The sequence below is a fragment of the Nerophis lumbriciformis genome, linkage group LG18, assembly GCF_033978685.3.
Source record: "Nerophis lumbriciformis linkage group LG18, RoL_Nlum_v2.1, whole genome shotgun sequence".
NCBI lineage: Eukaryota > Metazoa > Chordata > Actinopteri > Syngnathiformes > Syngnathidae > Nerophis > Nerophis lumbriciformis.
Window position 1 is genome coordinate 3,666,830 of NC_084565.2, and position 144,179 is coordinate 3,811,008.

Here is a 144,179-nt window from a genome sequence, read left to right on the forward strand (position 1 = left end):
TTAAAATAAACATGTTTGAAATAATTAATTTTAAATTATCATAATAATTCATTTAAAGTGACCATATTTAATTATTAAAATAATTGCTTGTTTATCAACAACTTTAGCATTTTATTCATTACATTTTGAAGCTCTCAGAAGCCAAGTTATGTTATATTCCTTAAGATTTATTTATGCAAGTTTGAAGTATCAATTATCTAAACACAGTTTTGTTTGCATATTTTCAGGATGTAGATATATACAGGTAAAAGCCAGTAAATTAGAATATTTTGAAAAACTTGATTTATTTCAGTAATTGCATTCAAAAGGTGTAACTTGTACATTATATTTATTCATTGCACACAGACTGATGCATTCAAATGTTTATTTCATTTAATTTTGATGATTTGAAGTGGCAACAAATGAAAATCCAAAATTCCGTGTGTCACAAAATTAGAATATTACTTAAGGCTAATACAAAAAAGGGATTTTTAGAAATGTTGGCCAACTGAAAAGTATGAAAATGAAAAATATGAGCATGTACAATACTCAATACTTGGTTGGAGCTCCTTTTGCCTCAATTACTGCGTTAATGCGGCGTGGCATGGAGTCGATGAGTTTCTGGCACTGCTCAGGTGTTATGAGAGCCCAGGTTGCTCTGATAGTGGCCTTCAACTCTTCTGCGTTTTTGGGTCTAGCATTCTGCATCTTCCTTTTCACAATACTCCACAGATTTTCTATGGGGCTAAGGTCAGGGGAGTTGGCGGGCCAATTTAGAACAGAAATACCATGGTCCGTAAACCAGGTACGGGTAGATTTTGCGCTGTGTGCAGGCGCCAAGTCCTGTTGGAACTTGAAATCTCCATCTCCATAGAGCAGGTCAGCAGCAGGAAGCATGAAGTGCTCTAAAACTTGCTGGTAGACGGCTGCGTTGACCCTGGATCTCAGGAAACAGAGTGGACCGACACCAGCAGATGACATGGCACCCCAAACCATCACTGATGGTGGAAACTTTACACTAGACTTCAGGCAACGTGGATCCTGTGCCTCTCCTGTCTTCCTCCAGACTCTGGGACCTCGATTTCCAAAGGAATTGCAAAATTTGCATGGTTGAGTGATGGTTTGGGGTGCCATGTCATCTGCTGGTGTCGGTCCACTCTGTTTCCTGAGATCCAGGGTCAACGCAGCCGTCTACCAGCAAGTTTTAGAGCACTTCATGCTTCCTGCTGCTGACCTGCTCTATGGAGATGGAGATTTCAAGTTCCAACAGGACTTGGCGCCTGCACACAGCGCAAAATCTACCCGTGCCTGGTTTACGGACCATGGTATTTCTGTTCTAAATTGGCCCGCCAACTCCCCTGACCTTAGCCCCATAGAAAATCTGTGGGGTATTGTGAAAAGGAAGATGCAGAATGCCAGACCCAAAAACGCAGAAGAGTTGAAGGCCACTATCAGAGCAACCTGGGCTCTCATAACACCTGAGCAGTGCCAGAAACTCATCGACTCCATGCCACGCCGCATTAACGCAGTAATTGAGGCAAAAGGAGCTCCAACCAAGTATTGAGTATTGTACATGCTCATATTTTTCATTTTCATACTTTTCAGTTGGCCAACATTTCTAAAAATCCCTTTTTTGTATTAGCCTTAAGTAATATTCTAATTTTGTGACACACGGAATTTTGGATTTTCATTTGTTGCCACTTCAAATCATCAAAATTAAATGAAATAAACATTTGAATGCATCAGTCTGTGTGCAATGAATAAATATAATGTACAAGTTACACCTTTTGAATGCAATTACTGAAATAAATCAAGTTTTTCAAAATATTCTAATTTACTGGCTTTTACCTGTATATATATATATACATGTATGCAATACTTGATTCTAGCTGTCAATATACTCCTCCCCTCTTAACCACGCCCTGCCCCACCCCCGACCACGCCCCCACCCCCCGAAATCGGAGGTCTCAAGGTTGGCAAGTATGTGTCGCCTTAACCGAGTGTTTGTTTGCAACAATGTTTCTGCTTGACGATATAGCTCAACTTTTGTTAATACTCCTTGTTACACAATAGTTACACTATCCTGCCACTAGAGGGCGACACACACCACGTTTAAAGCACAGTCTACTCTAAAAAGTGCGTTTCAAATAAAGTTGGATTGATTGGCGCCACCGTGTGGTTTTCCAGGAGCACAGCAGCGATGGTTAAAAATCACCAGCCGATCCAAACCCACCTGGAAGTCGTCCATCACCTGACGCATCAGCTGACCTCCATGGCTCCTCCCCTCTTTGTATCTTCTCCCAGCAGGCAGGAGACCAACGTCGTCACGGCTCCGACCTCAGGGATGACAAACTGTTTTTTCCAGGATCTGAAACCAAGGAAGAACTAGTGCAACAACTACCAATCAATACCTTGTCTGACAAATATTGATGTATTTATAAATAGACATCCATGTTGACATGTTATTACACCAAGTATATATGTATTATTTTCTACTTCCTGATGTTTTCTTGCAGTGTCTCATATTTTAAAGGCATTTTGGAGAGCACCTCGGCTTGGTTGAACAATGAAATACTATTAGTGTAGTACACAAATAATAATATTCATTTTCCTCAATAGTGAAAGTTTATCAAGTCAAATGAAACAGTGGAGTGTAGAGTAGTCAGTGTGCAGCTGCGCGTGTAACCATTAAGCCATACTTGCCAACCTTGAGACCTCCGGAATTCGGGATGTGGGGGTGGGGGGCGTGGTCGGGGGCGGGGGCGTGGTTAAGAGGGGAGGAGTATATTGACAGCTAGAATTCACCAAGTCAAGTATGTCATACATACCGTATTTTCCGCACTATAACCTTCCATGAATGGCCTATTTTAAAACATTGTTCATATATAAGGCGCACCGCATTATAAGGCGCATAGAATAGAAGCTACAGTAGAGGCTGGGGTTACGTTATGCATCCCGTAGTTGCGAGACCTGTTGTGGCTCAATATTGGTCCATATATAAGGCGCACCAGATTATAAGGCGCACTGTCAGCTTTTGAGAAAATTGGGAGGTTTTTAGGTGCACCTTATAGTGCGGACAATACGGTATATATGTATATATATATATATCCTGAAAATATGCAAACAAAACTGTGTATAGATAATTGATACTTCAAACTTGCATAAATAAATCTTAAGGAATATAACATAACTTGGCTTCTGAGAGCTTCAAAATGTAATAAATAAAATGCTAAAGTTGTTGATAAACAAGCAATTATTTTAATAATTAAATATGGTCATTATTATGATAATTTAAAATTAATTATTTCAAATATGTTTATTTTAATGTGTAATTCTAAGGCTGGATGTAATAAGGGGTCAGAAAAAATACAAATAAAAATACAATTAATTTGGATGTTTTTAGCAAAATATAGTAAAAATTGATTTAGTTTTTTTTAATTTTAATTAATAAATATATGTATTTTTAGGTAAGATAAACATAATAATACAATTTATCTCTAGTCTGGATGATTTAGTTCTTGTCACCCTGTTGTCCTCCCGTCGTGAAAAAAGGCTGTCCTCACTCAGGTCCGCATGCTGGAGGCCACGCCTCCTCCAGCTCCGGCTGAAAATCGAAAGATTTTCGGGAGAATATTTGTCCCGGGAAGTTTTCGGGAGAGGCGCTGAATTTCGGGAGTCTCCCGGAAAATTCGGGGTGGTTGGCAAGTATGCCATTAAGCCGAGTGAACACTGTTTTCCTGTCTGTGCACCATGTAGTAGTAGACACGTAGTACAGGACATGAGTAAGTACACACAGAAGTACTTCTGTACTCGGTGTGAATACATGATAATGCCCAACTGGACACTTTAAGGGCATCAATAAAATCCCAATATCAAAGATCATGTTTGTCCAGCAGCGCACCTGTGTTTGCTGACGTGGCACTTCCGAGTGAATCGCTTTTGGCAGGCGGCGCACCCGAAGGGTTTCTCCCCAGTGTGCGTTCTCTGGTGTCTCATCATGTCCCCCTTTACGGAGAAGCGTTTGTGGCACAGCGAGCAGGTGAAAGGTTTCTCCCCGCTGTGCGCTCTGAGGTGCGCCGTCATGTTGCCCTTGCTGGAGAAGCTCTTGGCGCACAGCGAGCAGGCGAAGGCTTTCTCCGCCGCGTGCCGCCTTCTGTGCGCCGACATTTCTTTCTTGTCGGAGAAGGTTTGTGGGCAGGCCGGGCAAGAGACGCGAGGCTCCCTGCCGTGCTTTTTCAGGTGTGTCGTCATGTTTTCCTTCAGCGAGAACCTTTGGCCGCAGACCGAGCAAGCGAAAGGTTTCTCCCCGGTGTGCGTCCTGGTGTGTCTGGTCAAATGTGTCTTGGTAGAAAATGTTCCGCCGCAAACGGTGCAGGAAAAAGGCTTCTCACCCGTGTGAGTCCTCATGTGCAGCAGGACGTTCCCCTTGGCGGAGAACCTCTTGTTGCACACAGAGCAGAGATAAGGTTTCTCCCCGGTGTGCGTCCTGGCGTGCCTCTTCAAATGTGCTTTGGTGGAGAAGGCGCCTCCGCACAGTGTGCAGCCGAAAGGTTTCTCCCCAATGTGACATCTGAGGTGAGACAGCAGGTTCTGCCGGTGACGGAACATCTGGCCGCACACGGAGCAGTTGAAAGGTTTCTCCGGGGTGTGGCACCTCATGTGGGAGAGCAAGCAGTCCCTGCGGCTGAAGCGCTTGCTGCAAACGGAGCAGGGGAAAGGTTTCTCCCCCGTGTGGCACTTCATGTGGCGCTTCAGGATGCTCTTGTCGCCAAAGCACCCGGCACATTCCGAGCAGCTCAGCTTCTTCTCACCTGGCTGGAAGTGACAGTCCTTGCTCTCAGAGGACATTTGTCCCTCTCTTCTCACCTCACCACTCACAGGCTCCGCCCCTAAAGATGCTGGTGTTGTCACCTGACCACTTACAGGCTCCGCCCATAAAGATGATTCTGTTGCCACCTCTCCACTTATAGGCTCCGCCCCTAAAGATGCTGGTGTTGTCACCTGACCACTGAGAGGCTCCGCCCCCCTGTTGCCTTCACTTGGACGGTGATGAAGATGTGAGGGCGGAGCGTCGTCCTCATCCTCACACTTGACCAGCACGATAGTGAAAGGGAAAGTGCTGATATCGGCATCGACCTGCAGGCCTTGACCCCACTGACTGGTGTGTGGCTCCTCCTCCTCCTCCTCTTTAACTCCAGGGGGCTGTGGCTCCTGTCCACTGGCCATGAGCAGCAGCTGGCAGAGACAAGAAAGCAAGTGAGCGGTTTTCTTTCCGCTCCGATACGGAGTCAGATTCAGGCTGATATCAGCGATATTGATCCAGTACTTACTTTTTACAGTACTGTGCAAAAGTACCCAATAAGTCAAATAATATTTCACATTTATAGTAGTAGTAGTACCTCCATATATACTACAGTACATGTTAATATTTAACTGTGTATTTACAGTAGTAGTACCTCCAAATATACTACAATACTTGTTAATATTCAACTGTGTAATTACAGTAGTAGTACCTCCAAATATACTAGAGTACCTGTTAATATTTAACTGTGTATTTACAGTAGTACCTCCAAATATACTACAGTACTTGTTAATGTTTAACTGTGTATTTACAGTAGTAGTACCTCCAAATATACTAGAGTACCTGTTAATATTTAACTGTGTATTTACAGTAGTACCTCCAAATATACTACAGTACTTGTTAATGTTTAACTGTGTATTTACAGTAGTAGTACCTCCAAATATACTACAGTACTTGTTAATATTCAACTGTGTATTTACTGTAGTAGTACCTCCAAATATACTACAATACTTGTTAATATTCAACTGTGTATTTACAGTAGTAGTACCTCCTTATATACTACAGTACTTGTTAATATTTAACTGTGTATTTACAGTAGTAGTACCTCCAAAATATACTACAGTACTTGTTAATATTCAACTGTGTATTTACAGTAGTAGTACCTCCATATATACTACAGAACTTGTTAATATTCAACTGTGTATTTACAGTAGTATCTCTAAATATACTACAGTACTTGTTAATATTCAACTGTGTATTTACAGTAGTAGTACCTCCAAATATACTACAATACTTGTTAATATTCAACTGTGTATTTACAGTAGTAGTACCTCCAGATATACTACAGTACTTGTTAATATTCAACGGTGTATTTACAGTAGTAGTACCTCCTTATATACTACAGTACTTGCTAATATTTAACTGTGTATTTACAGTAGTAGTACCTCCAAAATATACTACAGTACTTGTTAATATTCAACTGTGTATTTACAGTAGTAGTACCTCCATATATACTACAGTACTTGTTAATATTCAACTGTGTATTTACAGTAGTATCTCTAAATATACTACAGTACTTGTTAATATTCAACTGTGTATTTACAGTAGTAGTACCTCCAAATATACTACAATACTTGTTAATATTCAACTGTGTATTTACAGTAGTAGTAGTATCTCCAAATATACTACAATACTTGTTAATATTCAACTGTGTATTTACAGTAGTAGTACCTCCAAATGTACTACGGTATTTGTTAATATTCAACTGTGTATTTACAGTAGTAGTACCTCTAAATATACTACAATACTTGTTAATATTCAACTGTGTATTTACAGTAGTAGTACCTCCATATATACTACAATACTTGTTAATATTCAACTGTGTATTTACAGTAGTAGTACCTCCATATATACTACAGTACTTGTTAATATTTAACTGTGTATTTACAGTAGTACCTCCAAATATACTACAATACTTGTTAATATTTAACTGTGTATTTACAGTAGTAGTAGTACCTCCAAATATATTACAGTACTTGTTAATATTTAACTGTGTATTTACAGTAGTAGTACCTCCAAATATACTACAATACTTGTTAATATTCAACTGTGTATTTACAGTAGTAGTATCTCCAAATATACTACAATACTTGTTAATATTCAACTGTGTATTTACAGTAGTAGTACCTCCAAAAATATTACAGTACTTGTTAATATTCAACTGTGTATTTACAGTAGTATCTCTAAGTATACTACAGTACTTGTTAATATTCAACTGTGTATTTACAGTAGTATCTCTAAGTATACTACAGTACTTGTTAATATTCAACTGTGTATTTACAGTAGTAGTACCTCCAAATATACTACAATACTTGTTAATATTCAACTGTGTATTTACAGTAGTAGTATCTCCAAATATACTACAATACTTGTTAATATTCAACTGTGTATTTACAGTAGTAGTACCTCCAAATATACTACAGTACTTGTTAATATTTAACTGTGTATTTACAGTAGGACCTCCAAAAATACAATACTTGTTAATATTCAACTGTGTATTTACAGTAGTAGTACCTCCATATATACTACAGTACTTGTTAATATTCAACTGTGTATTTACAGTAGTACCTCCAAATATATTACAATACTTGTTAATATTCAACTGTGTATTTACAGTAGTAGTACCTCCATATATACTACAGTACTTGTTAATATTTAACTGTGTATTTACAGTAGTACCTCCAAATATACTACAATACTTGTTAATATTTAACTGTGTATTTACAGTAGTAGTAGTACCTCCAAATATATTACAGTACTTGTTAATATTTAACTGTGTATTTACAGTAGTAGTACCTCCATATATACTACAGTACTTGTTAATATTCAACTCTGTATTTACAGTAGTAGTACCTCCAAATATACTACAATACTTGTTAATATTTAACTGTGTATTTACAGTAGTACCTCCAAATATACTACAATAGTTAATATTCAACAGTGTATTTACAGTAGTACCTCCAAATATACTACAGTACTTGTTAATATTCAACTGTGTATTTACAGTAGTAGTACCTCCAAATATACCACAATACTTGTTAATATTCAACTGTGTATTTACAGTAGTAGTATCTCTAAATATACTACAGTACTTGTTAATATTCAACTGTGTATTTACAGTAGTAGTACCTCCAAATATACTACAGTACCTGTTAATATTTAACTTTGTATTTACAGTAGTACCTCCTAATATACTACAGTACTTGTTAATATTCAACTGTGTATTTACAGTAGTACCTCCAAATATACTACAATACTTGTTAATATTTAACTGTGTATTTACAGTAGTAGTACCTCCAAATATACTACAGTACTTGTTAATATTCAACTGTGTATTCACAGTAGTAGTACCTCCAAATATACTAGAGTACCTGTTAATATTTAACTGTGTATTTACAGTAGTACCTCCTAATATACTACTGTACTTGTTAATATTCAACTGTGTATTTACTGTAGTAGTACCTCCAAATATACTACAAAACTTGTTAATATTCAACAGTGTATTTACAGTAGTACCTTCAAATATACTACAGTACTTGTTAATATTTAACTGTGTATTTACAGTAGTAGTACCTCCAAATATACTACAATACTTGTTAATATTCAACTGTGTATTTACTGTAGTAGTACCTTCAAATATACTACAATACTTGTTAATATAACAACTGTGTATTTACAATAGTAGCTCCAAATATACTACAGTACTTGTTAATATTCAACTGTGTATTTATAGTAGTAGTACCTCCAAATATACTACAGTACTTGTTAATATTTAACTGTGTATTTACAGTAGTAGTACCACCTCCAAATATACTACAGTACCTGTTAATATTTAACTGTGTATTTATAGTAGTACCTCCTAATATACTACAGTACTTGTTAATATTCAACTATATATTTACTGTAATAGTACCTCCAAATGTACTACAATACTTGTTAATATTCAACAGTGTATTTACAGTAGTAGTACCTCCAAATATACTACAGTACTTGTTAATATTTAACTGTGTATTTACAGTAGTAGTACCTCCAAATATATTACAGTACTTGTTAATATTCAACTGTGTATTTACTGTAGTAGTACCTCCAAATATACTACAATACTTGTTAATATTCAACTGTGTATTTACAGTAGTACCTCCAAATATACTACAGTACTTGTTAATATTAAACTGTGTATTTACAGTAGTACCTCCAAATATACTACAGTACCTGTTAATATTTAACTGTGTATTTACAGTAGTACCTCCTAATATACTACAGTACTTGTTAATATTCAACTATATATTTACTGTAATAGTACCTCCAAATGTACTACAATACTTGTTAATATTCAACTGTGTATTTACAGTAGTAGTACCTGCAAATATACTACAGTATTTGTTAATATTCAACTGTGTAATTACAGTAGTAGTACCTCCAAATATACTACAGTACTTGTTAATATTTAACTGTATTTACAGTAGTACCTCCAAATATACTACAATACTTGTTAATATTTAACTGTGTATTTACAGTAGTAGTACCTCCAAATATACTACAATACTTGTTAATATTCAACTGTGTATTTACAGTAGTAGTACCTCCAGATATACTACAGTACTTGTTAATATTCAACTGTGTATTTACAGTAGTAGTACCTCCAAATATACTACAATACTTGTTAATATTCAACTGTGTATTTACAGTAGTAGTACCTCCATATATACTACAGTACTTGTTAATATTTAACTGTGTATTTACAGTAGTACCTCCAAATATACTACAATACTTGTTAATATTTAACTGTGTATTTACAGTAGTAGTAGTACCTCCAAATATATTACAGTACTTGTTAATATTTAACTGTGTATTTACAGTAGTAGTACCTCCATATATACTACAGTACTTGTTAATATTCAACTCTGTATTTACAGTAGTAGTACCTCCAAATATACTACAATACTTGTTAATATTTAACAGTGTATTTACAGTAGTACCTCCAAATATACTACAATAGTTGTTAATATTCAACAGTGTATTTACAGTAGTACCTCCAAATATACTACAGTACTTGTTAATATTCAACTGTGTATTTACAGTAGTAGTACCTCCAAATATACCACAATACTTGTTAATATTCAACTGTGTATTTACAGTAGTAGTATCTCTAAATATACTACAGTACTTGTTAATATTTAACTGTGTATTTACAGTAGTATCTCTAAATATACTACAGTACTTGTTAATATTCAACTGTGTATTTACAGTAGTAGTACCTCCAAATATACTACAGTACCTGTTAATATTTAACTTTGTATTTACAGTAGTACCTCCTAATATACTACAGTACTTGTTAATATTCAACTGTGTATTTACAGTAGTACCTCCAAATATACTACAATACTTGTTAATATTTAACTGTGTATTTACAGTAGTAGTACCTCCAAATATACTACAGTACTTGTTAATATTCAACTGTGTATTCACAGTAGTAGTACCTCCAAATATACTAGAGTACCTGTTAATATTTAACTGTGTATTTACAGTAGTACCTCCTAATATACTACTGTACTTGTTAATATTCAACTGTGTATTTACTGTAGTAGTACCTCCAAATATACTACAAAACTTGTTAATATTCAACAGTGTATTTACAGTAGTACCTCCAAATATACTACAGTACTTGTTAATATTTAACTGTGTATTTACGGTAGTAGTACCTCCAAATATACTACAATACTTGTTAATATTCAACTGTGTATTTACTGTAGTAGTACCTTCAAATATACTACAATACTTGTTAATATAACAACTGTGTATTTACAATAGTAGCTCCAAATATACTACAGTACTTGTTAATATTCAACTGTGTATTTATAGTAGTAGTACCTCCAAATATACTACAGTACTTGTTAATATTTAACTGTGTATTTACAGTAGTAGTACCACCTCCAAATATACTACAGTACCTGTTAATATTTAACTGTGTATTTATAGTAGTACCTCCTAATATACTACAGTACTTGTTAATATTCAACTATATATTTACTGTAATAGTACCTCCAAATGTACTACAATACTTGTTAATATTCAACAGTGTATTTACTGTAGTAGTACCTCCATAAATACTACAGTACTTGTTAATATTCAACTGTGTATTTACAGTAGTATCTCTAAATATACTACAGTACTTGTTAATATTTAAATGTTTATTTACAGTAGTAGTACCTCCAAATATACTACAGTACTTGTTAATATTCAACAGTGTATTTACAGTAGTAGTATCTCCAAATATACTACAGTACTTGTTAATATTCAACTGTGTATTTACAGTAGTAGTACCTCCTAATATACTACAGTACTTGTTAATATAAATGTTCATGTAGTAATTATTAGGTGTTTGAATTACTTTAAAAAGGTTCATGTAGTAACTTTGAAGTGTTTTAAAGGACTAAAAGAGGACATTTTCACATTGTTAGCTAGCTCTCTGATTAGCATGTGATGCTAACAGCAGCGTCTGTGCCTTACTAAGATATCTTCTGCCCTCCTAAAAGGATTGTTGACAGGGTACAAAGTGAGTATTACCTGGAAGAGATGTCCCACTAAGTGAGAAAAGAAGAAACACGACAATTAAAAGTTACCTTGAAGCGGAGATGGCGATGAACTGAGCGGAGTCTTGCTCACTTCTGGGTTCTTCTTCTTCTTCTTCACTCAACGCAGGACAAGACTTTGCTGCCCCCTCTGGCGGCTTTTACTTACTGCATGCACACTATGCCCTTCCTCTAGACCAAGAGTCACAACCCGCGCCGTCCTCGTGGCTCTCCAGTCCGCTTTCAGAGATGTGTGAAAATGGAAAAAGATGAAGAAAAAAAAAAAAAATCGACTTTGGTTTAATATATTTACTGTAGGAGAACAAACATGACACAAACCTTCCTAATTGCTAGAAATCCCACTGTTTATGTTAGACATGCTTCCCTGATGAGAGTATTTGGCAGTCCTACTCATTTCAGCGATCCTTGAACTCATAGTAGTTTGTTTACATGTACAAATTTCTCCGACGCTGCCACAGAAAGTTGTGTTTTATGTCACACTTTCTTTGTCTCATTTTGTCCACCAAACGTTGTATGCTGTGCGTGAATGCACATAGGTGAACTTTGTTGATTCTACTGATTTGCTGGAGTGCTTATCAGGCATATTTGGTCAGTCCGTGACTGCAAGCTTATCGACGCTAACATGCTATTTAGGCTAGCTGTATGTACAAACCCCGTTTCCATATGAGTTGGGAAATTGTGTTAGATGTAAATATAAACGGAATACAATGATTTGCAAATCATTTTCAACCCATATTCAGTTGAATATGCTACAAAGACAACATATTTGATGTTCAAACTGATAAACTTTTTTTTTTTTTGTAAATAATCATTAACTTTAGAATTTGATGCCAGCAACACGTGACAAAGAAGTTGGGAAAGGTGGCAATAAATACTGAGAAAGTTGAGGAATTTTCATCAAACACTTATTTGGAACATCCCACAGGTGAACAGGCTAATTGGGAACAGGTGGGTGCCATGATTGGGTATAAAAGTAGATTCCATGAAACAAACAAGGATGGGGCGAGGGTCACCACTTTGTCAACAAATGTGTGAGCAAATTGTTGAACAGTTTAAGAAAAACCTTTCTCAACCAGCTATTGCAAGGAATTTAGGGATTTCACCATCTACGGTCCGTAGTATCATCACAGGGTTCAGAGAATCTGGAGAAATCACTGCACGTAAGCAGCTAAGCCCGTGACCTTCCATCCCTCAGGCTGTACTGCATCAACAAGCGACATCAGTGTGTAAAGGATATCACCACATGGGCTCAGGAACACTTCAGAAACCCACTGTCAGTAACTACAGTTGGTCGCTACATCTGTAAGTGCAAGCTAAAACTCTCCTATGCAAGGCGAAAACCGTTTATCAACAACACCCAGAAACGCCGCCGGCTTCCCTAGGCCCGAGCTCGTCTAAGATGGACTGATGCAAAGTGGAAAAAGTGTTCTGTGGTCTGACGAGTCCACATTTCAAATTATTTTTGGAAACTGTGGACGTCGTGTCCTCCGGACCAAAGAGGAAAAGAACCATCCGGATTGTTCTAGGCGCAAAGTGTAAAAGGCAGCATGTGTGATGGTATGGGGGTGTATTAGTGCCCAAGACATGGGTAACTTACACATCTGTGAAGGCACCATTAATGCTGAAAGGTACATACAGGTTTTGGAGCAATCCAAGCAACGTTACCATGGGCGCCCCTGCTTATTTCAGCAAGACAATGCCAAGCCACGTGTTACATCAACGTGGCTTCATAGTAAAAGAGTGCGAGTACTAGACTGGCCTGCCTGTAGTCCAGACCTGTCTCCCATTGAAAATGTGTGAAGCCTAAAATATCACAACGGAGACCCCCGGACTGTTGAACAACTTAAGCTGTACATCAAGCAAGAATGGGAAAGAATTCCACCTGAGAAGCTTCAAAAATGTGTCTCCTCAGTTCCCAAACGTTTACGGAGTGTTGTTAAAAGGAAAGGCCATGTAACACAGTGGTGAACATGCCCTTTCCCAACTACTTTGGCACGTGTTGCAGCCATGAAATTCTAAGTTAATTATTATTTGCAAAAAAAAAAAAATAAAGTTTATGAGTTTGAACATCAAATATGTTGTCTTTGTAGCGCATTCAATTGAATATGGGTTGAAAAGGATTTGCAAATCATTGTATTCCGTTTATATTTACATCTAACACAATTTCCCAACTCATATGGAAACGGGGTTTGTAAATCCATTAGAAGAAGACTTAAACTTGGACACACACACATGTATGCCTTTGGCCGTTCTGCGCCAGTAATTTCCAGAAGTTATGTCATCCTATGAGGAGCCTCCATTTTACTAATGATTTCCAATGTTGCAAAAATGTGTAGAATAAAAATGAAAATACAACATTTCTGTCATTTGCGTCAGCCCTTGATAGTAGGCTCATATAGACACTTTTGATAGTAGGCTAATATAGACACTTACATCATGTGCTGCCTTCATTAAAAGGCTTTAAATTTTTTGCGGCTCCAGACAGATTTTTTTTTTTTTGGTCCAATATGGTTCTTTCAACATTTTGGGTTGGCGACCTTTGCTCTAGACGAGTAGCAGTAACACCACATGGACTTTGAATGCAACTGAGGCACTTTGCTACTATAAATCACCTTTGGGATGGCAAAAGTGCTCAATGAACCTTTTTATTTGCACATCATTTCTAAAAGAAACTGGAGCAGGACTTTGAGAAGGTCGAGAAAATACAAAGTCAATGACAACTACAGTTCTTGTGAGTCCAGACGCTGGTCACCTGGTCCAAGTTCCTGCTCAGAAGCTTGGTGTGAGTCCAGACGCTGGTCACCTGGTCCAAGTTCCTGCTCAGAAGCTTGGTGTGAGTCCAGACGCTGGTCACCTGGTCCAAGTTCTTGCTCAGAAGCGTCCTGTGAGTCCAGACGCTGGTCACTTGGTCCAAGTTCCTGCTCAGAAGCTTGGTGTGAGTCCAGACGCTGGTCACCTAGTCCAAGTACCTGCTCAGAAGCGTCCCGTGAGTCCGGACGCCGGTCACTTGGTCCAAGCTCCTGCATGGAAACGTCCAGCCCGTTGTGGTCGGCGCTGGCGTTGTGCTGCTCGCCCGCCTCGTCGTCTTCGTCCTCCACGTCCATCTCGAAGACGCGCAGGTGGCGGAGGTTGTCACTCAGCTGAGGGCGAGGGCGAGGGGTAGGGGGAGGAGTCATGGAGGTGGTCCAGGTGGGATCCTGACTAAACACTTACCACACACGCCACCTCTCGCACGCCGTTGACGGCCACGAACTGAGCCTTCATGCCTTCCAGGCGGCGGCGCTGAGTCCCCAGCACCAGACCTTGGCACGGTATGGCGCCGCCCTGCTGGTCCAAGCTGGAAGTGGGAGGAGTGACAACACTTTCAAGTACACTCACAAGTACTACTACAATATGAGGTACACACTGTCTTTACACGATAATGCTGTCAAATGATTCTTTCAATCAGATTCATCACATTGTGGAATGTGATTAATCATGATTAATCACAGGTTAATACTCACTTGCGTTATTAAATATAGCTTAAGAAAAGACTCCACTGTTTGTACACAAATACAATTGATATATGATTTGATGTAATACCATGTAATAATAGTCATATTTGATGTATATATTAGTACATAAACACACCTGATATTGTATATATTATGTTGATGTACTACCATGTTATAATAGTCATATTTGATGTATATATTAGTACATAAACGCACCTCATATCTTATATATTACTTGATGTACTACCATGTAATAATAGTCATATTTGATGTATATATTAGTACATAAACGCACCTCATATCTTATATATTACTTGATGTACTACCATGTAATGATAGTAATACTTGATTAATATATTAGTACATGAACACACCTGATATTGTATTTATTATTTGATGTACTACCATGTAATAATAGTCATATTTGATGTATATATTAGTACATAAACACACCTCATATTGTATATTTAATGTTGATGTACTACCATGTAATAATGGTCATACTTGATGTCCCTGCTTGGCACTCAGCATCAAGTGTTGGAATTGGGGGTTAAATCACCAAAAATGATTCCCGGGCGCTGCCATTGCTGCTGCTCACTGCTCCCCTCACCTCCCAGGGGGTGATCAAGGGTGATGGGTCAAATGCAGAGAATAATTTCGCCACACCTGGTGCGTGTGTGACTATCATTGGTACTTTAACTTAATATATTAGTACACAAATACACCTCATATTGCATATATTGTATGTGATGTAGTAGCATGTAGTACTATTTGAAGTATATATTCCACCTGGTATTGCACTTCCAGACAAAGTGAGTGTCACAGTGTAGTTATGTAGTACTATTTGAAGTATATATTCCACCTGGTATTGGACTTCCAGACAAAGTGAGTGTCACAGTGTAGTCATGTAGTACTATTTGAAGTATATATTCCACCTGGTATTGGACTTCCAGACAAAGTGAGTGTCACAGTGTAGTTATGTAGTACTATTTGAAGTATATATTCCACCTGGTATTGGACTTCCAGACAAAGTGAGTGTCACAGTGTAGTTATGTAGTACTATTTGAAGTATATATTCCACCTGGTATTGGACTTCCAGACAAAGTGAGTGTCACAGTGTAGTTATGTAGTACTATTTGAAGTATATATTCCACCTGGTATTGGACTTCCAGACAAAGTGAGTGTCACAGTGTAGTTATGTAGTACTATTTGAAGTATATATTCCACCTGGTATTGGACTTCCAGACAAAGTGAGTGTCACAGTGTAGTTATGTAGTACTATTTGAAGTATATATTCCACCTGGTATTGGACTTCCAGACAAAGTGAGTGTCACAGTGTAGTTATGTAGTACTATTTGAAGTATATATTCCACCTGGTATTGGACTTCCAGACAAAGTGGTTGTCACTGTGTAGTTATGTAGTACTATTTGAAGTATATATTCCACCTGGTATTGGACTTCCAGACAAAGTGGTTGTCACAGTGTAGTTATGTAGTACTATTTGAAGTATATATTCCACCTGGTATGGGACTTCCAGACAAAGTGAGTGTCACTGTGTGTAGTTATGTAGTACTATTTGATGTATATATTCCACCTGGTATTGGACTTCCAGACAAAGTGAGTGTCACTGTGTAGTTATGTAGTACTATTTGAAGTATATATTCCACCTGGTATTGGACTTCCAGACAAAGTGGTTGTCACAGTGTAGTTATGTAGTACTATTTGAAGTATATATTCCACCTGGTATGGGACTTCCAGACAAAGTGGTTGTCACAGTGTAGTTATGTAGTACTATTTGAAGTATATATTCCACCTGGTATTGGACTTCCAGACAAAGTGGTTGTCACAGTGTAGTTATGTAGTACTATTTGAAGTATATATTCCACCTGGTATTGGACTTCCAGACAAAGTGAGTGTCACTGTGTAGTTATGTAGTACTATTTGAAGTATATATTCCACCTGGTATTGGACTTCCAGACAAAGTGGTTGTCACAGTGTAGTTATGTAGTACTATTTGAAGTATATATTCCACCTGGTATGGGACTTCCAGACAAAGTGGTTGTCACAGTGTAGTTATGTAGTACTATTTGAAGTATATATTCCACCTGGTATTGGACTTCCAGACAAAGTGGTTGTCACAGTGTAGTTATGTAGTACTATTTGAAGTATATATTCCACCTGGTATTGGACTTCCAGACAAAGTGAGTGTCACTGTGTAGTTATGTAGTACTATTTGAAGTATATATTCCACCTGGTATTGGACTTCCAGACAAAGTGGTTGTCACAGTGTAGTTATGTAGTACTATTTGAAGTATATATTCCACCTGGTATGGGACTTCCAGACAAAGTGGTTGTCACAGTGTAGTTATGTAGTACTATTTGAAGTATATATTCCACCTGGTATTGGACTTCCAGACAAAGTGGTTGTCACAGTGTAGTTATGTAGTACTATTTGAAGTATATATTCCACCTGGTATTGGACTTCCAGACAAAGTGAGTGTCACTGTGTAGTTATGTAGTACTATTTGAAGTATATATTCCACCTGGTATTGGACTTCCAGACAAAGTGGTTGTCACAGTGTAGTTATGTAGTACTATTTGAAGTATATATTCCACCTGGTATGGGACTTCCAGACAAAGTGAGTGTCACTGTGTAGTTATGTAGTACTATTTGAAGTATATATTCCACCTGGTATTGGACTTCCAGACAAAGTGGTTGTCACAGTGTAGTTATGTAGTACTATTTGAAGTATATATTCCACCTGGTATTGGACTTCCAGACAAAGTGGTTGTCACAGTGTAGTTATGTAGTACTATTTGAAGTATATATTCCACCTGGTATTGGACTTCCAGACAAAGTGAGTGTCACTGTGTAGTTATGTAGTACTATTTGAAGTATATATTCCACCTGGTATTGCACTTCCAGACAAAGTGGTTGTCACAGTGTAGAGTAGAAGGAAGAGGAAGTTGAGCCAGGACGCTGCAAGCGTTGTCTTCCTGTCCTTGGAGGACCACAGTCAACATGTCGTCGCTATAGAAACGAGCATCCAGGCAGCTGTAGACGTGATGTGCTCTGAAACAACAACAACAACAATGCAGTAAAAGTGGACACAGGAAGAAGAAATACATCCAGAATGAATCCACACTCACCGGGCGTCTAAGTTCTCGCTGTCTCCGGCATCAAGATGGTGGCTCAGGTCGATGGACGTGACGCAGTTGGGGACGTGTCTGTGGCAGCACACACACACACACACACACACACACACACACACACACACACACACACACACACACACACACACACACACACACACACACACAGAGAGAAGTTAAAGTAGAAAAAGGACACACAGAGAAAGGCAGAGAGTGTCACCTGTTGGGGTCGCTTGCTTGGCGGAGCAGGTAAAGTTTGTGAGGTGAAAGGTGTGGCATGCAGAAGGCCACATAGTGCATGTTGGCCTTCTTGTCATTCCACCTGGGTCACAAACACTTCATGTCACAAACACTTCATGTCACAAACACTTCATGTCACAAGGACTTGGCAGCAGCTGGGATTCCACCTAAATGTGTTGGACTTACAAGGACGGCAGCTGAAAGAGTGCTGGTGCATTGTTAGGGCTGGAACACACAAGCAGACATTGTATCGACATTATTTTCATAGTTATTAGACATTGTATCAACATTATTAGGGCCCGCATGGCCCATTGTAAAAGGAATCCCAAAGGGAGTCCTTTTACAATGGGACAGAGGACCCTATTGTTTTTCTAACGTTTTATTAGGGCCCACATGGCCCATTGTAAAAGGACTCCCAAGGGGAGTCCTTTTACAATGGGACAGAGGACCCTACTGTTTTTCTAACGTTTTATTATTATCTGGGTATTATCTTCGACCCAACTCTCTCGTTTGAGTCACACATTAAGAGTGTTACTAAAACGGCCTTCTTTCATCTCCGTAATATCGCTAAAATTCGTTCTATTTTATCCACTAGCGACGCTGAGATCATTATTCATGCGTTCGTTACGTCTCGTCTCGATTACTGTAACGTATTATTTTCGGGTCTCCCTATGTCTAGCATTAAAAAATTACAGTTGGTACAAAATGCGGCTGCTAGACTTTTGACAAGAACAAGAAAGTTTGATCATATTACGCCTATACTGGCTCACCTGCACTGGCTTCCTGTGCACTTAAGATGTGACTTTAAGGTTTTACTACTTACGTATAAAATACTACACGGTCTAGCTCCGTCCTATCTTGTCGATTGCATTGTACCATATGTCCCGGCAAGAAATCTGCGTTCAAAGAACTCCGGCTTATTAGTGATTCCCAGAGCCGAAAAAAAGTCTGCGGGCTATAGAGCGTTTTCTATTCGGGCTCCAGTACTATGGAATGCCCTCCCGGTAACAATTAGAGATGCTACCTCAGTAGAAGCATTTAAGTCCCATCTTAAAACTCATTTGTATACCGGTACTCTAGCCTTTAAATAGCCCCCCTGTTAGACCAGTTGATCTGCCGTTTCTTTTCTTTTCTCCCTGCTCCCCTTTTCCTTGAGGGGGGGGGGGCACAGGTCCGGTGGCCATGGATGAAGTGCTGGCTGTCCAGAGTCGGGACCCGGGGTGGACCGCTCGCCTGTGCATCGGCTGGGAACATCTCTGCGCTGCTGACCCGTCTCCGCTCGGGATGGTGTCCTGCTGGCCCCACTATGGACTGGACTCTTACTATTATGTTGGATCCACTATGGACTGGACTCTCACAATATTATGTCAGACCCACTCGACATCCATTGCTTTCGGTCTCCCCTAGAGGGGGGGGGGTTACCCACATATGCGGTCCTCTCCAAGGTTTCTCATAGTCATTCACATCGACGTCCCACTGGGGTGAGTTTTTCCTTGCCCGTATGTGGGCTTTGTACCGAGGATGTCGTTGTGGCTTGTGCAGCCCTTTGAGACACTTGTGATTTAGGGCTATATAAATAAAGATTGATTGATTGATTGATTGATTATTATTATTCTTCCGCCGCCTCTTTGAGCTGCAATTTGACCCACTTAACATGCTTCAAAACTCACCATATTTGACCCACACATCAGGACCTGCGAAAATTGCCTTTTAATAAAAAAACCAAACCCCAAAACTCAAAATTGCGCTCTAGCGCACCCTAGGAAAAAAACAAGCTAAACTGCCTGTAACTCCCACTAGGAAGGTCGGAGAGACATGAAACAAAAACCCCTATGTAGGTCTGACTTAGACCTACATTTCATAATTGTACATCCTCGGTCAAAAATCAACAGGAAGTTGGCAATTCCCCCTTCAAGACAAAAATGTACTAAAAACAGTCACTTTTGCCTGTAATAAAAAAACTTAACCCCAAATCTCAAAATTGCGCTCTAGCGCAATTTTTGAATAAAACGCAGAAAAAACTGCTCCTCGGAAGAAAAAAAATGACAAAACTGCCTGTAACTCCCACTGGGAAGGTCGGAGAAACATGAAACAATAACCTCTATGTAGGTCTCACTTAGACCTACATTTCATTCATTGACATCCTTCAGTAAAAATCTACAGAAAGTTTGCAATTCCACCTTCAAAACAACATTTTTGTAAAAACTGGTCACCTGTCTTCAAACATTATCTCCTCTGAGCGCGTTTGTCGTTTCGGCTTCAAACTAACACAGGAGAGAGATTGAACCCTTCTGATTGGAACAGAGTTTTGATAACTGCTCCGGTTTTGATTTTACGACCCTTCAAAGAACCGCTGCGCTGCTGTTTTCTCAAGATGGCTGCTTAAAAGCAGGAAGCACCAGCATGCCCACACAATGCAGACAAGGTAGGTACACTAGACAAAAGTATTGGGACACTTCCGACTAAAAGTAGACAAAAGTATTGGGACACTTATGACTACCACTGGACAAAAGTATTGGGACACTTCGGACTACAAGTTGACAAAAGTATTGGGACACTTCGGACTAAAAGTCGACAAAAGTATTGGGACACTTAGGACTACCACTGGACAAAAGTATTGGGACACTTAGAACTAAAACTTGACAAAAGCATGGGGACACTTTGGACTAAAACTTGACAAAAGCATGGGGACACTTTGGACTAAAACTTGACAAAAGCATTGGGACACTTAGGACTACCGCTGGACAAAAGTATTGGGACACTTACACTAGACAAAAGTGTTGGGACACTTAGGACTAAAACTTGACAAAAGCATGGGGGCACTTTGGACTAAAACTTGACAAAAGCATGGGGACACTTTGGACTAAAACTTGACAAAAGCATTGGGACACTTAGGACTACCGCTGGACAAAAGTATTGGGACACTTACACTAGACAAAAGTTTTGGGACACTTAGGACTAAAACTTGACAAAAGTATTGGGACACTTACACTAGACAAAAGTATTGGGACACTTAGAACTAAAACTTGACAAAAGCATGGGGACACTTTGGACTAAAACTTGACAAAAGCATGGGGACACTTTGGACTAAAACTTGACAAAAGCATTGGGACACTTAGGACTACCGCTGGACAAAAGTATTGGGACACTTACACTAGACAAAAGTATTGGGACACTTAGGACTAAAACTTGACAAAAGTATTGGGACACTTAGGACTACCGCTGGACAAAAGTATTGGGACACTTACACTAGACAAAAGTATTGGGACACTTAGGACTAAAACTTGACAAAAGCATGGGGACACTTTGGACTAAAACTTGACAAAAGCATGGGGACACTTTGGACTAAAACTTGACAAAAGCATTGGGACACTTAGGACTACCGCTGGACAAAAGTATTGGGACACTTACACTAGACAAAAGTATTGGGACACTTAGGACTAAAACTTGACAAAAGTATTGGGACACTTACACTAGACAAAAGTATTGGGACACTTAGAACTAAAACTTGACAAAAGCATGGGGACACTTTGGACTAAAACTTGACAAAAGCATGGGGACACTTTGGACTAAAACTTGACAAAAGCATTGGGACACTTAGGACTACCGCTGGACAAAAGTATTGGGACACTTACACTAGACAAAAGTATTGGGACACTTAGGACTAAAACTTGACAAAAGTATTGGGACACTTAGGACTACCGCTGGACAAAAGTATTGGGACACTTACACTAGACAAAAGTATTGGGACACTTAGGACTAAAACTTGACAAAAGCATGGGGACACTTTGGACTAAAACTTGACAAAAGCATGGGGACACTTTGGACTAAAACTTGACAAAAGCATTGGGACACTTAGGACTACCGCTGGACAAAAGTATTGGGACACTTACACTAGACAAAAGTATTGGGACACTTAGGACTAAAACTTGACAAAAGTATTGGGACACTTACACTAGACAAAAGTATTGGGACACTTAGAACTAAAACTTGACAAAAGCATGGGGACACTTTGGACTAAAACTTGACAAAAGCATGGGGACACTTTGGACTAAAACTTGACAAAAGCATTGGGACACTTAGGACTACCGCTGGACAAAAGTATTGGGACACTTACACTAGACAAAAGTATTGGGACACTTAGGACTAAAACTTGACAAAAGTATTGGGACACTTAGGACTACCACTGGACAAAAGTATTGGGACGCTTACACTGGACAAAAGTATTGGGACACTTAGGACTAAAACTGGACAAAAAGTATTGGGACACTTAGGACTAAAACTGGCCAAAAGGATTGGGACACTTAGGAATAAACTTGACAAGTTTTGGGACACTTAGGACTAAAACTTGACATAAGTATTGGGACACTTCGGACTACCACGGGACAAAAGTATTGGGACACTTAGGACTAAAACTGGACAAAAGTATTGGGACACTTGGGATGAAAACTGGACAAAAGTTTTGGGACACTTGGGACTAACAATTGACAAAAGTGTTGGGACACTAAGGACGAAAACTGGACAAAAGTATTGGGACACTTAGGACTAAAACTGGACAAAAGTATTGGACACTTCGGACTACCACTGGACAAAAGTATTGGGACACTTAGGACTAAAACTGGACAAAAGTATTGGGACACTTAGGACTACCAATGGACAAAATAATTGGGACACCTACACTGGACAAAAGTATTGGGACACTTAGGACTACAACTTGACAAAAGTATTGGGACACATAGGACAAGAACTGCACAAAAGTATTGGGACACTTAGGACTACCACCTGCCAAATATGCGGGCCCGACCAACGCTGCTTGCAGCTTTAATTTTCATAGTTATTAGACATTGTATCAACATTATTTTCATAGTTATTAGACCTTGTATCAACATTATTTTCATAGTTATGAGACATTGTATCAACATTATTCTCATAGTTATTAGACATTGTATCAACATTATTTTCATAGTTATTAGACCTTGCATCAACATTATTTTCATAGTTAGTAGACATTGTATCAACATTATTTTCATAGTTATTAGACATTGTATCAACATTATTTTCATAGTTATTAGACATTGTATCAAAATTATTTTCATAGTCATTAGACATTGTATCAACATTATTTTCATAGTTATTAGACATTGTATCACAATTATTTTCATAGTTATTAGACATTGTATCAACATCATTTCATAGTTATTAAACATTGTATCAACATTATTTTTATAGTTATTAGACATTGTATCGACATTATTTTCATAGTTATTAGACCTTGTATCGACATTATTTTCATAGTTATTAGACCTTGTATCGACATTATTTTCATAGTTATTAGACATTGTATCAACATTATTTTCATAGTTATTAGACATTGTATCAACATTATTTTCATTGTTATTAGACATTGTATCAACATTATTTTAATTATACGACATTGTATCGACATTATTTTCATAGTTATTAGACATTGTATCAACATTATTTTCATAGTTATTAGACATTATATCAACATTATTTTCATAGTTATTAGACATTGTATCAAGATTATTTTCATAGTTATTAGACATTGTATCAACATTATTTTCATAGTTATTAGACCTTGTATCGACATTATTTTCACAGTTATTAGACATTGTATCGACATTATTTTCATAGTTATTAGACATTGTATCAACATTATTTTTATAGTTATTAGACATTGTATCAACATTATTTTTATAGTTATTAGACATTGTATCGACATTATTTTCATAGTTATTAGACCTTGTATCGACATTATTTTCATAGTTATTAGACCTTGTATCAACATTATTTTCATAGTTATTAGACATTGTATCGACATTATTTTCATAGTTATTAGACATTGTATCGACATTATTTTCATAGTTATTAGACATTGTGTCAACATTATTTTCATAGTTATTAGACATTGTATCGACATTATTTTCATAGTTATTAGACATTGTATCAACATTATTTTTTATAGTTATTAGACATTGTATCAACATTATTTTTATAGTTATTAGACATTGTATCGACATTATTTTCATAGTTATTAGACCTTGTATCGACATTATTTTCATAGTTATTAGACCTTGTATCGACATTATTTTCATAGTTATTAGACCTTGTATCAACATTATTTTCATAGTTATTAGACATTGTATCGACATTATTTTCATAGTTATTAGACCTTGTATCGACATTATTTTCATAGTTATTAGACCTTGTATCAACATTATTTTCATAGTTATTAGACCTTGTATCGACATTATTTTCATAGTTATTAGACATTGTATCAACATTATTTTCATAGTTATTAGACATTGTATCAACATTATTTTCATAGTTATTAGACATTGTATCGACATTATTTTCATAGTTATTAGACATTGTATCGACATTATTTTCATAGTTATTAGACATTGTGTCAACATTATTTTCATAGTTATTAGACATTGTATCGACATTATTTTCATAGTTATTAGACATTGTATCAACATTATTTTCATAAGTATTAGACATTGTATCAACATTATTTTCATAGTTATTAGACATTGTATCAACATTATTTTCATAGTTATTAGACATTGTATCAACTTTATTTTCATAGTTATTAGACCTTGTATCAACATTATTTTCATAGTTAGTAGACATTGTATCAACATTATTTTCATAGTTATTAAACATTGTATCAACATTATTTTAATTATTAGATATTGTGTCGACATTATATTAGTTATTAGACATTGTATCAACATTATTTTAGTTATTAGACATTGTATCAACATTATTTTAATTATAAGACATTGTATCGACATTATTTTCATAGTTATTAGACATTGTGTCAACATTATTTTCATAGTTATTAGACATTGTATCGACATTATTTTCATAGTTATTAGACATTGTATCAACATTATTTTTATAGTTATTAGACATTGTATCAACATTATTTTCATAGTTATTAAACATTGTATCAACATTATTTTCATAGTTATTAGACATTGTATCAACATTATTTTCATAGTTATTAGACATTGTATCGACATTATTTTCATAGTTATTAGACATTGTATCGACATTATTTTCATAGTTATTAGACATTGTGTCAACATTATTTTCATAGTTATTAGACATTGTATCGACATTATTTTCATAGTTATTAGACATTGTATCAACATTATTTTCATAGTTATTAGACATTGTATCAACATTATTTTCATAGTTATTAGACATTGTATCAACATTATTTTCATAGTTATTAGACATTGTATCAACTTTATTTTCATAGTTATTAGACCTTGTATCAACATTATTTTCAGTTAGTAGACATTGTATCAACATTATTTTCATAGTTATTAAACATTGTATCAACATTATTTTAATTATTAGATATTGTGTCGACATTATATTAGTTATTAGACATTGTATCAACATTATTTTAGTTATTAGACATTGTATCAACATTATTTTCATTGTTATTAGACATTGTATCAACATTATTTTAATTATAAGACATCGTATCGACATTATTTTCATAGTTATTAGACATTGTATCAACATTATTTTCATAGTTATTAGACATTATATCAACATTATTTTCATAGTTATTAGACATTGTATCAACATTATTTTCATAGTTATTAGACCTTGTATCAACATTATTTTCATAGTTATTAGACATTGTATCAACATTATTTTCATAGTTATTAGACATTGTATCGACATTATTTTCACAGTTATTAGACATTGTATCGACATTATTTTCACAGTTATTAGACATTGTACCAACATTATTTTCATAGTTATTAGACATTGTATCAACATTATTTTCATAGTTATTAGACATTGTATCAACATTATTTTTATAGTTATTAGACATTGTATCGACATTATTTTCATAGTTATTAGACCTTGTATCGACATTATTTTCATAGTTATTAGACCTTGTATCAACATTATTTTCATAGTTATTAGACATTGTATCGACATTATTTTCATAGTTATTAGACCTTGTATCGACATTATTTTCATAGTTATTAGACCTTGTATCAACATTATTTTCATAGTTATTAGACCTTGTATCGACATTATTTTCATAGTTATTAGACATTGTATCAACATTATTTTCATAGTTATTAGACATTGTATCGACATTATTTTCATAGTTATTAGACATTGTATCGACATTATTTTCATAGTTATTAGACATTGTATCGACATTATTTTCATAGTTATTAGACATTGTGTCAACATTATTTTCATAGTTATTAGACATTGTATCGACATTATTTTCATAGTTATTAGACATTGTATCAACATTATTTTCATAGTTATTAGACATTGTATCAACATTATTTTCATAGTTATTAGACATTGTATCAACATTATTTTCATGGTTATTAGACATTGTATCAACATTATTTTCATAGTTATTAGACATTGTATCGACATTATTTTCATAGTTATTAGACATTGTATCAACATTATTTTCATAGTTATTAGACATTGTATCGACATTATTTTCATAGTTATTAGACATTGTATCGACATTATTTTCATAGTTATTAGACATTGTATCAACATTATTTTCATAGTTATTAGACATTGTATCAACATTATTTTCATAGTTATTAGACATTGTATCAAAATTATTTTCATAGTTATTAGACATTGTATCAACATTATTTTCATAGTTATTAGACATTGTATCACAATTATTTTCATAGTTATTAGACATTGTATCAACATCATTTCATAGTTATTAGACATTGTATCAACATTATTTTTATAGTTATTAGACATTGTATCGACATTATTTTCATAGTTATTAGACATTGTATCAACATTATTTTCATAGTTATTAGACATTGTATCGACATTATTTTCATAGTTATTAGACATTGTATCAACATTATTTTCATAGTTATTAGACATTGTATCGACATTATTTTCATAGTTATTAGACATTGTATCAACATTATTTTTATAGTTATTAGACATTGTATCGACATTATTTTCATAGTTATTAGACATTGTATCAACATTATTTTCATAGTTATTAGACATTGTATCGACATTATTTTCATAGTTATTAGACATTGTATCAACATTATTTTCATAGTTATTAGACATTGTATCGACATTATTTTCATAGTTATTAGACAATGCATCAACATTATTTTCATACTTATTAGACATTGTATCAAAATTATTTTCATAGTTATTAGACATTGTATCAACATTATTTTCATAGTTATTAGACATTGTATCACAATTATTTTCATAGTTATGAGACATTGTATCAACATCATTTCATAGTTATTAGACATTGTATCAACATTATTTTTATAGTTATTAGACCTTGTATCAACATTATTTTCATAGTTATTATATATTGTATCAACATTATTTTCATAGTTATTAGACATTGTATCGACATTATTTTCAAAGTTATTAGACATTGTATCAACATTATTTTCATAGTTAATAGACCATGTATAGACATTATTTTCAAAGTTATTAGACATTGTATCGACTTTATTTTCATATTTATTAGACATTGTATCGACATTATTTTCATAGTTATTAGACATTGTATCGACATTATTTTCAAAGTTATTAGACATTGTATCAACATTATTTTCATAGTTAATAGACCATGTATAGACATTATTTTCAAAGTTATTAGACATTGTATCGACTTTATTTTCAAAGTTATTAGACATTGTATCGACTTTATTTTCATAGTTATTAGACATTGTATCGACATTATATTCATAGTTATTAGACATTGTATCAACATTATTTTCATAGTTATTAGACATTGTATCATCATTATTTTCATAGTTATTAGACCTTGTATCAACATTATTTTCATAGTTATTAGACATTGTATCAACATTATTTTCATAGTTATTAGACATTGTATCATCATTATTTTCATAGTTATTGGGACATTGTATCAACATGCACTGCAGATAAAGAATATTTGATAGCAAAGAGAAGCAGAGATGAGAGATGCTACCTGACAGGTGCAGTGTACAAAGGTAGACAGACGGCCTGTTTGACAGACTTCCCAATGACTTCCTGCACAGTCAACAAAAGCAGAAGATGAGCAGAGTGGCGAGGATTTAAAAAAAAAAAAAGCTTGAAAAACTGCAAACGCACCGCTGGTTTCTGCAGACACAGCTCGATGGCGTTCTCCATCAACCTCTTGACATAGTGCAATGACTTTTGTGGAAATGAAGGAAACAACATAGGACTGTCTAGAAAACACACATGATAGTGATGATGAAACAACATAGGACTGTCTAGAAAACACACATGATAGTGATGATGAAATAACATAGGACTGTCTAGAAAACACACATGATGATAGTGATGATGAAACAACGTAGGACTGTCTAGAAAACACACATGATAGTGATGATGAAACAACATAGGACTGTTTAGAAAATACACATGATGATAGTGATGATGAAACAACGTAGGACTGTCTAGAAAACACACATGATGATAGGGATGATGAAACAACGTAGGACTGTCTAGAAAACACACATGATGATAGGGATGATGAAACAACATAGAACTGTCTAGAAAACACACATGATGATAGTGATGATGAAACAACATAGGACTGTCTAGAAAACACACATGATGATAGTGATGATGAAACAACGTAGGACTGTCTAGAAAACACACATGATGATAGGGATGATGAAACAACATAGGACTGTCTAGAAAACGCACATGATAGTGATGATGAAACAACATAGGACTGACTAGAAAACACACATGATAGTGATGATGAAACAACGTAGGACTGACTAGAAAACACACATGATGATAGTGATGATGAAACAACATAGGACTGTCTAGAAAACACACATGATAGTGATGATGAAACAACATAGGACTGTCTAGAAAACACAAATGATGATAGGGATGATGAAACAACATAGGACTGTCTAGAAAACACACATGATGATAGTGATGATGAAACAACGTAGGACTGTCTAGAAAACACACATGATGATAGGGATGATGAAACAACATAGGACTGTCTAGAAAACACACATGATGATAGTGATGATGAAACAACATAGGACTGTCTAGAAAACACATATGATGATAGGGATGATGAAACAACATAGGACTGTCTAGAAAACACACATGATGATAGTGATGATGAAACAACATAGGACTATCTAGAAAACACACATGATAGTGATGATGAAACAACATAGGACTGTCTAGAAAACGCACATGATAGTGATGATGAAACAACATAGGACTGTCTAGAAAACACACATGATAGTGATGATGAAACAACGTAGGACTGACTAGAAAACACACATGATGATAGTGATGATGAAACAACATAGGACTGTCTAGAAAACACACATGATAGTGATGATGAAACAACATAGGACTGTCTAGAAAACACAAATGATGATAGGGATGATGAAACAACATAGGACTGTCCAGAAAACACACATGATGATAGTGATGATGAAACAACGTAGGACTGTCTAGAAAACACACATGATGATAGGGATGATGAAACAACATAGGACTGTCTAGAAAACACACATGATGATAGTGATGATGAAACAACATAGGACTGTCTAGAAAACACATATGATGATAGGGATGATGAAACAACTTAGGACTGTCTAGAAAACACACATGATGATAGTGATGATGAAACAACATAGGACTATCTAGAAAACACACATGATAGTGATGATGAAACAACATAGGACTGTCTAGAAAACACACATGATGATAGTGATGATGAAACAACGTAGGACTGTATAGAAAACACACATGATGATAGTGATGATGAAACAACATAGGACTGTCTAGAAAACACACATGATGATAGGGATGATGAAACAACATAGGACTGTCTAGAAAACACACATGATGATAGTGATGATGAAACAACGTAGGACTGTATAGAAAACACACATGATGATAGTGACGATGAAACAACATAGGACTGTCTAGAAAACACACATGATGATAGGGATGATGAAACAACATAGGACTGTCTAGAAAACACACATGATAGTGATGATGAAACAACATAGGACTGTCTAGAAAACACAAATGATGATAGGGATGATGAAACAACATAGGACTGTCTAGAAAACACACATGATGATAGTGATGATGAAACAACGTAGGACTGTCTAGAAAACACACATGATAGTGATGATGAAACAACATAGGACTGTCTAGAAAACACACATGATGATAGGGATGATGAAACAACATAGGACTGTCTAGAAAACACACATGATGATAGGGATGATGAAACAACATAGGACTGTCTAGAAAACACACATGATGATAGGGATGATGAAACAACATAGGACTGTCTAGAAAACACACATGATGATAGTGATGATGAAACAACAAAAACAAGATTCACCCTTCAGGTTTGTGCTGTCCTGTAAGAACTTCACCCACTGGTTCCCCCTGGTGCTTGGCGGCGATACAAGGTCCTCGTCCTCGTCCTTAAGGTACTACGTTGAGACAAAGGAAAGTCACTAATCAATTAGTGGGTCAATTGATAACTATTTTATACATTTTATGTTGCAGAAAACAAGGAAAAGAACAATGTCACCCTGTTCAAACAAGAGTCCTTTGTTTACAAAGAGTGCTACCTCCGCGTGCGAGTCCTCAACTTACTCAATTTTTCGGGATATGGGCCATCTGTCAGCGAGTTTTTGTTTTAAAGAGGTCATGTCATGATTTTTCCCTATTTTTGAACACTTCACTTTGGTCTACAGAGCATGTAATGATGGTTCTTTGCTCAACATTTTGCATAGACTCGGCTGTAAAGACTTCAAGCCAATGATTAGTGTCAGAATAATTGTATATAAGTTATCACACAACTTGTTTGCTTGGCACTGGTTGCTATCCACTTGTGCTCACACAGCTGTCGCTTGTTGTATCATGCAAAGGCGGACAGCTTGTAAATCTCCACTGTGTGTCTGGAATGTGCCTCGCCGTAGAAGTGTCTGTTTTTCAGATCTGGACAGCCACGGGACGGGCCTTATCAGGACCCAAAGTCTCAAAGAAGATAAGGCGGACGAGCAGAGAAGGGGCAAACCTGACACCGCTCCAAGCACATTTTGTTTTAACTGTTTATGAACTAGTACTAGGCTGCTGCATAATGTGACCCCTACCCTTAGAAGTAGCTCCAGCTATGTAATCAGGGAATGCCCAAATAAATGGGGAAGCGCGGGAACTTTTTCCTCAGAGCGTGAGGTGACACTGTACGAGGGTGCAGTTCCACGCGCTCTCCTCATGAGCTAAATTGAATCCTTCTTGTCCTGTTTAATAGATAGCTTGGTGTTTGAACCTGACAATTAGCTTCCTTCAAAAAGGGTTGGTTGTTAGATGCAAATTAAGCCTTCCATACCACGCCCCCTCACGCTGACTAGCCTTTTGTCAGCCTTCTTCATTCTACGGTGATCGATGATCTAATTTTACTTGATCTTCACCACAACACAACATCCCAGATAATATAGGGTGACCATGCGGCTCACCGTGTTTAGTAGTTGGCTGAAGGAGGAGACGACGCTTGCTAAGGTTAAACTTCTAGAGAGTTTTTCTCTCTCCAATGCTAGATCCTGGACATATACATGTGTATATTGACAATAAAATGATTTTCTATATCATGTTAATACTTTTACTGCCCTGCTGCTTTGACGCACTTGTAAACAATACAAGTCCGAGTCAGCTGATAGTTAGCTAAACTACGGGCTACATAATCGTTGAGGGATTATATTACTAACTGGTCCATTGCCAAACATGGTAGGCAACGATCCAATTAAATTACTTTTTAGGAAAACGTCTTTATTTTGCCGGTGGATCGTGACGCTATAATCATTGGAAGGCTAAGTTAGCTACACAACAACTCAAGCTAACAATGCTAACGTAAACAAACAGTTCGAAGTCGCTAGATGTGTCGCTAGTCGCTTTTGAGGAAGAAAGTCACTAACGGGGTTTGGAAAGATGCTAGATTTAGCGAGCAAGTTGCCAAGTTGACAACACTACGCTGAGGTGTGTGTGAAAGATAAAGACAACAAGACCCGCTTTGCGGTGCTACTGATTGGTTTACATTGCGTGGTGCCTGGCTAAATTTAGGCAGAAGAACTTATGGATTAGTTATTTTGGTCATTCAAATGCAAGCGGGGTACGTGAGAGATTCCTGGGATAAATGGAGAATCATGTGCCTCTCAGTCCTTTCCATTGAGGATGTGGAAGACATCTACCTATTTGGAACCGTGATTGTGGGGCACCTGCTAATTGAGCTGGGCATTGCTCTGGTGTATCGTCAAATTCGTAAGACGATGGCAGCCACTCAAGGAGCCCAAAGGCTGTTCGTCACAATGGAAGGTTTGGGCCGGGCTGTGGGATCACAGACTGGGGCGATTTCTGAACTGAATCGCAAGATGGATCACATCATGGAAAAGCTGGTTGAAAGGGAATAATTGGATATGAGAGCCAGCATGGACGAACAGAATAGACCAGCCATTGTAATGTCTGCTCGCGGAAAAACAAAAATTTGAATCTACGATTTGACTCCCTCGAATAGCCTTGACGCTGCAACAACAGGAGCAGGCTGTTCTGAAAACGTCCCCCGAGGACTCCTCAATGATGGACGCTTTTGACCTCCTTCCCTCCGTAACGACACCTGGAGTCGAACTTTTGCTTGCATGCAGAACGACCCCAGGCCTATAGACACTACATCAACACACCCAAGACAATGGGCATATACACCCCCCCTGTGTTAAATTGCATGACTTTCACGCTCAAAGCGTGAGGCTTGGCAAGTTTGGAGACATCACTTTCTTTGTCCAAGCATTAGAAGTGACCCTAACCCTACATTCAATGGTATTCTGTTTTTATGCAATATTTCTTAACTACGGTACAAGTAAATTTTTCTTTAAATTGTGCTGCTTTTCGTGGACAAAGAATGGAATAATTGAATTTAAATTTATTTCGATGAGGAACATTATTTTGAAATAGGAGTATTTTGAGTTAGGAGCTCCGTCAGGAAGCCAATTCCACTGGTAAGTCGAGGTACCATCATAAATAAAGTTGGTATGGTACCACTGTCCTGTATGTTGTGCCATGACCGAGGTACCATTATAAATAAAGTTGGTCTGGTTCGTTACCACAGTCCTGTATGTTGTGCCATAGTCGATGTACTATTATAAATAAAGTTGATATGGTATAGTACCACGGTCCTGTATGTTGTGCCATGGCCGAGGTACCATTATAAATAAAGTTGGTATGGTATGGTACCACGGTCCTGTGTGTTGTGCCATAGTCGATGTACTATTATAAATAAAGTTGATATGGTATAGTACCATGGTCCTGTATGATGTGCCAAGGCCGAGGTACCATTATAAATAAAGTTGGTATGGTATGGTACCACGGTCCTGTATGTTGTGTCGTAGCCGATGTACCATTATAAATAAAGTTGGTCCGATTCGGTACCACAGTCCTGTATGTTGTGCCATAGCCGAGGTACCATTATAAACAAAGTTGGTATGGTATGGTACCACGGTCCTGTATGTTGTGCCATAGTCGATGTGCCATTATAAATAAAGTTGGTTTTGTATGGTACCACGGTCCTGTATGTTGCAGAGGTGGGACCAAGTCATTGCTTTGCAAGTCACAAGTAAGTCTCAAGTCTTTGCCCTCAAGTCTCGAGTCAAGTCCCGAGTCAAGACAGGCAAGTCCGAGTCAAGTCCAAAGTCAAGACTGGAAAGTCTCAAGTCAAGTCCCAAGTCCTGCATTTTGAGTTTCGAGTCCTTTCAAGTCGTTTTAACCACAGACTAATGTATTTACACAGATTGTGTATGCTTTTAAAACACTGTATTTATTTATTAAAACAAGTGCATTTGAAATTGCAGGGAAAAAGATAGTGGTGACATAGCACTTCAAAATAGCACCATTAACCAGTCATTTTAAACATGTAACTCATTCCTTTACAGCAGGGGTGCTCACACTTTTTCTGCAGGCGAGCTACTTTTCAATTGATCAAGTCGTGGGGATCTACCTCATTCATATATATAATTTATATTTACTTATTTATGAAATATATATTTTTGTTAACAAGTTAAAGGTGTTTAATGATAATGCAAGCATGTTTAACACATATAGTTAATATTGTTAACAAGTTAAAGGTGTTTAATGATAATACAAGCATGTTTAACACATAGTTAATAAATTAAAGGTGTTTAATGATAATACAAGAATGTTTAATACATATAGTTAATATTGTTAACAACTTAAAGGTGTTTAAAGATAATACAAGCATGTTTAACACATATAGTTAATATTGTTAACAAGTTAAAGGTGTTTAAAGATAATACAAGCATGTTTAACACATATAGTTAATATTGTTAATAAGTTAAAGGTGTTTAAAGATAATACAAGCATGTTTAACACATATACATTCCTTTCTTTCATGAAGACAATAATATAAGTTGGTGTATTACCTGATTCTGATGACTTGCATTGATTGGACAGTGGTGCTGATAACGTCCGCATTTTCAAATGGAGGAGAAAAAAAGTCCTCCTTTCTGTCCAATACCACATGAAAGTGGTTGGTTTTTGCCATCTTATTTGTCCAGCTTCCGTACTCCTTTGTATACACTTTACAAGAAATACATTGTCGGCAAACTCCGTAGCTTGCTAGCTTGTGCACGCCAGCTTTCTGAGACTCTTATTTTGTTAGCGCAACTGTGCAACTGTGCAGTCGGTCTTTGGAGTTTTAACGACAGGTACGGCGCCAGAGTCTGTTGAAATAAAGTGTTTCTCGCTTTCCAGTCGGTAATTTTAGGGAGCTGGCAGCAGCCAGCGTCATCTCAGAAGACCCTCGGGTGCCGTGAATATCAATCAAGTGAGGAAAGTGACGTCATAGTGAAGATTTATGATCGCTCATTTTTAGGACTATTTTTTTAATGCCTGGCTGGTGATCGACTGACACACCCTCCGAGATCGACCGGTAGCTCGCGATCGACGTAATGAGCACCCCTGCTTTACAGAATAAACACATTTGAAAAAACAAGTGCAACTGTACTTATTTGCACAAAAGTGTTAACATGGTATTTCCATGGCATATTGCATTGTAACTAGTTCCACAGCAGTTTCTGTCCTGTTCTTACCTTATCTCATTGATCTCATCTCATACTGTATGTGTGTTTATGTGTGCGTACACATGAAAAACATAACAAATATATGAACATAACAATGAACAGAGTTGTACTTTTTAGATGCCAGGGCCCTATGCAATATGTACACATATTCTTAATATAGTATACATTTTAACTGACCTTTATTTGACTATGTTTGTCTTTTTGTAGGTGGCTAAAATACGCGGTGCTGCTGACTGCCGTCTAACGTTACGTTACTGTGTGTGATACATTGACTAACGTAATGTTACTGTGTGTGATACATTGACTAACGTAACGTTATGTGTAGGTACCTCATGCAACCCTGCTTAAAAAAAAACACTTGACAAAAAGTATGAATAAGGTAGCGAACTGCAGTGGACGCAATAGATTGCCGTGTTTGCAATGATGTTATAACAATAGACATCTTATAAGTAGACGCAGCATTGGTTGCTGTGACGTGAGCAATTTGGCCGCCATCTTGAAGTGGTGATGAGGAGCCGGCGAGCAGCCTAAACTGACAGTTGACAGGTAGCGTTTTCCTGCTCAAATGAGCGGACTGTTGAAAATAGGAATCGGGGGATTACTTTTCACAAGTAAGAGTTAACATTAACGTACTATTGGTTGTATTTTATGAAAATAATATTACCACAGAGTTGAGAAGGAGCAAAGATCTTCAATATTTGTATGTGAAAATCACAAAGAAATCTTCTGGGGGAGGCTGACGCCCCTACAGGGGTTTGGTTTACAAACTTTCAGCCCCACCTAAAACAAAATTCACCAGCCGCCACTGATTATGATGCATTCTCATTTTAGGCAAAGTATAAGACAATACTTTCTTAACAGTATAATTGTAACCAGGAATAAGTCTTCAAGTAACAATATTCAAATACTAACATTGTTGGGTAAAACAGAATTTGGTTTTATTCTGAATCCAGTGAAACAGATTGGTGGTTTTAGCTGATATGAAGACTTTCAGGTGTTTATACTGTATATGTTTAAGTATTTGGCAGACGCTTTTATCCAAAGCGACTTACATAAAAAAATACATATAAAACAATCACTGCAAACATTATCATTTAAGGGAAGAATGTAATAGAAAATATCAATACAAAGTGTCAGGACAGAATAAACTCTCTGCTGCTGCAGCAACAGAGATACAGTCTATAAGATGTATAGATATCTAATGTATTCATACATTGTTTATGTAGGATACACGCATGTATATATCCTAATCATATTGTTTCTTCAACTTAAAAATAGCTTACCGTTTTTTTCCCCCTTCTCTGGGATTATATTCCCAGTTTTGATCTCGGACGTCTGGTCACTTATAGCATATAAGAATATTCTATTACTGTTAAGCAAACTATGAATAATAAAACACGCCAAAACATGTGTCTGTTATCATAGCTACACGTATGACAAAAAAGCGCGTGAAAATCAGTGGTATTCAGTGAGGTAAAATGAATTAAATGCGCTGACAGTTCATTGCTCCTGCCAAATTAATTGCACTGAATGGAGCGGATCACCACTCCAAGATGGCGGCCACGCGTCTCGTCTGCGCCAGTAGGCAGTAGCGCTCCATGCTGCGTTTACTTATAAGATGTCTATGGTTATAACGTTAGCAGTGAGTTTGCAGCCTCACTGATTTAACTACACAAAAAATAAAAGTCACGTTACTTAGCCAATAAACGTTATCTTACATTCAAAACTTACCCTTCTTTGTGCAACTTCAAATGTCGAACGAAGTTGGAAGTTGTTGCGTCTCCGTCTGTAATAATCGAACTGCGTGATTTGCATATAGCAATTCGTTTTTTGTTGACCAAGTCGTAGTTTTTATTCCCGAACGAAACCAATTTTGGCATAATTGTTTCCCACTGGCACGTTGTTGGACAACTCTTGGTCATTGGTTCTCCTGCAATTTGATTGGATGAATGCTGTGTGATGAAAACAACGTAGATCTAATTTGATTGGCTGTTGTACTGACAGCACACCAACTGACAGGAACAACACGCTGATAAGACACAGACGAAGAAAATTTAAAATACGGAGCGCTTCCAAATAACTTTTTAAGCTTTGGATTTTGGGGAAAGTGGCAAGTCATGTCAAGTCATGTCAAGTCAAAAGGCTCAAGTCCAAGTGAAGTCACAAGTCATTGATGTTAAAGTCTAAGTCGAGTTGCAAGTCTCTTCACTTTTTGTCAAGTCGAGTCTAAAGTCATCAAATTCATGACTCGAGTCTGACTCGAGTCCAAGTCATGTGACTCGAGTCCACACCTCTGGTATGTTGTGCCATAGCCGATGTACCATTATAAATAAAGTTGGTCCGGTTCGGTACCACAGTCCTGTATGTTGTGCCATGGCCGAGGTACCATTATAAATAAAGTTGGTTTGGGATAGTACCACGGTCCTGTATGTTGTGCCATAGTCGATGTACCATTATAAATAAAGTTGGTATGGTACCACAGTCATGTATGATGTGCCATAGTCGATGTACCATTATAAATAAAGTTGGTATGGTATGGTAGCACAGTCCTGTATGATGTGCCAAGGCTGAGGTACCATTATAAATAAAGTTGGTATGGTATGGTACCACAGTCCTGTATAATGTGCCATAGTCGATGTACCACTATAAATAAAGTTGGTATTGTATGGTACCCCGGTCCTGTATGTTGTGCCATAGCCGATGTACCATTATAAATAAAGTTGGTCCGGTTCGGTACCACAGTCCTGTATGTTGTGCCATGGCCGAGGTACCATTATAAATAAAGTTGGTATGGTATAGTACCACGGTCCTGTATGTTGTGCCATAGTCGATGTACCATTATAAATAAAGTTGGTATGGTATGGTACCACAGTCCTGTATGTTGTGCCATAGTCGATGTACCATTATAAATAAAGTTGGTATGGTATGGTAGCACAGTCCTGTATGATGTGCCAAGGCTGAGGTACCATTATAAATAAAGTTGGTATGGTATGGTACCACAGTCCTGTATAATGTGCCATAGTCGATGTACCACTATAAATAAAGTTGGTATTGTATGGTACCACGGCCCTGTATGTTGTGCCATAGCCGATGTACCATTATAAATAAAGTTGGTCCGGTTCGGTACCACAGTCCTGTATGTTGTGCCATGGCCGAGGTACCATTATAAATAAAGTTGGTATGGTATAGTACCACGGTCCTGTATGTTGTGCCATAGTCGATGTACCATTATAAATAAAGTTGGTATGGTATGGTACCACAGTCCTGTATGTTGTGCCATAGTCGGTGTACCATTATAAATAAAGTTGGTATGGTATGGTAGCACAGTCCTGTATGATGTGCCAAGGCTGAGGTACCATTATAAATAAAGTTGGTATGGTATGGTACCACAGTCCTGTATAATGTGCCATAGTCGATGTACCACTATAAATAAAGTTGGTATTGTATGGTACCACGGCCCTGTATGTTGTGCCATAGCCGATGTACCATTATAAATAAAGTTGGTCCGGTTCGGTACCACAGTCCTGTATGTTGTGCCATGGCCGAGGTACCATTATAAATAAAGTTGGTATGGTATAGTACCACGGTCCTGTATGTTGTGCCATAGTCGATGTACCATTATAAATAAAGTTGGTATGGTATGGTACCACAGTCCTGTATGTTGTGCCATAGTCGGTGTACCATTATAAATAAAGTTGGTATGGTATGGTAGCACAGTCCTGTATGATGTGCCAAGGCTGAGGTACCATTATAAATAAAGTTGGTATGGTATGGTACCACAGTCCTGTATAATGTGCCATAGTCGATGTACCACTATAAATAAAGTTGGTATTGTATGGTACCACGGTCCTGTATGTTGTGCCATAGCCGATGTACCATTATAAATAAAGTTGGTCCGGTTCGGTACCACAGTCCTGTATGTTGTGCCTTGGCCGAGGTACCATTATAAATAAAGTTGGTATGGTATAGTACCACGGTCCTGTATGTTGTGCCATAGTCGATGTACCATTATAAATAAAGTTGGTATGGTATGGTACCACAGTCCTGTATGTTGTGCCATAGTCGATGTACCATTATAAATAAAGTTGGTATGGTATAGTACCACGGTCCTGTATGTTGTGCCATAGTCGATGTACCATTATAAATAAAGTTGGTATGGTATGGTACCACAGTCCTGTATGTTGTGCCATAGTCGATGTACCATTATAAATAAAGTTGGTATGGTATGGTAGCACAGTCCTGTATGATGTGCCAAGGCTGAGGTACCATTATAAATAAAGTTGGTATGGTATGGTACCACAGTCCTGTATAATGTGCCATAGTCGATGTACCACTATAAATAAAGTTGGTATTGTATGGTACCACGGTCCTGTATGTTGTGCCATAGCCGATGTACCATTATAAATAAAGTTGGTCCGGTTCGGTACCACAGTCCTGTATGTTGTGCCATGGCCGAGGTACCATTATAAATAAAGTTGGTATGGTATAGTACCACGGTCCTGTATGTTGTGCCATAGTCGATGTACCATTATAAATAAAGTTGGTATGGTATGGTACCACAGTCCTGTATGTTGTGCCATAGTCGATGTACCATTATAAATAAAGTTGATATGGTACCACAGTCCTGTATGTTGTGCCATGGCCGAGATACCATTATAAATAAAGTTGGTATGGTATGGTACCACAGTCCTGTATGATGTGCCATAGTCGATGTACCACTATAAATAAAGTTGGTATTGTATGGTACCACGGTCCTGTATGTTGTGCCATAGCCGATGTACCATTATAAATAAAGTTGGTCCGGTTCGGTACCACAGTCCTGTATGTTGTGCCATGGCCGAGGTACCATTATAAATAAAGTTGGTATGGGATAGTACCACGGTCCTGTATGTTGTGCCATAGTTGATGTACCATTATAAATAAAGTTGGTATGGTACCACAGTCATGTATGATGTGCCATAGTCGATGTACCATTATAAATAAAGTTGGTATGGTATGGTAGCACAGTCCTGTATAATGTGCCATGGCCGAGGTACCATTATAAATAAAGTTAGTATGGTACCACAGTCCTGTATGATGTGCCATGGCCGAGGTACCATTATAAATAAAGCTGGTATGGTATGGTACCACTGTCCTGTATGATGTGCCATAGTCGATGTACCATTATAAATAAAGTTGGTATGGTATGGTACCACAGTCCTGTATAATGTGCCATGGCCGAGGTACCATTATAAATAAAGTTAGTATGGTACCACAGTCCTGTATGATGTGCCATGGCCGAGGTACCATTATAAATAAAGCTGGTATGGTATGGTACCACTGTCCTGTATGATGTGCCATAGTCGATGTACCATTATAAATAATGTTGATATGGTATGGTACCACAGTCCTGTATGTTGTGCCATAGTCGATGTACCATTATAAATAATGTTGATATGGTATGGTACCACAGTCCTGTATGTTGTGCCATAGTCGATGTACCATTATAAATAAAGTTGGTATGGTATGGTACCACAGTCCTGTATGTTGTGCCATAGTCGATGTACCATTATAAATAAAGTTGGCATGGTATGGTACCACAGTCCTGTATGTTGTGCCATAGTCATACTTGCCAAGAAGTCTAAAATGCTTACCTGACCAACGCGCTCTATATTGAAGTACTTCCCTTTGCGATCAAATAGTTGTTCATTCTGTGGTAGTAAAAAACATCTTTGAAGTCATGTATAGTATTTATGTGTGCCAGCTTTTATCGCCACCTCACTTCACTGAAATGCTCTGACAGGAAGTCTGCCACAAAGGAGATGTCCTTCTGGGTCATCTAAAAGGTGAGCACAACACAGGTTTAGACATATTTAAAAGCAGGTAAAGGTGAGCACAACACACATTTAGACATGTTTAAAAGCAGGTAAAGATGAGCACAACACACGTTTAGACGGGTTGAAAAACAGGTATAGGTGGGCACAACACAAGTTTGAAAAGCAGGGAAAGGTGAGAGCACAACACATGTTTTAGACAAGTTGAAAAGCAGGTAAAGGTGAGCACAACACTGGTTTAGACATGTTTAAAAGCAGGTAAAGGTGAAAGCACAACACTGGTTTAGACATGTTTAAAAGCAGGTAAAGGTGAGCACAACACAGGTTTAGACATGTTTAAAAGCAGGTAAAGGTGAGCACAACCCAGGTTTAGACATGTTTAAAAGCAGGTAGAGGTGAGCACAACACAGGTTTAGACATGTTTAAAAGCAGGTAAAGGTGAGCACAACACAGGTTTAGACATGTTTAAAAGCAGGTAAAGGTGAGCACAACACAGGTTTAGACACGTTTAAAAGCAGGTAAAGGTGAGCACAACACAGGTTTAGACATGTTTAAAAGCAGGTAAAGGTGAGCACAACACACGTTTAGACATGTTTAAAAGCAGGTAAAGGAGAGCACAACACAGGTTTAGACATGTTTAAAAGCAGGTAAAGGTGAGCACAACACAGGTTTAGACATGTTTAAAAGCAGGTAAAGGTGAGCACAACACAGGTTTAGACATGTTTAAAAGCAGGTAAAGGTGAGCACAACACAGGTTTAGACATGTTTAAAAGCAGGTAAAGGTGAGCACAACACAGGTTTAGACATGTTTAAAAGCAGGTAAAGGTGAGCACAACACAGGTTTAGACATGTTTAAAAGCAGGTAAAGGTGAGCACAACACAGGTTTAGACATGTTTAAAAGCAGGGAAAAGTGAGCACAACACAGGTTTAGACATGTTGAAAAGCAGGTAAAGGTGAGCACAACCCAGGTTTAGACATGTTTAAAAGCAGGTAAAGGTGAGCACAACCCAGGTTTAGACAAGTTGAAAAGCAGGTAAAGGTGAGCACAACACAGGTTTAGACAAGTTGAAAAGCAGGTAAAGGTGAGCACAACACAGGTTTAGACATGTTTAAAAGCAGGTAAAGGTGAGCACAACACAGGTTTAGACAAGTTGAAAAGCAGGTAAAGGTGAGCACAACACAGGTTTAGACATGTTGAAAAGCAGGTAAAGGTGAGCACAACCCAGGTTTAGACATGTTTAAAAGCAGGTAAAGGTGAGCACAACACAGGTTTAGACATGTTTAAAAGCAGGTAAAGGTGAGCACAACACAGGTTTAGACATGTTTAAAAGCAGGGAAAAGTGAGCACAACACAGGTTTAGACATGTTGAAAAGCAGGTAAAGGTGAGCACAACCCAGGTTTAGACATGTTTAAAAGCAGGTAAAGGTGAGCACAACCCAGGTTTAGACAAGTTGAAAAGCAGGTAAAGGTGAGCACAACACAGGTTTAGACAAGTTGAAAAGCAGGTAAAGGTGAGCACAACACAGGTTTAGACATGTTTAAAAGCAGGTAAAGGTGAGCACAACCCAGGTTTAGACATGTTTAAAAGCAAGTAAAGGTGAGAGCACAACACAGGTTTAGACATGTTTAAAAGCAGGTAAAGGTGAGCACAACACAGGTTTAGACATGTTTAAAAGCAGGTAAAGGTGAGCCCAACACAGGTTTAGACATGTTTAAAAGCAGGTAAAGGTGAGCCCAACACAGGTTTAGACATGTTTAAAAGCAGGTAAAGGTGAGCACAACACAGGTTTAGACATGTTTAAAAGCAGGTAAAGGTGAGCCCAACACAGGTTTAGACATGTTTAAAAGCAGGTAAAGGTGAGCACAACACAGGTTTAGACATGTTTAAAAGCAGGTAAAGGTGAGCACAACACAGGTTTAGACATGTTTAAAAGCAGGTAAAGGTGAGCCCAACACAGGTTTAGACATGTTTAAAAGCAGGTAAAGGTGAGCACAACACAGGTTTAGACATGTTTAAAAGCAGGTAAAGGTGAGCACAACACAGGTTTAGACATGTTTAAAAGCAGGTAAAGGTGAGCACAACACAGGTTTAGACATGTTTAAAAGCAGGCAAAGGTGCGCACAACACAGGTTAGACAGGTTGAAAAGCAGGTAAAGGTGAGCACAACACAGGTTTAGACATGTTTAAAAGCAGGTAAAGGTGAGCACAACACAGGTTTAGACATGTTTAAAAGCAGGGAAAGGAGAGCACAACACAGGTTTAGACATGTTGAAAAGCAGGTAAAGGTGAGCACAACACAGGTTTAGACATGTTTAAAAGCAGGGAAAGGTGAGCACAACACAGGTTTAGACAAGTTGAAAAGCAGGTAAAGGTGAGCACAACACAGGTTTAGACATGTTGAAAAGCAGGGAAAGGTGAGCACAACACAGGTTTAGACATGTTTAAAAGCAGGTAAAGGTGAGCACAACACAGGTTTAGACATGTTGAAAAGCAGGTAAAGGTGAGCACAACACAGGTTTAGACATGTTTAAAAGCAGGTAAAGGTGAGCACAACACAGGTTTAGACATGTTTAAAAGCAGGTAAAGGTGAGCTCAACACAGGTTTAGACATGTTTAAAAGCAGGTAAAGGTGAGCACAACCCAGGTTTAGACATGTTTAAAAGCAGGTAAAGGTGAGCACAACACAGGTTTAGACATGTTTAAAAGCAGGTAAAGGTGAGCACAACACAGGTTTAGACATGTTTAAAAGCAGGGAAAAGTGAGCACAACACAGGTTTAGACATGTTGAAAAGCAGGTAAAGGTGAGCACAACACAGGTTTAGACATGTTTAAAAGCAGGTAAAGGTGAGCACAACCCAGGTTTAGACAAGTTGAAAAGCAGGTAAAGGTGAGCACAACACAGGTTTAGACAAGTTGAAAAGCAGGTAAAGGTGAGCACAACACAGGTTTAGACATGTTTAAAAGCAGGTAAAGGTGAGCACAACCCAGGTTTAGACATGTTTAAAAGCAGGTAAAGGTGAGCACAACACAGGTTTAGACAAGTTGAAAAGCAGGTAAAGGTGAGCACAACACAGGTTTAGACATGTTTAAAAGCAGGCAAAGGTGCGCACAACACAGGTTTAGACATGTTTAAAAGCAGGTAAAGGTGAGCACAACACAGGTTTAGACATGTTTAAAAGCAGGTAAAGGTGAGCCCAACACAGGTTTAGACATGTTTAAAAGCAGGTAAAGGTGAGCACAACACAGGTTTAGACATGTTTAAAAGCAGGTAAAGGTGAGCCCAACACAGGTTTAGACATGTTTAAAAGCAGGTAAAGGTGAGCCCAACACAGGTTTAGACATGTTTAAAAGCAGGTAAAGGTGAGCACAACACAGGTTTAGACATGTTTAAAAGCAGGTAAAGGTGAGCACAACACAGGTTTAGACATGTTTAAAAGCAGGTAAAGGTGAGCACAACACAGGTTTAGACATGTTTAAAAGCAGGCAAAGGTGAGCACAACACAGGTTAGACAAGTTGAAAAGCAGGTAAAGGTGAGCACAACACAGGTTTAGACATGTTTAAAAGCAGGTAAAGGAGAGCACAACACAGGTTTAGACATGTTTAAAAGCAGGTAAAGGAGAGCACAACACAGGTTTAGACATGTTGAAAAGCAGGTAAAGGTGAGCACAACACAGGTTTAGACATGTTTAAAAGCAGGGAAAGGTGAGCACAACACAGGTTTAGACAAGTTGAAAAGCAGGTAAAGGTGAGCACAACACAGGTTTAGACATGTTGAAAAGCAGGTAAAGGTGAGCACAACACAGGTTTAGACATGTTGAAAAGCAGGTAAAGGTGAGCACAACACAGGTTTAGACATGTTTAAAAGCAGGTAAAGGTGAGCACAACACAGGTTTAGACATGTTTAAAAGCAGGTAAAGGTGAGCACAACCCAGGTTTAGACATGTTTAAAAGCAGGTAAAGGTGAGCACAACACAGGTTTAGACATGTTTAAAAGCAGGTAAAGGTGAGCACAACACAGGTTTAGACACGTTTAAAAGCAGGTAAAGGTGAGCACAACCCAGGTTTAGACACATGGTGAGCACAACACACCTTGTTGAGCTCTGGAGGCACGTGCTCATCACACATTCTCAGCATGGCTGCCAGAACAAAATACAAAAGTCAACACTTCACACGTCCACAAATGTGCTGAAAAAAAGACACTTACCAACGTACAACCAGCGAAAAAAGGCTTTAAAATTTTTCATGCTTTTGTCGATCACCCTGCGTGTGAAAAAATTATACAATGCAGACAATCGGGAAAACACAAGTGGACTTCACTATTATTATTTTAGTAGTAGTACTAGTTGTAGTAGTAGTAGTAGTAGTAGTAGTAGTAGTAGTAGTAGTAGTAGTAGTATTAGTGGTAGTAGTAGTAGTAGTAGTATTAGTGGTAGTAGTAGTAGTAGTATTATCAAACTTACTGCAGAAGTTCACTTGTCTTTAAGGAAAAAGAGCCCACAGCCGTAATAGCATCTGTAAACACAAATGTCTTATTACGGTACTCTTTACTTTTGTGATAATGGACTTTGGTCTCTACTTTTGTGATAATGGACATTAGTCTTTACTTTTGTGATGGTGGACATTAGTCTTTACTTTTGTGATAATAAACTTTGGTCTTTACCATTGTGATGGTGGACATTAGTCTTTACTTTTGTCATAATGGACATGAGTCTTTACTTTTGTGATAATGGACATTAGTCTTTACTTTTGTGATAATGGACATTAGTCTTTACTTTTGTGATAATGGACATCAGTCTTTACTTTTGTGATAATCGACATTTGTCTTTACTTTTGTCATAATGGACATTAGTCTTTACTTTTGTGATAATGGACATTAGTCTTTACTCTTGTGATAATGGACATCAGTCTTTACTTTTGTCATAATGGACATTAGTCTTTACTTTTGTCATAATGGACATTAGTCTTTACTTTTGTGATGGTGGACATTAGTCTTTACTTTTGTGATAATAAACTTTGGTCATTACCATTGTGATGGTGGACATTAGTCTTTACTTTTGTCATAATGGACATGAGTCTTTACTTTTGTGATAATGGACATTAGTCTTTACTTTTGTGATAATGGACATCAGTCTTTACTTTTGTGATAATCGACATTTGTCTTTACTTTTGTCATAATGGACATTAGTCTTTACTTTTGTGATAATGGACATTAGTCTTTACTCTTGTGATAATGGACATCAGTCTTTACTTTTGTCATAATGGACATTAGTCTTTACTTTTGTCATAATGGACATTAGTCTTTACTTTTGTGAAAATGACATTAGTTTTTACTTTTGTCATAATGGACATTAGTCTTTACTTTTGTGAAAATGACATTAGTCTTTACTTTTGTGATAATGGACATTAGTCTTTACTTTTGTGAAAACGACATTAATCTTTACTTTTGTCATAATGGACATTAGTCTTTACTTTTGTGATAATGGACATTAGTCTTTACTTTTGTGAAAACGACATTAATCTTTACTTTTGTCATAATGGACATTAGTCTTTACTTTTGTGAAAATGACATTAGTCTTTACTTTTGTGATAATGGACATTAGTCTTTACTTTTGTCATAATGGACATTAGTCTTTACTTTTGTGAAAATGACATTAATCTTTACTTTTGTGTTAATGGACTTTGGTATTTACTTTTGTGACAATGGACATTAGTCTTTACTTTTGTGATAATGGACATCGGTCTTTACTTTTGTGATAATAAACTTTGGTCTTCACCTTTGTGATGGTGGACATTAGTCTTTACTTTTGTGATAATGGACTTTGGTCTTTACTTTTGTGATAATGGACTTTGGTCTTTACTTTTGTGATAATAAACTTTGGTCTTTACCTTTGTGATGGTGGACATTAGTCTTTACTTTTGTGATAATGGACTTTGGTCTTTACTTTTGTGATAATGGACATTAGTCTTTACTTTTGTGATAATGGACTTTGGTCTTTACTTTTGTGATAACGGACATCAGTCTTTACTTTTGTCATAATGGACATTAGTCTTTACTTTTGTGATAATGGACATCAGTCTATACTGTTGTGATAATAAACTTTGGTCTTTACCTTTGTGATGGTGGACATTAGTCTTTACTTTTGTGATAATGGACTTTGGTCTTTACTTTTGTGATAATAGACATTAGTCTTTACTTTTGTGATAATGGACTTTGGTCTTTACTTTTAATATAATGGACATCAGTCTTTACTTTTGTCATAATGGACATTAGTCTTTACTTTTGTGATAATGGACATCAGTCTTTACTTTTGTGATAATCGACATTAGTCTTTACTTTTGTCATAATAGACAATAGTCTTTACTTTTGTGATAATGGACATTAGTCTTTACTTTTGTGATAATGGACATTAGTCTTTACTCTTGTGATAATGGACATTAGTCTTTACTTTTGTCATAATGGACATTAGTCTTTACTTTTGTAATAATGGACATTAGTCTTTACTTTTGTGAAAATGACATTAGTCTTTACTTTTGTCATAATGGACATTAGTCTTTACTTTTGTGAAAATGACATTAGTCTTTACTTTTGTGTTAATGGACATTAGTCTTTACTTTTGTGAAAACGACATTAATCTTTACTTTTGTCATAATGGACATTAGTCTTTACTTTTGTGAAAATGACATTAGTCTTTACTTTTGTGATAATGGACATTAGTCTTTACTTTTGTCATAATGGACATTAGTCTTTACTTTTGTCATAATGGACATTAGTCTTTACTTTTGTGAAAATGACATTAATCTTTACTTTTGTGATAATGGACTTTGGTCTTTACTTTTGTGACAATGGACATTAGTCTTTATTTTTGTGATAATGGACATCGGTCTTTACTTTTGTGATAATAAACTTTGGTCTTTACCTTTGTGATGGTGGACATTAGTCTTTACTTTTGTGATAATGGACTTTGGTCTTTACTTTTGTGATAATGGACTTTGGTCTTTACTTTTGTGATAATGGACATCAGTCTTTACTTTTGTCATAATGGACATTAGTCTTTACTTTTGTGATAATGGACATCAGTCTTTACTTTTGTGATAATAAACTTTGGTCTTTACCTTTGTGATGGTGGACATTAGTCTTTACTTTTGTGATAATGGACTTTGGTCTTTACTTTTGTGATAATAGACATTAGTCTTTACTTTTGTGATAATGGACTTTGGTCTTTACTTTTGTGATAATGGACATCAGTCTTTACTTTTGTCATAATGGACATTAGTCTTTACTTTTGTGATAATGGACATCAGTCTTTACTTTTGTGATAATGGACATTAGTCTTTACTTTTGTCATAATAGACAATAGTCTTTACTTTTGTGATAATGGACATTAGTCTTTACTTTTGTGATAATGGACATTAGTCTTTACTCTTGTGATAATGGACATTAGTCTTTACTTTTGTCATAATAGACATTAGTCTTTACTTTTGTGATAATGGACATTAGTCTTTACTCTTGTGATAATGGACATTAGTCTTTACTTTTGTCATAATAGACAATAGTCTTTACTTTTGTGATAATGGACATTAGTCTTTACTCTTGTGATAATGGACATTAGTCTTTACTTTTGTAATAATGGACATTAGTCTTTACTTTTGTGAAAATGACATTAGTCTTTACTTTTGTCATAATGGACATTAGTCTTTACTTTTGTGAAAATGACATTAGTCTTTACTTTTGTGATAATGGACATTAGTCTTTACTTTTGTGAAAACGACATTAATCTTTACTTTTGTCATAATGGACATTAGTCTTTACTTTTGTGAAAATGACATTAGTCTTTACTTTTGTGATAATGGACATTAGTCTTTACTTTTGTCATAATGGACATTAGTCTTTACTTTTGTGAAAATGACATTAATCTTTACTTTTGTGATAATGGACTTTGGTCTTTACTTTTGTGACAATGGACATTAGTCTTTACTTTTGTGATAATGGACATTAGTCTTTACTTTTGTGATGGTGGATATTAGTCTTTACTTTTGTGATAATAAACTTTGGTCTTTACCTTTGTGATGGTGGACATTAGTCTTTACTTTTGTGATAATGGACTTTGGTCTTTACTTTTGTGATAATGGACATTAGTCTTTACTTTTGTGATAATAAACTTTGGTCTTTACCTTTGTGATGGTGGACATTGGTCTTTACTTTTGTCATAATCGACATTAGTCTTTACTTTTGTGATAATGGACATTAGTCTTTACTCTTGTGATAATGGACATTAGTCTTTACTTTTGTCATAATGGACATTAGTCTTTACTTTTGTGATAATGGACATTAGTCTTTACTTTTGTCATAATGGACATCAGTCTTTACTTTTGTGATAATGGACATTAGTCTTTACTTTTGTCATAATGGACATTAGTATTTACTCTTGTGATAATGGACATTAGTCTTTACTTTTGTCATAATGGACATTAGTCTTTACTTTTGTGAAAATGACATTAGTCTTTACTTTTGTCATAATGGACATTAGTCTTTACTTTTGTGAAAATGACATTAGTCTTTACTTTTGTGATAATGGACATTAGTCTTTACTTTTGTGATAATGGACTTTGGTCTTTACTTTTGTGATAATGGACATTAGTCTTTACTTTTGTGATAATGGACATTAGTCTTTACTTTTGTGATAATGGACTTTGGTCTTTACTTTTGTGATAATGGACATTAGTCTTTACTTTTTACTTTTGTGATAATGGACATTAGTCTTTACCTTTGTCATAATAGACATTAGTCTTTACTTTTGTGAAAATGACATTAGTCTTTACTTTTGTCATAATGGACATCAGTCTTTACTCTTGTGATAATGGACATTAGTCTTTACTTTTGTCATAATGGACATTAGTCTTTACTTTTGTGAAAATGACATTAGTCTTTACTTTTGTCATAATGGACATTAGTCTTTACTTTTGTGAAAATGACATTAGTCTTTACTTTTGTGATAATGGACATTAGTCTTTACTTTTGTGAAAATTACATTAGTCTTTACTTTTGTGATAATGGACATTAGTCTTTACTTTTGTGATAATGGACATTAGTCTTTACTTTTGTCATGATGGACATTAGTCTTTACTGTTGTGATAATGGACATTAGTCTTTACTTTTGTGATAATGGACATTAGTATTTGTGATGGTGGACATGAATTAGTCTTTACTTCTACGGCTGAAATGTGTTGTACCTTCTATTGCAGCTGAATGAAGACCGAGAGGTTGGAATTTCTTCTTCCAAAGGGACATTCCCTTGACTTCACTCAGGTGATAGAGAAGTGCTTCTGAGCCGCTGCAAAATAACCAGCAGGTGGTGTTGGAGGACTTTGATGAGAAAAAAGACAGTAGTGCAAGCAAAGAGGAATAAAAGACATATAACAGGATGTGATGTCCTAAGAAGACACATAACAGGATGTGATGTCCTAAGAAGACACATGACAGGATGTGACGTCCTAAGAAGACACATAACAGGATGTGACATCCTAACAAGACACATAACAGGATGTGACATCCTAAGAAGACACATAACAGGATGTGACGTCCTAACAAGACACATAACAGGATGTGACGTCCTAAGAAGACACATAACAGGATGTGACGTCCTAACAAGACACATAACAGGATGTGACGTCCTAAGAAGACACATAACAGGATGTGATGTCCTAAGAAGACACATAACAGGATGTGACGTCCTAAGAAGACACATAACAGGATGTGACGTCCTAAGAAGACACATAACAGGATGTGACGTCCTAAGAAGACACATAACAGGATGTGACGTCCTAAGAAGACACATAACAGGATGTGACGTCCTAAGAAGACACATAACAGGATGTGACGTCCTAAGAAGACACATAACAGGATGTGACGTCCTAAGAAGACACATAACAGGATGTGACGTCCTAAGAAGACACATAACAGGATGTGACGTCCTAAGAAGACACATAACAGGATGTGACGTCCTAAGAAGACACATGACAGGATGTGACGTCCTAAGAAGACACATGACAGGATGTGACGTCCTAAGAAGACACATAACAGGATGTGATGTCCTAAGAAGACACATAACAGGATGTGACGTCCTAAGAAGACACATAACAGGATGTGACGTCCTAAGAAGACACATAACAGGATGTGATGTCCTAAGAAGACACATAACAGGATGTGACGTCCTAAGAAGACACATAACAGGATGTGACGTCCTAAGAAGACACATAACAGGATGTGACGCCCTAAGAAGACACATCACAGGATGTGACGTTCTAAGAAGACACATAACAGGATGTGACGTCCTAAGAAGACACATAACAGGATGTGACGTCCTAAGAAGACACATAACAGGATGTGACGTCCTAAGAAGACACATAACAGGATGTGACGTCCTAAGAAGACACATAACAGGATGTGATGTCCTAAGAAGACACATAACAGGATGTGACGTCCTAAGAAGACACATAACATGATGTGACGTCCTAAGAAGACACATAACAGGATGTGATGTCCTAAGAAGACACATAACAGGATGTGACGTCCTAAGAAGACACATAACAGGATGTGACGTCCTAAGAAGACACATAACAGGATGTGATGTCCTAAGAAGACACATAACAGGATGTGACGTCCTAAGAAGACACATAACAGGATGTGACGTCCTAAGAAGACACATAACAGGATGTGATGTCCTAAGAAGACACATAACAGGATGTGATGTCCTAAGAAGACACATAACAGGATGTGATGCCCTAAGAAGACAATACAAACCTCTGCAGATGGCTGATAACCAGCTTCTGGATGCTGGAGTAAGATGATTCAATGGTCTGGCCCAGCTTCTTCAGGCCCTTGGATGAAGAGCAGAGAAACAAATAGAAATGCTCAGGCTGCTCAGTACAATAGGAGCAATAAAATATGTATTAAAAGATCAATGACTATGTAGGAGATGTTTTGCACTAAAATGTGACATAATCTACTGCATATATTTTAATGGCACTTTTTAACAGTTTTAGCACGCTGACATCTTTGCCAGACTTGAGTCTGTGGTCTCGGGCATGATGAGAAGAGAGATAGCGGCTGCTCTGGAACTTTTGTTCTATGGTGAGGAAATGACTCGCCTGTATCGTGCTGCTAACGCTATCCATCCATCCATCCATCCATCTATCCATCCATTTTCTCCCGCTTATAAGAGGTCGGGTCGTGGGGGCAGCAGCCTAAGCAGAGAAGCCCAGACTCCCTCTCCCTAGCCATTTCGTCCAGCTCCTCCCGGGGGATCCCGAGGCGTTCCCAGGTAGGGATGTCCCGATCCAGGTTTTTGCACTTCCGATCCGATACCGATATTGTTTTTGCACTTCCGATCCGATACCGATACTGACCGATACCGATACTGACCGATACTGGCCTATCCGAGCATGTATTAAAGTTTAAAGTTATTTAGCCTACTTAATTGTCAGAATCATGTTGAAAAGGGTTTTAGTACTCTTGATAACAACTAGCCAGCTGAATTAGGGGAGTTTGAATAATACACAATGGTTGGTAACAAGAAACTGACCTGTTTATTCAAGGATAAACACAAAATAGACAAAATGATACATGACAAACAGAAATGGCATCATTGAACTAGGGCTGGGCGATATGGCCTTTTTTTAATATTGCGATATTTTAAGGCCATATTGCGATACACGATATATATCTGGATATTTTGCCTTAGCCTTGAATGAACACTTGATGCATATAATCACAGCAGTATGATGATTCTATGTGTTTTGATTGATTGATTGAGACTTTTATTAGTAGGTTGCACAGTGAAGTACATATTCCGTACAATTGACCACTAAATGGTAACACCCCAATAAGTTTTTCACACTTGTTTAAGTCGGGGTCCACTTAAATTGATTCATGATACAGATATATACTATCATCATAATACAGTCATCACACAAGATAATCACATTGAATTATTTACATTATTTATAATCCAGGGTGTGGAGGGGGGCGCCGGATGTAAGTGTCAAAAAGACAGCCAAAAGAGTTTGATATGAGAATAAATCTAAAGTTAAAATATAGGGTAGAAATGCACCCATTTGCAGGAAATGTAGTCTTGATTTTCAAAATGTTCTTTCAAGGCTTGCATGTCTACATTAAAACATTCTTCGTCATATTGCATTAATATATGCTACTTTTAAACTTTCATGCAGAGAAGGAAATCACAACTAAAAAAATCACTAATTTTTTCATACGATGTTGATGTGGAAATTCTTGCCTCGGCATTTTGATGGTGTGGACGTGTGGCACCGAATGGAGATAAGCGTCTCGACAGACGTCACAATATTTGAACAATGATGACGAAAACTGTTTTCTCTGTCGTGTCCGTGTGTCGAAAATTGTTATGCGCTTATTTTTTTATTTGATTTTGTGCGTGGCATATAATTGCTATGCGCAGAGGACGCTTGAGCAGTGCACAATTGCACAGACGCAGCTTAGAGGGAACGTTGGTCACACGGCTGCGCTAGCATCACAGCTAACGTTAGCCATGCTGCTACCTCTCTGCTGGGAGAGGACGTATACGTATGTGATGTATGACGTGACAGTATGTGACGTATGTCGTGACAGTATGTGACGTATGACGTGACAGTATGTGACGTATGACGTGACAGTATGTGACGTATGACGTGACAGTATGTGACGTATGACGTGACAGTATGTGACGTATGACGTGACAGTATGTGACGTATGACGTGACAGTATGTGACGTGTGTCGTGACAGTATGTGACGTATGACGTGACAGTATGTGACGTATGACGTGACAGTATGTGACGTATGACGTGACAGTATGTGACGTATGACGTGACAGTATGTGACGTATGACGTGACAGTATGTGACGTATGAGGTGACAGTATGTGACGTATGACGTGACAGTATGTGACGTATGAGGTGACAGTATGTGACGTATGACGTGACAGTATGTGACGTATGAGGTGACAGTATGTGACGTATGACGTGACAGTATGTGACGTATGAGGTGACAGTATGTGACGTATGACGTGACAGTATGTGACGTATGACGTGACAGTATGTGACGTATGACGTGACAGTATGTGACGTATGACGTGACAGTATGTGACGTATGACGTGACAGTATGTGACGTATGACGTGACAGTATGTGACGTATGACGTGACAGTATGTGACGTGTGTCGTGACAGTATGTGACGTATGACGTGACAGTATGTGACGTATGTCGTGACAGTATGTGACGTATGACGTGACAGTATGTGACGTATGTCGTGACAGTATGTGACGTATGTCGTGACAGTATGTGACGTATGACGTGACAGTATGTGACGTATGTCGTGACAGTATGTGACGTATGTCGTGACAGTATGTGACGTATGACGTGACAGTATGTGACGTATGACGTGACAGTATGTGACGTATGACGTGACAGTATGTGACGTATGAGGTGACAGTATGTGACGTATGATGTGACAGTATGTGACGTATGTCGTGACAGTATGTGACGTATGACGTGACAGTATGTGACGTATGACGTGACAGTATGTGACGTATGACGTGACAGTATGTGACGTATGACGTGACAGTATGTGACGTGTGTCGTGACAGTATGTGACGTATGACGTGACAGTATGTGACGTATGACGTGACAGTATGTGACGTATGGCGTGACAGTATGTGACGTATGACGTGACAGTATGTGACGTATGACGTGACAGTATGTGACGTATGAGGTGACAGTATGTGACGTATGACGTGACAGTATGTGACGTATGACGTGACAGTATGTGACGTATGACGTGACAGTATGTGACGTATGTCGTGACAGTATGTGACGTGTGACGTGACAGTATGTGACGTGTGTAAGAAGGTGCGCTTGCTGTCTGTGAGAAGGAGACACAGAAAAGAGTGAGAAGAGCCTGTCGTGTAATGCCAGCCGCTAAAAGCAACTGCGTGAGAATCCACAGACCTGTGGATGTGTTGAATGTGTGCTGGAAAATGCGGAACGGAAATTAGGGAGCAGCAAAAAAGTGGAATGTATTATTTATATTTTTAAAAACTGGATCTGGATCGGCATTTTCCAATGTCTTGCCGATACGCATTTTTTGGCAAATATCGGCGGCCGATCCGATCCAAATATCAGATCGGGACATCCCTATTCCCAGGCCAGCTGGGAGACATAGTCTTCCCAATGTGTTCTGCCGGTCGGACGTGCCCCAAACACCTCCCTAGGGAGGCGTTCGGGTGGCATCCTGACCAGATGCCCGAACCACATCATCTGGCTCCTCTCCATGTGGAGGAGCAGCGGCTTTACTTTGAGCTCCCCCCGGATGACAGAGCTTCGCACCCTATCTCTAAGGGAGAGACCCGCCACCCGGCGGAGGAAACTCATTTCGGCCGCTTGTACCGGTGATCTTGTCCTTTCGGTCATAACCCAAAGCTCATGACCATAGGTGAGGATGGGAACGTAGATCGACCGGTAAACTGAGAGCTTTGCCTTCCGGCTCAGCTCCTTCTTCACCACAACGGATCGATACAGCGTCCGCATTACTGAAGACGCCGCATCGATCCGCCTGTCGATCTCACCATCCACTCTTCCCTCACTCGTGAGTAAGACTCCAAGGTACTTGAACTCCTCCATTTGGGGCAAGATCTCCTCCCCAACCCGGAGATGGCACTCCACCCTTTTGCGGGCGAGAACCATGGACTCGGACTAGAACAGTTGTCGGCAACCTTTACCACTCTAAGAGCCATTTTGACCAGTTTCACATATTAAAGAAAACAATGGGAGCCACTAAAATCTTTTGGAATTTAAAATGAAACACTGCATACAAAGTTTTTTTTGCTTTAAGCTATGTATAAACAAGGGTCTCAGACACGTGGCCCGCACCTTAATATGAAAATTGAATGTTAGTGCGGCCCGCGAGTTTTATATGAATGGCACTTGACAGCGTTATACTTGTCAACCCTCCCGATTTTTCCGGCAGACTACGAATTTCAGGGCAAATATTCTCTCGAACGTGCCGTTATGGTACAGCATTTAGGCGCCCACTACAACCAGCATGCCGGCCCGGCCACACGTTGTATGAGGCTTCTGCTTGCTCACGTAAGTGACAGCAAGGCATACAGTACTTGGTCAACAACCACACAGGTTACACTGACGGTGGCGGTATAAACAACTTTAACACTCTTACTAATAATGCGCCACACTGTGAACCCACACCAAACAAGAATGACAAACACATTTCGGGAGAACATCTGCACCGTAACACAACATAAACACAACAGAACAAATACCCAGAATCCCATGCAGCCCTAACTCTTCCGGGCTACATTATACACCCCCGCTACCAAACCCCGCCCACCTCAACCGACGCACGTGGGGGCGGGGGGGGGTGTTTGGTGGTAGCAGGGGTGTATAATGTAGCCCGGAAGAGTCTGGGCTGCATGGGATTCTGGGTATTTGTTCTGTTGTGTTTATGTTGTGTTAAGGTGCAGATGTTCTCCCGAAATGTGTTTGTCATTCTTGTTTGGTTTTGGTTCAAAGTGTGGCGCATTATTAGTAAGAGTGTTAAAGTTGTTTTATATGGCCACTGTCAGTGTAACCTGTGTGGCTTTTGACCAAGTATGCCTTGCTGTCACTTACGTGTGCAAGCAGAAAATGCTTACAATAAGAGGCTGGGCACGCACACTGTTCATACAGGTTGTGGAGGGCGCCAAAATCTGTACCATCATGGCACGCCCTTATTATTGTTGTAAGGGTGACAATCGGAGAATGTTAATCCTGGTAGTTTTCTGCGAGAGGCACTGAAATCCGGAAGTCTACAGGGTAAATCGGGGGAGGTCGGCAAGTATGCTGCTGAGCCGCATCAGAGTGATCAAAGAGCAGCGGGTTGCCGACCCCTGGACTAGGAGGTGCTGATTGTCATCCCAGTCGCTTCACACTCGGCTGCGAACCGATCCAGTGAGAGCTGAAGATCCTGGCCAGATGAAGCCATCAGGACCACAATAGCTTCAGTTTCTTCTTCAAATTCGTTTTCGCTACCTGCCTCCACACTACAACCATCCGTTTCAATACATGCGTAATCTGTTGAATCGCTTAAGCCGCTGAAATCCGAGTTTGAATCCCAGCTAATGTCGCTATAGCTTGCTGTTCTTTCCGCCATGTTTGTTTGTGTTGGCTTCACTATGTGACGTCACAGGAAAATGGACGGGTGTTTATAACGATGGTTAAAATCAGGCACTTTGAAGCTTTTTTTAGGGATATTGCGTGATGGGTAAAATTTTGAAAAAAACTTCGAAAAATATAATAAGCCACTGGGAACTGATTTTTAATGGTTTTAACTATTCTGAAATTGTTATAATGTTCCCCTTTAACGTCATTTCCCCTCGCTTTCCGGCGTACGTTTAAGAGCGCACTGCTGTGTTTAGATGGAGACCAATGTGGACAATATTGGAGACACTTATCTCCACACTAAAAGTATACAGCGAAGGAGAAAACTATTTAATGTTGCTTTTATTTTCTCAATACCAGCGTCCATGTGACAGAGTTAAGGAGGTGAGGAAGCATGCAGCAGGCGATGTGTCAAGAACGTTGTCACAACTTGTTTATGAATGGGTTATACTTGTATAGCGCTTTTCTACCTTCAAGGCACTCAAAGCGCTTTGACACTATTTCCACATTCACACACACATTCACACACTGATGGCGGGAGCTGCCATGCAAGGTGCTAACCACGACCCATCAGGAGCAAGGCTGAAGTGTCTTGCTCAAAGACACAACGGACGTGACTAGGGTGGGAGAAGCCAGGGATTGAACCAGGAACTCTCAGGTTGCTGGCACGGCCGCTTTGCCAACCGAGCCACGCCGTACATCATTACGTCATCACGAGATTGTTTTATGAATACTATCACCAGGTAATGTTGCAGTATTTAGTAGGACTACATCATTATGTCATCACTACATTGTTTTATGAATACTATCACAAGGTAACATTGTAGTATTTTGTAGGAATACATTGTTTTATGAATACTATCACGAGGTAATATTGCAGTATTTTGTAGGACTACATCATTATGTCATCACTACATTGTTTTATGAATACTATCACGAGGTAATATTGCAGTATTTAGTAGGACTACATCATTATGTCATCACTACATTGTTTTATGAATACTATCACGAGGTAATATTGCAGTATTTAGTAGGACTACATCATTATGTCATCACTACATTGTTTTATGAATACTATCACAATGTAACATTGTAGTATTTTGTAGGAATACATTGTTTTATGAATACTATCACGAGGTAATATTGCAGTATTTTGTAGGACTACATCATTATGTCATCACTACATTGTTTTATGAATACTATCACAATGTAACATTGTAGTATTTTGTAGGAATACATTGTTTTATGAATACTATCACGAGGTAATATTGCAGTATTTTGTAGGACTACATCATTATGTCATCACTACATTGTTTTGTGAATACTATCACGAGGTAATATTGCAGTATTTTGTAGGACTACATCATTATGTCATCACTACATTGTTTTATGAATACTATCACGAGGTAATATTGCAGTATTTAGTAGGACTACATCATTATGTCATCACTACATTGTTTTATGAATACTATCACAAGGTAACATTGTAGTATTTTGTAGGAATACATTGTTTTATGAATACTATCACGAGGTAATATTGCAGTATTTTGTAGGACTACATCATTATGTCATCACTACATTGTTTTATGAATACTATCACGAGGTAATATTGCAGTATTTTGTAGGACTACATCATTATGTCATCACTACATTGTTTTATGAATACTATCGCGAGGTAATATTGCAGTATTTGGTGGGACTACATCATTATGTCATCACTACATTGTTTTATGAATACTATCATGAGGTAGTATTGCAGTATTTTGTAGGACTACATCATTATGTCATCACTACATTGTTTTATGAATACTATCACCAGGTAATATTGCAGTATTTTGTAGGACTACATCATTATGTCATCACTACATTGTTTTTTGAATACTATCACGAGGTAATATTGCAGTATTTTGTAGGACTACATCATTATGTCATCACTACATTGTTTTATGAATACTATCACGAGGTAATATTGCAGTATTTTGTGGGACTACATCATTATGTCATCACTACATTGTTTTATGAATACTATCACCAGGTAATATTGCAGTATTTTGTAGGTCTACATCATTATGTCATCACTACATTGTTTGATGAATACTATCACCAGGTAATATTGCAGTATTTTGTAGGACTACATCATTATGTCATCTCTACATTGTTTGATGAATACTATCACCAGGTAATATTGCAGTATTTTGTAGGTCTACATCATTATGTCATCACTGCATTGTTTTATGAATACTATCACAAGGTAATATTGCAGTATTTTGTAGGACTACATCATTATGTCATCACTAGATTGTTTTATGAATACTATCCCAAGGTAATATTACAGTATTTTGTAGGACTACATCATTATGTCATCACTACATTGTTTTTTGAATACTATCACGAGGTAATATTGCAGTATTTTGTAGGACTACATCATTATGTCATCACTACATTGTTTTATGAATACTATCACGAGGTAATATTGCAGTATTTTGTAGGACTACATCATTATGTCATCACTAGATTGTTTTATGAATACTATCCCAAGGTAATATTACAGTATTTTGTAGGACTACATCATTATGTCATCACTACATTGTTTTATGAATACTATCACGAGGTAATATTGCAGTATTTTGTAGGACTACATCATTATGTCATCACTAGATTGTTTTATGAATACTATCCCAAGGTAATATTACAGTATTTTGTAGGACTACATCATTATGTCATCACTACATTGTTTTTTGAATACTATCACGAGGTAATATTGCAGTATTTTGTAGGACTACATCATTATGTCATCACTACATTGTTTTTTGAATACTATCACGAGGTAATATTGCAGTATTTTGTAGGACTACATCATTATGTCATCACTACATTGTTTTATGAATACTATCGCGAGGTAATATTGCAGTATTTGGTGGGACTACATCATTATGTCATCACTACATTGTTTTATGAATACTATCATGAGTTAGTATTGCAGTATTTTGTAGGACTACATCATTATGTCATCACTACATTGTTTTATGAATACTATCACCAGGTAATATTGCAGTATTTTGTAGGACTACATCATTATGTCATCACTACATTGTTTTTTGAATACTATCACGAGGTAATATTGCAGTATTTTGTAGGAATACATTGTTGTATGAATACTATCACGAGGTAATACTGCAGTATGTTGTAGGACTACATCATTATGTCATCACTACATTGTGTTATGAATACTATCCCAAGGTAATATTGCAGTATTTTGTAGGACTACCTCATTATGTCATCACTACATTGTTTTATGAATACTATCACGAGGTAATATTGCAGTATTTTGTAGGACTACATCATTATGTCATCACTGCATTGTTTTATGAATACTATCACGAGGTAATATTGCAGTATTTTGTAGGAATACATTGTTGTATGAATACTATCACGAGGTAATACTGCAGTATGTTGTAGGACTACATCATTATGTCATCACTACATTGTGTTATGAATACTATCCCAAGGTAATATTGCAGTATTTTGTAGGACTACCTCATTATGTCATCACTACATTGTTTTATGAATACTATCACAAGGTAATATTGCAGTATTTTGTAGGAATACATTGTTTTATGAATACTATCACGAGGTAATATTGCAGTATTTGGTGGGACTACATCATTATGTCATCACTACATTATTTTATGAATACTATCACAAGGTAATATTGCAGTATTTTGTAGGACTACATCATTATGTCATCACTACATTGTTTTATGAATACTATCACGAGGTAATATTGCAGTATTTTGTAGGACTACATCATTATGTCATCACTGCATTGTTTTATGAATACTATCATGAGGTAATATTGCAGTATTTTGTAGGAATACATTGTTTTATGAATACTATCACAAGGTAATATTGCAGTATTTTGTAGGACTACATCATTATGTCATCACTACATTGTTTTATGAATACTATCATGAGGTAATATTGCAGTATGTTGTAGGACTACATCATTATGTCATCACTAAATTGTTTTCTGAATACTATCATGAGGTAATATTGCAGTATTTTGTAGGAATACATTGTTTTATGAATACTATCACAAGGTAATATTGTAGCATTTTGTAGGACTACATCATTATATCATCACTACATTGTTTTATGAATACTATCACGAGGTAATATTGCAGTATGTTGTAGGACTACATCATTATGTCATCACTACATTGTTTTATGAATACTATCATGAGGTAATATTGCAGTATTTTGTAGGACTACATCATTATGTCATCACTACATTGTTTGATGAATACTATCACGAGGTAATATTGCAGTATTTTGTAGGACTACATCATTATGTCATCACTACATTGTTTTTTGAATACTATCACAAGGTAATATTGCAGTATTTTGTAGGACTACATCATTATGTCATCACTACATTGTTTGATGAATACTATCATGAGGTAATATTGCAGTATGTTGTAGGACTACATCATTATGTCATCACTACATTGTTTTATGAATACTATCATGAGGTAATATTACAGAATTTTGTAGGACTACATCACTATGTCATCACTACATTGTTTTATGAATACTATCACGAGGTAATATTGCAGTATTTTGTAGGACTACATCATTATGTCATCACTACATTGTTTTTTGAATACTATCACAAGGTAATATTGCAGTATTTTGTAGGAATACATTGTTTTATGAATACCATCACGAGGTAATACTGCAGTATGTTGTAGGACTACATCATTATGTCATCACTACATTGTTTTATGAATACTATCACGAGGTAATATTGCAGTATTTTGTAGGACTACATCATTATGTCATCACTACATTGTTTTATGAATACTATCATGAGGTAATATTGCAGTATTTTGTAGGACTACATCATTATGTCATCACTACATTGTTTTATGAATACTATCACAAGGTAATATTGTAGTATTTTGTAGGACTACATCATTATGTCATCACTACATTGATTTATGAATACTATCACGAGGTAATATTGCAGTATTTTGTAGGACTACATCATTATGTCATCACTACATTGTTTTTTGAATACTATCACGAGGTAATATTGTAGTATTTTGTAGGACTACATCATTATGTCATCACTACATTGTTTGATGAATACTATCACCAGGTAATATTGCAGTATTTTGTAGGACTACATCATTATGTCATCTCTACATTGTTTGATGAATACTATCACCAGGTAATATTGCAGTATTTTGTAGGTCTACATCATTATGTCATCACTGCATTGTTTTATGAATACTATCACAAGGTAATATTGCAGTATTTTGTAGGACTACATCATTATGTCATCACTAGATTGTTTTATAAATACTATCCCAAGGTAATATTGCAGTATTTTGTAGGACTACATCATTATGTCATCACTACATTGTTTTTTGAATACTATCACGAGGTAATATTGCAGTATTTTGTAGGACTACATCATTATGTCATCACTACATTGTTTTATGAATACTATCACCAGGTAATATTGCAGTATTTTGTAGGACTACATCATTATGTCATCACTACATTGTTTTTTGAATACTATCACGAGGTAATATTGTAGTATTTTGTAGGACTACATCATTATGTCATCACTACATTGATTTATGAATACTATCACGAGGTAATATTGCAGTATTTTGTAGGACTACATCATTATGTCATCACTACATTGTTTTTTGAATACTATCACGAGGTAATATTGCAGTATTTTGTAGGACCACATCATTATGTCATCACTACATTGTTTGATGAATACTATCATGAGGTAATATTACAGAATTTTGTAGGACTACATCATTATGTCATCACTACATTGTTTTATGAATACTATCACGAGGTAATATTGCAGTATTTTGTAGGACCACATCATTATGTCATCACTACATTGTTTGATGAATACTATCATGAGGTAATATTGCAGTATGTTGTAGGACTACATCATTATGTCATCACTACATTGTTTTATGAATACTATCATGAGGTAATATTACAGAATTTTGTAGGACTACATCACTATGTCATCACTACATTGTTTTATGAATACTATCACGAGGTAATATTGCAGTATTTTGTAGGACTACATCATTATGTCATCACTACATTGTTTTTTGAATACTATCACAAGGTAATATTGCAGTATTTTGTAGGAATACATTGTTTTATGAATACTATCACGAGGTAATACTGCAGTATGTTGTAGGACTACATCATTATGTCATCACTACATTGTTTTATGAATACTATCACGAGGTAATATTGCAGTATTTTGTAGGACTACATCATTATGTCATCACTACATTGTTTTATGAATACTATCATGAGGTAATATTGCAGTATTTTGTAGGACTACATCATTATGTCATCGCTACATTGTTTTATGAATACTATCACGAGGTAATATTGCAGTATGTTGTAGGACTACATCATTATGTCATCACTACATTGTTTTATGAATACTATCACAAGGTAATATTGTAGTATTTTGTAGGACTACATCATTATGTCATCACTACATTGATTTATGAATACTATCACGAGGTAATATTGCAGTATTTTGTAGGACTACATCATTATGTCATCACTACATTGTTTTATGAATACTATCACAAGGTAATATTGCAGTATGTTGTAGGACTACATCATTATGTCATCACTACATTGTTTTATGAATACTATCATGAGGTAATATTGCAGTATGTTGTAGGACTACATCACTATGTCATCACTACATTGTTTTATGAATACTATCATGAGGTAATATTGCAGTATTTTGTAGGAATACATTGTTTTATGAATACTATCACAAGGTAATATTGCAGTATTTTGTAGGACTACATCATTATGTCATCACTACATTGTTTTATGAATACTATCATGAGGTAATATTGCAGTATTTTGTAGGACTACATCATTATGTCATCACTACATTGTTTTATGAATACTATCACGAGGTAATATTGCAGTATGTTGTAGGACTACATCATTATGTCATCACTACATTGTTTTTTGAATACTATCACGAGGTAATATTGCAGTATTTTGTAGGACTACATCATTATGTCATCACTACATTGTTGTATGAATACTATCACGAGGTAATATTGCAGTATTTTGTAGGACTACATCATTATGTCATCACTACATTGTTTTTTGAATACTATCACAAGGTAATATTGCAGTATTTTGTAGGACTACATCATTATGTCATCACTACATTGTTTTATGAATACTATCATGAGGTAATATTGCAGTATGTTGTAGGACTACATCACTATGTCATCACTACATTGTTTTATGAATACTATCACGAGGTAATATTGCAGTATTTTGTAGGACCACATCATTATGTCATCACCCGTATTTTCCGCACTATAAGGCGCACCGGATTATTAGCCGCACCTTCTATGAATTACATATTTCATAATTTTGTCCACCAATAAGCCGCCCCGGACTAAAAGCCGCGCCTACGCTGCGCTAAAGTGAATGTCAAAAAAACGCTGCGCTAAAGTGAATGTCAAAAAAACAGTCAGATAGTTCAGTCAAACTTTAATAATATATTGAAAACCAGCGTTCTAACAACTCTGTCCCAAAATGTACGCAAATGTGCAATCACAAACATAGTAAAATTCAAAATGGTGTAGAGCAATAGCAACATAATGTTGCTCGAACGTTAATGTCACAACACACAAAATAAACATAGCGCTCACCTTCTGAAGTTATTCTTCATTCGTAAATCCTTCGAATTCTTCGTCTTCGGTGTCCGAATTGAAAAGTTGCGGAAGTGTGGGATCCAAAAATGGCCGGCTCCGTCTCGTAGAAGTCATCGGATTCAGTGTCGCTGTTGTTGTGCAGCAGTTCTGTGAATCCTGCCTTCCGGAAAGCTCGGACCACAGTTGTGACCGAAACTATCTGCCCAGGCATTTACGATCCACTGGCAGATGTTGGCGTATGTCGACCGGCGCTATCTGCCCGTCTTAGTGAAGGTGTGTTCGCCTTCGGAGCTGTGTGAAAAAAGCCACCCGGCCTCTTCGCGTAAACTTCCCTTAACCACTCGCTCATCTTTTCTTCATCCATCCATCCCTTCGAGTTAGCTTTTATGATGACGCCGGCTGGAAAGGTCTCTTTTGGATGGGTGGAAGTTAGCATGGCAAGCTAGAACCACAGTGAAGGATGACTCCTCATTCTCTGTGGTGCGAATATTCACCGTACGTGCTCCCGTTCCACAGTGCAGTTCACAGGAATATCAGTTGCTGTGAAATACGGTAGTAATCCGTGTGCGGATGGAGAGATTGCGTCTTTTTATGAACCGGATCCTTGTCCTTTGTAGGAGCCATTTTGTGGTCTTTACAGATGTAAACAGGAAATGAAACGTACGGTGATATCCGCGCGTTTTTTCTTCTTCTTCCGGGGGCGGGTGAAGCGCTTCCTGTTCTATGGGGGCGGGTGAAGCGCTTCCTGTTCTATGGGGGCGGGTGCTTTCCTTGGCGGTTGCTTGCGTAGAAGAAGAAGCGCTTCCTGTTCTACCGGGAAAAAAGATGGCGGCTGTTTACCGAAGTTGCGAGACCGAAACTTTATGAAAATGAATCGTAATAAAGCGCACCGGGTTATTAGGCGCACTGTCAGCTTTTGAGAAAAATTGTGGTTTTTAGGTGCGCCTTATAGTGCGGAAAATACGGTACATTGTTTGATGAATACTATCATGAGGTAATATTGCAGTATGTTGTAGGACTACATCATTATGTCATCACTACATTGTTTTATGAATACTATCATGAGGTAATATTACAGAATTTTGTAGGACTACATCACTATGTCATCACTACATTGTTTTATGAATACTATCATGAGGTAATATTGCAGTATTTTGTAGGACTACATCATTATGTCATCACTACATTGTTTTATGAATACTATCACGAGGTAATATTGCAGTATGTTGTAGGACTACATCATTATGTCATCACTACATTGTTTTATGAATACTATCACGAGGTAATATTGCAGTATTTTGTAGGACTACATCATTATGTCATCACTACATTGTTTTTTGAATACTATCACAAGGTAATATTGCAGTATTTTGTAGGACTACATCATTATGTCATCACTACATTGTTTTATGAATACTATCATGAGGTAATATTGCAGTATGTTGTAGGACTACATCACTATGTCATCACTACATTGTTTTATGAATACTATCACGAGGTAATATTGCAGTATTTTGTAGGACCACATCATTATGTCATCACTACATTGTTTGATGAATACTATCATGAGGTAATATTGCAGTATGTTGTAGGACTACATCATTATGTCATCACTACATTGTTTTATGAATACTATCATGAGGTAATATTACAGAATTTTGTAGGACTACATCACTATGTCATCACTACATTGTTTTATGAATACTATCACGAGGTAATATTGCAGTATTTTGTAGGACTACATCATTGTGTCATCACTACATTGTTTTTTGAATACTATCACAAGGTAATATTGCAGTATTTTGTAGGAATACATTGTTTTATGAATACTATCACGAGGTAATACTGCAGTATGTTGTAGGACTACATCATTATGTCATCACTACATTGTTTTATGAATACTATCACGAGGTAATATTGCAGTATTTTGTAGGACTACATCATTTTGTCATCACTACATTGTTTTATGAATACTATCATGAGGTAATATTGCAGTATTTTGTAGGACTACATCATTATGTCATCACTACATTGTTTTATGAATACTATCACAAGGTAATATTGCAGTATTTTGTAGGACTACATCATTATGTCATCACTACATTGTTTTATGAATACTATCACGAGGTAATATTGCAGTATTTTGTAGGACTACATCATTATGTCATCACTACATTGTTTTATGAATACTATCACAAGGTAATATTTCAGTATGTTGTAGGACTACATCATTATGTCATCACTACATTGTTTTATGAATACTATCACAAGGTAATATTGCAGTATTTTGTAGGACTACATCATTATGTCATCACTACATTGTTTTATGAATACTATCACGAGGTAATATTGCAGTATTTTGTAGGACTACATCATTATGTCATCACTACATTGTTTTATGAATACTATCACCAGGTAATATTGCAGTATTTTGTAGGACTACATCATTATGTCATCACTACATTGTTTTATGAATACTATCACGAGGTAATATTGTAGTATTTTGTAGGACTACATCATTATGTCATCACTACATTGATTTATGAATACTATCACGAGGTAATATTGCAGTATTTTGTAGGACTACATCATTATGTCATCACTACATTGTTTTTTGAATACTATCACGAGGTAATATTGTAGTATTTTGTAGGACTACATCATTATGTCATCACTACATTGTTTTATGAATACTATCATGAGGTAATATTACAGAATTTTGTAGGACTACATCACTATGTCATCACTACATTGTTTTATGAATACTATCACGAGGTAATATTGCAGTATTTTGTAGGACCACATCATTATGTCATCACTACATTGTTTTATGAATACTATCACGAGGTAATATTGCAGTATTTTGTAGGACTACATCATTATGTCATCACTACATTGTTTTATGAATACTATCACGAGGTAATATTGCAGTATTTTGTAGGACCACATCATTATGTCATCACTACATTGTTTGATGAATACTATCATGAGGTAATATTACAGAATTTTGTAGGACTACATCACTATGTCATCACTACATTGTTTTATGAATACTATCACGAGGTAATATTGCAGTATTTTGTAGGACTACATCATTATGTCATCACTACATTGTTTTTTGAATACTATCACAAGGTAATATTGCAGTATTTTGTAGGACTACATCATTATGTCATCACTACATTGTTTTATGAATACTATCACGAGGTAATATTGCAGTATTTGGTGGGACTACATCATTATTTTATCCCTACATTGTTTTATGAATACTAGCAAAACTATCACAAGGAGTATTTTAAAGGACTACATCATTGAGTCAACACTTACCTTGACAGTCAGCTGGTTGACAAGAAGAGCTTGCAGTTCAGGACTGTACAGAACAAAAAAAATTAAAAATTAAAAAAATACACATACCAGTACACACACACATATATATATATATATATATATATATATATATATATATATATATATATATATATATATATATATATATATATATATATATATAATTATAATAATAGATTTAATTAAAAAAAAACACTTTACATTGAGCAAACAACCTCAAAGTGCTACAGTGTATTAAAAAAATAAATAAAAGATAACAAAAATAATTAAAAATAAAAACTAGAACTAGCACGCATATATCTAAAAAAAGGATTTTTTAAAAAGAAAGGTTTTTAAGCCTTTTTTAAAAGCATCCAGTCTGTGGTACCCTCAGGTGGTCAGGGAGAGCGTTCCACAGACTGGGAGCGGCGGTATATACACATATATACATACATATATATACATACATATTTAATTCTTTGAAGGACAAATATGAATTGAATATAATTTGTGCAATTGTAAAGCTTTGATTTTAGTGATGTTACTACACAGTCCTAGCCATAAATGCAATGTAATCATACTTGGAATTAGGGTTGTACGATATACTGGTATTAGTATAGTTTTGCGGTACTAATGAATCAAAATTGGTACTATACTGTTTGAAAAGTACCGGTTCCCCATATTTATATATATTTTTTTAATGGTCATGACGGTGCGTCGTCACATTGCTGGTTTTACGAGCAGAGGAGCATGTTCGGCAGTGCGCGCACACTGAGTACTTACAAGCAGACACAGTGTGTAGACAGAAAAGGGAGCATGGATGCATTTTGGCCTAAAAAGTAAAGATAAAGGTGAAGTTATAACACTGAAACACCCTCAGGAAGAGGTGCTTTAAGACAGGGCTAGCTAGCTAGCAGCTAACATCCATTCGCAGTCGGCAGTGTTTTATCTACTTCTAAATCACTAATCCTGGCCTCCATGGCGACAAAAAGTAAGTTTCTTACAAGTATCATTATCACTGGAGGACAAGGAATAGCTAAACATGCTTCACTACACATCGTAGCTCACCGGCGCTGTTCCTGAATGTAAACAAATGCCATAGGTGGATCTACACCTATACACAATATAAAGCCCCAACACAACAATATAAAGCCACCACACAACATAAAGCCACAACACAAAAGTGTAAAGCCACAACACAACAATATAACACCACCACACAACAATATAAAGCCACCACACAACAATATAAAGCCACCACACAACAAGATAAAGCCACAACACAACAATATAAAGCCACCACACAACAATATAAAGCCACCACACAACAATATAAAGCCACCACACAACAATATAAGGCCACCACACAATATAAAGCCACAACACAATAGTGTAAAGCCACAACACAACAATATAACACCACCACACAACAATATAAAGCCACCACACAACAAGATAAAGCCACAACACAACAATATAAAGCCACCACACAACATAAAGCCACAACACAAAAGTGTAAAGCCACAACACAACAATATATCACCACCACACAACAATATAAGGCCACCACACAATATAAAGCCACAACACAATAGTGTAAAGCCACAACACAACAATATAACACCACCAGACAACAATATAAAGCCACCACACAACAAGATAAAGCCACAACACAACAATATAAAGCCACCACACAACATAAATCCACAACACAAAAGTGTAAAGCCACAACACAACAATATAACACCACCACACAACAATATAAAGCCACCACACAACAAGATAAAGCCACCACACAACAAGATAAAGCCCCCACACAACAATATAAAGCCACCACACAATATAAGGCCACCACACAATATAAAGCCACAACACAATAGTGTAAAGCCACAACACAACAATATAACACCACCACACAACAATATAAAGCCACCACACAACAATATAAAGCCCCAACACAACAATATAAAGCCCTAACACAACAATATATAGCCCCAACACAACAATATAAAGCCCCAATACAACAATATATAGCCCCAACACAACAATATAAAGCCCCAACACAAAAATATAAGGCCACAACACAACAATATAACACCACCACACAACAATATAAAGCCACCACACAACAATATAAAGCCCCAACACAACAATATAAAGCCACCACACAACAAGATAAAGCCACAACACAACAATATAAAGCCACCACACAACAATATAAGGCCACCACACAATATAAAGCCACAACACAAAAGTGTAAAGCCACAACACAACAATATAACACCACCACACAACAATATAAAGCCACCACACAACAATATAAAGCCACCACACAACAAGATAAAGCCACCACACAACAAGATAAAGCCACCACACCACAAGATAAAACCACAACACAACAATATAAAGCACCACACAACAATATAAAGCCACCACACAACAATATAAAGCCACCACACAACATAAAGCCACAACACAAAAGTGTAAAGCCACAACACAACAATATAACACCACCACACAACAATATAAAGCACCACACAACAATATAAAGCCACCACACAACAAGATAAAGCCACCACACAACAATATAAAGCCACCACACAACAATATAAAGCCACCACACAACAATATAAGGCCACCACACAATATAAAGCCACAACACAATAGTGTAAAGCCACAACACAACAATATAACACCACCACACAACAATATAAAGCCACCACACAACAAGATAAAGCCACAACACAACAATATAAAGCCACCACACAACATAAAGCCACAACACAAAAGTGTAAAGCCACAACACAACAATATAACACCACCACACAACAATATAAGGCCACCACACAATATAAAGCCACAACACAATAGTGTAAAGCCACAACACAACAATATAACACCACCACACAACAATATAAAGCCACCACACAACAAGATAAAGCCACAACACAACAATATAAAGCCACCACACAACATAAAGCCACAACACAAAAGTGTAAAGCCACAACGCAATATAACACCACCACACAACAATATAAAGCCACCACACAACAAGATAAAGCCACCACACAACAATATAAAGCCACCACAGAATATAAGGCCACCACACAATATAAAGCCACAACACAATAGTGTAAAGCCACAACACAACAATATAACACCACCACACAACAATATAAAGCCCCAACACAACAATATAAAGCCCTAACACAACAATATATAGCCTCAACACAACAATATAAAGCCCCAATACAACAATATATAGCCCCAACACAACAATATAAAGCCCCAACACAAAAATATAAGGCCACAACACAACAATATAACACCACCACACAACAATATAAAGCCACCACACAACAATATAAAGCCCCAACACAACAATATAAAGCCACCACACAACAAGATAAAGCCACAACACAACAATATAAAGCCACCACACAACAATATAAGGCCACCACACAATATAAAGCCACAACACAAAAGTGTAAAGCCACAACACAACAATATAACACCACCACACAACAATATAAAGCCACCACACAACAATATAAAGCCACCACACAACAATATAAAGCCACCACACAACAAGATAAAGCCACCACACAACAAGATAAAACCACAACACAACAATATAAAGCACCACACAACAATATAAAGCCACCACACAACAATATAAAGCCACCACACAACATAAAGCCACAACACAAAAGTGTAAAGCCACAACACAACAATATAACACCACCACACAACAATATAAAGCACCACACAACAATATAAAGCCACCACACAACAAGATAAAGCCACCACACAACAATATAAAGCCACCACACAACAATATAAAGCCACCACACAACAATATAAGGCCACCACACAATATAAAGCCACAACACAATAGTGTAAAGCCACAACACAACAATATAACACCACCACACAACAATATAAAGCCACCACACAACAAGATAAAGCCACAACACAACAATATAAAGCCACCACACAACATAAAGCCACAACACAAAAGTGTAAAGCCACAACACAACAATATAACACCACCACACAACAATATAAGGCCACCACACAATATAAAGCCACAACACAATAGTGTAAAGCCACAACACAACAATATAACACCACCACACAACAATATAAAGCCACCACACAACAAGATAAAGCCACAACACAACAATATAAAGCCACCACACAACATAAAGCCACAACACAAAAGTGTAAAGCCACAACGCAATATAACACCACCACACAACAATATAAAGCCACCACACAACAAGATAAAGCCACCACACAACAAGATAAAGCCACCACACAACAATATAAAGCCACCACAGAATATAAGGCCACCACACAATATAAAGCCACAACACAATAGTGTAAAGCCACAACACAACAATATAACACCACCACACAACAATATAAAGCCCCAACACAACAATATAAAGCCCCAACACAACAATATATAGCCCCAACACAACCACTGTAATGATACCAAGTACAAGAGTGTGTATCTAGTCGATACTACAATGATTACATCTATATTTTGTATCGTCACAAAATCTTTTTTCCTTTTTAAAAAAAAATTCATATTGTGTTTATAAAGTCAGTAAATACGTCCCTGGACACATGAGGTCTTTGAATATGACCAATGTATGATCCTGTAACTACTTGGTATCGCACCCATACCTAAATGTGTGGTATCATCCAAAACTAATGTAAAGTATCAAAGAAGAGAAGAATAAGTGATTATTACATTTTAACAGAAGTGTAGATAGAACATGTTAAAACAGAAAATAAGCAGATATTAACAGTAAATGAACAAGTGGATGAATAATCAATTTTTACAGTTTGTCCTTCATAATGTGTACAAAATAATAGGTGTATAAATGACACAATATGTTACTGCAGACTAATTAGGAGTCTTTGTTTGTTTACTTACTACTAAAAGACAAGTTGTCTAGTATGTTCACTATTTTATTTAAGGACTAAATGACAATAATAAACATATGTTTCATGTACACTAACATTGTTTGTTAAAATAAAGCCAATAATGCCATTTTTTGTGGTCCCCTTTATTTAGAAAAGTACCGAAATACATTTTGGTACCGGTACCAAAACATTGGTATTGGGACAACCCTACTTGCAATAATAACTTATTTCAGTTTGGTTTCCTTAGTTTGGGTTTTGGCCAGGAATTGTACATTTCAAGGCTGTGTCTCCACCCAGTGGACAGCATGTGTACTGCAGGACTAGACATGAGAAGTGGGTCTCACCTGGACTGTCCCCACAGAAGCAGCTCCAGGAACTCGTCTTGCACCTGAGTGCTGGTGTTCTTCTCCTGCAAACAAAAGAAGAAGCGCTGATGATCTCCCAAGTATCAGCGCCGGCCAGCCAGTGAGTGATCCACCTGCACAAACTTGGTGAGTCTGAGGTCCATCTGCATTAAGATCTCCTCCCACGCTTCACACATGCACGTGAGCGACAGGTGCAGGTACTGCATCAGGGTGGAGATGTGGGTGAACTTGCGTGCCATCCTGGTGAGCTCGGGCAGGCAGTCAGACAGCAGGCCCGTGTCCAACTGCAACCAGCACATTTTAATCGCCATCATTCAAAAGTGAGTCTGCGTCGCATATCAAATCAAGCACAATATAAAGCCACAACACAACAATATTAAGCTCCAACACAACATTGTAAAGCCCCAACACAACAATATAAAGCCCCAACACAACAATATATAGCCCCAACACAACAGTGTAAAGCCTCAAAACAATATAAAGCCCCAACACAACAATATATAGCCCCAACACAACAATATAAAGCCCCAACACAACAATATAAAGTCCCAAAACAACAATATAAAGACCCAACACAACAATATATAGCCCCAACACAGCAATATATAGCCCCAACACAATAATATAAAGCCCCAACACAACAATATAAAGACCCAAAACAACAATATAAAGACCCAACACAACAATATAAATCCCCAAAACAACAATATAAAGCCCCAACACAACAATATAAAGCCCCAACACAACAATATAAAGCCCCAACACAACAATATAAAGCCCCAAAACAACAATATAAAGCCCCAAAACAACAATATAAAGCCCCAACACAACAATATATAGCCTCAACTAGGGATGTCCCGATCCGATATTTGGATCGGATCGGCTGCCGATATTTGCCAAAAATTGCGTATCGGCAAGGCATGGGAAAATGCCGATCCAGATCCGTGTTTTCCAACGCACAGATTTAAATAATACATTCCACTTTTCTGTTGCTCCGTAATTTCCGTTCCGCATTTTCCAGCACACCTTCAACACATCCACAATTCTCACGCAGTTGCTTTTAGCTGCTGGCATTACACGACAGGCTCTTCTCACTCTTTCCTGTGTCTCCTTCTCACAGACAGACAAGCGCACCTTCTTACACACGTCACATACTGTCACGACATACGTCACATACTGTCACGTCATACGTCACATACTGTCACGTCATACGTCACATACTGTCACGTCATACGTCACATACTGTCACGTCATACGTCACATACTGTCACGTCATACGTCACATACTGTCACGTCATACGTCACATACTGTCACGTCATACGTCACATACTGTCACGACATACGTCACATACTGTCACGTCATACGTCACATACTGTCACGTCATACATCACATACTGTCACGTCATACGTCACATACGTATACGTCCTCTCCCAGCAGAGAGGTAGCAGCATGGCTAACGTTAGCTGTGATGCTAGCGCAGCCGTGCGAGCAACGCTCCCTCTAAGGTGCTCGCATATCAAACTCTTTTGGCTGTCTTTTTGACACTTACATCCGGCGCCCCCCTCCACACCCTGGATTATAAATAATGTAAATAATTCAATGTGATTATCTTGTGTGATGACTGTATTATGATGATAGTATATATCTGATAGTATATATCTGTATCATGAATCAATTTAAATGGACCCCGACTTAAACAAGTTGAAAAACTTATTGGGGTGTTACCATTTAGTGGTCAATTGTACGGAATATGTACTTCACTGTGCAACCTACTAATAAAAGTCTCAATCAATCAATCAAAACACATAGAATCATCATACTGCTGTATTCAAGGCTAAGGCAAAATATCGAGATATATATTGTGTATCGCAATATGGCCTTAAAATATCGCAATATTAAAAAAAGGCCATATCGCCCAGCCCTAGTTCAATGATGCCATTTCTGTTTGTCATGTATAATTTTGTCTATTTTGTGTTTATCCTTGAATAAACAGGTCAGTTTCTTGTTACCAACCATTGTGTATTATTCAAACTCCCCTAATTCAGCTGGCTAGTTGTTATCAAGAGTACTAAAACCCTTTTCAACATGATTCTGACAACTAAGTAGGCTAAATAACTTTCAACTTTAATACATGCTCGGATAGGCCAGTATCGGTATCGGTCAGTATCGGTATCGGATCGGAAATGCAAAAACAATATCGGTATCGGATCGGAAGTGCAAAAACCTGGAATCGGGACATCCCTAGCCCCAACACAACAATATAAAGCCCCAACACAACAATATATAGCCACAACACAATATATAGCCCCAACACAATAATATAAAGCCCCAACACAACAATATATAGCCACAACACAATATATAGCCCCAACACAATAATATAAAGCCCCAACACAACAATATAAAGCACCAAAACAACAATATAAAGCCCCAACACAACAATATATAGCCCCAAAACAACAATATAAAGCCCCAACACAACAATATATAGCCACAACACAACAATATAAAGCCCCAACACAACAATATAAAGCCCCAACACAACAATATAAAGCCCCAACACGACAATATGTAGCCCCAATACAACAACATAAAGCCCCAACACAACAATATAAAGCCCCAGCACAACAATATATAGCCCCAACACAACAATATATAGCCCCATATATAGCCCCAACACAACAATATAAAGCCCCAACACAAAAATATAAAGCCACAACACAACAATATAAAGCCCCAACACAACAAGATAAAGCCCCAACACAACAATATAAAGCCCCAACACAACAATATAAAGCCCCAATACAACAATATATAGCCCCAACACAACAATATAAAGCCCCCACACAACAATATAAAGCTTCAACACAAAATATAAAGCCGCCACACAACAATATAAAGCCGCCACACAACAATATAAAGCCACCACACAACAAGATAAAGCCACAACACAACAATATAAAGTCACCACACAACAATATAAAGCCACAACACAATAGTGTAAAGCCACCACACAACAATATAAAGCCACCAAACAACAATATAAAGCCATCACACAACAATATAAGGCCACCACACAACAATATAAAGCCACAACACAAAAGTGTAAAGCCACAACACAACAATATAACACCACCACACAACAATATTAAGCCCCAACACAACAATATAAAGCCCCAACACAACAATATAAAGCCCCAACACAACAATATAAAGCCCCAACACAACAATATTAAGCCCCAACACAAAAATATAAAGCCACAACACAACAATATAAAGCCACCACACAACAATATAAAGCCCCAACACAAAAATATAAAGCCACAACACAATATAAAGCAAATGGAGGTATCTGCCATTTTTGTTTTGATGACCGATGGCGTCAGGCAGACAGACTTGAGTAACGTTTAACGTCCTAATCATTAAAAGAGTTCAACTTCATATAAAGTCCAATGTTTTCCCTTTTTTTAATACAGATCAAATCAATGTATTTCCTTCTAAAACCATGTTGGCTCGATGACAAAAATATCAAAGTAGTTGAATTCTAAATCCATATATCGTTCCACTCCTCATTATTATTGGACTGTTTCCTTCCAGGTGACATGTGAGACACTAATGTTTGACCCAACCTCGTCAACAATGACAATCCTCATTTCAAAATAATATTGATTATTAATCGTGCAGCCCTAACTTGCAATGATCTGACCTGGACAAAGGAGATCTCTGGATGGTCCTCAGCAGATCTGACCTCAGTGATGACCACCAGAGACTTCAGGTCGCTGGCCAGACTGAGGCTGCGACAACGTCCTGAAACCTGCAGAGTGAAAGTATCTGTAACGGAAGGCTAGGACAGGTGTGTACAAAAACACTAATTGATATACTAGGACAGGTGTGTACAAAACTGCTAATTGATATACTAGGACAGGTGTGTACAAAACTGCTAATTAATATACTAGGACAGGTGTGTACAAAACTACTAATTAATATAGTAGGACAGGCGTGTAGAAAATTGCTAATTATTATACTAGGACAGGTGTGTACAAAACTACTAATTACTATACTAGGACAGGTGTGTACAAAGCTACTAATTGATATACTAGGACAGGTGTGTACAAAGCTACTAATTAATATACTGTATAATATTCATCACTGCACAGTGAAAGTATCTAACTGAAGTATAGGACAGGTGTGTACAAAATCTGCTAATTAATATACTAGGACAGGTGTGTACAAAACTACTAATTAATATACTAGGACGGACAGGTGTGTACAAAACTACTAGTTATTATACTAGGACAGGTGTGTACAAATCTACTAATTAATATACTGTATAATAGTCATCACTGCACAGTGAAAGTATCTAACTGAAGTCTAGGACAGGTGTGTACAAAATCTGTTAATTAATACACTAGGACAGGTGTGAACAAAGCTACTAATTGATATACTAAGACAGGTGTGTACAAATCTACTAATTAATATACTGTATAATAGTCATCACTGCACAGTGAAAGCATCTAACTGAAGTCTAGGACAGGTGTGTACAAAATCTGTTAATTAATACACGAGGACAGGTGTGTACAAAACCTGCTAATTAATATACTAGGACAGGTGTGTACAAAATCTGCTAATTAATATACTAGGACAGGTGTGTACAAAATCTGCTAATTAATATACTAGGATAGGTGTGTACAAAACTACTAATTAATATACAAGGACAGGTGTATACAAAACTACAAATTAATATACTCGGACAGGTGTGTACAAAATCTACAAATTAATATACTCGGACAGGTGTGTACAAAATCTGCTAATTAATATACTAGGACAGGTGTGTACAAAATCTGCTAATTAATATACTAGGACAGGTGTGTACAAAACTACTAATTAATATACTAGGACGGACAGGTGTGTACAAAACTACTAGTTATTATACTAGGACAGGTGTGTACAAATCTACTAATTAATATACTGTATAATAGTCATCACTGCACAGTGAAAGTATCTAACTGAAGTCTAGGACAGGTGTGTACAAAATCTGTTAATTAATACACTAGGACATGTGTGAACAAAGCTACTAATTGATATACTAAGACAGGTGTGTACAAATCTACTAATTAATATACTGTATAATAGTCATCACTGCACAGTGAAAGCATCTAACTGAAGTCTAGGACAGGTGTGTACAAAATCTGTTAATTAATACACGAGGACAGGTGTGTACAAAACCTGCTAATTAATATACTAGGACAGGTGTGTACAAAATCTGCTAATTAATATACTAGGACAGGTGTGTACAAAATCTGCTAATTAATATACTAGGATAGGTGTGTACAAAACTACTAATTAATATACAAGGACAGGTGTATACAAAACTACAAATTAATATACTCGGACAGGTGTGTACAAAATCTGCTAATTAATATACTAGGACAGGTGTGTACAAAATCTGCTAATTAATATACTAGGACAGGTGTGTACAAAACTACTAATTAATATACAAGGACAGGTGTGTACAAAACTACAAATTAATATACTCGGACAGGTGTGTACAAAGCTACTAATTAATATACCGGTACTAGGATAGGTGTGTATAAAGCTACTAATTAATATACAAGGACAGGTGTGTACAAAACTACAAATTAATATACTAGGACAGGTGTGTACAAAGCTACTAATTGATATACTTTCTAATATTCATCACTGCACAGTGAAAGTATCTGTAACTGAAGTCTAGGACAGGTGTGTACAAAACGACTAATTAATATACTAGGATAGGTGTGTACAAAGCTACTAATTAGTATACTAGGACAGGTGTGTACCAGACTACTAATATACTAGGACAGGTGTGTACAAACCTACTAATCACTATACTAGGACAGGTGTGTACAAACCTACTAATTATTATACTATGACAGGTGTGTACAAAACTACTCATTAATATACTAGAACAGGTGGGAACAAAGCTACTAATTATTATACTAGGACAGGTGTGTACAAAATCTGTTAATGAATATACTAGGACAGGTGTGAACAAAGCTACTAATTGATATACTAGGACATGTGTGTACAAATCTACTAATTAATATACTGTATAATAGTCATCACTGCACAGTGAAAGTATCTAACTGAAGTATAGGACAGGTGTGTACAAAATCTGCTAATTAATACACGAGGACAGGTGTGTACAAAACCTGCTAATTATTGGACTAGGAAAGGTGTGTACAAAATCTGCTAATTAATATACTAGGACAGGTGTGTACAAAATCTGCTAATTAATATACTAGGACAGGTGTGTACAAAATCTGCAAATTAATATACTAGGACAGGTGTGTACAAAACTACTAATTAATATACAAGGACAGGTGTGTACAAAACTACACATCAATATACTAGGACAGGTGTGTACAAAGCTACTAATTGATATACTTTATAATATTCATCACTGTACAGTGAAAGTATCTGTAACTGAAGTCTAGGACAGGTGTGTACAAAACGACTAATTAATATACTAGGATAGGTGTGTACAAAGCTACTAATTAGTATACTAGGACAGGTGTGCACCAGACTACTAATATACTAGGACAGGTGTGTACAACACCACTAATATACTAGGACGGATGTGTACAAACCTACTAATCACTATACTAGGACAGGTGTGTACAAAACTACCAATTAGTATACTAGGACAGGTGTGTACAAAACTACTAATTAGTATACTAGGACAGGTGTGTACAAAACTACTAATTAGTATACTAGGACAGGTGTGTACAAAACTACCAATTAGTATACTAGGACAGGTGTGTACAAAACTACTAATTAGTATACTAGGACAGGTGTGTACAAAACTACTCATTAATATACTAGGACAGGTGGGAACAAAGCTACTAATTATTATACTAGGTCAGGTGCATATCAGTATATTCCGCATAATATTCATCCATATCAGTATATTCCGCATAATATTCATCCGTATCAGTATATTCTGTATAATATTCATCCATATCAGTATATTCCGCATAATATTCATCCATATCAGTATATTCCGCATAATATTCATCCGTATCAGTATATTCTGTATAATATTCATCCATATCAGTATATTCCGCATAATATTCATCCATATCAGTATATTCCGCATAATATTCATCCATATCAGTATATTCCGCATAATATTCATCCGTATCAGTATATTCTGTATAATATTCATCCATATCAGTATATTCCGCAAAATATTCATCCATATCAGTATATTCCGCATAATATTCATCCATATCAGTATATTCTGTATAATATTCATCCATATCAGTATATTCTGTATAATATTCATCCATATCAGTATATTCCGCATAATAATCATCCATATCAGTATATTCCGCATAATATTCATCCATATCAGTATATTCCGCATAATATTCATCTGTATCAGTATATTCTGTATAATATTCATCCATATCAGTATATTCCGCATAATATTCATCCATATCAGTATATTCCGCATAATATTCATCCATATCAGTATATTCTGTATAATAATCATCCATATCAGTATATTCCGCATAATATTCATCCATATCAGTATATTCCGCATAATATTCATCTGTATCAGTATATTCTGTATAATATTCATCCATATCAGTATATTCCGCATAATATTCATCCATATCAGTATATTCCGCATAATATTCATCCATATCAGTATATTCCGCATAATATTCATCCGTATCAGTATATTCTGTATAATATTCATCCATATCAGTATATTCCGCAAAATATTCATCCATATCAGTATATTCCGCATAATATTCATCCATATCAGTATATTCTGTATAATATTCATCCATATCAGTATATTCTGTATAATATTCATCCATATCAGTATATTCCGCATAATATTCATCCATATCAGTATATTCCGCATTATATTCATCCATATCAGTATATTCTGTATAATAATCATCCATATCAGTATATTCCGCATAATATTCATCCATATCAGTATATTCCGCATAATATTCATCCGTATCAGTATATTCTGTATAATATTCATCCATATCAGTATATTCCGCATAATATTCATCCATATCAGTATATTCCGCATAATATTCATCCATATCAGTATATTCTGTATAATAATCATCCATATCAGTATATTCCGCATAATATTCATCCATATCAGTATATTCCGCATAATATTCATCTGTATCAGTATATTCTGTATAATATTCATCCATATCAGTATATTCCGCATAATATTCATCCATATCAGTATATTCTGTATAATATTCATCCATATCAGTATATTCCGCATAATATTCATCCGTATCAGTATATTCTGTATAATATTCATCCATATCAGTATATTCCGCATAATATTCATCCATAACAGTATATTCCGCATAATATTCATCCATATCAGTATATTCCGCATAATATTCATCCATATCAGTATATTCCGTATAATATTCATTCATATCAGTATATTCTGTATAATAATCATCCATATCAGTATATTCTGTATAATAATCATCCATATCAGTATATTCTGTATAATAATCATCCATGTCAGTATATTCTGTATAATAGTCATCCATATCAGTATATTGTGTATAAAAGTCATGAGTATCAAGTGTCTTACAGGGGCTAAGGATGCAATCTTGTACATGCCGTAGGCGTAAAGCTCCACATTCCCTGCATCTCCTCCAAGGGCAAGTATGTTCAGCCTGCACAGAAAGACAATACTTTTACAATAACGAGTCAACTGCTTGATAAATAATAACAAGTTACCTGACTTCTCCCAGCAGGTTCATGATCTTGTCAGACTTTTCCTCACTGCAGCAGAAATAAGCAGAGTCAGTATGTCCAGGACACTGGGAAGGAAATGCTAAGGTGGTCTTACCTAAAGAGCATGGATGTTGTGCTGTAGCTAAACAGCAAGAAGCAAGAGGTATGAAACATGACAGCAGGTCACCTAGGCAGATGTTTTTGGTTCCACTTACCTTTTGGGCAGCGATGCTAGTTTGGGGAGGAACAGCTTGGATTCATCTTCTGACTGACAAAAGGAGCCCAGGGCACTGGAGCATATTGAGGACAACAACATTCATGCTAACTACTCTTGAGGAACAAGAATATCTAAAGCAGCCTACCTGCTTTCCCCCGTCACCTCCATCCAGCACATGCAGCTGACCGGGTTCTGCATGAGGAACACGTGCAGAACCTCCGCTTTCTCCACACCGCACAGAACCACCTGCTTCGTGTCTCCGAGGCTGAAGGCCAAAACTGAGCGTTCAGGAGGAAAGGGAATGATTCGGTGAGAAGAGCTGGCAACAGAAGTTCTAGCAGGACTGACTTTTGCCGTCGGGTCTCCAGGCCAGCGCGCTGATCTCCTTGCCGATGTGCTCGCTGGGCGCCAGGCTCCACACCCGCTGGAAGTTCACCAAGCGATGCAGAAGAAGCTACGGACAGAGAGGAGTCAGAAAACATGAAGATGCTGGCAGGCTCATTGAGCATATGAATATTTAAACTGACTAATACAAAATAGGAATATAAAGACAGATAAATAAAACATATGAATATTAACACAAACTAATAAAACATATAAATATTAAGACTAACTAATAAAACATATGAATATTAAGACAGACTAATAATACATGCATATTTAGACAGACTAATGAAACATATAAATATAAAGACAAACTAATAAAACATGAATATTAAGACAAACTAATAAATCCTATGCATATTAAGACAAACTAATAAAAAACATATGAATATTGACACAGACTAATAAAACATATGAATATTGACACAGACTAATAAAACATATGAATATTAAGACAAACTAATAAAACATATGAATATTAAGACAAACTAATAAAACATAAATATTGAGACAGAATCAATGGAATCAATCATGAATATTAAGACAGATTAATAAAACATATGAATATTAAGACAAACTAATAAAACATAAATATTGAGACAGAATCAATGGAATCAATCATGAATATTAAGACAGATTAATAAAACATATGAATATTAAGACAAACTAATAAAATATATGAACATTAAGACAAACTAATAAAACATGAATAATAAGACAGAATCAATGGAATCAATCATGAATATTAAGACAGATTAATAAAACATATGAATATTAAGACAAACTAATAAAATATATGAACATTAAGACAAACTAATAAAACATGAATAATAAGACTACTAAAACATGAATATTAAGACAAAATAATAAAACATGTGAACATTAAGACAAACTAATAAAACGTATGAATATTAAGACAAACTAATAAAACATATGTATATTAAGACAGACTAATAAAACATAAATATTAAGACAAACTAATAAAACATAAATATTAAGACAGACTAATAAAACATATAAATATTAAGACAGAATAATAAAACATAAATATTGAGACAGAATCAACAGAATCAATCATGAATATTAAGACAAAGTAATAAAACATATGAATATTAAGATAAACTAATAAAACATATGTATATTAAGACAGACTAATAAAACATAAATATTAAGACAAACTAATAAAACATAAATATTAAGACAGACTAATAAAACATATAAATATTAAGACAGAATAATAAAACATAAATATTGAGACAGAATCAACAGAATCAATCATGAATATTAAGACAAACTAATAAAACATATGAATATTAAGATAAACTAATAAAACATATAAATATTAAGACAGACTAATACAACATAGAAATATTAAGACAGACTAATAAAACATATGAGTATTAAGATAGACTAATAAAACATGAATATTAAGACAGCCTAATAAAACATATGAATATTAAGACAAACTAATAAAATATATGAACATTAAGACAAACTAATAAAACATGAATAATAAGACAGAATCAATGGAATCAATCATGAATATTAAGACAGATTAATAAAACATATGAATATTAAGACAAACTAATAAAATATATGAACATTAAGACAAACTAATAAAACATGAATAATAAGACTACTAAAACATGAATATTAAGACAAAATAATAAAACATGTGAACATTAAGACAAACTAATAAAACGTATGAATATTAAGACAAACTAATAAAACATATGTATATTAAGACAGACTAATAAAACATAAATATTAAGACAAACTAATAAAACATAAATATTAAGACAGACTAATAAAACATATAAATATTAAGACAGAATAATAAAACATAAATATTGAGACAGAATCAACAGAATCAATCATGAATATTAAGACAAACTAATAAAACATATGAATATTAAGATAAACTAATAAAACATATGTATATTAAGACAGACTAATAAAACATAAATATTAAGACAAACTAATAAAACATAAATATTAAGACAGAATAATAAAACATAAATATTGAGACAGAATCAACAGAATCAATCATGAATATTAAGACAAACTAATAAAACATATGAATATTAAGATAAACTAATAAAACATATAAATATTAAGACAGACTAATACAACATAGAAATATTAAGACAGACTAATAAAACATATGAGTATTAAGATAGACTAATAAAACATGAATATTAAGACAGCCTAATAAAACATATGAATATTAAGACAAACTAATAAAATATATGAACATTAAGACAAACTAATAAAACATGAATAATAAGACAGAATCAATGGAATCAATCATGAATATTAAGACAGATTAATAAAACATATAAATATTAAGACAAACTAATAAAATATATGAACATTAAGACAAACTAATAAAACATGAATAATAAGACTACTAAAACATGAATATTAAGACAAAATAATAAAACATGTGAACATTAAGACAAACTAATAAAACGTATGAATATTAAGACAAACTAATAAAACATATGTATATTAAGACAGACTAATAAAACATAAATATTAAGACAAACTAATAAAACATAAATATTAAGACAGACTAATAAAACATATAAATATTAAGACAGAATAATAAAACATAAATATTGAGACAGAATCAACAGAATCAATCATGAATATTAAGACAAACTAATAAAACATATGAATATTAAGATAAACTAATAAAACATATAAATATTAAGACAGACTAATACAACATAGAAATATTAAGACAGACTAATAAAACATATGAGTATTAAGATAGACTAATAAAACATGAATATTAAGACAGCCTAATAAAACATATGAATATTAAGACACACTAATAAAACATATGAATATTAAGATAGACTAATAAAACATGAATATAAGACAGACTAATAAAACATATGAATATTAAGACAAACTGATAAAACATGAATATTACGACAAACTAATGAAACATGAATATTAAGACAAAAAAATAAAACATATGAATATTAAGACAAAAACATAAAACATATGAACATTAAGACAAACTAATGAAACATATCAAATCAACTTTATTTATAAAGCACATTTAAAATGTTACCACAGGGGTAGCCAAAGTGCTGTACAATGGGCAGGTTAAAAGACAACAAGAAAAACAAGCAAGCACAACACAACACAAACAGAGCACGATAAAAAAACAAAAAAACAAAAAACAACAACATAAAAAACAGGTTCACAGCAGGTGCATTGTGGTGCATATGAACATTAAGACAAACTAATAAAATATGAATATTAAAGACAGACTAATGAAACATGAACATTAAGACAAACTAATAAAACATATTTATATTAAGACAGACTAATAAAACATATAAACATTAAGACAGACTAAAAAAACATATGAATATTAAGACAAACTAATAAAACATATGTATATTAAGACAGACTAATAAAACATATCAATATTAAGACAAACTAATAAAACATATGAGTATTAAGATAGACTAATAAAACATGAATATTAAGACAGACTAATGAAATATGAATAATAAGACAAACTAATGAAACATGAATATTAAGATAGACTAATAAAACATGAATACTAAGGTAGACTAATAAAACATGAATATTAAGACAGACTAATATAATACATCAATATTAAGACAAACTAATGAAACATGAATATTAAGACAAACTAATAAAATATGAATATTAAGACAGACTAATAAAACATGAATATTAAGACAGACTAATAATACATGAATATTAAGACAAACTAATGAAACATGAATATTAAGACAGACTAATAAAACATGAATATTAAGACAGACTAATAAAACATGAATATTAAGACAGACTAATGAAACATGAATATTAAGACTCACTAATAAAACATGAATATTAAGACAGACTAATAAAACATGAATATTAAGACAGACTAATGAAACATGAATGTTAAGACAAACTAATAAAACATGAATATTAAGACAAACTAATAAAATATGAATATTAAGACAGACTAATAAAACATGAATATTAAGACAGACTAATAATACATGAATATTAAGACAAACTAATGAAACATGAATATTAACACAGACTAATAAAACATGAATATTAAGACTGACTAATAAAACATGAATATTAAGACAGACTAATGAAACATGAATATTAAGATAGACTAATAAAACATGAATATTAAGACAGACTAATAATACATGAATATTAAGACAAACTAATGAAACATGAATATTAAGACAGACTAATAAAACATGAATATTAAGACAGACTAATAAAACATGAATATTAAGACAGACTAATGAAATATGAATATTAAGACAAACTAATGAAACATGAATATTAAGATAGACTAATAAAACATGAATATTAAGACAGACTAATAAAACATGAATATTAAGACAGACTAATGAAACATGAATATTAAGACAAACTAATAAAACATGAATATTAAGACAGACTAATGAAACATGAATATTAAGACAGACTAATAAAACATGAATATTAAGACAAACTAATGAAACATGAATATTAAGATAGACTAATAAAACATGAATACTAAGATAGACTAATAAAACATGAATATTAAGACAGACTAATAAAACATGAATATTAAGAGAGACTAATGAAATATGAATATTAAGACAAACTAATGAAACATGAATATTAAGATAGACTAATAAAACATGAATACTAAGATAGACTAATAAAACATGAATATTAAGACAGACTAATAATACATCAATATTAAGACAAACTAATGAAACATGAATATTAAGACAAACTAATGAAACATGAATATTAAGACAGACTAATAAAACATGAATATTAAGACAGACTAATAAAACATGAATATTAAAACAGACTAATGAAATATGAATATTAAGACAAACTAATGAAACATGAATATTAAGACAAACTAATAAAACATGAATACTAAGATAGACTAATAAAACATGAATATTAAGACATACTAATAATACATGAATATTAAGACAAACTAATGAAACATGAATATGAAGACAGACTAATAAATCATGGATATTAAGACAGACTAATAAAACATGAATATTAAGACAGACTAATAATACATGAATATTAAGACAAACTAATGAAACATGAATATTAAGACAAAAAAATAAAACATATGAACATTCTTTCTGTCTTTCTTTCTTGAGTTTATTTGGAACATGAACACACTTACAGCATAACACAACACACTTTCATATCATTTCACTTTACATCATGTCTGAAAAGGAGTAGGAAGAAGCAAAGCTTATTTAATCCTACCCTTTTCCCACTTCAGAGCGTTTACAAATATATACATCATTTACTGACCTTTTTATATACCGGGTAATAAAATAACATCTGTGAATTAGTATACACAACAGTTTTGTAATATGTAATTAATTAATTCAGTCATTATTAACATACTGAGATGAAGAATATCTTATTTTCAATAAGGTTGGAAGTATTTCTCATAATTCTTCTTCTTTGTACTTTGTAAGCACTCTTCATTTGAACAAGCTCTTAAACTGAATCATATCAGTACAATTTTTAACTTCTTTACTTCATCCATTCCAGCATTTAATTCCACATACTAATATGCTAAAGGTTGTAAGTGTTGTACGTGCATATAAATGTTAAAAAAAAAAAAAAAAATCCTCTAAGGTTATATTTCTCCTCTTTAGTTGAGAAGAATTGTTGTACATTCTTTGGTAGCAGGTTATAGTTTGCTTTGTACATCATTTTAGCGGTTTGCAATTTTACCAAATCACCGAACTTTAATATTTTTGACTCAATAAATAAAGGGTTTGTATGTTCTCTATATCCAACATTATGTATTATTCTAACCGATCTTTTTTGTAACACGGTTAGCGAATGTAGCGCACATTTGTAGTTATTTCCCCATATTTCTACACAATAACTCAAATATGTAACACTAGCGAGCAGTAGAGAATATGAAGTGAGTTTTGGTCCAGGACGTATTAAGACAAACTAATGAAACATATGAACATTAAGACAAATTAATAAAACATGAATATTAAGACAGACTAATAAAACATGAATATTAAAACAGACTAATATAACATATGAATATTAAGACAGACATATAAATCCTATGAATGTTAAGACAGACTAATAAAACATATAAACATTAAGACAAACTAATAAAACATATGAATATTAAGACAGACTAATAAAACATGAATATTAAGACAGACTAATAAAACATGAATATTAAAACAGACTAATACAACATATGAATATTAAGACAGACTAATAAAACATGAATATTAAAACAGACTAATATAACATATGAATATTAAGACAGACATATAAAACATAAACATTAAGACAGACTAATAAAACATAAACATTCAAACAAACTAATGAAACATATGTATATTAAGACAGACTAATAAAACATATAAACATTAAGACAAACTAATAAAACATATGAATATTAAGACAGACTAATAAAACATATAAACATTAAGACAAACTAATAAAACATATGAATATTAAGACAGACTAATAAAACATATAAACATCAAGACAAACTAATAAAACATATGAATATTAAGACAGACTAATAAACATGAATATTAAGACAGACTAATAAAACATGAATATTAAAACAGACTAATATAACATAAATATTAAGACAGACATATAAAACATAAACATTAAGACAGACTAATAAAACATAAACATTCAGACAAACTAATGAAACATATGTATATTAAGACAGACTAATAAAACATATAAACATTAAGACAAACTAATAAAACATATGAATATTAAGACAGACTAATAAACATGAATATTAAGACAGACTAATAAAACATGAATATTAAAACAGACTAATATAACATATAAATATTAAGACAGACATATAAAACATAAACATTAAGACAGACTAATAAAACATAAACATTCAGACAAACTAATGAAACATATGTATATTAAGACAGACTAATAAAACATATAAACATTAAGACAAACTAATAAAACATATGAATATTAAGACAGACTAATAAAACATATAAACATTAAGACAAACTAATAAAACATATGAATATTAAGACAGACTAATAAACATGAATATTAAGACAGACTAATAAAACATGAATATTAAAACAGACTAATATAACATATAAATATTAAGACAGACATATAAAACATAAACATTAAGACAGACTAATAAAACATAAACATTCAGACAAACTAATGAAACATATGTATATTAAGACAGACTAATAAAACATATAAACATTAAGACAAACTAATAAAACATATGAATATTAAGACAGACTAATAAACATGAATATTAAGACAGACTAATAAAACATGAATATTAAAACAGACTAATATAACATATAAATATTAAGACAGACATATAAAACATAAACATTAAGACAGACTAATAAAACATAAACATTCAGACAAACTAATGAAACATATGTATATTAAGACAGACTAATAAAACATATAAACATTAAGACAAACTAATAAAACATATGAATATTAAGACAGACTAATAAAACATGAATATTAAGACAGACTAATAAAACATGAACATTAAAACAGACTAATATAACATATGAATATTAAGACAGACATATAAAACATATAAACATTAAGACAGACTAATAAAACATAAACATTAGGACAAACTAATGAAACATATGAATATTAAGACAGACTAATAAAACATGAATATTAAAACAGACTAATATAACATATGAATATTAAGACAGACTAATATAACATATGCATATTAAGACAGACATATAAAACATATAAACATTAAGACAGACTAATAAAACATAAACATTAGGACAAACTAATGAAACATATGTATATTAAGACAGACTAATAAAACATATAAACATTAAGACAAACTAATAAAACATATGAATATTAAGACAGACTAATAAAACATGAATATTAAAACAGACTAATATAACATATGAATATTAAGACAGACTAATAAAACATAAACATTAAGACAAACTAATAAAACATATGAATATTAAGACAGACTAATAAAACATATAAACATTAAGACAAACTAATGAAACATATGTATATTAAGACAGACTAATAAAACATAAACATTAGGACAAACTAATGAAACATATGTATATTAAGACAGACATATAAAACATATAAACATTAAGACAGACTAATAAAACATAAACATTAGGACAAACTAATGAAACATATGTATATTAAGACAGACTAATAAAACATATAAACATTAAGACAAACTAATAAAACATATGAATATTAAGACAGACTAATAAAACATGAATATTAAAACAGACTAATATAACATATGAATATTAAGACAGACTAATAAAACATAAACATTAAGACAAACTAATGAAACATATGTATATTAAGACAGACTAATAAAACATATGAATATTAAGACAGACTAATAAAACGTGAATATTAAAACAGATTAATATAACATATGAATATTAAGACAGACATATAAAACATATAAACATTAAGACGGACTAATAAAACATAAACATTAAGACAAACTACAAACCCTGTTTCCATATGAGTTGGGAAATTGTGTTAGATGTAAATATAAACGGAATACAATGATTTGCAAATCATTTTCAACCCATATTCAGTTGAATATGCTACAAAGACAACATATTTGATGTTCAAACTCATAAACTTTATTTTTTTTGCAAATAATCATTAACTTTAGAATTTGATGCCAGCAACACGTGACAAAGAAGTTGGGAAAGGTGGCAATAAATACTGATAAAGTTGAGGAATGCTCATCAAACACTTATTTGGAACATCCCACAGGTGTGCAGGCTAATTGGGAACAGGTGGGTGCCATGATTGGGTATAAAAACAGCTTCCCAAAAAATGCTCAGTCTTTCACAAGAAAGGATGGGGCGAGGTACACCCCTTTGTCCACAACTGCGTGAGCAAATAGTCAAACAGTTTAAGAACAACGTTTCTCAAAGTGCAATTGCAAGAAATTTAGGGATTTCACCATCTACGGTCCATAATATCATCAAAAGGTTCAGAGAATCTGGAGAAATCACTCCACGTAAGCGGCATGGCCGGAAACCAACATTGAATGACCGTGACCTTCCATCCCTCAGACGGCACTGTATCAAAAACCGACATCAATCTCTAAAGGATATCACCACATGGGCTCAGGAACACTTCAGAAAACTGCTGTCACTAAAAACAGTTGGTCGCTACATCTGTAAGTGCAAGTTAAAGCTCTACTATGCAAAGCGAAAGCCATTTATCAACAACACCCAGAAACGCCGCCAGCTTCTCTGGGCCCGAGATCATCTAAGATGGACTCATGCAAAGTGGAAAAGTGTTCTGTGGTTTGACGAATCCACATTTCAAATTGTTTTTGGAAATATTCGACATCGTGTTATTCGGACCAAAGGGGAAGCGAACCATCCAGACTGTTATCGACGCAAAGTTCAAAAGGCAGCATGTGATGGTATGGGGGTGCATTAGTGCCCAAGACATGGGTAACTTACACATCTGTGAAGGCACCATTAATGCTGAAGGTTTTGGAACAACATATGCTGCCATCTAAGCGCCGTCTTTTTCATGGACGCCCCTGCTTATTTCAGCAAGACAATGCCAAGTCACATTCAGCACGTGTTACAACAGCGTGGCTTTGTAAAAAAAGAGTGCAGGTACTTTCCTGGCCCGCCTGCAGTCCAGACCTGTCTCCCATCAAAATGTGTGGCGCATTATGAAGCGTAAAATACGACAGCGGAGACCCCGGACCGTTGAACGACTGAAGCTCTAAATAAAACAAGAATGGGAAAGAATTCCACTTTCAAAGCTTCAACAATTAGTTTCCTCAGTTCCTAATCGTTTATTGAGTGTTGTTAAAAGAAAAGGTGATGTAACACAGTGGTGAACATGCCCTTTCTCAACTACTTTGGCACGTGTTGCAGCCATGAAATTCTAAGTTAATTATTATTTGCAAAAAAAAATAAAGTTTATGAGTTTAAACATCAAATATGTTGTCTTTGTAGTGCATTCAATTGAATATGGGTTGAAAAGTATTTGCAAATCATTGTATTCTGTTTATATTTACATCTAACACAATTTCCCAACTCATATGGAAACGGGGTTTGTAATAAAACATATGTATATTAAGACAGACTAATAAAACATATGAATATTAAGACAGACTAATAAAACATGAATATTAAGACAAACTAATGAAACATATGAACATTTATACAACCTAATAAAAATACACATATATATAGATAGAATAGTTGAATGTACCTCTCCGGTGGTGCTGGCCAGAGCAATCAGGTCTCTCCTGGGCGACCATGCCATGAACAAGACGGTGTTAGGAAGCTGCTTCTCTCCTACTTGACGGAAGGCTGGCATCTTTTGTGCTGCTAAAAAAACAACTTAGTTGAAAGTTGATCATCTCATTACTACTACCTTACATACATTACCATACACACACTCAGTGGCCTACTGGTTGGAGAGTCCGCCCTGATATCGGGAGGTTGTGAGTTCAAACCAAAGACTATAAAAATGGGAGCCATTACCTCCCTTCTTGGCACTTAGTATCAAGGGTTGGAATTGGGGGTTAAATCACCAAAATGATTCCCGGGCGCGGCCACCGCTGCTGCCCACTACTCCCCTCACCTCCCAGGGGGTGAACAAGGGGATGGGTCAAATGCAGAGAATAATTTCGCCACACCTAGTGTGTGTGTGACTATCATTGGTACTTTAACTTAACTAATACAGACCATTAGATCAGTTCTAATACAGACCATATTAGATCATTACTGATACAGACCATATTAGATCATTACTGATACAGACCATGTGCAGCCCTTTGAGACAGGCTATATAGGTAAACGTTGATTGATTGATTGATGTTAGATCATTACTAATACAGACCATTAGATCATTACTATTACAGACCATTAGATCATTACTAATACAGACCATTAGATCATTACTAATACAGACCATTAGATCATTACTATTACAGACCATTAGATCATTACTAATACAGACCATTACATCATTACTGATACAGACCATTACATCATTACTGATACAGACCATTACATCATTACTAATACAGACCATTACATCATTACTAATACAGAACATATTAGATCACTACTAATACAGACCATTACATCATTACTAATACAGACCATTACATTATTACTAATACAGACCATTACATTATTACTAATACAGAACATATTAGATCACTACTAATACAGACCATTACATCATTACTAATACAGACCATTACATCATTACTAATACAGACCATTACATTATTACTAATACAGACCATTACATTATTACTAATACAGACCATTACATCATTACTAATACAGACCATTACATCATTACTAATACAGACCATTACATCATTACTAATACAGACCATTACATCATTACTAATACAGACCATTAGATCATTACTAATACAGAAGATATTAGATCATTACTAATACAGAAGATATAATATTATTAGTAATAGAGAATATATAATATTATTAGTAATACAGAAGCTATAATATTATTAGTAATACAGAAGATATAATATTATTAGTAATAGAGAAGATATAATATTATTAGTAATACAGAAGATATAATATTATTAGTAATAGAGAAGATATAATATTATTAGTAATACAGAAGATATAATATTATTAGTAATACAGAGGATATAATATTATTAGTAATACAGAAGATATAATATTATTAGTAATACAGAGGATATAATATTATTAGTAATACAGAAGATATAATATTATTAGTAATAGAGAGGATATAATATTATTAGTAATACAGAATATATAATATTATTAGTAATAGAGAAGATATAATATTATTAGTAATACAGAGGATATAATATTATTAGTAATACAGAAGATATAATATTATTAGTAATACAGAGGATATAATATTATTAGTAATACAGAAGATATAATATTATTAGTAATACAGAAGATATAATATTATTAGTAATAGAGAGGATATAATATTATTAGTAATACAGAAGATATAATATTATTAGTAATACAGAAGATATAATATTATTAGTAATAGAGAAGATATAATATTATTAGTAATACAGATGATATCATATTGTTAGTAATAGAGAAGATATAATATAATAATATAATACACGCAAATACGGTGTTAGCTTTCATTGTTATGCTGATGACAGCCAACTCTACATGCCTCTAAAGCTGACCAACACGCCGGATTGTAGTCAGCTGGAGGCGTGTCTTAATGAAATTAAACAATGGATGTCCACTAACTTCTTGCAACTTAACACTAAGAAAACGGAAATGCTGATTATCGGTCCTGCTAAACACCGACATTTATTTAATAATACCACCTTAACATTTGACAACCAAACAATTACACAAAGCGACTCGGTAAAGAATCTGGGTATTATCTTCCACCCAACTCTCTCGTTTGAGTCACACATTCAGAGTGTTACTAAAACGGCCTTCACATATGCGGTCCTCTCCAAGGTTTCTCATAGTCATTCACATCGATGTCCCACTGGGGTGAGTTTTTCCTTGCCCTTATGTGGGCTCTGTAAATAAATGATAAATGGGTTGTACTTGTATAGCGCTTTTCTACCTTCAAGGTACTCAAAGCGCTTTGACACTACTTCCACATTTACCCATTCACACACACATTCACACACTGATGGAGGGAGCTGCCATGCAAGGCGCTAACCAGCACCCATCAGGAGCAAGGGTGAAGTGTCTTGCTCAGGACACAACGGACATGACGAGGTTGGTACTAGGTGGGGATTGAACCAGGGACCCTCGGGTTGCACACGGCCACTCTCCCACTGCGCCACGCCGTCAAACATTGATTGATTGATTGATTGAATATTATTAGTAATAGAGAAGATATAATATTATTAGTAATAGAGAAGATATAATATTATTAGTAATACAGAAGATATAATATTATTAGTAATAGAGAAAATATAATATTATTAGTAATAAAGAAGATATTAGATGATTTAGTTGACTAGACAACATGAAGTTATTATGTTTACGATGTTTACCTACCTTCTCTCCGAACGTCACGTTGTACAGAGAATAATCCACGCGGGTGTTTCTAGCATAAGTCACGCAAAGGAAGCAAGTAATGTTGCTCGTCTGCAGCTTAACAACAATAAAGAAAATCAGCTAACGAACAAACTACTTGCTTTTGCTAGTACGCGCGTGCCGCCATTTTGTTCCATCTCAACCAATCGCAATGAAGCTACGGCAAGTCGGAGGGACAAACCTCATCCGAGTTTAAAATGGCGGACATTTTTCTATTTGGCGAGCTTTTATAATGATAATAATAATAATAATAATAATAATAATAATAATGATAATAATAATGATAATAACAACAACAACAACAATAATAATAATAATAATAATGATAATAATAATAATAATAATAATTAAAGCTGCAAGCAGCGTTGGTCGGGCCCGCGTATTTGGCAGGTGCTAGTCCTAAGTGTCCCAATACTTTTGTCTACTTTTAGTCTGAAGTGTCCCAATACTTTTGTCTAGTGTACCTACCTTGTCTGCATTGTGTGGGCACGTTGGTGCTTCCTGCTTTTAAGCAGCCATCTTAAAAAAACAACAGCGCAGCAGCATCAGCGCAGCGGGTCTTTGAAGGGTCATAAAATCAAAACCGGAGCAGGTATTAAAAAGCTGTTCTGTTATTTTATACACAAGGGTTTAATCTCTCTCCTGTGTTAGTTTGAAGCCGAAACGACAAACGCGCTCAGAGGAGATAGTTTTTGAAGGAAGGTGACCGGTTTTTACAAAAAATTTGTTTTGAAGGGGGAATAGCAAACTTCCTGTTGATTTTTGCTGGGGGGTGTCAATTTATGAAATGTAGGTCTAAGTGAGACCTACGAAGAGGTTTTTGTTTCATGTCTCTCCGACCTTCCCAGTGGGAGTTAGAGGCAGTTTAGTCATTTTTTTCTTCCAAGGAGCAGTTTTTTCTCCGTTTTATTAAAAAATTGCTCTAGAGCGCAATTTTTAAATTTGGGGTTAGGTTTTTTTATTAGATCGCAATTTCGGCCAGTCCTGATGTGTGCGTTCAGTTTGGTGAGTTTTGAAGCATGTTAAGGGGGTCAAATTACAGCTCAAAGAGGCAAAAGTGACTGTTTTTAGTACTTTTTTGTCTTGAAGGGGGAATTGCCAACTTCCTGTTGATTTTAGCCCGAGAATGTACTATTATGAAATGTAGGTCTAAGTCAGACCTACATAGAGGTTTGTGTTTCATGTCTCTCCGACCTTCCTAGTGGGAGTTACAGGCAGTCTAGTTTTTTTTCCCTAGGGGGCGCTAGAGTGCAATTTTGAGTTTTGTGGTTCGTTTTTTTTTTTTAAAAAGGCAATTTTCGCAGGTCCTGATGTGTGGGTCAAATATGGTGAGTTTTGAAGCGTGTTAAGTGGGTCAAATTACAGTTTAATGTGGCGGCGGAAGAATAAAGAATAAAACCTTACAAATTCAATAGGTCCTTATGTCCCATTGCTTAAGGACTCCCTTCGGGAGTCCTTTTGCAATGGGCCATGCGGGCCCTAATAATAATAATGAGCAAGAGAACGGAGGTATTACTGTAATAATAATCTATAAAATAAACAGGTATTACTGTAATAATGATCTCTAAAATAAACAGGTAGTGCTGTGCATAATAATCTATAGAAGAAAGAAGGTAATATTGCAATAATAATCTATAAGTGAACGCAGGTATTACTATAATAAAAATATATAAAATAAAAAGGTAATACTGTAATGATAATCTATAAAATAAAAAGGTAATACTGTAATATTAATCAATAAAGAGACAAAGGTAATACCGTAGCAAAAACCGATAAGAGAAAAAGGTAATATTGTAATAAAAATCTATAAAACAAAAAGGTAATACTGTAGTAATAATCTATAAAAGAAAAAAGGTAATACTGTAATAATAATCTGTAAGAGAAAAAGGTAATACTGTGATAATAATTTATAAGAGAAAAAGTTAATACTGTAAAAATAATCCATAAAAGAAAATGGTAATACTTTAAAAATAATCTACAAGAAAAAACAAGGTAATGCTGTAATAATAATCTATAAGAGAAAAAGGTAATACTGTAATAATAATATATAAGAGAAAAGGGTAATACTGTAATAATAATCTATAAGAGAAAAAGGTAATACTGTAGTAATAATGTCTAAGAGAAAAATGTAATATTGTAATAATTATCTGTAAAAGAAAAAGGTAATACTGTAATAATAATTTATAAGAGAAAAAGTTAATACTGTAAAAATAATCCATAAAAGAAAAAGGCAATACTAATAATAATCTATAAGAGAAAAAGGTAATACTGTAATAAAAATCTATAAGAGAAAAGGGTAATACTGTAAAATAAATATATAAGAGGAATAGGTAATACTGTAATAATAATCTATTTAAAAAAAAAAAAAATCAGTAAGAGAAAAAAGTAATACTGTAATAATAATCAGTAAAAGAAAACGGTAATACTGTAATAATAATCAATAAGAGAAAAAGGTAATACTGTAAAAATAATAATCAGTAAGAGAAAAAAAGGTAATACTGTAATAATAATCCATAAAAGAAAAAGGTAATACTGTAATAATAATCAATAAGAGAAAAATGTATTACTGGAATGATAATCTATAAGAGAAAAAGGTAATACTGTAATAATAATCTATAAAAGAAAACGGTAATACTGTAATAATAATCTATAAAAGAGAAAAAGGTAATATTGTAATAATAATCTAAGAGAAGGCATCACGCGATCCATCACTTGGCAATGGTTAATAAATAATTGAACAAAAATAATAATAATAAATGTTGAGTCTTGTTGGCTGACAATGCAGCTTCAAAGCTTTCAGACAAAAAAAAGCAAAAGAAAAGTTTAGGTTGCCAAATAAAGCAAATTGAAATGATACCTTGTGGTAGGAATTGATTGAAATTCAATTATTCCATATTATTCACACATGATAACACATTGACGTGTTTTTGATATTCTAGCGATTATAACTTATATTTTAAATGGTGTATTCATATTTTGTATATTACATGTTATTAGATTAAAAAAAGATTTAATTTAGTCAACATTTTTATTCACATTATTCAGTTTTTTATTTATTTTTATATATTTATTATTTTCTGTATTTTGTGTATTTTTTAGTCATACTAATAATGAAAAATTAAAAAAGAATTGGCCAAAAAAAAAAAAAAAATGTCATGAAGACTTTATTAACCAAGTGAAGTAACAAAGTGAACTATCTGTTTAAAGGAAGTGAAGTATGAATACATCAATATGTACATGCATTAAAAGCAGCACAAAAGCAGCATTAAAAAGCAGCAATAAAAACATAAAGCAGCATAAAATAGCATGAATATAACATAAAAAAAACAGTATAAAAAGCAGCATAAAGACATGAAAATCAGCATTAAAAGCAGCATAAAAGGATGAAGTAGTATAAAATAGCATAAAAAGCAACAAGAAAACAGTATAAAAGCAGCATAAAAATCAGCATAAAAGGCATGAAGTAGCATAAAATAGTATAAAAAGCAGCATAAAAAGCGACATGAAGGTATGAATCCATCCATCCATCTTCTTCCGCTTATCCGAGGTAGGGTCGCGGGGGCAGCAGCCTAAGCAGAGAAGCCCAGACTTCCCTCTCCCCAGCCACTTCGTCCAGCTCCTCCCGGGGGATCCCGAGGCGTTCCCAGGCCAGCCGGGAGACATAGTCTTCCCAACGTGTCCTGGGTCTTCCCCGTGGCCTCCTGCCGGTCGGACGTGCCCTAAACACCTCATCTGGCTCCTCTCCATGTGGAGGAGCAGCGGCTTTACTTTGAGCTCCTCCCGGATGACAGAGCTTCTCACCCTATCTCTAAGGGAGAGCCCCGCCACCCGGCGGAGGAAACTCATTTGGGCCGCTTGTACCCGTGATCTTGTTCTTTCGGTCATAACCCAAAGCTCATGACCATAGGTAAGGATGGGAACATAGATCGACCGGTGAACTGAGAGCTTTGCCTTCCGGCTCAGCTCCTTCTTCACCACAACGGATCGATACAGCGTCCGCATTACTGAAGACGCCGCACCGATCCGCCTGTCGATCTCACCATCCACTCTTCCCTCACTCGTGAACAAAACTCATAGGTACTTGAACTCCTCCACATGGGGCAATATCTCCTCCCCAACCCGGACACTCCACCCTTTTCCGGGCGAGAACCATGGACTCGTACTTGGAGGTGCTGATTCTCATCCCAGTCGCTTCACACTCGGCTGCGAACCGATCCAGTGAGAGCTGAAGATCCTGGCCAGATGAAGCCATCAGGACCACATCATCTGCAAAAAGCAGAGACCTAATCCTGCAGCCAAAAGGTATGAAGTAGCATAAAATAGCGTAAAAAGCAACATGAAAACAGTATAAAAGCAACATAAAAGGCATGAAGTAGCATAAATGAGCAGAAAAAGCAGCATAAAACCTGCATAAAAGCGGCATAAAAGCAACATAAAACAGTATAAAAGCAGCATAAAAAGCAGCATTAAAACAGTATAAAAGCAGCATAAAAAGCAGCAACAAAAGCAGAAAGTAGCATAATAGCATAAAAGCAGCATAAAAGCAGTATAAAAGCAGCATAAAAAGCAGCAACAATAGCAGAAAGCAGCATAAAATAGCATAAAAAGCAGCATAAAAACAGTATAAAAGCAGCATAAAAAGCAGCATAAAAACAGTATAAAAGCAGCATAAAAGCAGCAATAAAAGCATAAAGCAGCATAAAAAGCAACATAAAAACAGTATAAAATAGCATAAAACACACAATAAAAGCATAAAATAGCACAAAAAGCAACATAAAAACAGTATAAAAAGCAGCATAAAAGCAGCAATAAAAGTATAAAGCAGCATAAAAAGCAGCATAAAAAGCAACATAAAAACAGTATAAACTAGCATAAAACGCAGCAATAAAAGCATAATATAGCACAAAAAGCAACATAAAAACAGTATAAAAAGCAGCATAAAAGCAGCAATGAAAGCATAAAGCAGCATAAAAGCAGCATAAAAAGCAGCATAAAAACAGTATAAAATAGCATAAAACGCAGCAATAAAAGCATAAAATAGCACAAAAAGCAACATAAAAACAGTATAAAAATCAGCATAAAAGCAGCAATAAAAGCATAAAGCAGCATACAAAGCAACATAAAAACAGTATAAAATAGCATAAATCGCAGCAATAAAAGCATAAAATAGCACAAAAAGCAACATAAAAACAGCATAAAAAGCAGCATAAAAGCAACATATAAACAGTATAAAATAGCATAAAACGCAGCAATAAAAGCATAAAATAGCACAAAAAGCAACATAAAAACATTATAAAAAGCAGCATAAAAGCAGCAATAAAAGCATAAAGCAGCATAAAAAGCAGCATAAAAAGCAGCATAAAAAGCAGCATAAAAACAGTATAAACTAGCATAAAACGCAGCAATAAAAGCATGAAATAGCACAAAAAGCAACATAAAAACAATACAAAAAGCAGCATAAAAGTAGCAATAAAAGCATAAAGCAGCATAAAAAGCAGCATAAAAAGCAACATAAAAAGAGTATAAACTAGCATAAAACGCAGCAATAAAAGCATAAAATAGCACAAAAAGCAATATAAAAACAGTATAAAAAGCAGCATAAAGCAGCAATAAAAGCATAAAGCAGCATAAAAAGCAGCATAAAAAGCAACATAAAAACAGTATAAAATAGCATAAAACGCAGCAATAAAAGCATAAAATAGCACAAAAAGCAACATAAAAACAGTATAAAAAGCAGCATAAAAGCAGCAATAAAAGCATAAAACAGCATAAAAAGCAGCATAAAAAGCAACATAAAAAAGTATAAAATAGCATAAAACGCGGCAATAAAAGCAACATAAAAACAGTATAAAATAGCATAAAACGTGGCAATAAAAGCATAAAATAGCACAAAAGGCAACATAAAAACATTACAAAAGCAGCAATAAAAGCATAAAGCAGCATAAAAAGCAACATAAAAACAGTATAAAATAGCATAAAACGCGGCAATAAAAGCCTAAATAGCACAAAAAGCAACATAAAAACAGTATAAAAAGCAGCATAAAAAGCAACATAAAAACAGTATAAAATCGCATAAAACGCAGCAATAAAAGCATAAAATAGCACAAAAAGCAACATAAAAACAGTATAAAAAGCAGCATAAAAGCAGCAATAAAAGCAGCAATAAAAAACATAAAAACAGTATAAAAGCAACATAAAAAGCGGCAATAAAAGCATAACATAGCATCAAATAACACAAAAAGCTCTGGTGCTGATGTCATTTTATTGATATATTATTTGTTAAAGGTGTCAGGTTTGTCACTGACAGTTTAGTTATGTTTTGTTTTTCCCTCTATTTGTCTTTATTTCCTGTCAGCGCTCTTATTTTGGTTGTTTCCTGCTTTTCTCCCTGAGCGCTGTTTCCCCTCAGCTGCGACTGATTGGCACCTGGCCACACCTGGTGTCAATCAGCCGGCTGCTACTTAAACCTGCTTTGCCCTCCAGTCAGTGCTGGATTATTGTCATTGTTGCTGTCCTTGTAGCTGTCTTTTGGTTCCTAGTTCCTGTTTGCTGGGCCCTGGTCCCTGTTTCCAGTTTGCCTGTTCCTGGTTCCTGGTTTGGGTTTTTTCTTGATTTTTTTGGACGTTAAACCATGTTTTCCTCTATCAAGCCTGCTATCTCTGCATCTTGGGGTTCGTCACCTACACTTTGTGACAGAATACTCCAGCACTGACTGGAGGGCAAAACAGGTTTAAGTAGCAGCCGGCTGATGGACACCAGGTGTGGCCAGGTGCCAATCGGCCGCAGCTGAGGGGAAACGGCGCTCAGGGAGAAAAGCAGGAAACAACCAAAATAAGAGCGCTGACAGTAAATACAGACAGAGGAAAAACCAAAACATAACTAAACGGTCAGTGACAAACCTGACAAAAGGTTTTTAAATGTACCGGTGGCCAGAATGGTTCAACCACCTGGCGAGTGTTACGCCATACTTGCCAACCCTCCCGGATTTTCCGGGAGACTCCCGAAATTCAGCGCCTCTCCTGAAAACCTCCCGGGACAAATTTTCTCCCGAAAATCTCCCGAAATTCAGGCGGAGCTGTAGGCCACGCCCCCTCCAGCTCCATGCGGACCTGAGTCCGCTTTTCCACAATATAAACAACGTGCCTGCCCAATCACGTTATAACTGTAGAATGATCGAGGGCGAGTTCTTGGTTTCTTATGTGGGTTTATTGTTAGGCAGTTTCATTAACGTCCTCCCAGCGCGGCAACAACACACAACAACAGCAGTCACGTTTTCGTCTACCGTAAAGCAGTTTGTCTGCCGTAAACAGCAATGTTGTGACCAGGGCCGGCCCGTGGCATAGGCCGTATAGGCAAATGCTAAGGGCGCCGTCCATCAGGGGGCGCCACGCCAGTGCCACAAATGTTGGAGAAAAAAAAAAAGAAAAAAAAGTTGGTACTATTATAAATAAATACAAAAAATAATCCCACGTTAATTAAAATGCAAAGTAAAGCCTATTTAATAGAAATATTATTTGTTACAACATTACGCCCCCCCTCCGCCCCCCGCACGGTGCGCCCCTCCCCCCCTTCCCGTATCATGACTCTTTTTGGACGTCACCACATCAAAAAATCAACACAAGATGTCAAAACGGCCAAAACTGTCAGGTGCCCAGGGAAGAAAAAAGAGAAAAGAAGAGGAGGAGAAACGAGAAAAGACAGAGGTAGCAGGTAGGTAACGTTAGCCTACATGAAATTATTTGTCTGTTACAGAATGTGATAGTACCTGCTTTTTAGCATTAAGCTAATGTTACATGATTCGGCAATTGCTAATCAATAAATAGCGAGTTCTGTTTTAACGTCGGGTTAATATTGTGGAGGGGGCTAAATTGTTATGGAAAATAATAATGTAATGTTAGGTAATTACAGTACTCCCACCTTACATTCCTCAGGGACATTTGTATTAGATCTTTTAAGCAGGTGTTTTTTGTTTACATTGTTATTGCCTTCTGGTTAGCTAATGTTTGCCCTGCAGGTAATAGTCACTTTTCCACCCCTTTATATATTAGGTATAGTGGTAAGTAAAAAAAAAAGGTCAAAGACAAAGCTATTCGGTTTCTTGTGAGTATATACACTTCACTGCCGATGTGGGGGGGGCGCCACCTAAAATCTTGCCTAGGGCGCCAAATTGGTTAGGGCCGGGCCTGTGTACAGTATATATATACAGTATCAGGGCCGGCCCGTGGCATAGGCCGTATAGGCAAATGCTAAGGGCGCCGTCCATCAGGGGGCGCCACGCCAGTGCCACAAATGTTGGAGAAAAAAAAAAAGAAAAAAAAGTTGGTACTATTATAAATAAATACAAAAAATAATCCCACGTTAATTAAAATGCAAAGTAAAGCCTATTTAATAGAAATATTATTTGTTACAACATTACGCCCCCCCTCCGCCCCCCGCACGGTGCGCCCCTCCCCCCTTCCCGTATCATGACTCTTTTTGGACGTCACCACATCAAAAAATCAACACAAGATGTCAAAAAGGCCAAAACTGTCAGGTGCCCAGGGAAGAAAAAAGAGAAAAGAAGAGGAGGAGAAACGAGAAAAGACAGAGGTAGCAGGTAGGTAACGTTAGCCTACATGAAATTATTTGTCTGTTACAGAATGTGATAGTACCTGCTTTTTAGCATTAAGCTAATGTTACATGATTCGGCAATTGCTAATCAATAAATAGCGAGTTCTGTTTTAACGTCGGGTTAATATTGTGGAGGGGGCTAAATTGTTATGGAAAATAATAATGTAACGTTAGGTAATTACAGTACTCCCACCTTACATTCCTCAGGGACATTTGTATTAGATCTTTTAAGCAGGTGTTTTTTGTTTACATTGTTATTGCCTTCTGGTTAGCTAATGTTTGCCCTGCAGGTAATAGTCACTTTTCCACCCCTTTATATATTAGGTATAGTTGTAAGCAGAGGTGGGTAGAGTAGCCAGAAATTGTACTCAAGTAAGAGTACTGTTACTTTAGAGATTTATTACTCAAGTAAAAGTAAGGAGTAGTCACCCAAATATTTACTTGAGTAAAAGTAAAAAGTATGTTGTGAAAAAACTACTCAAGTACTGAGTAACTGATGAGTAACATACACACACACACACATATATATATATATATACATACATATACATTGATATATACAGTATATAATTTATATGTATTTATTTTGCTGTTTTTGTTTACATGTTAAAGATGTTTTAATGAATATACATGCATGTTTAACATATAGATTCCTTTCTTTCATGCAGACTAGAATATAAGTTGGTGTATTACCTGATTCTGATGACTTGCGTTGATTGTAATCAGACAGTAGTGATGATAACGTCCACGTTTTCAAATAGAGGAGAAGAAAAGTTCCTCCTTTCTGTCTAATACCACATGAAAGTGGTTGGTTTTTGGCACCTTATTTGTCCAGCTTCCATATTCGTTTTTATACACTTTACAAGAAATATATTGGCGTCAAACTCCGTAGCTTGCTAGCTTGTTTGCGCTGGCTTTCGGAGACTCTTGTTTTGAAAGCGCAGGCGCGATGGAGCGGCACTTTTATTGTGAAGACAGGAACGTCCTCATGTGCGGTCAGTCTTGAGGCTTTTGACGGGATGTACGGTTGAAATAAAAAAAGTATATTTTTTCCTTCACACTTTTGATTGATTGATTGGAACTTTTATGATTAGATTGCACAGTACAGTACATATTCCGTACAATTGACCACTAAATGGTAACACCCCAATAAGTTTTTCAACTTGTTTAAGTCAGGTCATGTGACCACCTGGCTCTGTTTGATTGGTCCAACGTCACCAGTGACTGCATCTGATTGGTGGAACGAAGTGAAACGTCACCAGTAAGGCAGGCACTTTGAAGGTCTGTCTGACAGACCAAAACAAACAAAGCGTGCATTAACAGATCGATAAAAATTAGTAGCGAGTAGCGAGCTGAATGTAGATAAAAGTAGCGGAGTAAAAGTAGCGGAGTAAAAGTAGCGTTCCTTCTCTATAAATATACTTAAGTAAAAGTAAAAGTATGTTGCATTAAAACTACTCTTAGAAGTACAATTTATCCCAAAAGTTACTCAAGTAGATGTAATGGAGTAAATGTAGCGCGTTACTACCCACCTCTGGTTGTAAGTAAAAAAAAAGGTCAAAGACAAAGCTATTCGGTTTCTTGTGAGTATATACACTTCACTGCTAAAATCTTGCCTAGGGTGCCAGATTGGTTAGGGCCGGTTGTGACACTCTTAAATAGGACAATACTGCCATTTAGTGCATTTGAAGAAAGCACTTTTGTGCGTGCCACACAGCAATGCATCATCAGAGAGGGTGTTCAGCATGGTTCGAAAAATAGTGACAGAGAATAGAACAAGGATGGACAATTCAACCCTTAACTCAGTGGTTCTCAAACTTTTTTTTGTCATCCCCCACTTTGGACAAGAGGGAGTTTTCAAGCCCCACCTGCCCCCATCGGCCTAACAGAACGCTAATGCCAAGCTTAACATTTTCAAATTTATTGAACATCAAGTAACATCAAGTTGTATACATTCAAACTCAATAACATAAAATAACATCAAGTTCAATAATAAATAAAATAACTGTGCAGTTGTGGTATAACTTGCATCAAGTTCAATAATAAATAAAATAACTGTGCAGCTGTGGTATAACATGCATCAAGTTCAATAATAAATAAAATAACTTGCATCAAGTTCAATAACAAATCAAAAAGTGTTATAACTTGCATCAAGTTCAATAACAAATCAAAAAGTGTTATAACTTGCATCAAGTTCAATAATAAATCAAATAACTTGCATCAAGTTCAATAATAAATCAAATAAAAGTGTTATAACTTGCATCAAGTTCAATAATAAATCAAATAAAAGTGTTATAACTTGCATCAAGTTCAATAATAAATCAAATAACTTGCATCAAGTTCAATAATAAATCAAATAAAAGTGCCACTTTGCAAAAAAGGAGGAGCTATGCATTTGGCAAGACAGGGCAAGTGACAGCACTTTGCCCCGGGAGAGCCACCTTGCTTCACTGTGAAACAGTACGGCTGTATGATCAGCTCCCACTTCCTCACACAGTGCAGAGAACAGTCGCACTTTCAGTGGTCGTGTTTTGATCAAATTTACCGCGCTCACAACATCTGTTAAAACCTCATTGAGTTCGGGGCTGAGCTGCTTTGACGCGAGTGCTTCCCGGTGAATGACACAGTGTGTCCAACCCTCTTTATTAGAGCCTGCAGCCCGTTTCTTCACCCTGCCATGGTCTATGCGCCATCGCAGCAAAAGCCCACACAGTTTTCCCATTTAAGGTCGTGTTATTTGAGGAAACTGTCCATTATCTTGAACAGCTCATCAGCAGTGGCTCTATTTTTCATGTATTTGCAAAACAGCAGATCCTCGCACAGTGACTCGCCATTCACAAAGCGGACGTATGCGATGAACAGGCAGTCTTTATTGCTGTCAGTAGCTTCGTCCACTTGTAAAGCAAAACGACTTTATTTTCATTTGTCTACTCAAGATCACTTGCAATGTCGCATATACGTCTCGCAATTGTGTCGTTTGACAGTGGGACAGCTTTTCATTTTGCTGCGCTTGTTCCGCTTAGCCCCGCCCCCATTAGTTACTGCTGCTATGTCTGTCAAACGTTCGCTCCTACCTAGAAATTTAAAGCTTACAGGAAAACTAAGTAATTTACATTTATTTATATAGCGGATTTCACTGACGGAATCACAAAGTGATTTACAGTGTGTATAGAAAATGAAAGCATAGTAAAAAAAAAAAAAAATCTAAGAATATAATAAATAAATAAAAAAATTTAAAGTGAAATTTCCTCCCGTTCCTCGCGCCCCACCTGTCATGTCTCTATTCCCCACCAGTGGGGCGCGCCCCACACTTTGAGAAACGCTGCCTTAACTCAACAATGAGTAGATGAGTGTTATGTGTGTGTATGTGTGTAAATAAATGAACACTGAAATTCAAGTATTTCTTTTATTTATACATATATGTATATGTAAAATAAAAGAAATATATATTCATAGCTAGAATTCACTGACTTGACTTGGTGAATTCTAGCTGTAAATATACTCCTCCCCTCTTAACCATGCCCCCCGCCCCCACCCTCACCCCCCACCTCCCGAAATCGGAGGTCTCAAGGTTGGCAAGTATGTGTTACGCACCAAACTCCACCTGTTTGCCAACCACTATGAGTTTTCTAGTCATCCCCTGGCGTTCTGCCCCAATGGTGCTTAGCTGGGTTTGTATCCCTTCATCCGCAACTTTAGTCTTCCTATGAGGAAGCAGTGCCTGGGGAATCTGTGGTGGGCTCTCCTATTTCTGGGGCTGAGGTTGCCGAGGTAGTTAAAAAGCTCCTCGGTGGCAAGGCCCCGGGGGTGGATGAGATCCGCCCGGAGTTCCTTAAGGCTCTGGATGTTGTGGGGCTGTCTTGGTTGACAAGACTCTGCAACATCGCGTGGACATCGGGGGCGGTACCTCTGGATTGGCAGACCGGGGTGGTGGTTCCTCTCTTTAAGAAGGGGAACCGGAGGGTGTGTTCTAACTATCGTGGGATCACACTCCTCAGCCTTCCCGGTAAGGTCTATTCAGGTGTACTGGAGAGGAGGCTACGCCGGATAGTCGAACCTCGGATTCAGGAGGAACAGTGTGGTTTTCGTCCTGGTCGTGGAACTGTGGACCAGCTCTATACTCTCGGCAGGGTCCTTGAGGGTGCATGGGAGTTTGCTCAACCAGTCTACATGTGCATTGTGGACTTGGAGAAGGCATTCGACCGTGTACCCCGGGAAGTCCTGTGGGGAGTGCTCAGAGAGTATGGGGTAACGGACTGTCTTATTGTGGCGGTTCGCTCCCTGTATAATCAGTGTCAGAGCTTGGTCCGCATTGCCGGCAGTAAGTCGGACCCGTTTCCAGTGAGGGTTGGACTCCGCCAGGGCTGCCCTTTGTCACCGATTCTGTTCATAACCTTTATGGACAGAATTTCTAGGCGCAGTCAGGGCGTTGAGGGTATCTGGTTTGGTGGCTGCAGGATTAGGTCTCTGCTTTTTGCAGATGATGTGGTCCTGATGGCTTCATCTGGATCAGCTCTCACTAGATCGGTTCGCAGCCGAGTGTGAAGCGACTGGGATGGGAATCAGCACCTCCAAATCCGAGTCCATGGTTCTCGCCCGGAAAAGGGTGGAGTGCCATCTCCGGCTTGGGGAGGAGATCTTGCCCCAAGTGGAGGAGTTCAAGTACCTCGTAGTCTTGTTCACGAGTGAGGGAAGAGTGGATGGTGAGATCGACAGGCGGATCGGTGCGGCGTCTTCAGTAATGCGGACGCTGTATCGATCCGTTGTGGTGAAGAAGGAGCTGAGCCGGAAGGCAAAGCTCTCGATTTACCGGTCGATCTACGTTCCCATCCTCACCTATGGTCATGAGCTTTGGGTCATGACCGAAAGGACAAGATCACGGGTACAAGCGGCCGAAATGAGTTTCCTCCGCCGGGTGGCGGGGCTCTCCCTTAGAGATAGGGTGAGAAGCTCTGTCATCCGGGGGGAGCTCAAAGTAAAGCCGCTGCTCCTCCACATCGAGAGGAGCCAAATGAGGTGGTTCGGGCATCTGGTCAGGATGCCACCCGAACACCTCCCTCGGGAGGTGTTTCGGGCACGTCCGACCGGTAGGAGGCCACGGGGAAGACCCAGGATACGTTGGGAAGACTATGTCTCCCGGCTGGCCTGGGAACGCCTCGGGATCCCCCGGGAGGAGCTGTACGAAGTGGCTGGGGAGAGGGAAGTCTGGGCTTCCCTGCTTAGGCTGCTGCCCTCATGACCCGACCTCGGATAAGCGGAAGAAGATGGATGGATGGATGGATGATTGATTGATTGAACTCCCATTTTGGTGGGTCCAGGAGGCTCAGGCTGCCTTTGAGAGACTTCAACTCATGTTTACTTCCGGACCATCCTAACATAGCTTCTCATTGTTCGTCAAGGTTGACGCTTCTGACTCCGGCGTAGGGACCGTCTTTTCCAAGCACTCCTCCTCTGACCAAAAGCTGCACCTCTGCGCCTGCTTCTCCCAACGCCGGCAGAAGGCAATTCTGATATTGGCCATAGAGAACTCCTCGATGTGGTCCTGGCTCTACAGGAATGGAGGCACTGGATGGAGGGCTCTGAAGGACCCTTCGTTGTGTTCGCAGACCACAAGAATCTGGCCTGCATCCGCACCATTCAACGCCTCAATCTGAAACAGGCACGGTGGGCACTTCTCTTCACTCAGTTTACCGTCAGCCTTACCTACCGCTTGGCTCCCAGAACGGCAAACCAATTGCGCTGTCAAGACTCTATTCCTGTCCCGCTGAGGAGGTTCAGGAGGAGACTATCATCCCTCGGTCACGAGTGTTGGGACAATGGGACAATGAAGGTCCTGTGAGAGACACCCTCAAGAACATCTCTCCTCCCAAAGGTTGTCCACCGGGACATTTTGTTTGTTGTACCAGAGCTTTGCCCCATTTTTGGTGATTTAACACCCAATTCCAACCCTTGATGCAAAGGTTAGGTTGAGGTGCAAAGATTAAGTTGAGGTGCAAAGATTAGGTTGAGGTGCAAAGGTTAGGTTGTAGTTCAAAGTTATGTTGAGGTGCAAAGGTTAGGTTGAGGTGCAAAGTTAGGTTGAGGTGCAAAGTTAGGTTGAGGCGCAAAGGTTAGGTCGAGGCGCAAAGAAAGAGTCTTTTCAAAGCGTCTCTTGGATTTTCTCTAAATTGAAACCTGATGTGGAATTCTGCACTCTGGCTGACTTCCAACAATCTCACAATGTCAAAGACTTTCTTCTCCGGCTGCGTTTTTCTTCCTCGGCACACCAAGTTGGACGTGAAGAAAGTACTTCTTTCACCTTTGCAGTACTTTACTCGCTAGTACTACATCAGCAAGTATTTACCACTCTTCCAGGATTCCGGTCCAGCAGCCGCAAGAACCAACGTGAGAAGTACTTTGTGTTTTTTCCTGTAGTACTAAGATGGATTGACATTCTTTTGTAGTAAATACTAGATACACATGTAAGAAGTACTTTGTGTTTTTTCCTGTAGTACTAAGATGGATTTACATTCTTTTGTAGTAAATACTAGATACACACGTAAGAAGTACTTTGTGTTTTTCTTGTAGTACTAAGATGGATTTACATTCTTTTGTAGTAAATACTAGATACACACGTAAGAAGTACTTTGTGTTTTTTCCCTTAGTACTAAGATGGATTTACATTCTTTTGTAGTAAATTCTAGATACACACGTAAGAAGTACTTTGTGTTTTTCTTGTAGTACTAGGATGGATTTACATTCTTTAGTAGTAAATACAAGATACATATGTAAAAAGTACTTTGTGTTTTTCCTGTAGTACTACGATGGATTTACATTTTTAAGTAGTAAATACTAGCTACACACGTAAGAAGTACTTTGTGTTTTTATTGTAGTACTAGGATGGATTTGCAATATTTAGTAGTAAATAGTAGATACACACGTAAAGAAGTACTTTGTGTTTTTCCTGTAGTACTAGGATGGATTTACATTATTGAGTAGTAAATACTAGATACACACGTAAAAAGTACTTTGTGTTTTTATTGTAGTACTAGGATGGATTTGCATTATTTAGTAGTAAATACTAGATGCATACGTAAGAAGTACTTTGTGTTTTTCTTGTAGTACTAGGATGCATTTACATTCTTAAGTAGTAAATAAAAGATATACACGTAAGAAGTACTTTGTGTTTTTATTGTAGTACTAGGATAGATTTACATTATTTAGTAGTAAATACTAGATACACACGTAAGAAGTACTTTGTGTTTCTCTTGTAGTACTAGGATGGATTTACATTATTTAGTAAATACTAGATACACATGTAAGAAGTATTTTGTGTTTTTCTTGTAGTACTAGGATGGATTTACATTATTTAGTCGTAAATAAAAGATATACACGTAATAAGTACTTTGTGTTTTTCCAGTAGTACTAGGATGGATTTACATTATTTAGTCGTAAATACTAGATACACATGTAAAGAAGTACTTTGTGTTTTTCCTGTAGTACTAGGATGGATTTACATTATTTAGTCGTAAATACTAGATACACATGTAAAGAAGTACTTTGTGTTTTTCCTGTAGTACTAGGATGGATTTACATTATTTAGTAGTAAATACTAGATACACACGTAAGAAGTACTTTGTGTTTTTCCAGTAGTACTAGGATGGATTTACATTATTTAGTCGTAAATACTAGATACACACGTAAGAAGTACTTTGTGTTTTTATTGTAGTACAAGGATGGATTTACATTATTTAGTAGTAAATACTAGATACACACGTAAGAAGTACTTTGTGTTTTTATTGTAGTACAAGGATACATTTACATTATTTAGTCGTAAGTACTAGATACACACGTAAGAAGTACTTTGTGTTTTTATTGTAGTACTAGGATGGATTTACATTATTTAGTCGTAAATACTAGATACACACGTAAGAAGTACTTTGTGTTTTTATTGTAGTAAAAGGATGGATTTACATTTTTAAGTAGTAAATACTAGATACACACGTAAGAAGTACTTTGTGTTTTTCTTGTAGTACTAGGATAGATTTACATTCTTTAGTAGTAAATACTAGATACACACGTAAGAAGTACTTTGTGTTTTTATTGTAGTACAAGGATACATTTACATTATTTAGTAGTAAATACTAGATACACATGTAGGAAGTACTTTGTGTTTTCCCAGTAGTACTAGGATGGATTTACATTATTTAGTAGTAAATACTAGATACACATGTAAGAATTACTTTGTGTTTTTCTTGTAGTACTAGGATGGATTTGCATTATTTAGTAGTAAATAATAGATACACATGTAAAGAAGTACTTTGTGTTTTTCCAGTAGTACTAGGATGGATTTGCATTATTTAGTAGTAAATACTAGATACACACGTAAGAAGTACTTTGTGTTTTTCTTGTAGTACAAGGATGCATTTGCATTCTTTAGTAGTAAATACTAGATGCATACGTAAGAAGTACTTTGTGTTTTTCTTGTAGCACAAGGATGGATTTACATTATTTAGTAGTAAATACTATATACACACGTAAGAAGTACTTTGTGTTTTTATTGTAGTACAAGGATAGATTTACATTCTTAAGTAGTAAATACTAGATACACACATAAGAAGTACTTTATGTTTTTCCTGTAGTACTAGGATGGACTTACATTCTTTAGTAGTAAATACTAGATACACACGTAAGAAGTACGTTGTGTTTTTATTGTAGTACTACGAGAGATTTACATTTTTTAGTAGTAAATACTAGACAAACACATAAGAAGTACTTTGTGTTTTTTTGTAGTACTAGGATGATTTACATTCTTTAGTAGTAAATTGTAGATACACACATAAGAAGTACTTTGTGTTTTTCTTAGTTAGTGAATAACCATGCAAATGTAACTACGCAATTGTAACTAAGTAAATGTAACTAAGCAAATGTAACTAAGCAAATGTAACTAAGTAAATGTAACTATTGTGTACTACATCGTCCATTCTAAGTTGTCCACGTACTACATCGTCCATCCTATGTTGTCCGTGTACTATGTCGTCCATCCTAAGTTGTCCTTGTACTACATCGTCCATCCTAAGTTGTCCATGTACTACGTTGTCCATCCTAAGTTGTCCATGTACTACATCGTCCATCCTCAGTTGTCCATGTAATATGACTATCCTAAGTTATCCATGTACTACATTGTCCATCCTAAGTTGTCCACGTACTAAGTTATCCATGTACTACATCGTCCATCCTAAGTTGTCCATGTACTACATCGTCCATCCATAGTTGTCCGTGTACTACGTCATCCATCCTAAGGTGTCAATGTACTACATCGTCCATCCTAAGTTATCCACGTACTAAGTTATCCATGTACTACATCGTCCATCCTAAGTTGTCCATGTACTACATCGTCCATCCATAGTTGTCCGTGTACTACGTCGTCCATCCTAAGTTGTCAATGTACTACATCGTCCATCCTAAGTTTGCCACATACTACGTCGTCCATCCTAAGTTGTCCTTGTACTACATCGTCCATCCTAAGTTGTCCACGTACTAAGTTATCCATGTACTACATCGTCCATCCTAAGTTGTCCATGTACTACATCGTCCATCCTAAGTTATCCACGTACTAAGTTATCCATGTACTACATCGTCCATCCTAAGTTGTCCATGTACTACATCGTCCATCCATAGTTGTCCGTGTACTACGTCGTCCATCCTAAGTTGTCAATGTACTACATCGTCCATCCTAAGTTTGCCACATACTACGTCGTCCATCCTAAGTTGTCCTTGTACTACATCGTCCATCCTAAGTTGTCCACGTACTAAGTTATCCATGTACTACATCGTCCATCCTAAGTTGTCCATGTACTACATCGTCCATCCATAGTTGTCCGTGTACTACGTCGTCCATCCTAAGTTGTCAATGTACTACATCGTCCATCCTAAGTTATCCATGTACTACGTTGTCCATCCTAAGTTGTCCTTGTACTACATCGTCCATCCTAAGTTGTCCACGTACTAAGTTATCCATGTACTACATCGTCCATCCTAAGTTGTCCATGTACTACATCGTCCATCCATAGTTGTCCGTGTACTACGTCGTCCATCCTAAGTTGTCAATGTACTACATCGTCCATCCTAAGTTATCCATGTACTACGTTGTCCATCCTAAGTTGTCCATGCACTATATCATCCATCCTAAGTTGTCCATGTACTACATCGTCCATCCTAAGTTGTCAATGTACTACATCGTCCATCCTAAGTTGTCCATGTACTACATCGTCCATCCTAAGTTGTCCATATACTACGTCGTCCATCCTAAGTTGTCATTGTACTACGTCGACCATATTAAATTGTCCATGTACTATGTTGTTCATCCTAAGTTGTCCTTGTACTAAATCACCATCCTAAGTTTTTCATGTACTATGTCGTCCATCCTAAGTTGTCAATGTACTACATCGTCCATCCTAAGTTTTCCACGTACTACGTCGTCCATCCTAAGTTGTCCTTGTACTACATCGTCCATCCTAAATTGTCCACGTACTAAGTGATCCATGTACTACATCGTCCATCCTAAGTTGTCCATGTACTACATCGTCCATCCATAGTTGTCCGTGTACTACGTCGTCCATCCTAAGTTGTCCATGTACTACATCGTCCATCCTAAGTTATCCATGTACTACGTTGTCCATCCTAAGTTGTCCATGCACTATATCATCCATCCTAAGTTGTCCATGTACTACATCGTCCATCCTAAGTTGTCAATGTACTACATCGTCCATCCTAAGTTGTCCATGTACTACATCGTCCATCCTAAGTTGTCCATATACTACGTCGTCCATCCTAAGTTGTCATCGTACTACGTCGACCATATTAAGTTGTCCATGTACTATGTTGTTCATCCTAAGTTGTCCTTGTACTAAATCACCATCCTAAGTTTTTCATGTACTACATCGTCCATCCTAAGTTATCCATGTACTACATCGTCCATCCTAAGTTGTCCATGTACTACGTCGTCCATCATAAGTTGCCCATGTACTACATCGTCCATCCTAAGTTGTCCTTCTACTACATCATCCATCCTAAGTCGTCCATCCTAAGTTGTCCATGTACTACGTTGTCCATCCTAAGTTGTCCTTGTACTACATCATCCATCCTATATCGTCCATCCTAAGTTGTCCATCCTAAGTTGTCCATGTACTACGTTGTCCATCCTAAGTTGTCCATGTACTACGTCGTCCGTCCTAAGTTGTCTGTGTACTACATCGTCTATCCTAAGTTGTCCGTGTACTACATCGTCTATCCTAAGTTGTCCATGTACTACGTCGTCCATCCTAAGTTTTCCATGTACAACATCGTCCATCCTAAATTGTCAGTGTAGTACTACGTCGTCATTCTAAGTTGTCTATGTATTAAATTGTCCATCCTAAGTTGTCCATGTACTACATCGTCCATCCTTAATTGTCCATGTATTACGTCGTCCATCCTAAGTTGTCCATGTACTACGTCGTCCATCCTAAGTTGTCCATGTACTACGTCGTCCATCCTAAGTTGTTCGTGTACTACGTCGTCCATCCTAAGTTGTCCATGTATTAAATTGTCCATCCTAAGTTGTCCATGTACTACATCGTCCATCCTTAATTGTCCATGTATTACGTCGTCCATCCTAAGTTGTCCATGTACTACGTCGTCCATCCTAAGTTGTCCATGTACTACGTCGTCCATCCTAAGTTGTTCATGTACTACGTCGTCATTCTAAGTTGTCCATGTATTAAATTGTCCATCCTAAGTTGTCCATGTACTACATCGTCCATCCTTAATTGTCCATGTATTACGTCGTCCATCCTAAGTTGTCCATGTACTACGTCGGCCATCCTAAGTTGTCCATGTACTACATCGTCCATCCTAAGTTGTCCATGTACTACGTCGTCCATCCTAAGTTGTCCATGTACTACGTCGTCCATCCTAAATTGTCCATGTACTACGTCGTCCATCCTAAGTTGTCCATGTACTACGTCGTCCATCCTAAATTGTCCATGTACTACGTCGTCCATCCTAAGTTGTCCATGTACTACGTCGTCCATCCTAAATTGTCCATGTACTACGTTGTCCATCCTAAGTTTTCCACGTACTACATCGTCCATCCTAAGTTGTCCATGTACTACGTCGTCCATCCTAAGTTGTCCATGTACTACGTCGTCCATCCTAAATTGTCCATGTACTACGTCGTCCATCCTAAGTTGTCCATGTACTACGTCGTCCATCCTAAATTGTCCATGTACTACGTTGTCCATCCTAAGTTTTCCACGTACTACATTGTCCATCCTAAGTGTCCATTTTACTTTTCCAGCTCAGCGTCCAGTGTGCACGTGTCGGTCATGAAGTGCACGTGGTTCTGGCTGCTGGGTCTGGTGTTCTTGTTTGGAGACGTCACGTCACAAGTCGACCCTGGTATGTCTACTTCATGCACTACTTCACATTATACTACAATACACATTACATTACATCTTTTTTGTAACACAGTTAGTGAATAAGTTGCCTGGCACCTCCTCCACCAGCTGCAGGATTGTATGTCAATGTTGCTGCTTGGCACCTCCTCCACCAGCTGCAGGATCGTATGCTAATGTTGCTGCCTGGCACCTCCTCCACCAGCTAGTGTTGCTGCTTGGCACCTCCTCCACCAGCTGCAGGATCGTATGCTAATGTTGCTGCCTGGCACCTCCTCCACCAGCTAGTGTTGCTGCTTGGCACCTCCTCCACCAGCTGCAAGATCGTATGCTAATGTTGCTGCCTGGCAGCAGACATCTCAGCTGTCAAGAACTCCAACACCTTCCTGATGTCACAGCACTCCTCGGCCGTCAGCACCTTCTTTGGCCCCGTGTTGGCAGTGAGGTTGTCGCTGCTCTGGTGGATGCCTGCTGCCACCGCGGTTGTCACCGGCCTGAGTAGTCAAATTGGGCCTGGTGGTGTCTCATAGGGCCTCGTGGCGTCTCAGAGGGCCTGTCGGTGTCTCGCCTGGCAGGTGGCATCTCTTCAGACCTGGTGGGGTATCGCGGGGTCGTGAAGTGACTCGCCTGACCTGGTGGCTTCTAGCGGGGCCCAGTGGTTTCTCGCGAAGCCTGGAGGTGTCTCGCAGAGCTGGTGGCATCTCTTCAGGCCTTGTTGCATATCACAAGGACAGGAAGTGTCTTGCCTGGCCTGGTGGCTTCTAGTGGGGCCCAGTGGCTTCTTGCTAGGCCTGGAGGTGTCTCACAGGGCTAGTGGCGTCTCATAGGGCCTGTCGGTGTCTCACCTGTCAGGTGGCATCTCTTCAGGCCTTGTTGCGTATCACGGGGCCGGGAAGTGTCTTGCCTGGCCTGGTGGCTTCTAGTGGGGCCCAGTGGCTTCCTGCTAGGCCTGGAGGGGTCTCACAGAGCTGGTGGCGTCTCATAGGGCTTGTCGGTGTCTCGCCTGGCAGGTGGGGTCTCCTCAGGCTTTGTTGCGTATCACGCGGACAGGAAGTGTCTTGCCTGGCCTGGTGGCTTCTAGTGGGGCCCAGTGGCTTCCTGCTAGGCCTGGAGGTGTCTCACAGAGCTGGTGGCGTCTCATAGGGCTTGTCGGTGTCTCGCCTGGCAGGTGGCGTCTCTTCAGGCCTTGTTGCGTATCACGGGGCCGGGAAGTGTCTCGCCTGACCTGGTGGCTTCTAGCGGGGCCCAGTGGCTTCTTGCTAGGCCTGGAGGTGTCTCACAGAGCTGGTGACGTCACATAGGACCTGTCGGTGTCTCGCCTGGCAGGTGGCGTCTCTTCAGGCCTGGTGGAGTATCGCAGAGTCCTGAAGTGTCTCGCCTGGCCTGGTGGCTTCTAGCGGGGCCCAGTGGCTTCTCCCTAGGCCTGGAGGTGTCTCGCAGGGCTGGTGGCGTCTCATAGGGCTTGTCGGTGTCTCGCCTGGCAGGTGGCCTCTCTTCATCCTTGTTGCGTATCACGGGGCCGGGAAGTGTCTCGCCTGACCTGGTGGCTTCTAGCGGGTCCCAGTGGCTTCTTGCTAGGCCTGGCGGTGTCTCGCAGAGCTGGTGACGTCACATAGGACCTGTCGGTGTCTCGCCTGGCAGGTGGCATCTCTTCAGGCCTTGTTGCGTATCATGGGGCCGGGAAGTGTCTTGCCTGGCCTGGTGGCTTCTAGTGGGGCCCAGTGGCTTCCTGCTAGGCCTGGAGGGGTCTCACAGAGCTGGTGGCGTCTCATAGGGCTTGTCGGTGTCTCGCCTGGTAGGTGGGGTCTCCTCAGGCTTTGTTGCGTATCACGAGGACAGGAAGTGTCTTGCCTGGCCTGGTGGCTTCTAGTGGGGCCCAGTGGCTTCCTGCTAGGCCTGGAGGTGTCTCACAGAGCTGGTGGCGTCTCATAGGGCTTGTCGGTGTCTCGCCTGGCAGGTGGCGTCTCTTCAGGCCTTGTTGCGTATCACGGGGCCGGGAAGTGTCTCGTCTGACCTGGTGGCTTCTAGCGAGGGCTAGTGGCTTCTCGCTAAGCCTGGAGGTGTCTCGCAGAGCTGGTGACGTCTCATAGGACTTGTCGGTGTCTCGCCTGGCAGGTGGCGTCTCTTCAGGCCTGGTGGAGTATCGCAGAGTCGTGACCTGTTGGTGTCTCGCCTGGCAGATGGCATCTCCTAAGGGCTGGTGGTGTATCACGGGGGCTGTGGGTTCTTACGAGGCCGGGAAGTGTCTTCCCTGGCCTTGTGGCTTCTAGCGGGGCCCAGTGGCTTCTCCCTAGGCCTGGAGGTGTCTCGCAGGGCTGGTGGCGTCTCATAGGGCTTGTCGGTGTCTCGCCTGGCAGGTGGCGTCTCTTCATCCTTGTTGCGTATCACGGGGCCGGGAAGTGTCTCGCCTGACCTGGTGGCTTCTAGCGGGGCCCAGTGGCTTCTTGCTAGGCCTGGCGGTGTCTCGCAGAGCTGGTGACGTCACATAGGACCTGTCGGTGTCTCGCCTGGCAGGTGGCGTCTCTTCAGGCCTGGTGGAGTATCGCAGAGTCCTGAAGTGTCTCGCCTGGCCTGGTGGCTTCTAGCGGGGCCCAGTGGCTTCTCCCTAGGCCTGGAGGTGTCTCGCAGGGCTGGTGGCGTCTCATAGGGCTTGTCGGTGTCTCGCCTGGCAGGTGGCATCTCTTCAGGCTTTATTGCGTATCACGGGGCCGGGAAGTGTCTCGCCTGACCTAGTGGCTTCTAGCGAGGCCTAGTGGCTTTTCGCTAAGCCTGGAGGTGTCTCGCAGAGCTGGTGACGTCTCATAGGACCCGGTGTCTCGCCTGGTAGGTGGCATCTCCTAAGGCCTGATGGTGTATCGCGGGGGCTGTGGGTTCGTGCGAGGCCGGGAAGTGTCTTGCCTGGCCTTGTGGCTTCTAGCGAGGCCCAGTGGCCTCTCGTTAGGCCTTGAGGTGTCTCGCCGGTTTGCTACTGCTGCTTTGCTCTCAGCAGCGAGCAGGACGCTGCTTGAGATTGACACCTCTGATGTGTCGCAGCAATCCAAAAAATCGGTTAAAACTGGTAAAAGAGTTGGTCTGCTCTGACGCTGATGCTAAAGTCATAAAGTAGTTTCACTTTCAGCAGTGCTGGGCTCTGGTCAGAGGTCACGTCTCTAAACCTTCACAGCTTTTAGTGTTCTGACCGTGAAGAAAATATTTGGATATTGAGCACGCAGGAAGAGAACTCTGAGCTGTGCTGATCTTCTGAAAGAAGCTCGATCCTTCTTCCACTTCCTGCAAATGTTGTGAGCTGATGTCACACGGACTCTTTCACTGCACCTCGGGTTACCTGGGGGTCACATCCCGTCAGGTGCACCACTGCAAATCCTGCAAGCCAACACCCAGGGGAAAGTTTCTCTGCTCAAAGAGCACTTTGTTCAGGACTTCTGAATGGTCAAATCACGCAGTCAGCATTATTGACACTGACACTTCATGGAGCACATGTCGGTCACATGACTGCTCCTCCATCCTTCTGTGGGTCACATGACTGCTCCTCTGTCCTTCTGTGGGTCACATGACTGCTCCTCCAGCCTTCTGTAGGTCACATGACTGCTCCTCCATCTTTCTCTTGCAGGTGTGTGTCGTTATCCTCTGGGAATGTCTTCGGGACAAATTGAAGATGAGGACATCTCTGCCTCCAGTCAGTGGTCCGAAACCACTGCTGCTCGATACGGCAGGTTGGTATCGTCCCATCCTCACGTGTATGCCTGTGTGTGTGTATATGTATATGTATATATGTGTATATGTGTATGTATATATGTGTATGTATTTACATACACATATGAATATACATATGTGTATGTATGAGGGGCCGTTAGGGACATTATTCAGAATTACCTCTTACATACACTACTGAAATGCTCTCACATAAACAACTGAAATCCTTGCACACATACTACTGAAATTGTTGTCTCTCACACGCGCATGTAAAAAGCTCACACACACACACACACAGGTGAAATCCGTTTATACATCCATCCATCCATCCATTTTCTACCGCTTATTCCCTTCGGGGTCGCGGGGGGCGCTGGAGCCTATCTCAGCTACAATCGGGCGGGAGGCGGTGTACACCCTGGACAAGTCGCCACCTCATCACAGGGCCAACACAGATAGACAGACAACATTCACACTCACATTCACACACTAGGGCCAATTTAGTGTTGCCAATCAACGTATCCCCAGGTGCATGTCTTTGGAGGTGGGAGGAAGCCAGAGTACCCGGAGGGAACCCACGCAGTCACGGGCAGAACTCGATGTGGAGGAGCAGCGGCTTTACTTTGAGCTCCCCCCGGATGGCAGAGCTTCTCACCCTATCTCTAAGGGAGAGCCCCGCCACCCGGCGGAGGAAACTAATTTCGGCCGCTTGTGCCCGTGATCTTGTCCTTTCGGTCATAACCCAAAGCTCATGACCATAGGTGAGGATGGGAACGTAGATCGACCGGTAAATCGAGAGCTTTGCCTTCCGGCTCAGCTCCTTCTTCACCACAACGGATCGATACAGCGTCTGCATTACTGAAGCCGCCGCACCGATCCGCCTGTCGATCTCACGATCCACTCTTCCCTCACTCGTGAACAAGACTCCGAGGTACTTGAACTCCTCCACTTGGGGCAAGATCTCCTCCCCAACCCGGAGATGGCACTCCACCCTTTTCCGGGCGAGAACCATGGACTCGGACTTGGAGGTGTTGATTCTCATCCCAGTCGCTTCACACTCGGCTGCGAACCGATCCAGCGAGAGCTGAAGATCCTGGCCAGATGAAGCCATCAGGACCACATCATCTGCAAAAAGCAGAGACCTAATCCTGCAGCCACCAAACCAAACCGTTTATACATACTAGTGAAAAATAATTTCAGGTGTGTGTGTGCGTGTGTGTGTGTGTGTGTGTGCGTGAGAGAAAAAAAATTCAGTAGTGTTGATGAGAGTGTTTCAGTAGGGTGTGTGAGAGAAAAACATTTTAGTTGTTTATGTGAGAGCATTTCAGTAGTGTATGTAAGAGTGTTTCTGTAGAGTGTGTGTGAGAAAAAGATTTCAGTTGTTTATATGAGAGCATTTCAGTAGTGTGTATAAGAGTGTTTCAGTAGTGTGTGTGAGAGAAAAACATTTCAGTTGTTTATGTGAGAGCATTTCAGTAGTGTATGTAAGAGGTAATTCTGAATAATGTCCCTAACGGCCCCTCATATGTATGTGTGTATACAGTCGCGATCAAAAGCTGTGATTGGAGCACATACTTGGTCACAAAAAACATTCATGAAGTTTGCTTCTTTTATGAATTTATTATGGCTCTACTGAAAATGTGAGCAAATGTGCTGGGTCAAAAGTATACATACAGCAATGTTAATATTTGCTTACATGTCCCTTGGCAAGTTTACCTGCAATAAGGCACTTTTTTCTGCTGGAATTTTTGACCACTCCTCTTGACAACATTGGTGCAGTTCAGCTAAATGTGTTGCTTTTCTGACATAAACTTGTTTCTTCAGCATTGTCCACACCTTTAAGTCAGGACTTTGGGAAGGCCATTCTTAAACCTTTATTCTAGCCTGATCTAGCCATTCCTTTACCACTCTTGACCTGTGTTTGGGGCCAAACACACACTACTTTATACTTTGTACAAACTAATAGTACACACTATTTTATACTTTGTACACACTAATAGTACACCCTACTTTATACTTAGTACGCACTAATAGTACACACTATTTTATACTTAGTACGCACTAATAGTACACACAAATTTACACTTTGTACACACTAATAGTACACACTATTTTATACTTTGTACACACTAACAGTACACACTATTTTATGCTTTGTACACACTAACAGTACACACTATTTTATACTTTGTACACACTAATAGTACACACTGTTTTATACTTTGTACACACTAATAGTACACACAAATGTACACTTTGTACACACTAATAGTACACACTATTTTATACTTTGTACACACTAATACTACACACTTTTTTATACTTAGTACACACTATTCTATACTTTGTACGCACAAATAGTACACACTAATTTATACTTTGTACCCACTAACAGTACAAACTACTTTATACTTTGTACACACTAACAGTACACACAAATGTACACTTTGTACACACTATTTTATACTTTGTACACACTAATAGTACACACTTTTTTCTACTTTGTACACACAAACAGAACACACTATTTTATACTTTGTACACACTAATAGTACACACAAATGTACACTTTGTACACACTAATAGTACACACTATTTTATACTTTGTACACACTAATACTACACACTTTTTTATACTTTGTACACACTAATATTACACACTTTTTTATACTTTGTACACACTATTCTATACTTTGTACGCACTAATAGTACACACTAATTTATACTTTGTACCCACTAACAGTACACACTACTTTATACTTTGTACACACTAATACTACACACTTTTTTATACTTTGTACACACTAATATTACACACTTTTTTATACTTTGTACACACTATTCTATACTTTGTACGCACTAATAGTACACACTAATTTATACTTTGTACCCACTAACAGTACACACTACTTTATACTTTGTACACACTAATATTACACACTTTTTTATACTTTGTACGCACTAATAGTACACACTAATTTATACTTTGTACCCACTAACAGTACACACTACTTTATACTTTGTACACACTAATAGTACACACAAATTTACACTTTGTACACACTAATAGTACACACTATTTTATACTTTGTACACACTAATAGTACACACTTTTTTATACTTTGTACACACTACTAGTACACACTATTTTATACTTTGTACACACTAACGGTACATACTATTTTATACATTATACAGACTATTTTATACTTTGTACACATTGTTTATTACTTATTTGTTACTTAATAGATTAGGCTTTTTGTGTACTACAATATGTACTACAATGTGTACGTATACTACTTGGTGTAGTAGAGCGTGTACTAATATGTGTACTACTTTGTGTAGTACAGCGTGTACTACCAAGTGTACTACTTTGTGTAGTACAGTGTGTACAACAATATATACTACCATTTGTACTTCTTTGTGTAATACAGTGTGTACAACAATATATACTACCATTTGTACTTCTTTGTGTAGTACAGCGTGTAGTACAGCATGTAGTACAATGTATAGTACAGCGTGTAGTACAGCATGTATACACCATTTGTACTACAATGTACACACCATTTGTACTACAGTGTTTACTAAAATGTGTACTACCATGTGTACTACCATGTGTACTACCTTGTGTAGTACAGTGTGTAGTAGCCTGCGTTAGGATGAAGTAGATTGCTGTGGTGTGTTGCAGATTGGACTGTGAGGAGGGGGACGGTGCTTGGTGTCCTGAGGTGACGGGGGACCCGGAGCACCTGAAGGAGTTCCTGCAGGTGGACCTGCACTCGCTGCACTTCATCACCCTGGTGGGCACCCAGGGGCGCCACGCGGGCGGCATGGGCAACGAGTTTGCTGAGATGTACAAGATCAAGTACAGTCGGGATGGCACTCGCTGGATCTCCTGGAGGAACCTGCTAGGCAAGCAGGTCAGTCCTCCATTTCTTGACTTCTTTATGTTTTCTATCTACTTATTTATTTATCTCTTCTGTCTTAGACTTGGATTGGTCACATCTGGTTTTAGGCTTAGATTGGTCACATCTAGTCTTAGACTTAGATTGGTCACATCTAGTCTTAGACTTAGATTGGTCACATCTAGTCTTAGCCTTAGATTGGTCACATCTAGTCTTAGACTTGGATTGGTCACATCTAGTCTTAGACTTAGATTGGTCACATCTAGTCTTAGACTTGGATTGGTCACATCTAGTCTTAGACTTGGATTAGTCGCATCTAGTCTTAGACTTAGATTGGTCACATCTAGTCTTAGACTTAGATTGGTCACATCTAGTCTTAGACTTAGATTGGTCACATCTCGTCTTAGACTTAGATTGGTCACATCTAGTCTTAGACTTGGATTGGTCACATCTAGTCTTAGACTTGGATTGGTCACATCTAGTCTTAGACTTGGATTAGTCGCATCTAGTCTTAGACTTAGATTGGTCACATCTAGTCTTAGACTTAGATTGGTCACATCTAGTCTTAGACTTGGATGAGTCCCATCTAGTCTTAGACTTATATTGGTCACATCTAGTCTTAGACTTACATTGGTCACATCCAGTCTTAGACTTAGATTGGTCACATCTAGTCTTAGACTTAGATTGGTCACATCTAGTCTTAGACTTAGATTGGTCACATCTCGTCTTAGACTTAGACTGGTAACATCTAGTCTTAGACTTAGATTGGTCACATCTAGTCTTAGACTTAGATTGGTCACATCTAGTCTTAGACTTGGATTGGTCACATCTAGTCTTAGACTTGGATTGGTCACATCTAGTCTTAGACTTAGATTGGTCACATCTAGTCTTAGACTTGGATTAGTCACATTTAGTCTTAGATTTGGATTGGTCACACCTAGTCTTAGACTTAGATTGGTCACATCTAGTCTTAGACTTAGATTGGTCACATCTAGTCTTAGACTTGGATGAGTCCCATCTAGTCTTAGACTTATATTGGTCACATCTAGTCTTAGACTTACATTGGTCACATCCAGTCTTAGCCTTAGATTGGTCACATCTAGTCTTAGCCTTAGATTGGTCACATCTAGTCTTAGACTTGGATTGGTCACATCTAGTCTTAGACTTAGATTGGTCACATGTAGTCTTAGCCTTAGATTGGTCACATCTAGTCTTAGACTTACATTGGTCACATCCAGTCTTAGACTTAGATTGGTCACATCTAGTCTTAGACTTAGATTGGTCACATCTAGTCTTAGACTTGGATTGGTCACATCTAGTCTTAGACTTGGATTGGTCACATCTAGTCTTAGACTTGGATTAGTCGCATCTAGTCTTAGACTTAGATTGGTCACATCTAGTCTTAGACTTAGATTGGTCACATCTAGTCTTAGACTTGGATGAGTCCCATCTAGTCTTAGACTTATATTGGTCACATCTAGTCTTAGACTTACATTGGTCACATCCAGTCTTAGACTTAGATTGGTCACATCTAGTCTTAGACTTAGATTGGTCACATCTAGTCTTAGACTTAGATTGGTCACATCTCGTCTTAGACTTAGACTGGTAACATCTAGTCTTAGACTTAGATTGGTCACATCTAGTCTTAGACTTAGATTGGTCACATCTAGTCTTAGACTTGGATTGGTCACATCTAGTCTTAGACTTGGATTGGTCACATCTAGTCTTAGACTTAGATTGGTCACATCTAGTCTTAGACTTGGATTAGTCACATTTAGTCTTAGATTTGGATTGGTCACACCTAGTCTTAGACTTAGATTGGTCACATCTAGTCTTAGACTTGGATTGGTTACAGCTAGTCTTAGACTTAGATTGGTCACATCTAATCTTAGACTTAGAATGGACACATCTAGGCTTAGACTTAGATTGGTCACATCTAGTCTTAGACTTAGATTGGTCACATCTAGTCTTAGACTTAGATTGGTCACATCTAGTCTTGGACTTAGATTGGTCACATCTAGTCTTAGACTTGGATTGGTCACATCTAGTCTTAGACTTGGATTGGTCACATCTAGTCTTAGACTTAGATTGGTCACATCTAGTCTTAGACTTGGATTAGTCACATTTAGTCTTAGATTTGGATTGGTCACACCTAGTCTTAGACTTAGATTGGTCACATCTAGTCTTAGACTTGGATTGGTTACATCTAGTCTTAGACTTGGATTGGTCACATCTAATCTTAGACTTAGAATGGACACATCTAGGCTTAGACTTAGATTGGACACATCTAGTCTTAGACTTAAATTGGTCACATCTAGTCTTACACTTAGATTGGTCACATCTAGTCTTAGACTTGGATTGGTCACATCTAGTTTTAGACTTGGATTGGTCACATCTAGTCTTAGACTTGGATTAGTCGCATCTAGTCTTAGACTTAGATTGGTCACATCTAGTCTTAGACTTAGATTTGTCACATCTAGTCTTAGACTTGGATGAGTCCCATCTAGTCTTAGACTTATATTGGTCACATCTAGTCTTAGACTTACATTGGTCACATCCAGTCTTAGACTTAGATTGGTCACATCTAGTCTTAGACTTAGATTGGTCACATCTAGTCTTAGACTTAGATTGGTCACATCTCGTCTTAGACTTAGATTGGTCACATCTAGTCTTAGACTTAGATTGGTCACATCTAGTCTTGGACTTAGATTGGTCACATCTAGTCTTAGACTTGGATTGGTCACATCTAGTCTTAGACTTGGATTGGTCACATCTAGTCTTAGACTTAGATTGGTCACATCTAGTCTTAGACTTGGATTAGTCACATTTAGTCTTAGATTTGGATTGGTCACACCTAGTCTTAGACTTAGATTGGTCACATCTAGTCTTAGACTTGGATTGGTTACATCTAGTCTTAGACTTGGATTGGTCACATCTAGTCTTAGACTTAGAATGGACACATCTAGTCTTAGACTTAGATTGGACACATCTAGTCTTAGACTTAAATTGGTCACATCTAGTCTTACACTTAGATTGGTCACATCTAGTCTTAGACTTGGATTGGTCACATCTAGTTTTAGACTTAGATTGGTCACATCTAGTCTTAGACTTGGATTGGTCACATGTAGTCTTAGCCTTAGATTGGTCACATCTAGTCTTAGACTTAGATTGGTCACATCTAGTCTTAGACTTGGATTGGTCACATCTAGTTTTAGACTTAGATTGGTCACATCTAGTCTTAGACTTGGATTGGTCACATGTAGTCTTAGCCTTAGATTGGACACATCTAGTCTTAGACTTAGATTGGTCACATCTAGTCTTAGACTTACATTACTCACATTTAGTCCTAGACTTAGATTGGACACATCTAGTCTTAGCCTTAGATTGGTCACATCTAGTCTTAGACTTGGATTGGTCACATTTAGTCTTACCTTAGATTGGTCACAACTAGTCTTAGACTTAGATTGGTCACATCTAGTCTTAGACTTAGATTGGTCACATCTAGTCTTAGATTTGGATTGGTCACATCTAGTCCTAGACTTGGATTGGTCACATCTAGTCTTAGACTTGGATTAGTCCCACCTAGTCCTAGACTTGGATTGGTCACATCTAGTCCTAGACTTGGATTGGTCACATCTAGTCTTAGACTTGGATTGGTCACATCTAGTCTTAGACTTGGATTGGTCCCACCTAGTCCTAGACTTGGATTGGTCACATCTAGTCTTGGACTTAGATTGGTCACATATAGTCTTAGACTTGGATTGGTCACATCTAGTCTTAGACTTAGATTGGTCACGTCTAGTCTTAGACTTGGATTGGTCACATCTAGTCTTAGACTTAGATTGGTCACATCTGGTTTTAGACTTAGATTGGTCACATCTAGTCTTAGACTTAGATTGGTCACATCTAGTCTTAGACTTGGATTGGTCACATTTAGTCTTAGACTTGGATTGGTCACATGTAGTCTTAGACTTGGATTGGTCACATGTAGTCTTAGACTTGGGTTGGTCACATCTAGTCTTAGACTTACATTGGTCACATTTAGTCTTAGACTTAGATTGGTCACAACTAGTCTTAGACTTAGATTGGTCACATCTAGTCTTAGACTTAGAATGGTCACGTCTAGTCTTAGACTTATTTTGGTCACATCTAGTCTTAGACTTGGATTGGTCACATCTAGTCTTAGACTTGGATTGGTCACATCTAGTCTTAGACTTGGTACGGTCACATCTAGTCTTAGACTTGGTATGGTCACATCTAGTCTTAGACTTGGTACGGTCACATCTAGTCTTAGACTTGGTACGGTCACATCTAGTCTTGGACTTGGTAGGGTCAGATCTAAAGTCTTAGACTTGGTACTGTGTTGTGTACCTGTGAGCAGAGTGATGAAAGGACAGAGTACTTGCTGTAGTACTGTGTTGTGTACCTGAGAGCAGAGTGATGAAAGGAGAGAGTACTATGATGTGTACTTTGTGTACTTGCAGGTGATAGAGGGAAACAGGAACGCGTACGACACGACGCTGACGAACATGGAGCCGGCCATCATCGCCCGCTGGGTGCGCTTCATGCCGGTGACGGCGCACACCAGGAGCGTGTGCATGAGGGTGGAGCTGTACGGCTGCCCATGGCTGGGTGGGAGCAGGGCGGGAGTGTTACCGTGACAACAGCATCAGCTGACCCTCTTCTTTGATTGACAGATGGCCTGGTGTCCTACAACGCTCCCATTGGTCAGCAGATGAACTTACCTGAGGGCAGCGTTGACCTCCATGACTCCGCCTACGATGGAGCGCTCATCTACAGGTACGTCTTGTGGTCGCTATGGTGACGGCAAACTTCCTGTCTGTCCCCTGAGTCGTTGCTCGCTTCTCACTTATCAGTCACTCTTTCAACACCCCGAGAGGGACAAGCTGTAGGAAACGGATGGATGGATATTATTATTATTATTATTATTATTTTTGCTATTAATATTATCATTATTATTATTATTAATATTACTTTATCATCATTATCATTAATATTATTATCATTATGATTATTATTTACATTATTAGTAATATTATTATTGTTATTATTATTATTAATACTATCATCTTTTTATCATTATTATTATTACTATTAATATTGACACCAGTATTATGACTGTTGTGATGATTATGATGATTGTTCTTGGTATTTTGATGATTGTTGTGATGGTTATGATTGTTCTTAGTATTTTGATGATTTTTCTTAGTATTATGATTGTTCTAATGATTATGATGATTGTTCTTAGTATTTTGATGATTTTTCTTAGTATTATGATTGTTGTAATGATTATGATGATTGTTCTTAGTATTTTGATGATTGTTGTGATGATTATGATGATTGTTGTGATGATTATGATGATTGTTCTTAGTATTTTGATGATTGTTTTTTGGTATTATGATTCTTGTGATGATTATGATTGTTGTGATGATTATGATTGTTCTTAGTATTTTGATGATTATGATGATTAATCTTAGTATTTTGATGATTGTTGTGATGATTATGATTGTTCTTAGTATTATGATGATGGTTGTGATGATTATGATTGTTCTTAGTATTATGATGTTGTTCTTAGTATTATGATGATTGTTCTTAGTATTATGATGATTGGTCTCAATATTTTGATGATTGTTGTGATGATTATGATGATTGTTGTGATGATTATGATGATTGTTCTTAGTATTTTGATGATTGTTTTTAGTATTATGATTCTTGTGATGATTATGATTGTTGTGATGATTATGATTGTTCTTAGTATTTTGATGATTATGATGATTAATCTTAGTATTTTGATGATTGTTGTGATGATTATGATTGTTCTTAGTATTATGATGATGGTTGTGATGATTATGATTGTTCTTAGTATTATGATGTTGTTCTTAGTATTATGATGATTGTTCTTAGTATTATGATGATTGGTCTCAATATTTTGATGATTGTTGTGATGATTATGATGGTTGTTGTGATGATTATGATGATTGTTCTTAGTATTTTGATGATTGTTTTTAGTATTATGATTGTTGTGATGATTATGATTGTTGTGATGATTGTTCTTAGTATTTTGATGATTATAATGATTAATCTTAGTATTTTTATGATTGTTGTGATGATTATGATTGTTCTTAGTATTATGATTGTTGTGATGATTATGATTGTTCTTAGTATTATGATGTTGTTCTTAGTATTATGATGATTGTTCTTAGTATTATGATGATTGGTCTCAATATTTGGATGATTGTTGTGATGATTATGATGATTGTTGTGATGATTATGATGATTGTTCTTAGTATTTTGATGATTGTTTTTAGTATTATGATTGTTGTGATGATTATGATTGTTGTGATGATTGTTCTTAGTATTTTGATGATTATAATGATCAATCTTAGTATTTTTATGATTGTTGTGATGATTATGATTGTTGTTAGTATTATGATGATTGTTGTGATTATGATTGTTTTTAGTATTATGATGTTGTTCTTAGTATTATGATGATTGTTCTTAGCATTATGATGATTGGTCTCAGTATTTTGATGATTGTTGTGATGATTATGATGATTGTTGTGAGGATTATGATGATTGTTCTTAGTATTTTGATGATTGTTTTTAGTATTATGATTGTTGTGATGATTATGATTGTTGTGATGATTGTTCTTAGTATTTTGATGATTATAATGATTAATCTTAGTATTTTTATGATTGTTGTGATGATTATGATTGTTCTTAGTATTATGATTGTTGTGATGATTATGATTGTTCTTAGTATTATGATGTTGTTCTTAGTATTATGATGATTGTTCTTAGTATTATGATGATTGGTCTCAATATTTTGATGATTGTTGTGATGATTATGATGATTGTTGTGATGATTATGATGATTGTTCTTAGTATTTTGATGATTGTTTTTAGTATTATGATTGTTGTGATGATTATGATTGTTGTGATGATTGTTCTTAGTATTTTGATGATTATAATGATTAATCTTAGTATTTTTATGATTGTTGTGATGATTATGATTGTTCTTAGTATTATGATGATTGTTGTGATTATGATTGTTTTTAGTATTATGATGTTGTTCTTAGTATTATGATGATTGTTCTTAGCATTATGATGATTGGTCTCAGTATTTTGATGATTGTTGTGATGATTATGATGATTGTTGTGAGGATTATGATGATTGTTCTTAGTATTTTGATGATTGTTTTTAGTATTATGACTCTTGTGATGATTATGATTGTTGTGATGATTATGATTGTTCTTAGTATTTTGATGATTATGATGATTAATCTTAGTATTTTGATGATTGTTGTGATGATTATGATTCTTGTTCTGATGATTATAATGATTGTTCTTAGTATTATGATGATTGTTCTTATTATAATGATTGTTCTTAGTATTATGATTGGTTTTAGTATTATGATGGTTAGTTTTAGTATTATGATTGTTCTTTGTATTTTGATGATTTTTCTTAGTATTTGGATTGGTCTTAGTATTATGATGATTGTTGTGGTGATTATGATTGTTCTTAGTATCATGATGATTGTTCTTAGTATTTTGATGATTGTTTTCAGTATTATAATGATTGTTCTGTTTATTATGATGATTGTTTTTAGTATTATGATGATTGTTGTGATTATGATGATTGTTGTGATTATGATGATTGTTCTTTGTATTATGATGATTTTTCTTAGTATTATGATGATTGTTGTGATAATTATGATGATTGTTCTTAGTATTTTGATGACTGTTGTGATGATTATTGTCAAGTTATGTTTTGTTTGTTTGTTTCCTCCCCTAACTTGAAAAGGGTTTTGACTTTTTGGCCAGGGGTTACACTGGGACTTCACTCTTTGTTTTAATCCAATGATGAGACAAATCTTTGTTTATCCGTTTATTTTGGACTTGATTGTCTCTTTTTTTTCATCAAATAGTTGTCAGGTGAAAAACCTTTGGAAAAGGTGGACAAATACAAAAGCAATTAGGGACCAATATAAACAAATGACAATCAACCACAAAAGTGTTTCCAAAAGTACATATAGTGCCCCTTAACAGCTTGGATTTGGCATTTAAACATTTAATAACCACTTGGCAATTAAAATAAATTCAACATATTAAATCAAACATCCAAATAATATAAGTCATCTCATCGTCAGCCACGCTGGTCTCTGTAAACAGTTGGCACTACTGCATTTGGAAAATTCTCCTCCAGCAGTGTTTGTTGGCCTGAAGTGTGAGCTGGAGCTGCAGACTTCAAATAAAAGAGTGGATTTGATTGCTTGAGGTGAGGTGAGAGTCTTCCTGATTGCTGATGATGCTCTTCAACTGTTGGGAAATGTTGCCTGTATTTCCAGTTCTGTCCTCTGGGGGGAAATGGGAGCCAAACTGACATTTGGACATGAGGCCCTTCTGTTTGGGTGAAGGCTTTGGCCTTATGTAGTGTTTATTATGATGATTGTTCTTAGTATTATGATGATTGTTCTTAGTATTATGATGATTGTTCTTAGTATTATGATGATTGTTCTTAGTATTATGATGATTGCTGTGATGATTATGATGATTGTTCTTAGTATTATGATGATTGCTGTGATGATTATGATGATTGTTCTTAGTATTATGATGATTGTTCTTAGTATTATGATGATTGCTGTGATGATTATGATGATTGTTCTTAGTATTATGATGATTGCTGTGATGATTATAATGATTGTTCTTAGTATTATGATGATTGCTGTGATGATTATGATGATTGTTCTTAGTATTATGATGATTGTTCTTAGTATTATGATGATTGCTGTGATGATTATGATGATTGTTCTTAGTATTATGATGATTGCTGTGATGATTATGATGATTGGTCTTAGTATTATGATGAATGTTCTTAGTATTATGATGATTGTTCTTAGTATTATGATGATTGTTCTTAGTAATATGATGATTGTTGTGATGATTATGATTGTTCTTAGTATTATGATGATTGTTCTTAGTATTATGATGATTGCTGTGATGATTATGATTATTGTTCTTAGTATTATGATGATTGCTGTGATGATTATGATGATTGTTCTTAGTATTATGATGATTGTTCTTAGTATTATGATGATTGCTGTGATGATTATGATGATTGTTCTTAGTATTATGATGATGATTGCTGTGATGATTATGATGATTGTTCTTAGTATTATGATGATTGCTGTGATGATTATGATGATTGGTCTTAGTATTATGATGATTGTTCTTAGTATTATGATGATTGTTGTGATGATTATGATGATTGTTCTTAGTATTATGATGATTGCTGTGATGATTATGATGATTGTTCTTAGTATTATGATGATTTGATGATTGCTGTGATGATTATAATGATTGTTCTTAGTATTATGATGATTGCTGTGATGATTATGATGATTGTTCTTAGTATTATGATGATGATTGCTGTGATGATTATGATGATTGTTCTTAGTATTATGATGATTGCTGTGATGATTATGATGATTGTTCTTAGTATTATGATGATTGCTGTGATGATTATGATGATTGGTCTTAGTATTATGATGATTGTTCTTAGTATTATGATGATTGCTGTGATGATTATGATGATTGTTCTTAGTATTATGATGATTGCTGTGATGATTATGATGATTGTTCTTAGTATTATGATGATTTGATGATTGCTGTGATGATTATAATGATTGTTCTTAGTATTATGATGATTGCTGTGATGATTATGATGATTGTTCTTAGTATTATGATGATTGCTGTGATGATTATGATGATTGTTCTTAGTATTATGATGATTGCTGTGATGATTATGATGATTGTTCTTAGTATTATGATGATTGCTGTGATGATTATAATGATTGTTCTTAGTATTATGATGATTGCTGTGATGATTATGATGATTGTTCTTAGTATTATGATGATTGCTGTGATGATTATGATGATTGTTCTTAGTATTATGATGAATGTTCTTAGTATTATGATGATTGTTCTTAGTATTATGATGATTGTTCTTAGTAATATGATGATTGTTGTGATGATTATGATTGTTCTTAGTATTATGATGTTTTTCTTAGTATTATGATGAATGTTCTTAGTATTATGATGATTGGTCTTGGTATTATGATGATTGTTCTTAGTATTATGATGATTGTTTTGATGATTATGGTTGTTCTTAGTATTATGATGATTGTTCTTAGTATTATGATGATTGTTCTTAGTATCATGATGATTGTTCTTAGTATTATGATGATTGTTCTGATTATTATGGTTGTTGTGATGATTATGATGATTGTTGTAATGATTATGATTATTGTTGTGATGATTATGATGATTTTTGTGATGATTATGATGATTGTTGTGATGATTATGATGATTGTTGTGATGATTAGATGATTGTTCTTAGTATTATGATTGTTGTGATGATTATGATGATTGTTCTTAGTATTATGATGATTGTTGTGATGATAATGATTGTTGTGATGATTATGATGATTGTTCTTAGTATTATGATGATTGCTGTGATGATTATGATGATTGTCCTTAGTATTATGATGATTGTTCTTAGTATTATGATGAATGTTCTTAGTATTATGATGATTGGTCTTAGTATTTTGATGATTGTTCTTAGTATTATGATGATTGTTCTTAGTATTATGATGATTGTTGTGATGATTATGATGATTGTTGTGATGATTATGACGATTGTTATTAGTATTTTGATGATTGTTCTTAGTATAATGATGACTGTTGTGATGATTAGATGATTGTTCTTAGTATTATGATTGTTGTGATGATTATGATGATTGTTCTTAGTATTATGATGATTGTTGTGATGACTATAATGATTGTTTTTAGTATTATGATGATTGGTCTTAGTATTTTGATGATTGTTCTGAGTATTATGATGATTGTTGTGATGATTGTGATGATTGTTCTTGGTATTATGATGATTGTTATTAGTATAATGATTGTTCTTAGTATTATGATGATTGTTCTTAGTGTTATGATGAATGTTCTTAGTATTATGATGATTGGTCTTAGCATCATGCTGGTTGTTGGGATGATTATGATGATTGCTCTTAGTATTATGATGATTTTTTTTTTATTATTATGATGATTGTTGTGATGATTATGAGGATTGTTCTGATGTTTATGATGATTGGTCTGATGATTATGATGATTGTTGTGATGATTATGAGGATTTTTATTAGTATTATGATGATTGTTATTAGTATTTTGATGATTGTTCTTAGTATAATGATGACTGTTGTGATGATTAGATGATTGTTCTTAGTATTATGATTGTTGTGATGATTATGGTGATTGTTCTTAGTATTATTATGATTGTTTTGTTCTTAGTATGATGATGATTGGTGTGATGATTATGATGATTGTTGTGATGATTATGATGATTGTTGTTAGTATTTTGACGATTGTTGTGAGGATTGTTGATTCGATGACTGTTTGTGTGCAGCATGACAGAAGGTCTGGGTCAGCTGACAGACGGCGTATGCGGAAGTGACGACTTCGCAAAGAGTCACGTGTCCGACCTGTGGTCCGGTTCTGACTATGTTGGATGGAATAATCACAGCTTCATGGATCAATACTTGGAAATGATCTTTGAATTCGACCGCCTCCGAAACTTCACCGCCATGAGGGTGAGCATTTCTCATTGACATTCACGTCTGCAATGTCTTTAATTATTTCTTTTTTAATCATTTCATCTTTTCAATGTTTTATTCTCCTCAATGTATTTAATTATTGCATTTATTTAATAATGTAATGTTTTCAATGTTTTTATTTTTTCAATGTCTTTAATTATTTAATTAATTAATTTCTTCAATGTTTTTAGTATTTAATTGTAATTCCTGTATTTGATTGTAGTTCCTGTATTTCATGTATTTGATTGGAGTTCCAGTATTTAATTGTAGTTGCAGTACTTGAATTGTAGTTCCAGTATTTAATTGTAGTTCCAGTATTTAATTGTAGTTCCTGTATTTGTTTGTATTTCCTGTCTTGAAAGACTTTGTTGTGCGTCCCTCAGGTTCACTGCAGCAACATGTTCGCACACGAGGTCAAGGTGTTCCACCAGGTGGTGTGTTACTTCCGCTCCGAGGCAGACTGGGAGGCCACGCCCCTTTCCTTCAGTCCCGCCGTGGACGATGAGGACACGAGTGCGCGCTTCGTCCAAGTCCACCTGTCCAACCGCATGGCCACCGCGATCAAGTGCCACTTCTACTTTGCAGACGTCTGGTTGCTCTTCAGCGAGATCACCTTCCAATCAACAGGTGTGTACTATCTGTTACACTTCCAAAATACATGTTTTTTTTATGTATTACTTATCATATTTCACATATCCATTATACCGTATTTATAATGTATACTTTGTTCAGTGAGATCAGCTTCCAATCGGGTGTGTACTATCTGTTACACTTCCAAAATACATGTTTATTTTTTCATTACTTATCATATTTCCCATATCTAGTATACTGTATTTATAATAAATAATCTGTTAATTGAGATCACCTTCCAACCAGGTGTGTACTATCTGTTACACTTCCAAAATACATGTTTGTTTATGTATTACTTATCATATTTCACATATCCATTATACCGTATTTGTAATATATACTTTGTTCAGTGAGATCAGCTTCCAATCAGGTGTGTAGTATCTGTTACACTTCCAAAATACATGTTTTTTATGTATTACTTATCACAGTTCACATGTCTATACTATTGTATTTATAATATATACTCTGTTCGTTGAGACCACCTTCCAATCAGGTGTGTACTATCTATTACACTTCCAAAATACATGTTTGTTTATTTATTACTTATCATAGTTCACATATCTATTATACTGTATTTATAATATATTATCTGTTCATTGAGATCACTTTCCAATCAGGTGTGTACTATCTGTTACACTTCCAAAACACATGTTTGTTTATTTATTACTTATCATATTTCACATATCTATTATACTGTATTTATGATATATACTCAGTTCAGTGAGATCACCTTCCAATCAGATGTATACTATTTGCATGTTCAAATATTTATTACTTATCATATTTCACATATCAATTATATTGTATTTACTGTGTAATATATACTCTGTTCATTGAGATCACCTTCAAATCAGGTGTGTACTATCTGTTACACTTCCAAAATACATGTTTATTTATTTAATAATAATCTATACTCTTGTATTTATTCATTATATTCAGTGTTGGGTTAGTTACTGAAAAGCAGTAACTAGTTACAGTTACTAGTTACTTCATTTCAAAAGTAACTCAGTTACTAACTCAGTTACTTACACCAAAAAGTAATGCGTTACTGTGAAAAGTAACTATTTAGTTACTTCTTTTTTCCCCCTTTTTTTAAAGCTCCAATTAATGCCCTTTTAGCCTTCATTTCAGTACTGTTATTGCACTGGAGAATAATACAATGTGTTGATCAACTTGACATGCATTTGCATCACTCAACTCTGCTAAGCCATGTGGTCTACATACAACACACAAAGACAAAGATATGTTACAAAGGCCAATTTGTTTCTGGCCAGAACAAATTAACAAAACTATTTTAAATAGCTGCAACATAACATACATAAGTAACAAACAGCATAATAACAGCATAGCTGTAAAGCAAGAAAGGCACACACTACATACACAAAGTCTAACCAGGCATTTTCTTCCTCAAGTAATTCTTATACAAAATCATGTCTGAAACCCAGAACACTACACATTTCCCCAGTTTTAGTTTAGAGATAAGGAAAGTTTGGCCTGGCCCACCAGCATCCCTCTTTATGTTTGTGAACTTTATAGTCTATACATTTAGAGTGATGTGATAATCAAACACTCTAGAAGTCTAGAATGAAAGAGTATATACGAGAATTGACAGCAACGTTCCCTCTAAGGAGTGCGCATGTGCAATTGCGCACTGCTCAAGCGTCCTCTGCGCACGGCAAATCTATGCCATGCACAAAATCAAATAAAAAAATAAGCGCATAACAATTTTCGACACGACATGGACACGACAGAGAAAACCGTTTTCGTCATCATTGTTCAAATATTGTAACGTCTGTCGAGACGCTTTGAGGACATGAATTCCATCCATCACTTTACTGAGCAAAACTCTTTACTGTCGGCCATAAACACATCACCAAAACATTAGTAAAAAAAATTATATCTAGCAAAACTGGTCATTTTCTGCAGTACAAACCAGACCAAAAGCAACTTTGTTATATCAACAGCAGCCGCTCGCTCTCTCACGTGCGCCAACACTTGCACATATGGCACTTAGCCAGTGATGCGTTTACAGCCACACAAAAAGTCGGACAACTCCAACACCACACATAAAGTGTCATTCCAGGTCGTTACACTATGATTTACCAATCAAATGTGTGCTTATTCTAGTGTCATTTATTAGGAATCTTAATTTATAAATATTAATCATGAAATGCTGTTAGTATATTAAATAAATACTAATAAAAATATATTTTTTACAAACAGGAAGTTGCAGGAATGTACACATGATCCCCTGCTTACATCTCATTGTGCAACATGTGAATGTTTTAATGGGAACTAAATGCAATGTCTGAAAGGGGTACAAATTATTTCCAAAGCAGGACCTCCGCCCAGACAAACAATACAAGTACACAGTTCATGAAAAACAATATTTGTTGCTATTGTCATTGTAAGTGGGCCTAAACACTTATATTAGAAATGGAAATGACTGCTGTCATTTGATTATAATAATAAGAGAATGTTGTCTGTCTATCTGTGTTGGCCCTGTGATGAGGTGGGGACTTGTCCAGGGTGTACCCTGCCTTCCGCCCGAATGCAGCTGAGATAGGCTCCAGCGACCCCGAAAGGGACAAGTGGTAGGAAATGGATGGATGGATGGAGATGTAAGTTGTTATTTAGTGAGGTTTGGGACAGGTGTGCTGCTGGTGTAGCCACAGTGTGCACATCTAAAGTTGCTCACATGGACTCCACTCAATGCTCAGGGACTTTTTGCATTTGCTCACACACATGAACAATTAGAGGGAACATTGATTGACAGAGTGTGTGTACCTTCAACGGTGAATGGTGGTGGTGGAGGTAAAGTGGCATCAGAGTCTCTGTCTCTCTTTACTAGCTTCGTCGAAGCATGTTGCTATGTAGCTTGTTTCAGCAGATTTGAATTGCTGTTTTGGGCAGTAGATGGCATCTTTGATCCAAAGCACAATTTACATTTAACTAAAATGTTATTTTCTTTGTGCTCGACAAAAGAAAAGTAGTGAAAATATCTCCATGTTAGCAAACTCGACTTCTGCTCCGCCATGATCAGACACGCCCCCCCCCTCGCTCCCCACACTCACACTCAGACACACCCACACAGAGCGCATGTCTCTCTCTCTTCTCCGGCTTGTGACACAAGAAGAATCAGAACGACACATAAAACCTCCGATAAAACACACTTTATACTACATAAAAAGTAACGTAAAATAACGCAGTAACGCATCATGTAGTAACGGTAACGGAGTTACTGAATATAAAAAAATAACGCGTTAGATTACTAGTTACCGCCGAAACTAACGGCGTTACAGTAACGCGTTACTTTGTAACGCGTTAGTCCCAACACTGATTATATTTAACATCTCTGTTTATTATACAGTATTTCTAATATGTCTATAGTATGTATGTATAGTATTTGATGTGATGAATGTATGAATCTGATATTTCATGATGATGTTTCAGACAAGTACAAGTACAACACGACATTCCATCCTCCCAAGTCAGGACTCCCACCTGTCCTCCAACCAGGTGAGTTCAAATATTACTACAGTATTCTTACATTTATGTACATAAATGATAAATGATAAATGGGTTGTACTTGTATAGCGCTTTTCTACCTTCAAGGTACTCAAAGCCACGCCGTCCCTGTACATGTAATAAATACAACATTATTTACTGTACTGTTACATACATTCATGTACATGAAATATACACTATGTATTATTTACTGTTGTGTAGTGTTAGAAAAATGTATGTACAAGAAATATATACATGTATTTACTATAGTGTCGGAATTATTTAATAACATTCATTATAAATATGATTATGTACATAGTGTAGTAATATAAGTATTTATTTATATGAAATCTATAAATGTACTTTGTGTAGTAGTAAAAGTATTTATTTACATGAAATCTATAAATGTACTTAGTGTAGTAATGGAAGTATTTATGTACATGAAATATATCAATGTACTTAGTGTAGTAATGGAAGTATTTGTGTACATGACATATATACATGTACTTAGTGTAGTAATACAAGTATTTATGTACATGAAATATATACATGTACTTAGTGTAGTAATATAAGTATTTATGTAGGGCTATATAAATAAACATTGATTGATTGATTGATGTACACAAAATATGTAAATGTACTTAGTGAAGTCATATAATTATTAATGTACATGAAATCTATAAATGTACTTAGTGTAGTCATATACATCTATGAATGTACTTAGTGTAGTAATGGTAGTATTTCTGTACATGACATATATAAATGTACTTAGTGTAGTAATGGAAGTATTTATGTACATGAAATATATCAATGTACTTAGTGTAGTAATGGAAGTATTTGTGTACATGACATATATACATGTACTTAGTGTAGTAATAGGAGTTTTTATGTACATGAAATATATAAATGTACTTAGTGAAGTAATGGAAGTATTTATGTACTAGAAATATATAAATGTACTTAGTGTAGTAATGGAAGTATTTATGTACATGAAATATATAAATGTACTTAGTGTAGTAATGGAAGTATTTATGTACATGACATCTATAAATGTACTTAGTGTAGTAATGGAAGTATTTCTGTACATGACATATATAAATGTACTTAGTGTAGTAATATAAGTATTTATGTACATGAAATATATAAATGTACTTAGTGTAGTAATGGAAGTATTTATGTACATGAAATATATAAATGTACTTAGTGTAGTAATGGAAGTATTTATGTACATGAAATATATAAATGTACTTAGTGTAGTAATGGAAGTATTTATGTACGTGACATCTATAAATGTACTTAGTGTAGTAATATAAGTATTTATGTACATGAAACATATACATGTACTTAGTGTAGTTATAGAAGTATTTATGTACATGAAATATATACATGCACTTAGTGTAGTAGTAGAAGTATTTATGTACATGAAATATATACATGGACTTAGTGTAGTAATAGGAGTATTTATGTACATGAAATATATAACTGTACTTAGTGTAGTAATGGAAGTATTTATGTACTAGAAATATATAAATGTACTTAATGTAGTAATGGAAGTATTTATGTACATGAAATATATAACTGTACTTAGTGTAGTATTGGAAGTATTTATGTACATGACATATATAAATGTACTTAGTGTAGTAATGGAAGTATTTATGTACATGACATCTATAAATATACTAAGTGTAGGAATTAGAAGTATTTATGTACATGAAATCTATAAATGTACTTCGTGTAGTAATAGAAGTATTTATGTACATGAAATATATAAATGTACTTAATGTAGTAATGGAAGTATTTATGTACATGACATATATAAATGTACTTAGTGTAGCAATGGAAGTATTTATGTACATGACATCTATAAATATACTAAGTGTAGGAATTAGAAGTATTTATGTACATGAAATCTATAAATGTACTTCGTGTAGTAATAGAAGTATTTATGTACATGAAATATATAAATGTACTTAATGTAGTAATGGAAGTATTTATGTACATGAAATATATAAATGTACTTAGTGTAGTATTGGAAGTATTTATGTACATGACATATATAAATGTACTTAGTGTAGTAATGGAAGTATTTATGTACATGACATCTATAAATATACTAAGTGTAGGAATTAGAAGTATTTATGTACATGAAATCTATAAATGTACTTCGTGTAGTAATAGAAGTATTTATGTACATGAAATATATAAATGTACTTAGTGTAGTATTGGAAGTATTTATGTACATGACATATATAAATGTACTTAGTGTAGTAATGGAAGTATTTATGTACATGACATCTATAAATATACTAAGTGTAGGAATTAGAAGTATTTATGTACATGAAATCTATAAATGTACTTCGTGTAGTAATAGAAGTATTTATGTACATGAAATATATAAATGTACTTAATGTAGTAATGGAAGTATTTATGTACATGAAATATGTAACTGTACTTAGTGTAGTATTGGAAGTATTTATGTACATGACATCTATAAATGTACTTAGTGTAGTAATGGAAGTATTTATGTACGTGACATCTATAAATGTACTTAGTGTAGTAATATAAGTATTTATGTACATGAAACATATACATGTACTTAGTGTAGTTATAGAAGTATTTATGTACATGAAATATATACATGCACTTAGTGTAGTAGTAGAAGTATTTATGTACATGAAATATATACATGGACTTAGTGTAGTAATAGGAGTATTTATGTACATGAAATATATAACTGTACTTAGTGTAGTAATGGAAGTATTTATGTACTAGAAATATATAAATGTACTTAATGTAGTAATGGAAGTATTTATGTACATGAAATATATAACTGTACTTAGTGTAGTATTGGAAGTATTTATGTACATGACATATATAAATGTACTTAGTGTAGTAATGGAAGTATTTATGTACATGACATCTATAAATATACTAAGTGTAGGAATTAGAAGTATTTATGTACATGAAATCTATAAATGTACTTCGTGTAGTAATAGAAGTATTTATGTACATGAAATATATAAATGTACTTAATGTAGTAATGGAAGTATTTATGTACATGACATATATAAATGTACTTAGTGTAGTAATGGAAGTATTTATGTACATGACATCTATAAATATACTAAGTGTAGGAATTAGAAGTATTTATGTACATGAAATCTATAAATGTACTTCGTGTAGTAATAGAAGTATTTATGTACATGAAATATATAAATGTACTTAATGTAGTAATGGAAGTATTTATGTACATGAAATATGTAACTGTAC

General features: G+C 36.3%; 3 protein-coding genes across 5 annotated transcripts in view; 1 reads left to right on the forward strand and 2 right to left on the reverse strand.

Moving 5' to 3' along the window:
* Window positions 1–2,123: 2,123 nt before the first annotated feature.
* Window positions 2,124–11,610, reverse strand: LOC133618056 (uncharacterized). The gene is made up of 3 exons (XM_061978521.2): window positions 11,408–11,610; window positions 3,881–5,214; window positions 2,124–2,347 (listed from the first exon to the last, which is right to left on the reverse strand). Exons 2-3 carry the CDS (start codon window positions 5,203–5,205, stop codon window positions 2,239–2,241), a joined length of 1,434 nt encoding a protein of 477 aa, XP_061834505.2. The 5' UTR covers window positions 5,206–5,214; window positions 11,408–11,610; the 3' UTR covers window positions 2,124–2,238.
* A 2,454-nt stretch (window positions 11,611–14,064) lies between these two features.
* Window positions 14,065–96,648, reverse strand: anapc4 (anaphase promoting complex subunit 4). 3 transcript variants are annotated; one of them, XM_072915058.1, is made up of 29 exons: window positions 96,435–96,648; window positions 93,637–93,755; window positions 83,287–83,392; window positions 83,084–83,216; window positions 82,937–83,011; window positions 82,837–82,863; window positions 82,725–82,769; window positions 82,576–82,660; window positions 77,647–77,754; window positions 74,051–74,221; window positions 73,917–73,981; window positions 68,635–68,677; window positions 52,134–52,210; window positions 50,564–50,664; window positions 45,793–45,844; window positions 45,537–45,592; window positions 45,422–45,468; window positions 41,277–41,333; window positions 41,149–41,205; window positions 30,766–30,859; window positions 28,494–28,591; window positions 28,351–28,412; window positions 18,507–18,545; window positions 18,301–18,402; window positions 18,078–18,155; window positions 17,836–18,000; window positions 14,647–14,770; window positions 14,237–14,573; window positions 14,065–14,185 (listed from the first exon to the last, which is right to left on the reverse strand). In XM_072915058.1, exons 2-29 carry the CDS (start codon window positions 93,742–93,744, stop codon window positions 14,154–14,156), a joined length of 2,544 nt encoding a protein of 847 aa, XP_072771159.1. In that variant the 5' UTR covers window positions 93,745–93,755; window positions 96,435–96,648; the 3' UTR covers window positions 14,065–14,153. The 3 variants fall into 3 exon arrangements, with proteins under 3 accessions (XP_072771159.1, XP_061833468.2, XP_061833467.2); XM_061977484.2 differs by having other exon boundaries at window positions 14,065–14,573; window positions 93,637–93,752; XM_061977483.2 differs by having other exon boundaries at window positions 14,065–14,573.
* A 14,591-nt stretch (window positions 96,649–111,239) lies between these two features.
* ddr2a (discoidin domain receptor tyrosine kinase 2a) overlaps window positions 111,240–144,179 on the forward strand; it is a 53,342-nt gene continuing 20,402 nt past the window's right edge. Inside the window, exons 1-9 of the mRNA XM_061978523.2 lie at window positions 111,240–111,467; window positions 117,403–117,503; window positions 121,110–121,212; window positions 124,878–125,109; window positions 129,579–129,726; window positions 129,792–129,894; window positions 136,586–136,769; window positions 137,156–137,399; window positions 140,856–140,921. Of these exons, the coding sequence (XP_061834507.1) occupies window positions 117,431–117,503; window positions 121,110–121,212; window positions 124,878–125,109; window positions 129,579–129,726; window positions 129,792–129,894; window positions 136,586–136,769; window positions 137,156–137,399; window positions 140,856–140,921 (1,153 nt within the window). The 5' untranslated portion in view covers window positions 111,240–111,467; window positions 117,403–117,430. The remainder of the gene's footprint in view (window positions 111,468–117,402; window positions 117,504–121,109; window positions 121,213–124,877; window positions 125,110–129,578; window positions 129,727–129,791; window positions 129,895–136,585; window positions 136,770–137,155; window positions 137,400–140,855; window positions 140,922–144,179) is intronic.

Bases quoted from the DNA above. Each gene is read 5' to 3' on its own strand.
- LOC133618056 (XM_061978521.2), bottom strand. From the start codon at position 5,205: ATGGCCAGTGGACAGGAGCCACAGCCCCCTGGAGTTAAAGAGGAGGAG. The intron at 2,348-3,880 runs GTGCGCTGCTGG...CCTTGGTTTCAG, and splicing joins TGCCACGTCAGCAAACACAG to ATCCTGGAAAAAACAGTTTG.
- anapc4 (XM_061977484.2), bottom strand. From the start codon at position 93,744: ATGCCAGCCTTCCGTCAAGTAGGAGAGAAGCAGCTTCCTAACACCGTC. The intron at 73,982-74,050 runs GTGGATCACTCA...TTTTGTTTGCAG, and splicing joins GACTCACCAAGTTTGTGCAG to GAGAAGAACACCAGCACTCA. The intron at 45,469-45,536 runs GTAAGTGTCTTT...TTGTTCTGGCAG, and splicing joins TTTTCGCTGGTTGTACGTTG to CCATGCTGAGAATGTGTGAT.